The sequence below is a fragment of the Tinamus guttatus genome, unplaced genomic scaffold (genome assembly GCF_059628265.1).
Source record: "Tinamus guttatus ecotype Peru unplaced genomic scaffold, ASM5962826v1 Tinamus_guttatus_pri_ptg000546l, whole genome shotgun sequence".
In the NCBI taxonomy this organism is placed as follows: Eukaryota; Metazoa; Chordata; class Aves; order Tinamiformes; family Tinamidae; genus Tinamus; species Tinamus guttatus.
The window spans coordinates 1,328,989-1,449,284 of NW_028289080.1; the positions used below are offsets into that span (position 1 = coordinate 1,328,989).

The 120,296-nt window shown below is 50.3% G+C and overlaps 7 protein-coding genes and 1 long non-coding RNA gene across 9 annotated transcripts; 1 reads left to right on the forward strand and 7 right to left on the reverse strand.

The window, feature by feature from the left end:
* Positions 1–1,785: 1,785 nt before the first annotated feature.
* CHST14 (carbohydrate sulfotransferase 14) lies at positions 1,786–2,800 on the reverse strand. Its single transcript, XM_010227523.2, has one exon. The coding sequence runs from the start codon at positions 2,793–2,795 to the stop codon at positions 1,815–1,817; it is 981 nt and encodes a 326-aa protein (XP_010225825.2). The 5' UTR covers positions 2,796–2,800; the 3' UTR covers positions 1,786–1,814.
* A 4,712-nt stretch (positions 2,801–7,512) lies between these two features.
* BAHD1 (bromo adjacent homology domain containing 1) lies at positions 7,513–27,951 on the reverse strand. Its single transcript, XM_088534159.1, has 7 exons — positions 27,899–27,951; positions 16,341–17,990; positions 14,064–14,425; positions 12,586–12,745; positions 11,678–11,754; positions 10,051–10,142; positions 7,513–7,962 (listed from the first exon to the last, which is right to left on the reverse strand). Exons 2-7 carry the CDS (start codon positions 17,971–17,973, stop codon positions 7,773–7,775), a joined length of 2,514 nt encoding a protein of 837 aa, XP_088390285.1. The 5' UTR covers positions 17,974–17,990; positions 27,899–27,951; the 3' UTR covers positions 7,513–7,772.
* Positions 27,952–34,165: 6,214 nt separating this feature from the next.
* On the reverse strand, positions 34,166–45,306 carry IVD (isovaleryl-CoA dehydrogenase). Its single transcript, XM_088534182.1, has 12 exons — positions 45,169–45,306; positions 44,108–44,197; positions 43,234–43,285; positions 42,193–42,362; positions 40,381–40,474; positions 39,751–39,887; positions 38,936–39,032; positions 36,451–36,544; positions 35,316–35,397; positions 34,772–34,876; positions 34,446–34,518; positions 34,166–34,316 (listed from the first exon to the last, which is right to left on the reverse strand). Exons 1-12 carry the CDS (start codon positions 45,304–45,306, stop codon positions 34,183–34,185), a joined length of 1,266 nt encoding a protein of 421 aa, XP_088390308.1. The 3' UTR covers positions 34,166–34,182.
* Positions 45,307–45,639: 333 nt separating this feature from the next.
* KNSTRN (kinetochore localized astrin (SPAG5) binding protein) lies at positions 45,640–49,399 on the reverse strand. The gene is made up of 7 exons (XM_010227522.2): positions 49,269–49,399; positions 48,618–48,674; positions 48,324–48,423; positions 46,745–46,859; positions 46,581–46,642; positions 46,357–46,431; positions 45,640–45,771 (listed from the first exon to the last, which is right to left on the reverse strand). Exons 1-7 carry the CDS (start codon positions 49,397–49,399, stop codon positions 45,640–45,642), a joined length of 672 nt encoding a protein of 223 aa, XP_010225824.2.
* A 1,915-nt stretch (positions 49,400–51,314) lies between these two features.
* On the reverse strand, positions 51,315–67,566 carry DISP2 (dispatched RND transporter family member 2). The gene is made up of 8 exons (XM_088534162.1): positions 67,463–67,566; positions 62,512–62,964; positions 60,963–60,992; positions 57,845–57,968; positions 57,275–57,390; positions 56,973–57,091; positions 56,268–56,365; positions 51,315–55,005 (listed from the first exon to the last, which is right to left on the reverse strand). The coding sequence occupies exons 1-8, from the start codon at positions 67,549–67,551 to the stop codon at positions 51,592–51,594; spliced, it is 4,443 nt and encodes a 1,480-aa protein (XP_088390288.1). The 5' UTR covers positions 67,552–67,566; the 3' UTR covers positions 51,315–51,591.
* Positions 67,567–74,753: 7,187 nt separating this feature from the next.
* CCDC9B (coiled-coil domain containing 9B) lies at positions 74,754–108,432 on the forward strand. 2 transcript variants are annotated; one of them, XM_088534143.1, is made up of 15 exons: positions 74,754–74,832; positions 79,541–79,578; positions 81,115–81,228; positions 82,328–82,432; positions 83,051–83,113; positions 83,499–83,657; positions 88,107–88,256; positions 94,128–94,202; positions 95,435–95,619; positions 96,839–96,900; positions 97,412–97,465; positions 97,896–98,001; positions 99,827–99,884; positions 100,181–100,904; positions 108,325–108,432. In XM_088534143.1, the coding sequence occupies exons 1-14, from the start codon at positions 74,754–74,756 to the stop codon at positions 100,871–100,873; spliced, it is 1,941 nt and encodes a 646-aa protein (XP_088390269.1). In that variant the 3' UTR covers positions 100,874–100,904; positions 108,325–108,432. The 2 variants fall into 2 exon arrangements, with proteins under 2 accessions (XP_088390269.1, XP_088390268.1); XM_088534142.1 differs by lacking the exons at positions 74,754–74,832; positions 83,051–83,113 and having other exon boundaries at positions 79,410–79,578.
* Positions 108,433–114,175: 5,743 nt separating this feature from the next.
* Positions 114,176–114,591, reverse strand: LOC148592626 (uncharacterized). Its single transcript, XR_015913914.1, has 2 exons — positions 114,560–114,591; positions 114,176–114,440 (listed from the first exon to the last, which is right to left on the reverse strand). It is a non-coding gene; the product is annotated as an uncharacterized LOC148592626 (long non-coding RNA).
* A 94-nt stretch (positions 114,592–114,685) lies between these two features.
* Positions 114,686–115,416, reverse strand: INAFM2 (InaF motif containing 2). Its single transcript, XM_088534175.1, has one exon. The coding sequence runs from the start codon at positions 115,097–115,099 to the stop codon at positions 114,686–114,688; it is 414 nt and encodes a 137-aa protein (XP_088390301.1). The 5' UTR covers positions 115,100–115,416.
* Positions 115,417–120,296: the final 4,880 nt, after the last annotated feature.

Here is a 120,296-nt window from a genome sequence, read left to right on the forward strand (position 1 = left end):
GGCCATTACCTCTAGTTCTGTCTTACCACTGAAAAGAGGCCAGCACCATTCTCTTCACTGCCTCCCTTGAGGTACTTACAGACTTATTAGATCCCCTCTATAAGTCTAATAGTCCCCTCTAATAAGTCTATACAGACTTATTAGATCCCCTCTCAGCCTTCTCTTCTCCAGGCTGAACAGGCCCAGCTCCCTCAGCCTCTCCTCATAGGGCAGATGTTCCAGGCCCCTGATCATCCTTGTAGCCCTGCGCTGGACTCTCTCCAGCAGCTCCACATCCCTCTTGTACTGTGGAGCCCAGAACTGGACACAACATTCCAGATGTGGCCTCACCAGGGCTGAGTAGAGGGGCAGGATCACCTCCCTCAACCTGCTGGAGACGCTCTTCTTAATGCACCCCAGGATCCCATTGGCCTTCTTGGCCAATGTGATACATGTGATACAGATGTGATATCTTAATGTGATCTCTTAATGTGATATAGATGGTTAACTGCTTAATATTAATGCCTTAGGCACCTCTTCTTCATCATGCCACCAGCATCATATGGTTGCTTTGCTGTTCTCCTTGCTTGTGTTTCTTTCTCCACTTGTTACCTCTCCTTGGACACTTATTCAAGCCAGTTAACTGCCTATATGGAGCGAAGCTGGTGCATGCAATGACCTAGCACAACCTGGCACAACGCAGCATAGCGTCTTCCAACCTTTTACACTGTTAACAGTCCTAATTAAATACATGCAAATGGTCATAATTAAATACAAGTAGCCACGGTAATCTATGACAGAAGATCCAATTTCAGTTCTCTCAAGCGTGGCCAGAGGTGTTTTGCCAGGACATGGGTACACAGATGTTCCCAGAGGCTGCAAGCGAGCACGTATGTGTAAGTTAGTTTGTTTGCTGCTCTCTGTCATACAGGCTAGAATATGTTTTTACCTTATCAAGAGTCTGCACTGCTTTACATCAAAGGGAAACAGAACAAATCATTAGGACTCAGCGCAAAATGCACTTCCCTGGGTAAATAATTTGTACTTTCCAATCTCAAATTGCAGAAAATAAGACAGAGTCTTTTTTTTGCCTTATCACTGCTTTTATTTTAATCCTGAATAAAATAAAATAAAATAAAATAATAAGGTATTACTACTGTAACAGAACAAAACCAGCCTCATTTAACCACCATGTACAGATGAGTAAAATAAAGGATAGTAGGGCCTAGTTTACCAAAGCCTTTTTTTTAATTCCCTCCCCAAAACCCACCTGCAGTCTGATCTACGAACTGTTTTAGCTGTCTTGGAGAAGCTTTAGAGTAATATCAAATACTATATTAGGTTCTATCTGCCATTCAGCCACCAGCATGAAAGATAGAAATGGAAGGAAAAAAAAAAAAAAACTTCGCACTTAAAATATGGCTGTTTCTTGATTTTCTTATGGATGTTTCCTTTGGTGTGCCATAAAAAGAATTTTAAACAAGATAGATATACAAAAGCTATTGTGCTTAATTCAGCGGCGTATGTACACATTAAAATTGGAACAGTATAAAGATTAAAAAGATATTCTAGTACAAAAGGCAATATATAATGTTTAATATAAAAAGAGTTTCAGACGTATAAAATTAGGAACTAATGCATAGAACAGAGTGTTTCAATGACCCCGAAGCAATGCATTATTTGCAGAAACGGTTGCACCAGGTCTTGGAACAAAGCCGTTTATGTTGGACTCACTGCTAGTGTCTAAACATAGTTTCTGAACCTGAAACCACAAATATCCACGCTGCTGAATGTCTCGTCATACCAGCAAAATGGCATCTGGGGCAGGCTGGAGCTCACTGCCTGCAGAACTCGCTGGTTATGTTTGGAAGAGGGTAGGCAAACAAGGAGAAATCCAGGATGTATTTGGGCAGCAGGTCTTTTATGAGCCGGCGCTGTGTATTGCACAGGTAATAGTGTAGTGTCTCCGTCGTCACGGGCTTGTACCATGACTGTCTTTCGGGGAAGCGGATGAAGGAGGGCGACCGCACTTGCTCCAGCACATAGTTGGCGTCCGCATTTAGCCTCTCGTAGGAGCCGATGAAATCGTAGCGCACGGCACAGGGCTGGCACAGATTGTAGATGGGCATCCAGTGCTCGTTCATGCGCTCGACCTCCTCATCCAGCAGGTAGCGCAGGAACTCGGAGAAGGTCACATCGTCACCTGTGGACTGCGCCCCATTCTTCCGGTACCGCTTCACTATCTCCACGCCGTACTTGAGCTGATACTCCTTGATTTCTCCGAATTTATTCCGGTAGGCCGACAGGAGCCGCTCCATGGGGTTTCGTACAAAGAGGAACTTATAGTAGTTCTTCAGCCGGTAGCGTATCTCATCGGGCTTCATGTCACCTAGGAATACCAGGTCACTCTTGTGGTCCATCTTGAGCTTGACGTCGACGCTCTCCAGGGCGCCGCCGAGCACCTTGAGGATGCGCTTCCAGTTGGAGCAGGCCACCTTGGGCACGTAGCAGTAAAGGAAGCGGTACTTGTCGCTGACCAGCAGGTGCTTGAGGACGGTCCTGCGCTGGCCAGGCGTCAGGTCCCACACGCTGCGGGGCATGGCCCGCTGCCCGCACACGGCGCGGATGGTGCGGTTGCGGGTGTCCTGCAGCACCTGGTGCTCCAGGTCCCCAGCGCCATGGCCGGCCACGGCGCGCCGCCGTGGCGACTCGCCGCCCGCTGCCGCCGGGTGCAGCGGCCTCACCTCAGCCAAGATGCCCCTCTCGATCATGAGCAGCAGCCCGCTGGAGGCCAGGATCACGGCGAACATCAGCATGGAGGGCAGCAGCACCGCGCCCCCGCCGCCGCCGCCGCCGCCCCGCCGCCGCGACCGGGCGCACACGGCGACGCGCCGTCCCCCCGCCGCCGCCCCGGCCTCGCCGCCGCGGCCCGCCGCGGGGCCCAGCGGCCGGGGCACCATGGCCGCCCCGCCGCCGCGGCAGGGGAAGGCGCGGGGCGGCGCCGGCAGTGACGGCGGCGGCGGCGCGGCCCGCCCGGGGGCGGCCATTTCGCGGCGGCTCCGCCCCGCCGCCGCCGGTGCCGGCTTCACCTTCCCTCCCTGAGGCGCCGCCACTGCCTTTCGGTGCTTGGCGAGGGGAATGTCTCACTAACGGCTCAAAAAATCCTCCGGCCCCAACAAATCTGTTGTAACCTAGTTAAAATAGACTCCCACTGACGCTGCGGTGACACCGAGGCCCGCGGATGTGCTCTTGCCTTTAGGCAAGAGGCTCTGCCCATGGCACTCGTGCAACCAGGCTCTGCTGCGCCGCCCGTTTCCAAAGCAGAGCAGTTATTAAATATTTGAGTTTGAGAAACTGGGAAAAGAATTTTTGCCTGCAGGTCTTCAAAAGCTCAGCAGGAGGAAGAGGGTTTCTTTAAAGCACAGCAGCTGGAGCTGATGCCAGCTTCCAGAACAAGCGGAGTTGCACTGTCCTCGGCGAGGCCATGAGGACTGGGACCAAGAGCCCTCATGGGCCAGTGGGGCTTCTTCGACCAAGCCAAGCGGCTCCACATCAAAAAGCAAATTGTGAAGCTTTAGGAAGAAGAGTGTCCAGATTTTGTAGTAATTTAGTATAACAAAGTCTCTTAATTGGATGGATTAGCATAGCAGGCTGATGGTGAAGTAGCTTCAATCTAAAGCAAAATTTCTTATCTATGGGCAAAAAAAGGGCACTTTGCCACCCATTTTCAATATATATGCACTTCGAATCCAACTAGCCTGTGTTGCAAGATCTCCAGGTCTCTAAACCCATTCATGGTGCATCTCATGCTCTTTGGGATAGGCAATCATCCGTAGCTTGCAGATGGCTCTGACGGGGTGTAACAAAGCTTCAAGTCCAGTCTGATGATCCGCCCTTTCCAATGATCACCCACAGCATCGCTACTCCTTTTCCATCCAGCCTTGCACGCTCAAATAGCCCAGCGTTCAAGGTGGTTACATACTATGTTGCCCCATGACATACTAAACTTTGGGCTTGTTTTTTTTGCAAAACACTCTGCAGAGCTTTATAGAGACATTAAATACAAATGCTTCCATTGAGCCTGTCCTGGGAAACCTGTTTAAATCCTTCCCTTTATTAAACATCCTTGACTTTTAAAAACGGATGAACCACTCTTACCAGGGCATCCGACAGAAAAGCCACTCATATCCACAGCAACAAGTTGCACGAGGGCTTAGGGCTCCCCATTACTTTGCCCCATTTTAACATCACAGAGAAAATGAAGTCATTTTAGGCTGCCTTGGGGAGTGTGGTTTAAGGTTTCCTGAGAGTGGAGCAGCTGGTGAGCCCTGGCTGGGACTCCCTGATGCAACCTCCTAGCATAGCAGGAAGCCAGCACACCAGTGCTCTGAAAACCCCTTTCAGGCAGCTGTGAATCCTTTGCAGACAGGCTAAATTCTCCTTCTGTATGGAGGGGGTGGGAAGAGCACAGGGGAAAAAAAAGGAAAGGCTCCCATGTCTGAACTCCATCCAGGGCACCCTGGGCCCTGACCAGCCGAGGGCAGGTAGAGGTGGGAGTCAACTGAAGGGATTTCATTCCCAAGCTAAGGGCAGTCCTTTTAAACAAATAGCAACACACCACAAATACCATCCCACCCAAAGCCCCCGCATCCCACATGCCAACTTTCCCCAACAATTTCCACATGGCTCAGAACAGAGAGGAGGGCCAGCGGGCCCCCCAAGATGTCCCCACAAAGGCCTGGGTTGGGATTTCACACCCCTGTTTCTGTAAGAGGAAGAGAAAAAAACAGCAGAAGGCTAGCCCGTTTTCTAAATCAATACGGTTTTTCAAATTTATTTTTTTTTCCTTTTTGTTTTTTAAAGAATTACTTCTAATATATCTTTCTCACAGAAGGGGAGGGGGGTATAGGGAATGTTCTCATTCCGTCTGTAAACACTGAAATACAGATCTGGGAAACCAGGGAAGAGACACAAAAAAAGTGCATTTTACAAAATTATCAACTAAAATATATTTTACATGTATTACGTTTCCATTTAAATTCTACCGACTGCATTTTCAGTTTCAAAAAATATTTCCATATCTAATAGATTAAAAAAGCATGAAATATTTTCATTATGGATAAGACATTTTGATTCATTTACATGCTGGCTGCCCAACAGTGTAAGCAACCACGTGAATCTTGAACAATGGTCACAGCCTGAAGCAGATTCTCACGCCAAAGAAGTCCGGACTTGGCCTCTCCAGACATGAGCCAAAGCCTCTTCCAGATCCAGGGCAAGTAATTTCTCTTCTACCTGGAGAGGAATCGGGACTGCGGTGGGGTTGGACTGGTAGGTGGTCTTGAAATAGGATGTGGCTGGTGGCCCCTCTGCTAGAGGGAGGGAGCTGCAGGCAGCTCCTCTGCTTCAGGACGGAGGCCAAAGGAGGCCCTGACAAGTCAAGCGTGTGCACTGAGGGGTTCCCCGGACCTTCCGCGCCATCGTGGAGAACCACATCCCCCTGGGCTGCAAGGGCAGGTGCAACTGCCCTTTCTCCAGCATCCTCCCAGCCTGCTAAGGGGAAAGGACAGCAAGGATCTCCTTGCCCATCCTTAGTGATCACCTTTGGCACCTCCTCCTCCTACCACCCTCTGGCACTTCCATCCAGCTGACAGAGCAGCCTGAGAACAACCCTGATTCTGTCCCCTTCTCGCACCGTCGTAGCTGCAGCCCCACTGCACCCTTCCAAGAGACCACCAGTGTCCGAGGTAATTGTTACGGGGCAATCTGAGCAATTACTTCGACACTAACAGTATCTTGAGGTATAGCTTAGATTAGATGATTCAGCCACAGGTTCTTGTCCACATACCTAGGATCACACCTCCTACAGCTGGGCCTTTTCCCCTGGGCCATCTGGGCAAGAACAAGTGTTGCAGAAGACTCTGGAAAAGCCTGAGCTACAACGTTCCACCAGAGAAGGAGACACAGGCCCTACAGAAGTGGCATCAGATCTTTCCATCTCGAGTTTTCTTCTTCTAGACTCTTTCCCCTCTTTGGTATGTAGAGCAAAATGCTGGAGAGCTCCTCTGTTAACCCACATAGGTTACACTGTTTCCACCTGAGGGTTTGATGTCAGCCAGGTTTTCTTTAGGCCAGGCAGCCAACGAGCCCTCCCTTCCCAATGCGGCAGTTGCAGTAGTGAATGCCACTTCCACCGACAGGATGACGTTAAAGCAGTATGAACACGTCTATCATTTAATGCTAGCTCAGAAGCAAACCCCCCACCCCTGCTCCCAAAACATCCCCAAACAAACTGAAAATGCAGATCCCTAGTTTGAACGAGCAACTCCAGCCAGCAGATACGAGGACCGAGACAGTGCCCATTCGCGTTCTTTGAATTAGTGCAATCTAACAACTGGCTCCCCAGCTGTGTGCGACTGATCCAGTGGACTCCGTGAGGCTGTCCCCTTTGGTTTCCTTTAGCATCAACTCGAGCAGTTAGTGTCGAGATGAACTTCAGTCTGTCTAGGAGCTATATAGACATAAGGCAAGAGGCACAAAACTGTAGGAATCAGGTAGCATTTGTCGACGCAACCCCTCCCTCCCCGGTCGGCTCCTTTTGGGAGCCACTTTGGTGAGCTTGCTCAGATGCCAGGATGAGCTTGGAGGGGGGCAGGCTGCAAGGCTGACTGCTTCAGCAGTGCCCCCAGGGCCCGGACAGTCACCTTGGGGCGGTTTCAAATAAAACAAAGTCTCAAGAGGAACAGTGTTTGCCACGTCTCCCCCTGCCTCTAGCTTCCTCAAGCACTGAAGACACCTGGGGTCAATAGGGGCTGTAAACAAACAGACAACAAAGAAAAAGGGAACTAGGAAGAGAGAACCGAGCCCACTTCCATCACTGTGCCCTCTAACAACCACTGGAGGAAGAGCAACACGTGGAAGGGAAGACAACACATGGATTTCCTGCGGGGAGCCCACATCGGAGGGCTTTACAAGACACCCCTTGTCCTCCAGGGCAAGGTTAAGGGCAGCTGCAAAGCTCTGCGTAACAACCTGCCTGCCTTTGAGATGGAGGAGATTTCCCGGGCTGGCCACGAAGCCCCAGTAGGGCTGTGGAGCACAGGACTGTTCTGAAGAGGGTGAGGGAGGAAGAGAAACACGGAGAAAAAGGAACCACCTCTTCCCCCATGGCCCCGATGGAGCAAAACCTACTCAAGCATGACAGGAGGCCACTCCACACCCAGGTAGCTTCAAAGGGACCTGCTGTATTCTGAAGGAGCTCTCACTCACCAGGAATCCTGTCTCTTCTGCTGAGCACAGAGGACTAGCCTGCACTCAGCACCAAGGAACTGGTCTCAGTGCTCACACTTCACATCAGAACCATCACAGCTTGACTCTTACCATGCACCAGAGCATCGCCCTCCTGCACCTTTTGGCCTTTCCCACCGTTGGCGGCTCTGGCTTCAGGTTACTGGCTTTTATCCCCTGCAAAACCCTCCCAATATATGCATCTCTAGATACATATATAGATATAGATTTACATATGCAAGTACCTATATCTATATACATATATTTATTTTATACGTTTATATTTTTCATTTATGCTTTTAATGAAGTGCTGTGCTTTGAACTGCTGCCTTCCTCCACAGGGATCTGCTCCTGCGCGCGCTCTTCAGTCCGAGGAAAGGGTGCCGGGGCCCAGCCACTGGTGAGCGGCACAAGTTGTCGAGAGTGCACAGATGTCCCAGGCCACCACCTTGCCATCGGCTCTCCGGTGCCGCACGTCCTCTCTGTGGTGCCACCCAAGGCTTGTGCTACTGTGGGTTCTTCAAGATGCGCCCGTGTCTGAAGTCGTAGACGTGACGGCAGAGGAAAACCAGCTCGGGGTCAGTGTCCTCGGGCACCTTGCGGTGCAGAGGTGTGGAGTACTCCTCCGAGGGAGGAACCATAATGGTTTTCCTGCCTGGGATCCCTTCGACGCGACGCTTTGCCAAGGCACAAAATCTGCAATACAATTAGATGCAAGAAGTTGGCATGGTCTCAGTCTCTTACCATCTCGCTGCAAGACATGGCAATGGCTGGCCAAGGGTGTGAGGGGTAAGAGAAGGGAAAAGGGGAAGAGCATGGAAGAAAATAAACCTTTGCTCAGGAGGAAAACCGTGCAGTAGTTATCTTTTATCCCACTCTGACCCTTGGAGATTACTGCAATTAAGCCACCTTGTTTTTACTACCTCAGCCTTGTCTCGGTTAATTTGCCCCAAAAAAGGCATCCATGTCAAGCCATCATTCAGATGGACGCACCGGTGACTGGATACATACGGTCACATCACACACACTCGCGGGTATCACGGCAGTTAGATGCACCCTTGCAAGGGCGAGATGCCCTGCTCTGGCATTTTCCATTTGGGAGTCAGGTAGCTGTTAGAGGAGAATATGCACAAGCTTCTCTGACAAAGGCTGTGGAGCCTCCTTCCTTGGAGACCTTCCAAACCCGCCTGGATGTCACCCTGTGCCCCGTGCTCTGGGTGTCCCTGCTGGAGCAGGGGGTTGGACTAGACTATCTCCAGAGGTCCCTTCCAGCCTTAACCATTCTGGGATTCTGTGGATGGGATTTCTGAGCAAACCACACTTCCTTGCAGGGAACAGTGCCCAAACACTCCATCAGCAACTGGAGGAGCACAAACCCGAGCTCAGGTGCAGAACAAGCCCTAAGAGGAGAAACCAAGGTGCTCTGAACACCAAGCCAGGAGACGCTCTACAGTGATGGCAAGAACAGCCTACTAAAGTCTCCGGAGTTGCTCTGTCAGCTTTCAGACAAGCCCCTGAAACAACCTCTAACAAAAGCTGCTGTTATTTTTGTGACCGCTCAGATCAGTCCAGCTCCACAGCAACCAGTGGAAACCTGCAGATCTCCTACGGATAACTCTTCCCACTCCAACTGTCCTGCCCGAACCTGAGGCTAGAAAAGCTGGTCGCACTGTGGCAAGTTGAGCTGCTTGGCCCTCAGTTAGGAAGAAACCTGCTGAGCCCTTAGGCAATTCACATGCACCAGGCAAGCACAGAAAGAGGAATCAACAGCTTCATGCTGTCAACTGCACTAGCACTTAGAGGATTAACAGCCAGAGCAAGGGAAAACAAACAAACAAACAAACAAACAAAAAAACCTCCACTGTTCTAGTTGGCTGTTTCCAGCCAGGCACAACAAGCCATGTTAACAGCCCTTTGGCAGACATCTGTGGGTACAGCTGAGGTTTTGTGGCCATCTAATTCTGCAACCTGCATTGGTAAATCCTTCTGAAGCGCTGACCAGGGACAAAAGCTGTCTTGAAATGTTGTCAGCAGAGCTAGCTGGACTGGCCTGCAGCTCCTAAACCACTTGGGGCTGCCGCCAGGTTTCTAAACACCTAAGAACACAAAGTCAACAAGCATCCAGCAAAACCCAAGAGATTTAAGGGTGCATTTTTCATTTTAAGAATTGTCCCTTCAGCCCCTATTTTCATTCTGCCACAGACACCCATCCATCCAAGGATGCCAGGTGTGTGAATACAGACCGCCTGATATTTTGCCTCGACAAGTTTTAATTCAACCACACAAGTTTAATTGCAGATACTTGAGCTACCACTCTGAGTAATGTTGCTGCCCAAACATCCAAACCCGCGCGTGCAACTACCCATGTCCAGTAGCAGTGCTGACAGCAGCACCTCAGCAGGCATGTTAGCTAGCTACAGCTTCCCATAAGGGACAGATGTACAGAATGACTTCCAGCCTTGCTCAATTTTTCTGTTCCTGCTGAGGTAGCTCCAGCATTACGGGTCCTCCAGTGGTGTCAACATGCTGAGGTACCAAGGACACGCACGTACATTTATTAAACCCCTTAAAGCACCTGTAAAACACATAATAAAGCCTGAGTGCAAGAAGCACTCCTGGATTACAGTAACAAATGCTGAGCAAGCGTAACCCCACCAACTCCGAGTAGGACACAGAGCCTGAAGGTCAGGTATGGTTCTGCTGGGTGATGAGCAGCAATGAGGAGAGTGACAGAAGCTGGAGATGGACAGGTCTGGGCAGCAGCAAGTTAGGAGCACCACCTACCTGCAGTACTCTGCAAAGGTCAGCACATAGCACTTCTCTTCTATGCAGGCAACACTGTTCTCATCCTGATGCCGGGACGCAAAGATCTCATTCTGCAAAAGAAGCCAGAGAGGTCACCCAGGTGGCCAGGAGCTTCTCAGCAGGCAAGAGGCAGCTCTACCCCTCTCCCGTCATCTCAGAGGGGAGGCTACCAAAGCCCACGTGTCACACGCTCTTTAAAGCTGGTTTCACACAACCCAGACACCTTCCAGGTACAGCTCATGACTTATTTGCAGCATGATTTTGCCCAGCAAAGCTCAGCAGTTCTGCAGAGGCCCAGGAAAGCAAGCAAGAAAGAAGCCCCGGCAAGAGGTGCTTCTGCTCTAGCATATCTGAAAAATCTGACTCTGCAAAAAGGCTCCACGTGCAACAAGCTTTCTGGTGCCTCTGGAAAGGCCAGTGATCAATGCTCCTGCAGGCAGGAGCTGGGAGCTCCCTCTGCGCACACATTCCTCCAAGGAATTCCTGCTAGGGATATTCTTCATTCCTTTTCCCTCCCCTGTGCTGCTAAACCCCTCCAGTTCATTTCTCCAGCATGAAAGCAGCAATAACCTTTTGTCCCAAGGTAATTTAGGCAGGAGTGGTTAGATATGGCACAATCCAGATGGAGCCTATTTAAGGAATTTCAAGCCTGGCTCCAGCAGCAGTGAGCATCTCTGTGTGTAAAGATGTGCTGCAAAGGCCTGAAAGCATCACCCGCAGACTTTGCTCCTGTTTACAGCCCCAAGGAAGTGGGCGAGAAGACTCAGAAACTCAGGGTCACAGCTTGGGGACAGGCTTAACCACAGAAACCGAGAACACCACACCTTGATTCTGTGCATTAGAGGTTTTGGTCGACTCCTTAAATCAAGATTATCTGAGTCATCTTTGGCAAGCCCGTCCCAGCAACTCAGTCTTTCGTTTGAAATCTTGTGCAATTAAGCAGGTGTGCAAAAACCCAGCTTAGCTTCTCCTAGCCAGACCTCTGGCTCACTCTACACTAAAACACAACTGGATATGGACCCAGAAAACTTCACATGGTGCCACATTTGGTTTTGGAAACTAATATGTGCCCTGCAAGCCAATCAGCTGCAACTCAGGAGCTGCCCCCAGTCTTACTCTTCCACCTCCCCCCCACACACACATCTTTTTTTTTTTTTTTTAATTAAAAAAAAGCACCAAGGACTTTTGGTGGATTAAAAACGGCTGTAAATTCTCTGCTCCTTGTTTAGAAACAGCTTGCTCTGTCACCCAACACCAGCCCAAGCAAAGCAAGGCGTGAAGGCAAAATGATTCACACTTTTATTTCCCCCGGCTTTCGAAAGGGAACTCCATTATACTGGCACAGCATCCTCAGTCAGCTTTTAATTCTCATCACACATCTATATGCAGGGAGAAGGAGGCATTCACAGTTCTGCACCAAAGACACGTATTTCTGCATTTTAAGTAGCAGATTTGGGGGATTTTTACAATAAAAAAGGCAGTACGAGACAGATCTGTTCCAACATCCTACACAATACAGGCTGCAGAATTTCAGCCGGGAATTCTTCCATCAAGCTCCACCTTTCTTGATGAATCAGGATACCTTTATTTTTTGGAGGGTGCTCACCTGGTGCATACTGGGGTTGCGGCCTCCCTGAGTGTGCTCCGGTCTGTAATACCACAGGAGGCTCATCATCAGCTCCCCTGCAAGAAGATTTGTTGAAATACATCAAGACTTGGGCTTTCCCACTAGTGTTCAACTTCCTCCTCCCGTTTCAGACCTGTCTCTTCCACAGTTCTCACGTAGAGGCGGCTGGGCCACAGTTTTTGATGCTCTATGAAGTTCTGTCGTGTTACTGTTACACCCCTACCACGTAAGCTATGTCCTCCAAAGACCTCGAGTCTGAACAACAACGAATATGCAACATGCATGACCCCCAAAATCGTCATGGGGAAAAGCACCAATTCCAGCTTGCATTTGGAAACGGCATTCACTCCCAGTTTTACTTGCAGATCAGACTTGCTGCCACTGGGTGACGTGACAAAGCCTGGCCTCACCACAAGCCACTTGTTTGGGTGCGAGATGCGAGTCTCACGCGGGACTCGCGTGCCAACCCACACGGCTCCAGCCGTCACCTCCAGCCAAGCCCCATGAAGGCGTTTTGGGGAAAAGCCAGCGTGCCACACGCACCACCTCCCAGCCCAGCTGCGGGGCACCCGAGCAAGCAGCGCTCCCCACACATCTGCTGCTGTGCAATAAGCAGAGATCACTGCCAAGACGTGCGGTTGGCAGATACTATGCGCTTTCACCACCAGGAAGGCTTTGATTAGCATTTCCAGACTAGTGATTAAAGAGCATCTCGGTTCTTGGAACAACCTGAGCAAGCGCAAAGCCAGGAGCTGATCTTTTCCCCTTCATCACCCAATCTGGCAGCGGGGAAGCACCCTAACAAGCTTGCAGCGCTGCCGAGATCCATCACTGCCCTGTTTCCAGCTGTCGAGCAGAGGCAAAACGTCCTCCCGAGGCACCAGTACCTGTTTTGGGGTCTTCCCACAACGCCGATATCTTTGCAACATATGGCATAGATTTCTTCCGGGGTCCTGATTTCAGGAGGACTGTATCTCGTACTCGGATAATCTCCCCATCTCTTTCCACAGCCTGATAGCTCTTGCGAATGGCTGGCTCGGGCTCATTCTATAGCATTGGCACAACAACAACAACAACAAAAAATTAAGAATAATCAGCACAAGCAAAGAGACGAAAGTTTAGATTGTGTACTAGCCCAGCCCCAGACTCCTTTTCTCCTGCTGTGGATTAAAAGCTTGATTAAGCTACCAGAACTAAGTGCTTCCACCCCAAGAGAGCTCTGAGAGAAGCCAGGCAGCCTAAGACCACTCACAACAACTCCACACCCAGTGGGTCAGTTTGTAAAAGCAAAGGTCAGGCCAAACTGTGCACCTGTGAATGACAGATATGACAAAGCAGGGCAGGACAGGCACTGCCATGGAATAAAGCCTCCTTGGTAACAAGGCCACTAACATGAAAAAAACAATCGCTTTTTGGACCACAATTTTGGCAACTTGCTTGATTATTGGTCTGAGAAGTGATTTCAGAGCACCCGAGCACGATGGGCTTAGCTAGACTCTCTGCAACTCTAAGGGCAGAAACTCCAAACCTTTTCCTGGCTGATGATCCCTGCTGCTTGAGGTGACACCAGCATTGCCAAGTGTCCCTGAAGGTTGGGGCTGGAGCTCTCTAGCGAGATACGGGTAGCACAGATGAGTCTCCTCAGGCCAAAGTTTCCCTTGCTGCTGACATCTACTGAACACACCTCAATACTTGGTTCTCTCCCACCTTTCTGGACAGCAGAGATGGGTACTAGGGAACATCCGGTTGGGAGCCACTGGCTTGGTCATCTGCGCTGTCCTTGGGAGATCACTGGTGATGCTGACACCATCAGCAAGAAGAACAAGCTTAAAGAGCTACCTTTAGAAAACTGCTGTTCAAGCAAGCCTAAAACTCTGCTTGTTTTCTCCAAGGGCCTTGCCCTAACCCAGAGGGAAGCGGCATCTGGAGTGTGACCTCTCCCTGGAACAGACTTACACACGCAGCAGCAGGTGCCACCCTCATGAACGCCAAAGCCAGAAGCACCCATCGTTGGGGCCTGTCATCTGATCTTGGGACAGGAGGAGCAGGTTCTCCTTCCTTTCTAACTGCTCGTCATGCTGTGCAAGGTAATAACAGGGCATGAGAGAATAAACGAGGCCAGCAGCTCAGTCCCCAAGCCCAGCCAAGAGGCACTACTTACTGCTCCCATTAGCAACACGCCCAGGAGGTCCTAGGTGGCACTTAGTGACCACTTCCACCTTGAAGGGACACTAAACGATGCAGGCCTTGCTACTATTGAGTACAGAGAAGTCTTCCGAACCTGAAGCTCTCCCAAACCTCAGTCCCCCTGAGGCCGCTTGTACAGGTAAGGCCTGCAGAAGAACAGGGTTTGCCCAACACTCACCACAACGTAGACGGCCTTCTCACAGGCCGTGCCCACGGGCATCCAGCCATTGGTGGCTCTCCGCCGGCTAATGCGCTGCTGCTTCGGGTGGGAATGGCCTCCGGCCGCTTTGCTGTCCGAGGCGTGGAGGCAGCCCGGGGTATTCCGGAGGCCGGATTTGGAGCCGCTGGGGGGCTTGGAGCTCTGCGGACATTCTCGGGCCATAGTCTGGGGGTCAGAGTTGGGCGTCTGCAGGTGAGGAACCGGTTCCGCAGCCGGCGGCACGCTGGGCACGGGGCATCCTGAGAGCGGGTGGGCAGGCGACGCGGGGTGCCCTGCCACGGGGATCGTGAGGTTCAGCTGGTCCAGAGACTTGCAGCCTTCTGGCAGAGGGGAAGAAGAGAGGCACAAATCACACACGAAATCCCACGCTCTCAGCACTGACCGCCCTCCGTCTTCCCTGGAATTCTCTTTACTGCCTTACAGCGGCAAACAACCTCCACGTCCACGTTTGCTGCTGATTGTGGGTTCTAAAAGCAGAGATATTTCTAAGCCCACCATGCTCCAATATGTCGCTGCTGATGACACCGCGCTACAACAAGCCCATCCAAAATTCCTCAAAGTAATGGCAGCTGGGAATACACACAAGGCTGGCCAGCGTCCAAAGCGCTTCCAGCCCGGCAACACATCCGAAAGCAGGGAAAAGCATGTGAAAACGATGGGAAGGGATCAAACACAGGGCAAAATTTGTTAAGATGTTGCATATCGCTGCCATCAGCAAAACTCTGTCTTCAGAGCAGACTTGCTGACCACAAGTTAGCGAGTCACCCGCCTGCCCCAGGCCCCCTGGAAGACCTCACGTCCCTCCAGCAGCCGCAGAGCGACCGCTCAAACCCGGATGACGCATCCGTCAGAATAACGTGGCACCAGCGGGGAAGCAGGTCCGCACACGAGCGCCCCGAACGCACCCGCACGGGCTCAGCGCAAGGTGCCGGTACGTCAGGCGGGGAGCCCTCACCGCCGCGGCTCCCCCTGCTCAGTCAAGGCAGGGCTGGCTGCTTCCATAGTCTTTTCCTTTGGCCAATAAACACTCTGGGGAAGGATCAGGGTCCAGGTTCGCATATACCAGTATACGGTCCACACCACACCAGCTCCCGAGCATAAATCCCAATTAATATTCTAGGAGACCTGTGCATACACTGCAATTTGCAGAAGGAAAAAAAAAGTGTATATGTAAGTCTGAACTACTCCAATGTTGCAGGATTTTGAATAAGAACTGCTCCGGGCACTACACTGAAGACTGCCAGACACGAACACGGCACCCGCTGCCTCACAGGCGCTCTTCAGTTTTGAAGAGTGGGAAACCACGAGGAAACACTGCCTACAGTCCCACCGCTCGAAGCTGTGCCGTGACGGCGCAGACAGGCAGGAAAAAACATGGGAATTATACGGCAACGCTCCCAAGATTTGGCGGCTTCCTTGGGCAGGAGATGGCAAAGCCTTGCTCAAACCGAGCACTAGAGCAAAGCCTCATCCACCTACCTGGAAGCAGGTTTTAAATGCCAGGTTATGGTTCCTCTTCCCTCACTCCCACATGGTTAACTGAAATACTCACATTTACAACCCCTCATTTCAAGGTCTCTTTTTCCAGCCATTGCTGAGGGTAAAGATGGGGCCACCTCTCACCCAGCACACAAGAACCACCAAGACGTTCAAGGATCTGCCCAAAGAGAGGCCTCACAAGCCACAGACAATCCCACCAGGCTAGACCTAGAAACACTTCCAAGACCATGGCGCCCGTACAGCTTACACCTGCAAGGGCCACTGCTGGATGAGGACGCTCCAGTCCCGAGAGAAAGTTTCGGGTAACGGAGGAGCCGCTTGGCCTGCTGTCACTTAGATCCTCCTCTGCTCTGCGGGAGGACAGCGGGACAGCGAAAATGCTCTGCAGAGCATCTCTGAACTAAAACCCACACGTTTTCACGCAGCTCAAAGCTCAGTGGTTAGCTGCAGCGTGACAAGTCACAAGTCACCTTCCCGCTGCCCAAAGCCTTCCGCTGACTCCAGGCGTTCCCCACCAACCAGACCCTGCAGTGGGGAAAAAACCCTCAGGGTTAAACACGGCGGGAGAAACGTGGACTCTTTCCGAGCCATGGTTCAGATTTGAAGCTCAGCTGAACCTCATACAGGGGGATTTTGTCTCCTGGCAAATGCGATGTCTTTGTTAGTGACTGCTCTAACCTGACCCTTTTTGCCTGGCAGCACCAAGCGAGAGTCCCTGGCGTTTTTGCATCTTACCTGCTGCAAAAGGCATTTTGTAGGGGTAGCTGTTCCGGCCCGCGTGCACGCTGCTAATCCTGCCCTCCGGCACGTGCACCACTCCACAGACACTGTAACTGCTAAGAGCCGGTCCTTCTGCACAACAGTACGGAGAGCTACACCAGTGAAGCGGCTGGAAATGAGCCCCTGATGGCAAGGAACCAGGAGACACCAAGAGCCCCTCACAGGCAGCCGGCTGCGAAAGCTCGTCCTTGGGGTAAACCGAGCAGTGAGAGTAGCCACTGTATCCACTTTGGCCATAATAAACGTAAAACCCGTTCAACGGGGTCAGATCCGAGGATTCATAGAGACATCCACAATCCGCGTGATTCCCCGGCACGGGCAAGGGAGGGAACTGCTGCACTGGGAAGGAAGGTTGATGAAACTCCTGTTTGGGAGTCGGGGACTTCTCTCCAGGTCTTCCGTACTCCGGCTTCATGGAAGCTTGGCCACCCATAAGCAAAGGCAGTCTGTGGTAGAAACCTTCCGTGCTCGCGAAGGAGCTGGACAGCGATTCGTACTGGACAGGTTCCGTTGTCCCGTAGAGCCTAGAGGAGTCCCGCCCGTCGGCTTTCCCAAAAGTACCTAGCGCAAGGCCCCGCCAGCCATGCTGGCCTTCCATTTTCAGGCTAGACATTTCCTTTTTGGGTTTGACACAATTCTTCCTGTTGGCTTTGGCCCACTTGAGCGTCGATTTCGAGCAGTGGTTCTCGGACTTGCCCTCGCCATCCGATTTGTTCCTCTGCTTCAGAGGCTGCTCTTTCTCATGGGTGAGCTTCAGGAAGGCCACAGCGTTCAGGCTGGCCAGTCTCTTTGGGGTGGGATGGTAGGAGATGGCACCGTCCTCTTTCTTCGTCCCATCGAAGACCTCATCCAGCGCGTGGTCACAGCTACCGCATTTCTGCCGGGGCTCATTCCGGTTCTTTCCTTTTCCTGCCTTCGCAGCGCTCCTCTCTGCCACGGGCCAGTTGTCAGCAGCTTTGCAATGCAAGCTCTTAACCGTACAGTCTCCGCTGGCTTTGACGGCGTCCCTCCGGAAGCGCCTGCCGGATAACAAGCCATCGTCCCGCTCGAAGAGCAGATTGTTCACGGCCTCGGCATTGAGCGAGGCCAGCCTTCGCTTCCGGGGCTCTGCAGGGGCAGCATCCAGCTCTTGCTCTGCGCCCGCATATGCCGCCGCGCGCTTTTCCCCAGCGGAATCGCTCTTGCCCGCTGCCGTGGACTGAACTTGTTCAGAGAAGAAGGCAGGTCCAAAACCCTCCATCCAGCTGGGAAGATCCTTTTTCCTACAGCTCTGGCCCTCCTTGGACAGCGACCCAGCGACATCCTCCAGCCTGGTGAGGAGCACTTTGCAGGTTTTTTTGTTCACCGCCGGGAGCAGCCGCCTCCGCAGCGGGTACGTCTTTCGCACCTCCTGCAAATTCTTGCCTTTGCTCATGCCCACGAGCGCCCTCGGACAGCTCGGAGCCTCGGCACTCTCCCCATCTCTCTGCTCGCCGCCCTCGGCTTCTGTCCTATCCATCCTCGTGCGGCCCGTTGGCGACGGAGCTTGGCCAGCAGACCTAGCTGGACGTTTCAGAAGGAAAAGCTGCTTCTTCCGGGCATGCGTCATAGGATCAATGTCCAATCCTGAGAGCAAACAAAAAATAAATAAATAAATAAAATCTATTAATATCACTGAAAGAGACCCATTTCCTCACCGTGCACCAGCTGCCAATTAGGAAATATTTGGGGAAGCTCAATTCTATACACAGTGCAGGCCATTTGGGTGACAGCCAGTTAGGCCAATTAAGAGACAGGATTCAATGAGAAGCGGTTTAATATTAAGTGACAGAACACGACAATAATTAAAGGTAAGGCAGTGACGAAACAGCAAGGAGCTGGGATAACCAGGGCATGACCAGAGAGCCCAAGGACATTCCTACGCACCTACAAACACCTAACGAGGCCTTATGGCCCCTTCAAGGGTATGAACTCTCTAGTGAGGAGCTCCCACGCAAGCACTGCTGGAGGGACGGCACCGTCTGCACAGCCCCTTCAGCCACGTGCTGGCTTCCCAAGTCATCCACCATCCGAAACCTGCCTCCCCACCTTGTTGTTTTTCTCCCCTGTTCCATTTTTAGCTGAAGGGTGACGGCGCTTTTGCACTTTTGTGCTTCAGATTCAGCAAGTGACCTGTAGAAGGGTCAGCTGCTGGAGAAATCAAAACCGTTCTGCAGGCTGAAAGGACACGTTCACAGGAGAAGTCGTGTGCCTAATGCCGAGAAAGGACACACGTAGGTGACACCAGCCTACAAACCATTAAAAGAAAAAGAGAAATCGGCAACCTGAGTTATATCAAAACAGTTTCCAATTAAGCCTACGCTTCAGCACAGGAAAGGGCAATTGCCTGCATCACTTAGCAGCATTTATGCAATAGTCGGATTCCTTTTTCTCAGCAGAAAACCCTCCCTCTTCACATCAGCTTGAGTTCACGAGCGAGTCCGTCTCTCCCCCACGACCAACACGCTCCCCGACAAATTTGTAGACAGACACAAGCAACCACATGGGTTTTGGTGCTGCAGCCAAGCATGACCTTTAAGGGACAGCAAAGCAAACATACTGCAGGATTGGGTTTTCTACCCAGTCCACTCAAGTCCTCAGCTTGGAAACCACAAGATCATCTTCCTAGATCCTTGTCCTCTAAAAACTACGGAAGCCAGAAGTTAAATGGATTCTGTTCTCCTCAAAGCGCACTCTTGTCTCCATTGCTCTGTGCCGGTACAGGAATATCAGTAGAAATAAACTGATTTTGAAGTCTGTAAGTGCATTAGTTACACCACAATGTGTGGCTGGGAAGGTTCTGTTTCTCCATAAAAAAAGCCTGCCACAACCTGTGCACCAGCTTGCAGAAGCTGGGGCTTTATTCGTCCTACCAAGCCTCTCTTCTTGTCTTTCCCCTGCCCTAATATTCTCTACGGGTTTGATTCCTCATCCCCTTTCCACCAAGGATGAAATAGCTGAATTGGCTTCTCGATAACCTATGATTTCCTTCTCTTCCTCCAGGAAAGATGTGGCTACGGCTCTGCTGCACAGGTCCAGTTTTGGGCTAGAACAGAACTACTCCCCACACGGCAAAGGCAGAGGAGAACTGCTGCCTCCTTAGCTGCAGAGACAGCACGTGTGCCGACAGCTGCACCTCCTGCACAGCTGCAGCCGCTGCCTCCCTCCCGAGAGCGAGGGCCTTGGGAAGAACCGAGGGCCTTGGGAAGGAAACACGGCTCCGCCGCGGAGAGGCCCTTTGCTCCAAGGAAGGCGATGCCAAAAGCCAGAGGCTCTGAAGCGCTCGAGGCCGCTCGGGCGTTTGGCACGGCAGCAACGCCCGGGAGCAGCAGCGACACGGCCCTTGTGCCCCCGGCTGCTTGAAGAAGTTGTATTTGTTTAAACCAGGGAGGCTTCCGCCACCACGAGAGCCGTGACGCTGCCGAGGTCTCGGGAACCGGCTCCATTCCCCTCACCCTGCGCCGCTTTTGGAGCCGAAGGAACCCGCGCGTTACGGAGAGCACACGGGGTGTGGAAAGGGAAGCACAGGGGAATCGGGGCGCCCCCAGCTGAATTACCTAAACGCCAGGAGAGTCCCGTGAGCAGCGGCGTCATTTCCACCCGCAGTACTTGGAGAAATGACAACCGCTGGGGGCTGCAACTCGTCTTCCTGCAGTCCAGCCCCCGTTCTTCTCCAAAGGGCCATCAAAAGCTCAATCATCCATATCCTCCAGAGAAAACTGTTAATCCAGAGCTCGTTACGCTGCCAAAAAGGCTCGGTCTTTCATCTCAGCAATAGAGACCGAAACATTTGCCAGGGCCTCTTCAAAACCACATGGACACCGTCCTGCAGGACCCAGTACACGCTTGCTTAGCTCCAGAAAGGCATGGAAAAGAGAGGCGTCCAGGGCTATTCCAGCTCTTACACAGGCAAGAGAGCGGCCTGGCACTTGCACCGAGTGTTGCTCACTCCACCCCCTGGTCCTGCCCCGCTAATTACAACTTTGCTCTGCGAGACCGTCGAACTCGCTTAGGAGCATCGGAAAACACGCGCGGGCCGGAACAAGCTGCAATCCTCAGAGCACTGCAATTATAATGGGATGCTTGGAAAAGCCCGTCCTACCTCTCCCAAAGCAAGGACAGGCTGCAAAGGAAATGCACCGGGGTGCAGCCCGCGCTTGCATGCGCTAGGCTGGCATGCGCCAGGCTGGCATGCGCCCAGCTCGTTGGTCCCAGCCTTAACTCTCCGCTTCGAGATCTTGCCTTGGCGGCAACGCTCCGAAACGCAAAATTAGGTTAGATTTCAAGCAGGACTTGAGTATGAAAAGAACGTCACCAGCAGGAATGAAAAGAAAATAGTAAATAATAACAACATCACTGCTGGCACCCTTTTCGGAAAGGCACCCTCTTGCCTTTCCTCCTTAGGGATGGGGGGAAGCTGCTTTACTGCATTTTGCTGTCAGGGCAAGGCTACTGCTGCAGCAAGGAACAGAAGTGGGAAGCGAAACCGCGGAGCGGGTCACAGAGGCCAGATGACCAAACCTTGCCTGGTCACGTCCTTTCCCTGACGTCAGACGGATGCTCATGAACACTCAGCCTTTGCCGAGCACCTCTTCCTACCAGCCTGACCAAGACTCCCAGAGCCGCTTCCTACGGCCTGCGACAACTAAAGATTTCTAGTCCAAATAGTTGCCACGAGCGTTTTGAGAGCTTAGAGTTTTCCCATTATCAAAGGAAGGGGGTAGGACGAGGGCAGCAGCGTAGCAGGCATGAGCAGCACCCACTGGACCACCTGAGGAAGGAGGAAGCTGAACTCTTTTCAAAGCAAACATTGGTTGCAAATCCCCCTTCTGAGGACAATTTGGATTTTGGACCGATTTTGGCCTGCGCAAACAGCTATCAGATACTCCCCTCCCTCCCCAAGCCCTGATTTTTCAGGTATTCAAAACGCAAATCCACCTCTTTCACAGCAGAAGGTGGAGTCTCCTAAAACATCAGTCAGCCACCAGTTTGCTCAGGAAAACTCCGGCATGATTCCCAGTTATGGGGTCAAAACAGAATAACAATTTATTCCGCCCTGAATTTATTGTGAAAAACATGGTGCAAAAATATTTCCTAAGGTAAAGTAGCTCTCCTATGTTATAATTGCAGCTGTTTTTCAGAGCATCCTTCAAAGCTGCCTGACAAGGAAAAGCCCCGGCTCGGCACCAAAAACCTTCACATTGCAGCTCCAAGAACCGACACCAGCAGTTAGAAAAGGGCAGAAGTCACAGTTAACATATATACACATGCACACACACACACACATATATATATATTTAGCAGATTATGAAGGGAAGTTGCGTTAACGGAGCAGGGAGACGGAGGGCGGCTTCAGCCCCGGGGCTCAATGGGCAAATGGAGCATGTGGAGAAGAGCAAAGTGCCGCCGCGCTTGCCCCGGCAATAAACGAGATCCCAGCTCTGAAACCGGGATTATTAACGTCTTCATCACACCAGACCAAAGCCCCACCAGCCGCCAAGCGCCTTAAGTTAATTGCTTGGCGATTACGGGGTGTTTTTGCTGCCGAGCAATTAGCGCTTTGTGGGTTTTAAGTGACGAGTTTTTTGCAGAATTATTAGGGGTCGGCGTGCGGCTCTTGCTACGGCAAATGTCACAGCTGCCCAGTTGCTCCGGGCCAGGAAACAGCGATCCCCACTCCGGATAACTTACATCCGCACTGCCCAGTGTCCCAAGCAGAGGAGCGGAGCCAGAGGAGCATTCCTGCCACCTGGAAGAGCCTGCAGCTGGCACAGCGTTGGCATCGGGGACAGAACTCCCATGGAAAACCGTTGGATGTTGCGCCTCTCCGTGCAAGAGCCGCTAAGAGGTATTAAATTGCCGGGGTGACGCGCGCAGCAGCCGGTCTTGACAGCCAAGAGGCCCCATTGCTGCTTCTGTACAAGTCAGTTTAGTTCCCATCGGAGCCTGGCCCCGCTCTTCCAGCCTTTACCCGCATCATTCCAAAGCCAACACGCAAAAAGATTTAAACACGCACATTTGCTGGCATCCCGGGTTCCATCAGTCACAAATATCACCTTTAAATAGACTGGCCAGCACGGGCAGACCCGCGCCGGGGGCGATCTCTTTTATATCCACTCATTAAGTTACATTTATCTACCTACACATGCCTGACACTATTTGGCCGTTTAGAAAGGGAGTGATTAAACACGCACAGAGTCCAAAGCAACAGTCACGATAAGACATTTTCGATAAGTTTTGCCATTGGGACTGAGACTAAAGCATCTCGCAGGCTGCGTTGGCTCTGGCATAGCTGGAAGGAAAGAGTTTAAAAATCAACACGGCGGGCAATTAAGAATAATAATAAATCGCACGCTCAGTCTCAGAGCTTTGGACCGAATGATTCTGGGTTTTGGTCAGTGAAGATGCACCACAGGGGCCTGGTTTTTGCTCTTTCCAACCTGACAGAGCACATGAGCTAGCAGCAACTGTCCACAGAGAGAAATATTTGGGAACCGCCTACCTAGGCCTGTTGTGTGACTCGGGCCATCCCAGCTGTCCCAGGCTCTGCACAACACACTGGGTTTTGCTCCTCGCTTCTTCCGAGTGTCGGCCGCCAAGCGGGGACGGACAACTCCGAGAAAACCACCCTAAAAAGGTTTACAAAACGCAGCCCTGCCCCAAACCTCCTGATTCAGCAGCAAAACAGACTATGCTAAAGCAACTCCCAGGTGGCAGGGCCTGACACTGCTCAATATTTCATGAGCGAGTCGCGTAACAGACTCACCCGCGTGTAATACTAGGAGGGCACGCGCGCGTGTCGGACAGGCCAGGGGTTCAAACGGGCTCTCGGCTGCCCAGCGAAGCATCCAGCAGAGAAAGCCCAGGCCGGGTGACAGGGACGAGCACGAGGCACAGGCGGGAAGCCTCAGCTGCCCAAACGCACAGCGGGGAGCAGCAGCTGGCGGGCACTGAGGTGCCGAAGGAGATTTAGATGCCTCCTCCTGTCTTTCCCTCCTGAAGGCGCCGGATCACCTGGAGAACTTGTCGGCATTTTGAAAGAAAGGACATTTGGGCACTCTGCAGCTGGCCCCAGGGGCAGAAGCTGTTTAGCTGATCCACGCAACAGGCAGTCGGGGGTGCTGAGAAGCTCCCGAGCGCCACAATTCGCTCGCAGCCCGAGACGGTTTCACTAAAGGACTTTCGCCAGCAATGCAAATTGCACCTACAGTGACTCGGATCTTATTCCTCCCCAAAAGCTTGGCATGCAAACTTGCAGCTACAGAACCGGCCCGTTTAGCCGCCAGCCCCTTCGGCAGAGGCACCATCTCATGTCGAGGGCAGCCAGGGAACGTCCAGCGCTCCGAGAGTTGATTTTTCGCATCGGCGCGGGTCACCGCAAAGCGCTTTTGAACGCCGGACGACGAAGAGGGACCGGATCTCCGGCACCGGAACGCGCGTGAGACTCCTCTACGGAGCCACAGAGCTCGAGCGGGATTTATGGAAACGCCTTGGGTGCTTCCAAGTGGATTTTCAGGAAGGTCCCTTAAAGGCAGGCTGCCGCTTTGGAATATCCAAGCACATCCAGCACCACGGAGAGAAAAAGAAATAAATAAAATCCTACAGGAACTACTCTTTTTTTTTTTTTTTTTTTTTTGGTTAATGACAGTTCTGATACTTCAAAGACATCCTGTGCTTCCTCCAACTCTGGCTTCGAGCAGAACCTACACGAGAAAGCGGGAAGAAATTTAAGAGTCTCCAAGCACTCCTAAAGCCGAGGAGCCAGTAAAATCATCAGGATTGCCCCTCGGTCCTCGGCTGCGGGATTCGGGAGCGCCGACAGAGCTCTGAAAACACAAAACACCCCGAGACGCTCCACGGCCGAGACGCTGGGGCCCGAGGAGGGCTCCGGAGCACCCGCACTGGGACGTCGGCCTCCCCGTGGCCGCTTCGGGCCCCCGCAGGCCAGAACGCCGGAGGTTGAAGCCAAAGAGGATGTGATGCTGGACAACAGCTGCAGGCGTTTCTGCCTCGCGCCGCGGTTACGACACGCCAGGATACGATAGAGCCGGGCAGGATATCCCCAGGCGCGAGGGGCTCGGCTCCCGCTTCGGCTATTTGTCACGGTAAAGCATTTTAAACCCAGGCAGGCTAGCAGGAGTCTCGAAACTGAAGCGACAGATAAATATCCTGCTCTGGAGCCGCGAAGCGAGAACCTTCCTACTCATTTCAGTAACCAAGGCACACATTCAATGGCTGTATTAACAGGAAAACACACACAAAAAAGCCAGAAACCCGACACACTTCTTTGCAAAGCAAGTTACACCGACGATTTCAGCCTGCACACGATTTAAACTCATGATTAAGACAGAATTCCTTCCCAAGAGGGAGGAAATTCTGTTTCCAAACAGAAGCCAAGCACGATTTTGGTCTTTGAGCCCACAGGCTGCTCTGTTCCTCTCTGCTCTGCTTCGTGCAAACCCTCCGCAACAGGCAGCCCTGCAGCACCTTCTTCCTCTTCCAGGACACGCGGTGACCCCAGAGTACAGATATCTCCAATCTGCCTCGGATTTTTCCTAAATATACCGGTGTGGAACAGGGAGGCCACACTCTGCCACCGGCTGCGTTCACTCCAGAGGCCACCCGGGCTACGGAGGGAGGAGGAGGAGCAGCACACAACACAAACCCCATAACCCACACGGGAAAACCGTAAAGCCCCAAGAGGCGAAAGTGGACCCCGTGCCAGCATCCGAAGCCGCTTTCCCATTGCCTTTTTTTCCCTCCCAAGGGCTGTTTTTCCCCTCCAGACAACACACGGTCCTCCGAGACGGACGGCCTGCGCACACCGCCCCGCGTTAACCGCGTTTTAGTAACACGCGAGGACGGCGCCGCAAGAAGCTGCTGTCACGTTGCCTTTCCCTGCGGCCCCGGGGTCTGATCCTTCCTATGGCCGCGGCTGGTTTCCCTGGAAATGCGGGCAAGCTCCAACGGGATCGGCTCGGTGGCCAGGTGGAGTTTTCAAGAGCCCCACGCTGGAAACTCGGGGCAGGCACTTGGGATAAGCGGCATCATCAGTATACTCCAAAAAATACATATATATAAGGAGATATATATACACACACACACATATCTCCATCCAAGTACTGCAGGCAGGCACGAGCTGCCCCGTTATTGCACAGCGGGTTCGAGGCAGCAGCATCTCGCCCAAGGTCGGCGTGGAGGCGCCGCGCTCCACGCGCACAACCCGCTTTTGTTTGCGGAGAAGGATTTCGTTTTTGTCAAGCGCAGCAAAAACAGCAGTTCTAAGCTCATTAGGGGCTGCAGGAGGGGGGTTCTGAGGCGCTGCGAGAGCCAGGTCGTTCACAGGTAGTGATGCATTTTCAGTCTCTAACACCGAAAACATCAGTGCCGGGTGCTGCTCCTGGGCAACAGATGCCACCTGACAGCCCCTAAGCCAAGTTATACCCCGTTTTTCTCCTCCTCCTGCAGCAAAAGGTGCAAGTTTGATATCAAAACTTCGCAGACGTAAAGGCTGCAGGGCTTAAACCGCAGGACGAACAAGGGTAATTTCTCCCAGAAAGGCGCTAGAGATTCTCCTCGTTCCCTCTTCCCAAACGGTCACGCAGTCACTGTAACCCTTCCAGTGGGAGCGCCTCGCATTGCCCTCATCCTTACACTCCAAGCAAGTTTTTCCTGGGATTCAGCACATATAAACGATTAGCTCAATAACTGCCTTGCCATCCAAGCTACCCCTGCAAGTTATCCCTACCCTGGTTTAGCCAGCCCCATACAGAGCAGAATGGCTAACCCTCTAGCTGATGGCCCATTCCTAGAATTGAAATATGTTTTCCAATTTAAACAATTAAAAGGAAGACTTTTTTGGTGGGAAAAAAAATAGCAAGCTGCGTTTTGCTTCATTTTGTTGGCTTTCTCCAAGTGCTCTTCTATTCTCTCCCATGCAATGGGGTGAAAATCCACAAAAGCAAGAGACAAGAGGTAATATTCTCCAGGTAACTATATATTTTACATTATACACGATGTAGACACAACTAAATAAATTCTGATACTACAAAGAGTAACCAGGGTCCAAGAACAAGGGCAAAACAAACCCACTCTTACACCAGACTTAAATCCCTGCTTCCTAATTACAACCTTTGGCTTCACTCTTTACGGCAATGTCAGTCTCCGCTGGTTTTACAGCGAGGTAAATACTTCAACCATCCTGTTACTCCAAGGGAATAAATTCCAATGAAAAACAAGGGAAAAAATCCTTGTATGAAGGGAGACTGCTGTGCTGGACAGCTAGGAGCATTTGCAAAGAAGCACCCTCAATCTCAAGGGTGTGCAGGCTTCAATGCAATGCAAGCGGCATGATTTCTTTGTGAGTAATGCCTACAGTATCTCCCTTTTTTTAAAAAAAAATATATATATATATATATTTAATTGCAGTTATGCAGTTCTCATCTGGAAGTTTGGACTGTAACCTTCACAGTTAGGGGAAAAAATACGAGAAGATTTTGCAGCAGCAAACGTTTTACTCGCTGCTTACTCATCTCCGAAGGCAGCGACGCTCCAATGCAACACGAGCTGAAACGCGGGACTAAACCTCACCGGGAGAAATCCCTCGGGAGCTGGAGGTGAAGCCCCTGGACACCCTCCTAATTCCCTAATAGCTCCATAGGGAAAACCCTCAGCCTGCGACAGCCCAGGGCGTAAAGTCGCCCCGACGCGCCGGGCGAGGGAAACCCGCTCCGGCTAAACCACCCCCGATGCCACCCGGGCCACGACGGACAGAATCAGCACACGTGTTTTGCTCCAAAAGAAAGAATAAGAAGAAAAGCCACCCCAAAGACGCAACGAGGACAAAAAGGCAACGCAGAGGGGGGCGTTCCAAGCAAGAAGGACCTGGCGCTTGGCCGCACGCGGCTCCGCTGAACCTGAAAAAGGCACCTCGTTGGCTCCGGGCAGGGTGACAGGCTCGGTGGCACAAGCGGCTCCGGCATCGAGGGGAGACGAGGGGTCCATGAGGAGCAACACAAAAGGAGACGGGGAAACGCGCCCGGGCGCCGCGCGGGATGTCCCGGGGCGCAGCAGGGACGCGAGGAGGGGAAAGGGATGAAAGAAATTTCAATTTGGGGGTGTTTCTCGGGGGGCGGGGGGGAAGAGGGGGTCGCGCTTTGCCCCGTGAGGGGCTTCGGCGCCACCTGCGCTGACGCAGCTCGCGGCCGCGGCGGGAGCGGCCGTTGGCCGGGGCGCCGCTGCCCGCGACGAGGCCGAAACGCCCCCTTTCCCCCCGCACGACCGGGGCCGCCTCCCGCCTCCCGCCGCCGCTGTCAGGCCGGGGCCGCCGCCGCCCCTTTGTCCTGCGGCGCGGCCCCCCGGCGGAGCCGCCGCCGCCGCCCCCAGCCCCGCCGCGGCGCAGGCCGCGACGCGGCGGCCGCCGAGTTCCCCGCCCCGGCCCGCGGCACCTGCTCGCGGCGCCGCCGCGCGGGAGGCCCCGCCGCGCGGGCACTCACCGGGGCGCCGCTCCCGCGCCGCTCCTCGCGGCCCGCAGGCCCCGGCCCGCGGCGGGATGGGGCGCCCGAGCCGCCGTCTCCGCGCTGCTGCGTCAGCGCCGCCGCCCTGCCCGGAGCCTCCGCGGCGGCGGGATGGGGGCGAGGCGCCGCCGCCGCCCGCCCTCCCTCGCCGCAGGGCGCCGCGATGCGGCGCGGAGCGGAACGGAACGGAGCGGGGCGGGGCTCGGCCCGGCGGGGCGGGCGGCGCGCACAGGCCGGGAGCGGGAGCGGGCGGGGGGCCGGGCCGGGACCGGGAGCGGGGCCGGGCCGAGGGGGGCGGAGGAGGCGGCGCCGCCGCCGCCTCTCGCCGCGAACTCCGCGAAAGCGGCGAGCGCCTCCGTCCTCCTTCCTGCTTCCTCGTGCGCAGCCAATGGGCGCCCGCCGCTCCGCCGCTCGCTCCGCCGCGCCAGCCAATGGCGGCCGGCCCTGACCGCCGCCGCTGACCAATCACGGGGCCCGAACACCCGTCCGGACCGGCCTGGCCCGGCCCGGCCCGGCCCGCCAGAGAGGTGACCCCCCGCCGCGGGGCGGGGTATTTATGTATTTATTATATATATATATATATGTACATATATATATATAAAACATCATATAATAGGAGCAGTGACTGTTCACCGAGGCCCCAAGGCCGCCTTTATCCTCTGGGGGACTCGCTCAGACTTGTGTTACCCCAAAAAGTAAATGGGTTTTTGGTACCTTTTTTCAGTATCTCCATGTATGTGTGTATATCTGTACGCACACGCACCCATGTATGCATATATGGATCTATAAAGGCACTTTAGTGAGGCACCGTTAGCCCAATTTATGGATGGGAGGGAAAAAAATGGAGAAATAATGAAGAAATGTGCAATATATCATATATAATGTGTAGGGATGCAATTTATCATGTATAACACCAGGGCATGCAAAATACTGCAGGTAACACAGAGGACTGCAATATATTGTATGTAACACGTGCTCTAGATGTCCCTGCTTGAGCAGGGAGGTTGGACTCGATCTCTACAGGTCCCTTCCAGCCTCAACCCTTCCGTGATTCCATGAGAATGCATAGAAGGAATGGGATACATTATATTCCACATCATCTGCTGCTGCTAACGGCCAAGATCAGGCAAACATGGATGTGCCCGGAGAAATCCATGAGCAGGAGCAGAGAGAGCCTCGTGGGGGCTGCTTTGCGGGCTCCGTGTCAGATACCTGGAAGTGTCGCAGCGAAGTGAAGGCACCAGGAGGGCTTCACTTTTACCGAGGGGCTCAAAGTTGAGCTGCGCAAATCCTATTAGCATCAACATGGAGCCACACGGCTTAAATCCATGTGTTTTGCACAAGGATCGAGTCCCCGAGGGGCCAGCTTAACCCGACATGCCACAGGGAGCAAGAGAAACATCGCGGCGCAGGGGGAGAATCCTTGTTAGATGCTCAAAGCACTCCTGCATTCTCCGCGATTCTCCATAGAGCTTCCGCAGCATTGCAGAGGGGTGGAGGTGGGGAGGGACCTCCAGAGATCATCCGGTCCAAGCTCAATACTGGTCACCGGGAGCAGGTTGCTCATGACCATGTCTGGACGGTGTTTGAACATCTCAACGGCCTCCCCAAGCAACCTGGTCTGGCACCCCCTAATGAGAAGTTTTGCAATGAGTTTTTCCGTATGTCCGGAGGGATCTTCCGGCACTTTGGCATGTGCCCGTTGCTTCTCATCCTGTCCCTGGGCACCTTCTTCACACCTTCCCCTTGGGTACTCATACACCTCGATAAGATCCATATCAGCCTCCTCTTCCCGGGGCTGGAGAGTCCTGGCTCTCTGAGCCTTTCCTCACATAAGAGATGCTCCAGATGTTCAGCATCTCAGGAGCCCTTTGCTGGACTCGTTCCAGCAGCTCCACATCCCTCTTGTGCTGTGGAGCCCAGCACAGGGCACAGAACCCCCGAGGTGGCCTCACCAGGGCTGATCAGAGGGGAAGGACACCCAGGACACCATTCGTCTCCTTTGCCACCAGGGCACGTGGCTGGCGCATGGTCAATTTGTCGCCCACTTGTTTTGAATGAAAATTGTCGTTATGTCAGAGCACACAAGATGAGCAAAACGCTTTGCCTTGGGTGAGCTAAACGCAGACATTAAAACACAGGAAATTCCATCTCCAAATGAGGAAGAACTTCTTTACTGTGAGGGTGACAGAGCCCTGGAAAAGGCTGCCCAGAGAGGCTGTGGAGGCTCCTTCTCTGGAGATCTTCAAACCCACCTGGATGCCACCCTGTGCCACGTGCTCTGGGTGTCCCTGCTTGAGCAGGGAGTTGGACTGGATGATCCCTAGAGGTCCCTTCCAGCCTCAACAATTCTGTGATTAGGGCAATTTTCTTAACTGTTTGGGGGAAAATTGTGCCAAATACCATTTGAGATGGACACGCTGCCTACGAGCTTGACAAAACAAAATCTACCTGTTCGTATCACGGAAAGCACATGGGGATGTGCCGCGTTCGAACAAGGCGGGTTGTTAGCCCTGTTTGGACAGCACTTACATATCAAAAGCCGTCCCTTCTGCTCTTGCTACGCGTGATTCCCTTCGGGGTTACCCTGGATGTTTGAGCTGGGATCTGCCTAATCCCGTCAAGCTCGGACTGCTTCTCGCGCCAGCCCGGGGAACAAAGTCATAATTCTCTCTCTTGCAAGCTCGCCGGCCGTTGCTATGGGAATGCTCGTGCTGTCAGGGATTCAGCGGCACAGATTTTCCTGGAAGCGCAGGTAGGGAAAGGTGGTCGTGAAAGGCTCGAGCTTGCCCTCGCCCGAAGGCGGCACACGCCTGATGGGGCAGGGAAGATGCCCGGCGCCCCATCGGAGCAGCCTTGGCGGGAGCTTCCGGGCGGCTGCGGGATTTTGGCAGCTACCAGGAGCAGCAGCAGGGGAAGCGGCTCCTCAGGAGCTATTTGATGCTCTGCAGGAATACCTGGAAACACCATGAAACAGAGGCCCCAGACGCTTGGGAACGGCGGGACTTCGCACAGTCCTTGGCCCCAACCAGCTGTGGGGGCCATATCCCCGGCTTGGAGAGGTCACCTTGCTGCTGCTTTGGGGCTTCTCCACGTCAAAAATTGCCACGTTTTTGCTGAATTAGCTGGGCAGAGCACGCAACGGAGCATTTCCACTAGCTTATGATTAGTGCTGACCTGGGCAGATCAGACCAGACAAGGTGCAAAGGGAGCAGTGACAAGAAGTGGGCACATCCCTCTGGGACCTCCTCCCAGCCCTCCGATAGTGGCTTCTTGGGAAACTCTTGCCAGGAGGAAATTGTCAAGGATGGGGATAGTATGGTGCCCACGTTCCCTTATTCCCTTCGAAAAACATCACATGAGAGCGGGCCTGGAGCATTTCTAAAGTCAGATGAAACCATGGTAGCTGCTGCTTCATCATCCGTGTGGCCAGTTGTCGCAACGGGGAGCAATTTGGGAGGTCTGGGGTGATCTCTTCTTGGCAAATCCACACTGGCCTGTTATCTTCCAGGTACCAGCTACATCCTCACCTTCCATGGGGAGGCGGCAAGAGGAAGACGACATCTCTGCCTGCTGCTCCCCAAAGGGCAACAGAGCTCTGGGCTTTCCTGTCCCGCCAAGCAGAGCCCTGGTTTCTCCAGCTGGGATGGAGTATTTCATTAAAAAGCGCAAGGGTCCATTCTGGGACAGGGCTGAGGACAAGCAAGCAGAAGGGTCTTTCCTCACTTGCTTAAGCCCTCACCAAAGCAGAGAGACCACCACAGCCTGCAACTCAGCTCTGTTCAGATACAGGGCAATGGGGAAAAAATTGCAAACCTGGAAGGCCTTAGATCTCCCAGAGCACTGCTCCTCTTCAGCCAAACAGAGCCTCAGAAGGGTTTGGCCATGAGGGTCTTGCTTTGTTGCCAGCGTGGTCCCTAGCCCCACATTCTGCCCCCTGCGTGATGTTTCATAAAATTTTAAAGCTAATGCTCTGCCAAACGCCGATGGCCCCGGAACAGATGTGTAAGTGCAGCATCGGATGAATAAATCATGGGGCTCTGGGTGGGAGCTGCAACGGGGGAAGGAGAGGCTGGACGCTTTTGAGCGCAGAGGCCGTTCATTTAAATGACACTGGTCATTGCTGGCTCGCGGGACGGCCGTGACTCGCGCGCGTTCTGCTCTCGCTGGGGCCATTCCGCAGGTCTCATCCCTCCCCGTCCGGCCTCGAGCGGAGGGCAGGGGAGGAAGGACAGCTCTGAAGCCTCCCTGTGCCCCCTGTTCCTACTGATGGCTGTCACAAGAGCAGGAAGAGCAGTTTCTGCGACCGCCAGAGGCAGCGCGAAGGAGCCGCAGGGATGGGAGCCGGGCGAGCTCCTGCCCCCCACACTTCTCCCGTTTCGTGCAGTGGGAGACGGCTCCCATCTGCATTTGCTACACGGGCTCCTAGGGCAGGTCCAAGATGCAAGTTCCGAGATGAAATCTCGCTCGCTGGTAATAAATAAGCTCACATAGGTGGATACATTCATCTATTTTTTTTTTCCTCCCTTTTCAGCTTGGGGGCCGTTTGGGGCAGGGGGGCCGCAGCTCCCCGCCGATTTGGGCAGCCCGTGGGGCCTCGGCCTCAGCTGCTGGTTGCTCCGCATGCCCCTTTCAGCCAGGGGCAGGTGCAGAGCGGGCAGTAATCCCTGCTCCCCCCGTCATTCCTCCCTCTTGAAAAGCAACCTCCAGCCCTGCCGTCCGTATTTATCCCAGCCTCAGAGCAGAGCTGGGGCAGAAGAAACACGCAGCAAGACATAACTCAGCATCCAGCACTTAAAATGGTCCAAGAAGGTGCTCTTTGCGCTCCCAGCTCCCCTACCAAGTGGATCTTAGCAGAGTGAGCCAGAGCATAAGGTACCTCTTTTTAAACGATCTGAGGCTCCTGCAAGATCCTGCAGGTTCATGATGTTTCAGAAGAAAGGACCGTCCCCAGGATTTTAGAAGGGGCTCCTAGTCCTGGAGGCACTGAAGTTTTAGTGGCCCTTTGAATAAATGTTTAGTGACCCAGGTGGCAATGCAAGGAAGCCAAATCTTCCTTCAGCCTGTGGCATTTTAAAATTCAGCGTTAAGTTTCTGGCACCTGGGGCAGATAGATGTCAGCTACAACCAAAAACAACACACAAAGCTTTAAGCTTTTCTGTGTTAAAATTAGCAGGAGGTTGCCTAGATGGTAGCTGTTTAATTCAGTCCTCCGTCATGTTTACAACAGCCTGTCTTCTTTCATGATTCACTCTGAGGTGGCAGCACACGCTGCAATTTTCCCCTAATAATACCACATACACCTTAATTTGATGTATTCAGTATTCCCCAAAAACATCCACAATTCCTGTTGTGACTCCCTCTAGTCAAGTGAATGTGGAGTGTAAATACACTTAACCAAAAGAACAACCTGAAAAAACAACCCAAAACAAACAAAAAGAAATACCAACCCAAAAGTCAACCTCCTTCTGCCTGACTCACTCCTGGGCATCACAGTACAACTGTGCCCAGGATGATGGATGCGACACTTCAGAAAGGAGAAGACAGTAGGAGGCAGCCAGTCAGAAGAGGAAAAGCTTCAGGCTGCACCGGGCTACCTGGGATAGGAAAGGAAGTGTGCGGAGAAAGGAAAGCGGCACTTTAATAAGGTTTTACTAATCATGGCCTAAAACACTTGTGTGGCTACGACGCTTCAGTGTTCTTGATAGCTACCCCCCTGCCACAATTCAGCTGGCATTGGGTTTCCCAAAATGGAAGCAATTAATCCCATTGGAATGTCGCAATGGGAAATTCCTCTGCCAAGCAGGAGCATGCTAAATGTGAGCTATTTAATGGCCCTTGGAGTTTTTAAAGAGGGCAAAATGACTCCCTAACCTATTTTTTTTGTTGTTGTTGTTGGTTTTGGATTGACTTTCCATACTCAGCAATGGTTTCCTCCTCTTCCAGGCGTAGTGTTCAAGAGGCTGCTCTGATGGCCCTGGGGTAACCTCAGCTCTGCAGCACCGAGACTCTGGATGGCTTATGAACAGGATGAATCAGGCTGCTCATGAGACAAGGCGGAGGAAAGCCCCACATTTTTCCTTCTGTCCTAGAGTCTGATTCATTCTGTCTTTAAAGCCCAAACCAGCAGCATCTGTTCACAGGGCAGACAGGAAAAAAGTGCACAGTCCCAGGATCATAAGCAGGAAGTAGTAGTTGTGCGTCCCAGCTCCACAGTCAAAGGCCTCATGGTGGTCAGGGTGCTGTCGCTCTACTGGTTCGTGTTACTTAAAAGCAGCATTAAATGCCCGTCCGATGATGAGCCTGCGCACTTCACTGGTGCCTGCCCCAATCTCGTAGAGCTTGGCATCACGCAGGAATCGCCCCATGGGGTAGTCATTGATGTAGCCGTTCCCACCTACCAACGAAAAGACGCCACAAGTCACATCTCTGACTTTGGGCACCCTCGCGCTGTGTTTGGCTCTCTGCGGCTGTCACTTGGACTCTTCCTCAAAGGAGGAAGATGCTGCCGGTGAGTGCAGCTTACCAAGACACTGAATCCCATCCAGAGCCACCTGGGTAGCACATTCTGCTGAGTAGAGAATCACCCCGGCACAGTCCTGATGGAGGCACAAAAGTCACTGAGAGAGTCAGGAAAAAGCATCAACTGCCCTTTCTCCAAGCTCCACATTGCGCTGCCCTTCCCGTCCCTCTGCAGACACCTGCCAACACTCTTTGGCTGCTTCACCACAGAGGCACAGACTCACGTCCCAGCATGGGAGGAGAAAATACCACAGCACCTCCACCCCGCTCAGCCCAGGGCTGCGCTTGAAGGTACTCCTGGACACAGGGTCCGCGTGGAAGCGAGCTCACCTTGGCGTTGAAGTGGCCTCGGTCGCAGGCCTTGGCCACGTTGTAGACGTACTGCCGACACGCCATGAGCCGGGTGTACATGTCTGCCATCTTGCCCTGCATGAGCTGCGCGCCGCAGCAGAGGACAAGAGACATTTTGTGGGTATTAAAACTCTGCTGGGTCAGAAAGGGAGGAAGACTGCGTTCTGCATGAGCGCTGGGGATCGCAGTGCTGAGTAGGAAGTGGACAACTGAAAGGAGATGGACAGCGGGAGGAAGCCAAAGGACCTGCAGATTCAGGAACTCCTCCCAGATATCAAGGCCAGCAGAAACATCCCATTCCCTGGTCTTCACCCACTAACGGGTGGCGTCGGATAAACAGGCTCACAGGGATGCTGTCACCTTCTCAGCATATCACTACATCACACAGCCCCGGCAGAAGCTTCAGCTAGCTTTCCCCAGTTCTCCCATAACAGAGCAACTTGGCCTCTCAGAGTATTTTTTTTTTCTTTTTTTTGCCTTAAGAGAAAACCAGACATTATTTATAATCACTTTTCTGTCTCACCTGGAAGTGGCCAATTTTCTGTCCAAATGCTTCTCTCACATGGAGGTATGGAAATGCATGATCAAGAACAGCTTGCATGAGCCTAGGAAAAACATAGATATGCAGGAAGGGAAAAAGAGGATGAAGAAAACAGGGCAATTAACAGAAAAGCAATAATTAAATATTGGAAGCACAATTTAACACACAAAGGTTCTCTGGCACCTAGAGAGGGAATGCTACTGCCTTCCTACAGTTATGCTCAAATAGCGCTAAAAATAAAAGGTAAAGGTCCCAGTTTTCTGCCTTATGCTCTACATCCTGCTTATTCGGGACACTTCTTGTGGTAAGGTCTTACCTTCTTACTTCAGGGGACTGAGCTGGAGGTTTGAAGAGCTCTCTGACAACTGTAGCTAGGACACTTTGTGCTGCCTTGCATCTCCAGAGAAGACCAACTCAAGGAGTACTAGCTAATACTACAAAAAAAAGTGCAGATGAAAACAGTAGTGAAAAATCCTTCTCCTGCTTTATGGAAGATAAGTCTTTCCACGTAATGGTTAGCACAGAGAGACTGCCTGGGGGAACAACAGGACAGTAAGGTAAAAAGTGCTGCTAAGGCGCTTAGAGACTGCGTAAGAAGAACGATCCTTTTGCTCAACCCAGCGGTCCGTTTACATGAAAGCTTGGATAATGTTTTAGACTATGCTACACTGCAGGGCAGGATTTTTCAAGTTTTCCGTCTGGCACCATGTCCTCTACCCCTGGTCACTCGGATTATGTTCCATATAGATGCTCTCAAACTGAGAAAAAACAGCAAGAGTGACAGGGAGGTGAGGAGGGCTAAAGGAAAAGGAGGATACTGGGGGTGCCAATGGAATTATGACCACAACCGTGAGCAGCTACAACACAGCTGAGCAACTCAGGAGCTGTGGGACCTTCCTGCTCCTGCCTCCTCTGCTGATCATCTCCTTTGGCCCTACTGTGACCCAGACACCTCCTCGCAGCTCTACTTGGCTCTCCACATTGGCCCAGCAACTCAGTCCTCCATCCAAGAGATCCCTTCAAAAGGTACAACCCAAGTTTGAGACCCACTGCCCTTTGGTGACCATGAGGATTTCCTCTGGCCTTCAAAATCTAGGAAAGATGGAAGAACCCTTACCCTAGTGGCCCACCAGACAGCACAAGCCTCTCCAGGTCCAAGCCACTCATCAGAACGTAGACTCCTTTGCTCAGCTGCCCCAAGACGTTTTTAGCTGCAATCAAAGGAAAGTAATTTATCTGTGTGCAAAACTCAATCCTCTACCCAGAGGACACAGGCCCTCAGACAGCTGCTCTTCTTCTCAAACTGTCAGTTACTTTTGCCTTCCTTTCTGGCTTGAGACATGAGCATTCAGGATGAGCGAGACAGGTTTTGGGTTTTGACACACATTCCTCCTCCTCCTGAAATACCTTCCACTCCAGACAGTCAAAGGACTCTCTGCAGAGAAGGACCTGGGCGTCGTGGTGGACGACAAGTTGACCATGAGGCAGCAGTGTGCCCTTGTGGCCAAGAAGGCCAATGGGATCCTGGGGTGCATTAAGAAGAGCATCTCCAGCAGGTCGAGGGAGGTGATCCTGCCCCTCTACTCAGCCCTGGTGAGGCCACATCTGGAGTATTGTGTCCAGTTCTGGGCTCCACAGTACAAGAGGGATGTGGAGCTGCTGGAGAGAGTCCAGCGCAGGGCCACAAGGATGATCAGGGGCCTGGAACATCTGCCCTACAAGGAGAGGCTGAGGGAGCTGGGCCTGTTCAGCCTGGAGAAGAGAAGGCTGAGAGGGGATCTAATCAGTGTATATAAGTACCTCAAGGAAGGGAATGAAGAGGATGGGGCCGGCCTCTTTTCAGTGGTGGCCACTGACAGAACTAGAAGAAATGGCCAGAAACTGAAGCATCAAAAGTTCCACAGGAACTTAATGAAAAATCTCAACAGTGAGGGTGACAGAGCACTGGAACAGACTTCTCAGAGAGGTTGTGGAGCCTCCTTCTCTGGAGATCTTCCAAACCCGCTTGGACGCAGTCCTGTGCCACGTGCTCTAGGTGACCCTGCGTGTGCAGTGGGGTTGGACTAGATGATCTCTAGAGGTCCCTTCCAACCTTAAGCATTCTGTGATTCTATGAAAGGACAGTAAAGGGTTAAAACTTGCATTCAGAGCCACTGCTATTCTATTGCCTGTCTTCTGAAGATGCCCTCCAGAGATCCTCCAGGCTTAACATTTGCATCAAGAAGAATAGGGAACTTAGTAGCCTAGGAGGAGAGTGGGAGGCCTCTTCCCATTAGCTTCTACCTACCTCAAACTGAGAGTGACTAGAAGTTGTTGACGTATGACATTTACTAGCTGTGTGTTTGAAATGAATGAATCCTGGTCGGATACACTCAGGTCACCTTTCTGGCCATTCCTATTACAGAGGCCAAAAGTTACAGGCAACCAGTCACAACTCGCCACTTATCACAGGTAGGGGTGATAAACCTTCCGACATGGAAAACACACCAGCAGGCAACCCCCTTGTTGTGAAGGGGGCTGAGCAGCATGCAGCAGTTGTTACAAACACATACAAATATAAATACTTGTTTAAAAGACAAGTACTATTCCTGTGGAAAAAGGGAAAATAGCCCTGCTTCAGGCTTTGATCACAAGCAATCTGTAGCTCAAGGGCTGCTGTATTTCCTGCTTATTGATGAGTATGTTGATAGGTTCTGTGGAGAAATGCAGGCTCTGCAGGACTGTCGGCGTGATGTGGGAGCTAGGAAGAGGAAGGAGGATGAAACCCTGCTCTCTGACAAAAAAGCTTGTAGTGCTAGAGGATATTTTGATCAAGAAGACAAAGAGCCTGCCGATGTATGAAAAGGTGCTAGACTGGTTCAGCCTCAGCTAGAAGATCTGATGCTGTATTCATGGCTAGAGCGCAAAGCACGCTAACTTTCAACACTGCCCTGATGCCCTTCTCCAAGTTTTCACAGGTGCCCCATTAGCACGAGAACAGGCTGTTCTGTATGAGTGGTCACCCAGGAGATGATCTGAAGACTCAGGCACCGGCCCTTCTGCTTTCAGGGTGGAGGAATCCAGTAAAATTTAAAGTGTTAGATTTCAGCTGAAACTCTTCTGCATGCTGCAAAGTGACTTTTGTTAGAATAGGGGAAGCAGAAGAGTTGGCTTGCAGATTTCTCAATTATGATTTTCAGAAATTCAGATATGGGATCACCTCCTTTTGCTATATGGGGGCTTTGAGATTTCCATCTACAAAACCAGCCATTAGCATGCCCCCTTGTAAGGCGCATCCACCGTCCTGCTGTTCTAACTAAGGGGAAACGTGATGTCCTTTCTCAGGCCTTAATCTCAGGAGAATTCAAAAATACTATAGCCAAACCAGAAGTCTCCAGTGATTTTAGAATCAGGGCTAATAGACTCTTCTGTATACCAGATGGGGAGCTCTGAAGGCAACAAAATATGCAAGAACAGTTCTCCTGTGCAGCTACTAAAGAGCAGGTCGTTGTCTGGAAGGGCCTCTAGGCCAGTTTGAACATGCATGTAAGTGGTGATCCAGTCTGCCTGACGAGGAAGAGACCCACCACATGCACATGGCTATTAACTTGAGCACAACTCACCCGGGATCTTGCAGTCTTCAAAGATCAGTTCACAAGTGTTAGACCCTCTCATGCCCAACTTATCAAGCTTCTGGGATGTGCTGAAACCTGGCATTCCCTGCAAGAAGAAGAAGAAAAAAAACAGGAAAAAAAGACTTCAAACTTCTCCATTCTGAAAGGCTATATAAAATCATTACAGTCTTATAAAAATTTCCCTGACCACATAAACACAAATGGTGTACCAGAAAGGGAGCCAAAGGGAACTACCTGCCATTGGAACAAAGTGCAAGTGGAAAGACAGCAAATGAGCAGGGAAACATGTACAGCTCGGGGCACCATGCTAACCAGGCAAGTGAGTCCATTTTCTAAGGCACATAAAGAGAGAATAAATAATGATCTGGCCCGTTGCCAATATTGGCACGGCTCTGGGGTATGGATTACGAGCCTTGGCCAGCAGCTGAACTGCCCTAGCTCCTAGGCTGGGTAAGGCCATCACAAGGTTTTCACTGCAATCAGTTTTTCACATTTGCAGTATCATTTCTTCTATCACAGCTCCCTGCTATTTACAAAACACAAGAATAGACAACTGAATAGTGCAGCAGATCCACAAGGCCTCCAGTGCCCCTGACAACTTTGGGAAATACCATTTTCTTTACATTTCTAGACCAAAAGACGAGTTATGTGCATAGATGCCAATGCAATATGCTGCAGCACTGGGGCAGGGGACTAATCTCAAGGGTTGTGAAATTCAGGCAGGAGGTAGTTTGCCTTTGAGCAAGGGTAAAGCAACTCCAAAAGAGAGTGAAATAGAGAGGTCTATTATACGCTGAACCTACCTTCTCCACAATGAATGCAGTTATACCTCGGGAGGCTGGGACAGCATTAAGGTCAGTTTTAGCATAAACAATGAGCACGTCTGCATCCGGTCCATTGGTGATCCAAAATTTGTTCCCATTCAAAACAAAGTAGTCCCCTAGAAGCAGAGAGGGAGGCAAATCGTGAGCTCATGACACACCACCATCTATGCTTTCACCCAAGCTACTTCAGAGCAGGCTTCCAAGGACGCTCTTCAGGACTTCACAAACAGCACACACAAAGTCCTTCCCAAGCTCAAGAAAACTCTTTTCCTTTCCTTCTGGAGCCCCCAAGATTGGGTTTACTGAATGCCTGAAAAACTAAGGCACCTGGCCCCAGTTCTACCATACAGCTACCTTCCACCTCCATAAGCGAGAGACCAAAAGTGCGTCCACTTCAGTACATCCAACCACCCAGCCCACAGCTTCACCGTCTTGCTGGGACTTTCCTGGGATACAGCACATATTTCTGGGAACACAGCTCAAACATAACCAAGATCGAACAGTGTTCAGAGTATTGGGAGGGTTAATATAAATTTAGAGGAGATGTTATTTATGCTGGCCAGCAGAAACACTGGTGTGACCTATCAGGTAGCATAGGAGACCGTTCACCTTTTTTATCTGCCTTCAGCCTCATGGAGACAACATCCGATCCAGAATTGGGCTCACTCATGGCTAATGCTCCAATGTGCTCCCCACTGATCAGCTGGAAAGAAAGAAAAATGTAAGAAAGGGCAAGAAAAGAGCACTGTTGCATTTCCATTTCCTCTTCAGGCTGTCTTTTTCTGCACTGATTCTCACTATTAGCTGTTCAACTTAACCTGCAAGCGATGACTATCCCTTGTTCCCAGAATGCTCCCACGTGCTGCTGTGCTGAGGGAACAGAACCAAATCGCAGTGGGATGAGCTGGATGACTCAACTTGTGCCTCAGGGTTTTAAAGGCAGAGCTGTACTCATCTATCCCCATGAAAGTGCCAAAAGAACCATGCAAGCAGCCATACGCCTCCCCCAAACTCCTTGCCCTGCACTTTACGACTGCCCTTTTAAACAAACTGCAGAGGTTTGGCCCAGAAGGCCAATGAGGGAGATGAAAAGCGATTGCAAAGTGCTTAGCAATGTGCTGACAGCCTGAGCTACCAGCAGCCTAACCCCCCAGCCTTGTGCTAGAAGAGCAGATGGGCACCCTCCTTCTGTGCCTGCTCATGCCAGAGTCTGACTGTTGCTTCTTCTTCTCTGCTCCTTTCATCCTTGCCTTTTCTTTTTTCCCCTCTCTTGTGTACTTTCTCCCATCTTTTCCTCCTTCTGATCTCTTAAGTATTTAAACTGGTTTCTCCAAGTAAGATGCACGTACATCCGACTCCATCCACCAGGGGATTTCAATAAAAGCCTTGATGTCATGCTGAAAACTAGGTAGTGTCACTCTACAGAACAGCAAGTCTTTGGCTTACCACCAAGGACTCTCTTAAGAGCCACGATGAGTAAAAACTAAAACAGCTGCCTGTCTCATATTGAGAGCCAGGGAATGGGGACATTAAAATACACCTGAGGAACAGCTACGACATCCCAGGTTACATAGTGCCAGACTGCACAAGAACGCTTTGGGGAAGCCGCGAATCCCTCTGAATGCAGTTTAATTTTAATCCAATAACGTGGTTACTACTCTATCCAGTGGATCACATTGCCTACAAGCACTGACCCTGAAAAAAGCTGATATAGGACAAACAAGTTCTGCGTTCTGCATTCTGCACATACCTATGTAACTACAGATTAACAGGACAAAAGCAATCACATTAATCTGGGGAAGGGCAAATTGGTCAGTGTAATATTTCCTCCAGGTTGTAGCATTGAGACTAGCAGTTTCTTAAAATGCTACATGCTGTGAAAGACAAACTCATCCTTGCATGTAGCTGCACAGGAAAGAGACACAAATCTGCTGCCTTGCTGGGCTAGAAAGCTTCTCCAGTGTCTTGTTCTGTTGCTACCTACTTGAAACCAAGCAAAACTCTCTCCTCTCTTTTTCTGAGAATCTTTTCATGCCACGGGAGAAATGTGTGATAGATACAGTGATAACACTGACTCCTCTCACCTGAGCTGCACATAAGAACCTCACCTCCACAAGAGCTTCCCTGCTAACATTAAAAGGAAGAGGGTAGCACTGAACCTGCAGCAGAAGTTTCATCCCAGCCCAGTTCTGCACATGCAGACGGCAGGCACACAAACCTGCTCTGAGACAGAAAGATGTAGTGCCAGACGAGATCAGCAATGGCAAACTGGGAAATCCCGGGAACTTTCTCATACTTTTAGTCTCCTAAACCCCACAGTGTCGCAATGCGGTTATATTCTTCCTCACCGGCCACGTGTTTCTTCATGCAGTGTCAAAAAAAAAGATCTTTCTAATTTCACCTTCCCTTACAGTCAGGTACCTTGGGTAAGTACTGCTCTTTCTGTGCTTCATTGCCATTTCGCACCAGCTGGTTAATGCAAAGGTTGGAGTGGGCACCGTAACTGAGTCCAACAGCTGCTGACGCACGAGAAACCTCCTCCATCACCAGCACGTGGTCCAGATACCCCATAGCAGAGCCACCGTATTTTGCTATGAAAAACGAACAAAAAACTTCATGTTAATCATGGCGGAATAGTCAATTTGTAGTCATTTAGCAGTCAATAGCAATAGTCAATTAGCAGTCGTTTGCAGTGGTCAAGTAGTGTACTGGCAACCTGGAGTAGGTGAGGGGACAAAGGAGGAGCAGCAAGATCCATGAAGTCCAAGCAATTTGTCATAATAAGCATCCCAAAACAATTCAGAAACCCTCCAGCTCAAAATGTGGGACATTAGGGATTTCTCTACATCCACAAATGGTTGTCACTCAAAATGCTGCTCTCTCTTGCACAATTTGGAACGGATAAGATCCCCCAAATACACTGCTCTCATCCAACATCGGCAGGAATGTGGAATTCGATATAGGATGGAGTGAGATAGAGGAGCATAAGCATCATAACTGGGAATCCAGTGAGACACCCTGAGCTAAGTCCAAAACTGGCAGTTGCTAAGATTAAAACAGGATAGAGTATGAAGAGAGGAGGTAGGAAAAGAGAAGGCTGGGAAACGCTAATGGCCTGGATTGGACTAAGAACCCCCCTGAAATAAATACACACTATTACCTAGCTGTCTATACATAAACACACACAGATAAACACAGAAGTCAAAGCTTGGTTACACCATTAAAACCACTTGCTGCTTGCCTGTAAGAAAGGAACTAAAACAGAAGGATGTGGACACCACAAGCTAATCAGAGAGGTCATTTGGGAGCACTTAGTGGTCATCAGTATGAATGCTTTACAGGTACAGCCTTTCAGTACTCATTTAGCCTCCCATCTGCATCTGCAAGGCACTTTGACATCTCCTCTCTCTCTACTCCAAACTAGAGAGTTTTTAGTAGAACAGAAAGTGGTAACTGACTTACCAGGAGCTGTGATCCCCAAAACTCCCAGTTCCCCAAGTTTCTTCCAAAATGCCTAGGGGCAGAGAACAAGCCATCAGTCCAGAGCTGCAGTCAGGGCAGCAGAACATCATGTCCATACACGGGGAGCCTCCCCAGGTAACTCCCTGGACACAGGGAGAGCTCGGAGATAAACACATGGATTCCTCCCACAGCAGCATCTCCATCCTCTGGACTTGCATCCCACAGCACTTAAGGACACTCATGACACTGCAGGGCAGTAGCCTGTTCACTTCAGTGAGATGATTCACAGGGCTAAATCTCATTTTGCAGAGACAGGTCCTTGACTGGGCAATGAATTAAGGCCATTAACATAAAAAAAGAAACATATCTCTTGCTAAAGAGCAATTAGGATCCCCTGGTTCCAGACATTTATGCAGGCCTTTACGTGCCCCATCCTTGTCACATCACCTGTACCTAGGGCTTCCGCAGCGCTGTGTAGGCCTATTAGCCTGTGATTGCCAGGCAGAGCAGATAACCTGAGTGATCCATGACCAAATTCCTGGAAATACTGGGAAGAGTCATGAGCCCTAGGTGATTTATGACTCCTCCAGTAAAAGAGGAGCAAGATAAACTAAAGCTGAGGCAACATCTTTGGAGAGATACAGAAAGGAATGTTTGCTTGGGGGAAGGAAATGCAGCTCCTGAGGCATGCAGTGCTACTGCCTTGATGACTTTTGGATTCCTTGTTTTAATTCCATTAATGTTTTCTTTATGCCTCTCCAGTCTGAAAAGCTGAGGATCACGTTCCCATGGCGTGGGCTAGGATTCCTTCTCTGGACGGAGGGACAGCCCAAAGCACAGACAGGCATTTCGAATGCACACAGGAAACACTTACCCGCATGTCTTTGAATTCATTCTCCTGATCAATTTGTTGGGCCTTTGGAGCCAAATGCTCCTGACAGAACTTTGTCATGGTCTGCCTAAGCTGGGGGGGGAGGAAAAAAAAAAAAAAAAAAAAAAAAAAAAAAGAGGAAAGACTGACATTAAATCCTATCAACACGCCATCCTTCTTTTCCCTGGAATACTTCTAAAATTCCCTTGCCAGATTTCCTGGATCCCAAACCCAGAACACAAGAGGATAATTAAATCAAGCTGCCACAAAACGGAGGATACCCAGGACGCCTCTCTCAATTCACATCAGAAAGACAATCTTATTTAAAAGTAAAAAAAATATTTTAGTTTCCATGGCCACACATGTCTTGAATCCCAGAATTGCCAAGCAAGTTTCTTCTCTGAGACAGGTTTTTATTATTATTATTATTAGTAGTAATGCTTCCACAAAGACAAGCTGACATCAGCAAAGTTGTTGAGCACAAAACTACAAAAAGCACATCTTATAATAATAATAATAAAAGCTTATAATCATTACAGATTAGGGGAAGGACTCAAACAGGGACCACAAACACTTCAAGCAGAGCTAACACACTTGGATTAATTAATATTAAATAAATTGTGGGTTTCAACTGTGTGTGTAAGCTTTTTCACAGGAAGAGATGGACGCCATAGAAGTATTTTCTCCTTTTATTTCTACAGAATATAGAGTTACAGGGAAAGGCCATGTTTATTCAGGGCTAAGTCACACACAACACGAACGTAAGAAGGCTAAAGAACAATACAGCATTAAGCACTAAGAATGAGTGCGTCTCACACCTCCGTACCCCCCCGCTGCACCTAAAAGCACGGGTGGGAGCAGCCTAAAGAAACATTCAGCCGGCCAAGTCCACGGGGGAGCTGCCCTTCCCGCGCGCGCGCCACGCCCCCACGCCGCGCCGCGCGATTGGCTGCGGCGGCCCAGGCTCGGCCTATCAGCGCCCGCCGCCCGCCACGCCCCCGGCGCGGGGGCAGGCGCAGCGCGGCCGCCCTCCGGCCGTCCCCGGTGGCCCGGGCGCGCGGTACCTGCCGCTGCTCGTCGCTCAGCCCGTTGACGGTGTCGTCCACGGCGAGCCCCGCGCAGCGCCGCCGCGGCAGCAGCCCCAGCGCCTGGCGCCGCCGCGCAGCGCGCAGCCCCGCGCGCGCCAGCGCCGCCGTCGCCATGCTCGCCAGCCCCGCGCACGCGCGGCCCAGCCCCGCGCGCGCGTGCGCTCCGCCCCGCCGGCGCCGCCTTCCCCGGCCGCGGCGCGGGCTTTTCAGGCGCTCAACGCGGGAACGGAGAGAAACGCGCGCAGCGCTCGCGGGGCGGGCACGTGCCAGGAGGCAGCGCAGACTCCGCCCGTTCCCTGGGAGCAAGAGGAGCTGGAAGTCTCTCCCAAGGCCTGCCCCAGCACCCAGCCCCAAGCTGGGCTGGTCGATGGAGAGGGAGGTTTAGTGTGAAAACTCATTGAACTAAGTAGGAAAATGTATTTTAAAGAGGCAGTCAGGCCTTGTGCCTCACATGGCCAGCAGCTGCTCCACCTCCTTGAGCATCACCGAACACTGCTCCATTTCGGCTTGGAAAGAGGAGTGCTTCTCCAGGGACTCGCGTCTCTCTTCTTCAGCAGATTTCCACCGAGCCATTGCTGTCTGTGTGGAAAGGTCAGCACACGCAGAAGTTCATTCACACCACAGCACTAACTTGCAAAGCTAAGCTCAAAAATAACTTCATTTAACTCCAAAATTACTCCATAAAAATAACAGTGCTCTTCCAGTGGCTTTTACAACTACCAGCAGTACAGGCTCAGGAAGGCCTCTCTGAGAAGCACTCATTTTAGCAGAGGGAGCTCCATTTCCCCTATTAGTATCCAGCTTAATCTTCCAAGAGATTCAATTTTATCTGGAAATTACTAGTCATTACTATTTCTAAAGCACTTCCTATTTTCTATGTTGTTTAAACTCAAATTATACACAACAACTTGAAATGACCTTGATGAGAATGACCATTGCCCCACCACCAACCTTGATATAGATACCTTCATTTAGAAGGGGAGAAACACCTGTTTTCCTCATTATGCACTTATTTATAAGAAAATATGAATAATGCTGCATACATTCACTGTCTTTTTTTTTTTTTTTGAATAGTGGGCCATCATAGGGAGGTACAAAACAAGCTTCAAAAATTTCACTCAGATGCTCATGACCTGGTTGACTGAATCAAAGTCATGGCCTTACCTGAAGCAATTCCTTTTCTGTCACAGCTGTTTGGTTAAACAGCCTCAATTCTGCTATGAGTTTCTCAGTTAACAGCTGGAAAGCCAAAGGAAGATAGTTTAGTGCGACACAGATAACTGTGAATCGCGGCAACTATTTCTACAACAGCAGTAGTAAAAAGCAGTAGCGCACAGGCTTGTTACTAACAAAGCCCATTTTACTCATATCACCATTTCTATACTTACCGTCGTCTGCTTCCGACATTCCTCTGTCTTTTCCTCCTCCTCCAAAATATTGCTGCCTGTAACTGATTTTGAGATTAATGAACACAGCTGCAATCGGAAATTCAAGGATGTTCTGCAAAAGTACCATCAGTATCTTATTTAGTATCAAAATGCAAAGTCCTCACCAGGATCAATCTTTCTGCTTGCTAAAAGCACCATGCAGGTCTCCTGAAACTTCTTGAGCTTCTCAACTTCTTGTACCAGGCCTTCATTCTCGTCCCTTAGCTTCTTTATGATGCCCTGTCATTAGCATAGGTCAAAAGTGAAGCAAGTTTCCAAGGAGAGCTTCCCCTGAGAGTCAATAATACCAACTGTGATGCTAATGGTTTAGCAGATGCTCCCCAAGCACCAAGAATCAGGTCTTGCTCTTCTAACTTTATCACCACTGCAGAGTAATCTGTTTCAGATGCTTACTTAAGCTCCTTGACTGCATTAATACATTTATCACATGCAAGAGTCAAAGCAGTGCTTGAAGATATTAAAAAAAAAATCAATCTTAAAGATCCCTTTTAGGCAAGTCTATCATGTCTATTCCTGAGCTACACACACATTTCTTGAGTTTCATGCACAGAAGAGCACAGAACATAGAATGTCTGGAGTCTTTGAGCTACATCATTATTCTCTTCACAATTCAGATAGTACCAGGCAATCTGATAAGCTGATCAGCCTCTTAAGTCTGCTACAACTCTCTGAGAGAATCAGCAAGCATGTGGATTAGAGTGATCCAGCTGATAGTATCAGAAGATATCTGTGCATTCCATAGGAGGTCTCAAATGCTCTTAAAGAAATTAAGCTATGAGATAAAAGGAAAGATTTTCTCACAGATTAGTAACTGGTTGTAAACTAGCAAATAAAGTGAGCTTTTACAACTGAAGGTTACCAGCAGGGCCTCCCACATGGAACAGAATTTGTGCTGTCCTAGTGACCTGGAGGGGGCGGTGAATAATGAAATACCTTTCAGGATGGTAGGATCTTAGTGTGATAAAACCTGCTACAGACTAGCACTACACTAAAAGACAATATGTCACAGTAGCATATGGAAGAACTATAACCCTACACACACTGTACTCTATGTGGGTTAGTAATACTCAGAAAATAATGCCAGCATCCCTCAGATTTCTAGTGCACAGCTGTGACCAAAATTCTTTTTTTTTTTTTTTTTTTTTTTTTTTTTTTTTTTTTACTAAAACACAGGCATATATATTGCTGAAGAACCCTCATCTCTAATAGAGTTCCACACCAGAATTTTTGTGATGAGGTAACATAACTAGGAGAGATGCACCTAAGGGAACAAGGATCTTCTAGGAAATTGAACAGCTTATCTGTTGTACGAGGAGGGAGAAGTGTGTTACGAGGCAAGGATGAAAGAAAAGAATTAATAGACCTTGAGTCTTCAGTGGTGATTACTGAGATTATTTACAATTCCTCACAATGCAACGAGGGAGCATCTACCAGCATTGAGGTTCAGGGTTTCAGCTTCACAATTATATACCTGCATAGTGTTCCTGCAATGAGTTTAAGATCAGATTGCAGCACCAGTGACTATTTAGTAATGCATTATCTAGCTAAATACATCTGTGTTTCTGCCTACTCTTACACTTTACTGTTTCTGATAGAGACAGGATAAGGAACAACAAAATCCTTTGATCTGACCCTACAGAGGGCAGAATATAAGAACTGTTTGGGTAATGCTTTTCTCCTTACCTGTGCACCTGCTAGTCGGGAGTGGAGTTGCTGCTTGGCTGTTTCTAACAGCTGATTCTTGGTCTTCAGCTCTGCCTCCAACTTGTATCTGTTTGGAGGTCTGTAGAGTCAAACATCAGAGACTCAAAGGCAGAAATACCAGTGTTACACATCTATTCTTTTGCTTTCCTCAAATGCCCTCCTCTGAAGCAGCAACATACTTGACAGAAGTAGATGTATGTGAGTGAGAGCTCATCAGAACTGAGATACAACATTATTGCATGAGATCCACTTATAGCTGTTTGAGCTACATACCTTATTGCAGCTGTCTTTTTTGAAACAGGTTCTGTTTTCTTGGCAGATTTAGGAAACCTTAAAAGACAAGTAGAATATGTAGGGATTAAATAGTTAATGTAGAGTGTACTAATAAGCTAGTCAATACTTAGTCTCATAGTGCAAGGACTCTTGATAAATGGCAAGTCAGGATGTTCTGCATGAAGGGGTTGCCTATCCACAAGGACTCCTGATATATGGCAAGTCAGGATGTTCTGCATGGAGGGGTTGCCTATCCAGGTGTCCCAGTCAGCAATAAAATATAGATAACATTGACATGAAAGAAGAAGAGGAAAACGGGAGGGGGAATATTTTTGGGGTAAAAACGGTATAAAAGAGGGACAACCGAAGCGGTCGGGGTCCATGGTGTGACCCCTGTGTGGGAAAGCCCAGACTCCAGCTAGCCGGTAATACTTATTATCTTTCTCCTATCATTAAAAAGCACAATATATCGATGGTGTTTGCCTCTTTCTCCTTCGATTCGAAAAACGGACCTAACAAATACAGTTACCAGAGCCACTGCATATTTCCACCTTACCAAGTCAGCTTGACAAAAAAAAACCTGCAAAATGCTAAGCCACTTTCAGGACGCTTATCAAGTAATAAATCCACCACTCATTTCCTTTCACTTACCCTTGATTTGTAGCTTTGAAGACACCATCTCCTGGAATATTTGAGACAAAGTTAAAAATGGGATCCTTACTGAACTCCAGCTCAGCTGTTTTGCTGACACATAGTTTCTTTGAAGGAAATGCCATTTGCATTCCTGCAAGAGAAAGGCATCAATAAAAACACCTGCAGGAAATCACCATAATATGCAGAACCTCTGGATATATTAAGTTTTCAACTTGATAAAAATCATGATATTGGGTTAGAACTGAGAAAGCAACAAGTAAGAGCAGTCTTCAAATTCTACCCATGGTTCAGAATAAGCCACAGGTGTTAAAACACAGTTTTTAGGCTATACTGCAGGTGTGATAGTAAAGAAAGCCTCAGCACCAGGCAAACAGCAAGCCACAGCATCCCAAGCAAAGTTATCCATCATCAGAAGCAAAACATATACAGCCCACTTGAAGCCTTCAGTGCAAGACAGCTTTGTATTTCAGTTTACTGTAGAGAAATATACTTCGAAAGTAACTGGTGAAGCTGTGGTAGAGCAAGCTTTGTATGTAGAGGTAATTCAGCCACAAAGCAGAGCTATTTGAGTACATAAAGCTTATGTAGTGGCTTTTGGAAAGCTTTTTTGTTTTGTTTTGTGAGCTAAAGCTTTCTCAAATAATACATTTATTTGAGCTGCACACAAGCCTTTAACGAGGCCTTATAAAAGACACTACAGATCACGGCGGCCTCGGAGCTCCCCAAAAGGCACCCGCTTAACGCTGGCTCTCACCATCCCGCCTCCGCACGGGCACTAAGAGAGGGCCCGGGCCCTCGGGGCACAGCAAGGCCGGGCACGCACCTGTGGGGCTGCCGCGGTGGAGCGCGCCGTACACGGGGATGCGGGAGGACTCTCGCTCCATGCTGCGCCGCGCCTCAGCGGCCGCCGGCCCAAAAGCGCCGCTCCAACGGCCTCCCGCCTGCACTGAGGCTCCGCGCGGCGGCTAGAGCCGACTCGCCCGCACCGCAGCCCCGCTCCTGCCGCCGCAGGAGGGAAACAGGGAAGGGGGAAGAGAGCGCGGAACGAAGCACCTACCGCAGCCGTTACGATTCAAACCGCCGCCTAACGGCTCGCCGGCCCCGCGCATGCGCAGTCGCAGCGCGCGCTCCGGCCCCGCCCGCCGCGGCGGCGGCGCGCGCAGGCGCAGTGCGGCAGCGGGACTGTTACCTCTCGCCTCAGGGGAGGCGGGGCGGGCGCCTGGAGGGCGTCGCGTCCCGGAGCTCTCCTCATACGGTCGTATCGCAAAAGGCACGGGTTATATCTCAAAAAGCACTAGGAGCACGTAGGAGAGGAAGGAAACGAGCCACAAATGAACCATCACGTAGGTTTAGGAAAGTTTATTGTATGTGTTTATTTTACGTTACCTCGTAAAGAGAGATTTTTTTTTCATATTTCAACAAATAAAGGCAAGGAAGGGTTGTTTTTTCTTTCTTTCTGATTGTTTCTGGTAGAGGAAGAAAAGTAAAATTCAAGAGTTGTCAGAAATGCAAATTTTTAAAAGTTGCACGTTTGTCTGGACTACCTTGACTGGAAACAAGCCACGAAAACAACAACACAGAGTGCCCCAGTCAATGAAGGGACAAGGACCCTCGTTCCTCCAAGGGAAAATCTTGCATTGAAAACCTCTGGCAGTGCCAACGCGCATTTCTCCTGGTGAAACAAATGGAAATTGTTACTGAAAATAACATTTGAGTGTCCCCTCTGGCCTCTGTGAGCAGTAGGAGACCATATCAACTCAAAAAAAAGGTCTTGATGAGATTGCTTTAAAATAGCTGAAGTGTTTTGTAGAGATCTGTGGAGCGGGATTTCATGTAAAACAGTAGGGGGAAAAAATGAACGTCTTTCTTTTTGTGAACACCTCTTGATACTTCTTGATATTCCCTTGATACCTAGATTTTTAATATTTGTGTGTGTGTGTTTTAACATGACCTCTCTGTCTTTAAATATCTAGCGAGACCCGTCCCTCATTATTTCTCTCCTACATGGGTTTGACAAGAAAACAAAATCTCAACATCTCATAGGAAATGACAACAGGTACTCAATAAATTCCACCGTACGACTGAGCATATGGAAGAGAACACTGGAAGGTCATCAGGCAGCTTGTACTGCATTAAGGTTGATCTTATGTCCTCCACTTGCTAGTACTGGGTTTGCTGGTTCTGTGAAAACACAGCCATTCATTTGCACGGATGAAAAATTAGGAAGTGGTCTCAGCTCTGGGAAAGATGGGAGGAACGATTTTGTATTTACAGTTCGGGGGAAATTTTGAATTTCCCTGTTACTGTTTCCTGCAGAATTTCAGCTGCTGTAGCCGGAATTTTGTGCGCTAGATCGTTTGATCCAAACATCAGGCATATCTGGTTGGCTGTTTGGTAACACGACGGGATCTTCACTCCCTAATCCAAGCCGATTTTTCCACGAAGAGCTATTTTGCTGTGACGCTACTGGAGAGACATCAAACACAGTCTCCCTCAGCTCCAGCCGCAGGGTATCTCTCTTACCATTCAAGTAACCTCTTTCTGCTTGGCTGTATGAATCTGACAGCTCTAAGGCGTCTGGACAAGAACTGGCCGATTCAGCGAGTTTTAGGCCTTGCTCAAAATCACTAATTGACGTCTCACTGGAGATGTTGAGCATGTCAAAAGAGCTGCCAAGAGAACAAAGGCATCGGTGAATTTTGTAGATGTCAGCAGCAGGGAGATGGCTGTGGTCTGAGGTATAATCCGACTGCTGCTGGGCAGTGTCACTAGAGCATTGTGATTTATTGAGCTGCCTGTCATCTTTCACGCCAGCCGGTGGGATATGGTCCAGCATGGACCCATCCCAAGCTTTTGGACCATACTTTCGGCACTCACAATCCCTGCACAGCGTCTCCCTGTGAATTTCTGCTCCCGAGCTGCCGTGCTTGTATGGAGAAGATGTTTGCAAGGCAGGACACTGACACAGGCCAACCTGCTGGTCCCCAAGAGTCTCCTGCATGTTTTGTCTTTCAAGAGAAGGGTGCATTCCTATTCTGGGGCATCTGTTGTCTTCAAGTTGGGTGTCTTCAGACAGCACCGATGGCCGGTTGGACAGCTTGCTTGTGGAAGTGCTGTTGTCAAAACTGTCGCTGAGCTTTCTGGACAAGGGTTGGAGCTCGTATTGCTCGTTCGCAGTGTTGGATTCCTGGACCTTACGCAGCCTGTTTTGCTTCTCACTTCCCCCACAGGCAAAACTCCCGTTTGGCCCAGAGTTCTCAGAATAGTCTTTCACGGTGTGGGTACAGGGCCAAAGGATCTGCCCGCAGTTCTTCTCTGGGCCAAAGAAGCAGCACAGTGACTGGAAGAAGAAGCTGGCAAACCCGCAGCTAATACACTTGATCATCATTATGAATATCCCCAGCTTCCTGTATGCCAGGACAGTGGCTGGCAACATGATGACCCCTGCGGAGAACAGAGCAGAAGCTGCCATGGCTGTGGCACAGCTCATCTGCTTCAGCGAAAAGGCCACTCGGCTCAGGCGGTCAGAATGGGGGCACAAGTGGTAGGAGATGCAGTAGTTCACGGTAAAGTCGACGGAGAGACCTACTGCGGCTGAAATAAAGAGAGATTCTGCTGCATTGAGCTGCCATTCCAAGAGGACCAAGAGGCCCACAGTCACCAGGACGGTGCCTGCGATAGCAGTGACAGAGAAAACGCTAAGGAGAACGTTCCAGGTGGTGAGCAGCAGCACTACAAAGGAAATGGCTATGGAGAGCCCCATGACCACTGTGATTTCTGTGCTAAGACTATGCTGAAGATTATATAGCTCTAGCTTACTGGTAAACCACCCGTTCTGAAGCCCCATGGGGGCAGTTTTCATCTCCTCTGTCACCCAGAGGCTGATTTCCTCATAGAAGAGTTTGGCTTGGCTGTAATTGAAGGTATAGTGGTAAATAGTTTGAAACTGCAGCACTAAGGCAGCAAGATTCCCCTCTCCATCAAACCTGAGGCCCAGATCATATGTTTCAGCTCCTTCCCTGCCTTGTTCCAGGAGCATCATTTTGATGCAGTGCAGGAAGACTTCGCTTCCATAAGGGAAAGAGAACTGGTTGCAACAAAGGTTGAAGTTGTGGTCTCGCTGGGAGCACTGGCGACTGTCCATCCACCTGAGAAACTCCTCCATGAAGCATACAGTAGATTTCTGCTCTGCGCTGGGGTAATAGAAAGTTTTATTCTTCACTTTCTGGCAGAATTCGAGGAGCCACTTCTGGGCATCGGGATTTTGGATGCTAAAGGCGATATCTGTCACGAGGGTGCCGTTGCTTTTTGGATTGAAATGATCTCCGTTGTCCACAGGCAGAATGCCCCATACTATTGTGACAGGCATCCGCTGTCCTTCTCCACGCTCTAGCCTCTCAAACATGAACTGGTGACAGTACTCGGAATCGTACCTCTCGAAAGGATGGCTCAGTCTGAACACCTGAACAGACGATGTCTCGAGCATAGGGAGTTTGAGCTTAGGGTTGGAGCAGGAAATGTAGGCACCTCCTATTGCTAAGGCTGCAAACCAGCAGATCCAGATGTAGCGAAACTTGATGACCCCGCAAGGCAGGAGCTTCTCAAATAACAGCTTGGAGGTTTCACACAACGTGTTCTGGAGACCCCTGAGAATGTAACGGAGGGAGAGAAGAGCTCTCTTATGACCAGCCTTGTTCCAGTAGTCTTCGGGCTTGTAAATGCAGTTTGTCGCGATGTAGCGCTCATACAGGACAGCGGAAGAAGGAAGCCAAGTCATCATGAACACCAGGTTCACCAGTACAGAGGTGCCCATGTAGATGGCGAAGCAGCGGATGGCTGTGATGTTGCTGATGTAGCTGGAATAGAAAGCAGCGCTGGTTGTGAAGCTGGATGCCAGCATTAGATATGCAAAATGGTGCATGGTTTGACTCACCCACTGAGGAAGGCCAGCAGAAGGGCTCTGACTCTTGCTGAGGTTCCAGAGGTCAAAAAAGACAAAAGTGTGATTGGCACAGATGCTGCTGAGGATCACAACTGCTGTCAGGTTTACGAAGGGGAAGTAGGTGAATCTGAAGGCCACCTTGTACAAGAAATAGGAGATCATCAAAGAACTGACAACAGCGAGCAGGACCATAAGGGTGATAAAGACTGAGCGCAAGTAAAAAGAAATGCTTAGAAAAATGGCGAATACGGCCAAGACTGGGTATTTTGTATCCAGTAAAAGATAGTGCTGGAATAGTTTCTGTTTAAGGCCCAGGTCCATTCCGGTGATAGATGTATAATTGTCGAACAGATCCCAGGATTCAAGATTGTCTAGGTAGATCCCCATCATAGATGCACCTTTTCTCGTAGGCAAAAACAGCAGGCTGTACTTGAGAGATGGCACTTGGTACTCTATTGTCTGGGGACTAAGAAAGTCTCTGTCGACCAGGAAGTGAAGAAGCTGGTAAATAGCATTGAATCGGGTACATTTTTCTGGGACTTTAGCGCACTGCGAGTGTTTCTGTCTCACAGGCTCGGGACCTAGGCAGGACGGAGTAAGGATGCCTTTGTGGTAGTCTGGAGCGCAGGAACGAAGGAGGGCCAGGGTATGGGCAATGTCTCCTTGGGTTATTTCCAAACAAGAAGACCTGTTGTACAGGACAGCAATATAGTTCCCCAGGGACCAGCTTGGGCAGCATTCATTGGCCTCGGTGCGTTGACACAGGTCTCTAAAATGAACGTGTGAGCGTATCTGAAAAATAGCCAAGGAAGTATCACATTAGATCCTCTCTGTGCACCCCCCCTTGCAGCCCCTCTAGTGATTCCCAGGTCTTACAGTGATATTCTGCCCTCTGGGTTTACAAGCCATGGTTCCTCATCCTCCCCAATACTACAGCTGTGGTTACACACCCGCCTTTTGCAAACGTTAAGCCTTATCCATGTATATTTTATCATCTCAGGTCTGAAAATTTGGATCCTTCTGCACTCTGTTGTTCTTCTCTTAGTAATGGCAGTAGCCTTTATTTCACAGTTGTTCTCAGGCCGCAAACAGGGAGCTGAGATGCTTTTCCTTCCTTTTCTCCCCCTCCTGACCTCCTGCATCCTTTCTTCCTCAACACCTTTTTTCCCCCCCAACCCCAGCGTTGTTCTTGGAGGACATCAGCTCCATGTGCAGTGACATGACCACCCTCCTACTGCCAACCATTAAATCCGTAACACCACTTCTCCAGTGGCTGTAGAGCCGCCGTGCTCTTTTCTCCCTGTCCCAGAAGCTGCTTTGTTGGGCACGTGAGAGATCAGAGATAGGGTCCAACCTTGCAGCTCTGGGAGGCCTTCCAGTGGCTCCAGTTCCTGTTCTTCAAACACGCTGCCCGTGGCCTACTTGGCAGCCCTTACCAGTCTTGATAAATGCATGGCAAGTCCCTGCACTTTGCAGCTGGTGCCCCATCCGCCTGCTCCACCCGAGGCTGTTCTAGCAACGCTGCTTGCCAGGATCTCAGGGCTGTTCTCATCACTCTTGCCGGTGCTGGGTGCGCTGTAAACTTAACCACCTCCCCTCAGCAGCATGACAGACTCCTGCGGGACAGCCTTCTAGGGAGTCTCATCACTAATAGCATTAAACATCTTGTGGCAAACATAGTTAATCCAATTAAGCTTTCCCCTCGCAAGACTTCCTTTGACAGTCTCTGAGATGATAGCTCCATTTTGGTAATTGCATCCTGCTGCTCAAGATCCTCAGCCACGTCTCAGGGGCATCTCTGCCTTCTGGACCAGCCTTTTGCTCAGTGTCAGTTTATTCTTATTTAACAACAGCTGCTACTTTTCAGCTGGATTTCAGTGACAGGTGAAGTCATTCTTGTATTGCTAAGTATGTGCAAATGCTTAGGAGTCTAGGCTGAAACCTATTTCGTAGCTTACATTATTTGGGGCTTGTTTCTCTTCAGCTAGAGATTAAAGATAACGACAGCCAGAAAACAGACAGCGTGTGTGTATGTTCTTCCTGACATTACTAACCTTGTCTTGTTCAATTTGACACATGGACTGAATAGCTTGCAAGTTCCATAAGCTCCCAGCAGTTGTGGACATAAATACCAGCTGGGAATAGCTCTTTTCTGGAGAAAAAAAAAAAGGCAAAGAAATGTATTAGGTAATGCAGCTAAATCAGCCAAGCTGTTTGGAGTAGTCCCTGAGCTGAAGAGAAGCAGGTCACAAAGCCAGTAGCTCACAGTGAGTGGTAGCATCTGCCTTGTGCGATCTGACCCCTGCTCCTCACCAATCTGTCAGCACGGGGAGAGCAGGAATGTTGGCATGTTCCAAACATGCTCTCCCTGCTCTGAACATCCTTTTAGTGATAGTGGTGGCATCCGGTTCTGCACCCCTAGTTACAAAGCGAGGAACTGAATTTAATAAGCACTGTGCTTTTTTTTTTGCATTTTTTTTAATTAAATGCAACTTTTTAGAGAAAAAAATAGTACTATAAAAAAACACAGAAATCAGTATTATTAAAAATATATCGTGGTGGTTCCCATTTTGTTTTGAAGGGCTGAGAACTGATTACATGAAAGGTGGTTTAGTGGTCATGAAATGATATTATATGCATTATTTTTTGGAGCAATTTCAGACCATTTCCCTAGGTTTTTTTTAAAAAAATCAGCAATTCTGCATGCTGTTGGGCTACTGGATGTGTTATATTTAATAGCCCACCAAGATTTCACTCACCCGGGGGCCCGCAAAAGAAGCCATCTGCTCCGTAGATTGGTTCCACCATTCTCCGTGTCCTTGCTTCCTGTTCACCTGGAATAGCCTTCTGTCCCCTGCTAAAGGCCAGGTCGTCATAGCTAGCAAGAAATCGGAATATTTAGTGAACTAGACGCATCATCCATCCTCACGGCAAGCAAACACACTTGCAATTCCCCAGAGCCGTTGCCGCTTTTGAGCACAGGCTGTGTGTTCTGGTTCACATAAACATCTCTGGTCATTGAATCGGCTGACTTTTCCCATGAACTTTCCACCCCAAGTACCTGTTCTTCTCAGTGTAGGGAGAAAGGGAAAAGGTCTTCTTGTAGCCCGTGTGGCTCTCTACGTTCTTCCACACTGTCAGTTTTCTGCCGATGTCAGTGTCTCGTGGCTCAAAACCCTGCAGCCAAGGAAAAAGGGTTTCTCATCAGCTTGTGTTTTATTTTGGCTTTGATTTCCTTAATCTTCCTCCTAGACACAGAAACTGCGTGGGATTATTACTGTGTCTTGCAGAGAGGCACAAATTTCCAGGACTTTCTCCTGGAAAGAATTGTACTGCAACCGAGAGCTGACAGAAAAGTATTTCTGCTCTCTTTGGTGGAGGATGCCTTCATTTCTCTCTCCTTGCTCTTGTAAGACGCCTCTTCTTTAAAATAATCACTTACGGAAGTGAGAGAGAAATTTGATGGAAAATTGCCGTCTTCTCTAGTGGCTTTTGTGGCCTCTTTGCTTTACTGTTCTCCTTGCTGCCTCTCCCAGCATATGCTAGTTTTATATGGGAGAAAGCCAACGTCCTTGGCTGGCCCACGGCTTTTCCGTGTGGCCGTTCCAACACGCTCTCCGTAGGGACTCACCATGAGGGGTTCTGAGAAATCTGGCAGCTCCCCAACGAGCAGGCCAGCTAAGGTGCACAGCAGAGCCGTGACCGAGCAGAGCGCCAGGACGGCGACGGGCCACTCGGCGATCATCTGGGAGTAACTGCGGGCGACAGGAGAAGGGAGAAAGAAAATGCCACCAGGAGGGCACTTCTGCTGTTAGCACAAAACCTGCTGTTGGACCAACAGAGCGTTAGAGAAAGGAAGTAAAAGAATTAGGGCTTTCTAGTTTGGGCATTTCTTTATTGCAAAGCTGAGAGGCTCTAGCGCAGCTATTAGTGAACATACCCTACCTCCGACTGAATGTTTGCAGGCAATTCTAATTAACTTGGGTAATTATGTTTCGCCTGTCTATATTTTCCTGCTTTTTCAATCAGAAATAATGAAAACCAGACTGCTGCATCCTAAAGGCAAAAGAGGAAGCTTCAAATATTTAACTTATATTTTCTGTTTAAAAAGAGCTTCTTTTTTTTGTTTGTTTTTCTTTTTTTATTCTTATTTCTCACTGTACAGTCAAACCTAGTAGCTACCTGACAGATTGGCCTGCAGATTTTTGTTTTGTGGACCCTTGGGAGTCTATGATCCCGTCCAAAGGATCCCCTAAAGATAACTGAGTAACGAAAATCTCTCGTCATTGCTCGTTGTATAGGAGTCTGCCTTACTGCTGGGAAACATGTGGGCTTTGGCAAAGCAAAGAAAGGGTGGAAATCACGGATTTAGCTTGTAACTGGCTGTCAGCAGCGTTCACACACAGGATAAGCAGCTCCTGCAACTGCTGGGCGACGGGGTCTCGCTCTGATCTCAGCCTCAAAAGCAAATGCCAAACCTACAAAAAGAGCATCTGCAAATGGCTCGCCTAGCAGGCAACGGTTTCAGCTCCTCAAAAACGTCCTTTAGGGACAAGCTACTGGAATAGGTTCCTGCTCGGTGTGAGTTTCTAAATATTTCTGGTGTTCTGCAGGGTAAGAAATGCCGCATCCAAAAACAGTTGAGAAATATTTGAGCTTTGGGAAGTGTAATATTTATGAGCCTTAGACAGAGCAGCTGTGCCAGGGCTTATCAGTCTTGGGATTCAATGTTCCCGCTTGCCTAATCTTTCGCTTCTTACTCCAGGCTTCACTGAGTCAAATAATACAGCGTTTCTTTGTAATTAAAAATAATCATAAGCCCATCAAATGCCTTTCTACATTACTTTAAATCAGGCTTAATTTAGGACTTGTTTATCAAATTTCTTTCCCTAGATTCAACTCTCACTATAAAAATATACAAAAAAAAGTCAACAACAACAACAAGAAGCCCTTTACATATTAGATTACTTAATAGCTGGAGACAGTTTCTGGTAGTTCTATGTCTAATTTATCAAGAAAGAGGAAAAAGAGAGCAAACTGCCATATCTAGTGCTGAAAAATGCTTAGCCCAACCTCCTAGAGAAAAATAGCTTGCAACCATCAGTTTTTAAATGAAAGTTGAAAGCAGTGAATGTATTTTAATCTTGAGAAATGGATTGAAAGCGATCTTTTGGACAGGCAAACTTTCTATTACTATCTATATTTTTGAAGGAGGTAAAAACAATTACATCATTTTTCAATTTAGGCATTTCAACTGAACCCATTATTCCGAAATTCTGCTACACACCCAAATGCAAAATCCGTGTTCTTTAGGAAGTAGCAATTTCCCTGTTGTCTGTTTCTATTTTCCAAGAGTTTTCCAAACATTGTGAAGAAGCTCAATAAAGATGAACATTTCTATAAAATAACTGCACTGAAATCTGTTGCATCCACATTTATTTCTGAGAACCAGGTGATCTTTATATTTTAATAACCTAATTAACTGTGTTTATACAATTGGGAGGGTATTAAATGTGATCTTCATTATGGTAGTATGCCCTTGCATGTTCGCCTTCATTTGACTGAAATTTAAAAACAGAAGACTGGCGATAAAGGAAACAGTTATCCTATTTGTCTTTTTTTGTTAAAAAAGCCATGTTTTTTTCTCAGAAATGACTAGACTAACCATAGTCTTTTCCAGCATCAGTCAGGATTGTATTTTTTGCCTCTTGCAGAAAGCTGGAATTGCATTTCCTCAGCCTACCCTCTCCTGCATACTTCACATCTCTTAATCACTGTCAGGGATGGCAGCAGGTCTGTGAAATCCCTGGCTCCCTTAGCAGAGAATGTTAACCTTGAAAAGATTAGAGTGTATCTATGAGATAGGGAGTTCACACGGAGACAGCAGAAAGTTATTAACAAGTTTAAGGAGGTTTGGCCACGGAGCAGAAACTGGCCAAGCTAAGAATCATCCAATCATAAATCTGTTACTAGCTACTGTCCTTTGTAGTCCTCACCAATAAGCAGCAGCCACGACGAGGAGGGCTCGGTATAAATAATGTACCTAAAAAAACAATAAAGAGTAGTTTGCGTTGCATCTACCCCAGTTGTTTGTGTTTTTGGCCGCCACGACTGCGACAATCACAGCTTTCACCAGAAAAGATTTTTATAGATCTATGAGAAACACGAAGCATCACCTTGAAACTAAGGTTTCTTCTGCCTTGTTCAGTGAGGAAATGGAGGCTCCACTGTTATTGCTACCCTGAACCAAGCAACTGAAGCTCCAGCTGAGTCTAGTAATGTAATCACATGTAATTCGTCCTGCTTTCATTTCCTGGCTCACTACCCCCAATTGCTCTAAAATCTTGCATAAAACCTGCTGGTTGTTTTCCAAAGGAGGAAGAACTGAGGCACAGAAGAGTGAAGTTGCCTAAGGCAGCATGTGGAGGTAGCCCTGGAAGGACCAGGCATCCTCGTTTCCCCTCTGGTGGGCTGAGTAGGATGATAAAAACCATCCTGGTATGGACTCGAGCCAGGCGCCTGCTGGGATCAGCTATCCAGGCACCGTTGCTATTCATTAAAGCCAGTTAATTGATCTTGCAAGCCCATTTTTTTCAAGCAAACGGAAAGCCCTGAGTGGGGAGCTCTGACCTTGATGCTGGGCCTGCCAGCGAGGCCACCGTCCATAATACACTACATTTCCTCATGGCAGCGGAGCGGAGCAACGGTCATGGGGTGGAAGGCCAGGAAGCTTGGGATGTTAAACATACCTTTTTGGCATCCTGAAAGCTTTGTCATGTCTGCAGGCAGAAAAAAAAAGGGGAAAAAAAAAAGAAAGATGTGCTCATTTATTATGTTGCTATGAACAAAGTGCTGGGGTGTTAATGAGCAAATTAACCCTTTCAGGAGCTGCAAAACAGCGAACTGAGCAGTTGCTGCGAGTGGAGGTGCCACCACCTGGCACTGTGCGGACCAGGCCTCTTCCTCCCCACTGGCCTTTTAACTGAATGTGGTGCCACGGGATGTAGCCACTCCTGGCTTTTGCCCCTCTAGGAAACCCTGGGGATTGAAACGGGCATGATACAATTCCACAGAAATCGCACTGTAGCTCTTATTCATAAAACCCTATCCATTTTAAGTGCTTTCCGAGTGATTTTCTACGTGTTTCATGACAAGAACGTAATTCTTACTGTATTTCTCAAGCTGAACTAACGACGCCTATAGGTAATTCTTACTTCCTAAGCTCAGCAAGAGCTTTCCAAAACTCTGGAGCTCTTTTGTTTCCTGGGCTCTTCCAAAGGCAACACTCGTCAGCCGAGAGGAGCAGAAGGCCAATGGAGCTGTTCAAATGGCTGGGAGAGGTGCTCTTGGTGGCATGTGCCATCGGGCACTAAGTCATACTGCGTTTTCCCCCTCATACTAGCGTTCCCTGGACTTGGAAGAGAGGAGAGCAAAGGAAAACCCTCCTCGGATTATTAAGGGAGGTTTCACTGTGGTGGCGCACTGGCCACCTCGGTGCTCGTTCTTCCCTGCTCAAGCAGATTTGCTCAGATTCAAAATTTGCTCCGATTCATTTGCTTGTGATTATGATCCTACTTCTCTGAGATTATGATCCTGCTTTGCTGTCTGCCAGGGCTGCACGTCCTGCCAGGAATTTGCAATCCAGCTGTTTGCTGCCTAAACAAGCTGTTGCGGAGCAGGCAGTTGACCATGCTGTCAACAGTGACGATGAGCTATAAAGGATACAGACTCCAGTCCTCTGGCTGCAGTTGCTCTCCACTGCAAACTGAGGTCAATTAAATCCTCTGCTAATGATTAGAAAATGAGACCATAGCCTAACCCAGCACTGCTGTGCAAAGGCAGGGAATTCGACGCTGCCTCTTATTGGACTTTACTTGGGGCCTTCTATTGTGCTAGCAAAGAAATCATGGTTTTTATTGCCAACAGTGGACTCCAGAGGGCACAAGACGCGAGCATGGATGAGGCTGGAAGGGGCAGAGCAGGCATTTCACCTGCTGTGGATCTTAGAGAGCTACCTGAGGCACGGGATGGCCATGGTTGCACCTCGCATGGTTTCATGGTCTCAGTGCTGCCTGAGGAGACTGGCACGGTTGCAGCCGGATGATGTGGGAGCAGCTGAGAGAGCTGGGCTTTCCCTTTTCTCTTCCCAAAGAGCCCAAAGCTCTTTGCGTTGGCTGCTTGCCAAGCTACAGAGGCAAACCCGTTTCATGCATACCCCCTCGGACCCTTCTCGCCCCACGGTGAAGCCCGGGAGAGGCTCTCCACAAGCCTCTGAGGTGCTCTCTGAGCGCCCCTTACCTCACCGTTACGATGTGATGCTGCACCGGCCGGGAGGCTCGCTGGCCAGGGGACCACTGTTTCCAGGGGGTTTCCGAGATGTTGTGGTGGGAAGCCGTTGCGGGATCGCCACTGGAGTGGTGGGAACAGAGCACGGGCCTCTCGCCGTGCCCTGGGAGCGGGGGCAGCCCGCAGCTGCCCTCAGGCTCCTGCTGGCTGCAGGGGAAATACACGTGCGGCTGCTGTGGGTCTTGGGAGCTGGACGGCACCTGCCCGTTGGACTGGCTGGAAACGGGTCCCAGCGTGTGGCTGGAGGAAGGCAGGGGGTCGCCCCCCAGCCTGGGGGAGGCGGGAACGGGGCAGTGATGGACTGGGCAGATCCTTTCCCAGGAAGTTCCGCTGTAGCTGAGCTCGGCGTTCCCGATCTCCGGCATGGCAAGACAGGTCTGGCAAGGTCCTGCATTTCGCTTTTCTCTGCGGGAGAAAACAAAGGGGACACTGAAACCCTTCTCTGATAAAACAGTGGGACACGGGAAAGGCTGTGCAGAGGGATTGCACCTCGCAGACAAATCCGACGAGCGCCCAGTGTCACACAAGCCGTGAAACCTCTCCCAGTGTCTCCTGCATCAACCGCCAGTCTCAGGGCTGAGCTGGCCTGTGCCTTTACAAAGACATCCCAGACCACAACAGAGACTCCAGGCGATGGAGAATCTATCACATCTTCATGCTTGTTGCTCCAAAATATTGTGAAAAGCAGGGTAACATCCCCTTGAAGAGCGAGCACGTCATGAAAACCCCCAAACCCTCGCTGTTCAGAGCACGTGCCGTGGGGCCTGTAGCTGCTGATGTGCCTGCCCGGGTGTCTGCCATCTAGGAATAAATATGAGGAATGATTCAGGTTGCCTAGAATCATGAAGTAGCTGAAGTCTTCAAAGAATTATAATTGCTGGAGTGCGACAAAGCTGAGATGAACTGTAGCCTGAGGTAATTGATGGTTTGCAAAAAAAGGAATGTTTGAAACGGGGATGTTTTCTAAAATTTGCAGGATTCATCTCTTGTCTTTCTGAGACAGCAAAAGGCAGAATTTTAGCAATCGCAATTCTAGCAATAATGATTTTAGCAATTACTATTTTGGCAATTACAATTCACAAACCATCAGACAAAGCTAAGGTCACCTAGAAGGTGCCTTTGGCATGGCCAGACCCCAGCAAATGCTTTTGCTCTGCATGGTGACTCCTACCCCCACCATGGGGTAATGCAGATTAGCCAGAAGTGGCAGTGGTTGTCCCCAGAGCACAGAAACCTTTTTAAGAGAAGAATTTACAGCCTCTGGCAGGATCTAACCCACGATCCTGCGAATGAATCTGGCCATGACTTCGCCTGTCAAACAGGAGCAGTAATTTCATATATGATGGAGATCCTCCCCAGAGGCCCATTGCATTAATACCTCTTCAAAGAGACCTTAACTTTGTCCAGACTGATAATAAAGCTCTCATTTTAGCCTTGAGTGTTAAAAAGGTTCACCAATATCTCTTTGGAAACACAGTTTAGGTATCATCCTATTGTAATGTTAATTTTTAAAGCGGGAGGCAACTGCAGCGCAGTTAAAGACATAGGCCATGAGGCTGGCCCAGATGCACAAAGTGGCTTGAACTGGTGCAGGCACCCGAAAACCAGCAGGAAGAGGCATGTGCATCTCACTGCAATACTCTTGGCAGGTTGCTCCCCACAGTGCCAGCGCGCCAAAATAGGAATTTGGGAATAGGAATTCCCAAAATAAACGTCAACTATTGGACGCAGGGAGAGGGAGTGCTGTTTTCCAAGGCAGGAGCAAATTGTGGCAACCACATCCCATTCAACTGCAGAATTTGTCAAACGAAATAATACAAAACACATCACATGAGCTCCTTGTTGTCCAGATTGCCCAGGGGTTCAAGCAAGGGATTTATGATACATAGCTCTGTAGTAGGATTTACCATTGGCATGTATAAATGCAATACATGAGGCTATAAATCAAACGGCAGCCAAACTGTTTATGAGACAGAATTTAAGGTCTTGCCAGGCTTTGTTAGAGCCTCATTCGAGTGATCCATGCATGGGGAAATGCAGGTTTCCCTAGCACTGCAGAAGGCAGGTGCAGGGCAGACGGATGCAGGAAAGATGTTCTTTGGCAGCCTACATATAAAATGGCATATTTAAGTATTAATTACTCATCTACACTAATTACAGAATCAACCCAACTGAGACATATCAACTCCCAAGGTGAGCTGCAGCAGCAGAGTTCGCTTGGGAGAGCCCTGTCGGCAGAGTACCAGTTTCCTGTATTTAAAGCTTATTTTATCTCACTAAATTCCTTCCAGGTTTGCAGTGACTGAAATCTAGGTCTTTTTTTCTCTGGTGGGAGGGGGCAGGATTTGTAGCTTTGTAGCAAGGGAATAAGCACCAGAGAGCAAGAACTGCAGTTGCATTATATTTTACCTAGCTCCAGATCTTTTCTCACTCCCTTTTTGAAGCTTCTAAGTTACTCTTTTCCCTGCACCTTGATCCTGGCATTTTCCCTAATTTAGGCACACTTTAACATATAACAATTCCTTTTTCTTTTTTTTTTTTCCTTCAACACATAATAATAATTCACAGAGACACTGCTGTACTTCTGGTAATCCCACGCCAGGAAAATCTTTGCTGGGGGAGTTCAAAGTAAAAGAAAAAATGTAGCTCTTTTGCCTTTAAATCGTTGGATCTGCATAGGAGACTGAGACCAAAGGCTGTTGTTTGGGTTTCCATCCCTGAGTTTGCCTAGTAACTAGGCTGCTGTGTCTGTGTTCCTTGTCTAATGGTGAATATGCAGTGCTGGACAAGGAAAGATCACTTGCACCTCCAAGTGCCCCTTGAAGGTGGTAAGGGAGCAGGCAATAAAAAATTCCTCCTCCAAATAGCCCTCATCTGCAAAGCCTTCTGATGGGGAAAACACATCTTGGATATAGCAGACTGCTCCCAATTTTTGTGCACGTACATTAATTTACTGGAGGCCAGTAGTTTGCATGAAATCATCCACCATATTTTCTATCAAGTAGCGCCAAGTTCCAGTCTTCACTTGCTCCTGACTCTTCTTCGTTATCTCTTCCCAGACTAAACAGCTCCATCTCTGCCGATCACCCTCCAGATACAAGTTGGCTCGTGCTCTGCTGTCTCCAATCCCATGACGATGTGACCTCGGTTATCTGAAATCGCCAGGGAAATGTAGAGCTCACAAATAATGCTCAGTTTGGGTAATGGCTGGTGTCAGCTCTGCAGATTGCAAGTCTCCAGTTGCTGCGATCCCCTTTCTCCACAGGGCCGGTAGGCCGAGTGTTTTATATGCTGAGGTTTGAGCTAGAGACGTAGGTTGGTCCCAGTTCACTGACACTAGCAAAAACTAACATCATGGGAAGAGAAACTTGTATTCTTCTGCTCATTCTCAGTTCCAGCAGTGTCAAATACTTGGCATCTTGGGAGTTGTGTGGGCAGAAATGATCTCGTAGCCACAGAAAAGCCTACAGGAGCAGCCTGACAGGGTTTTTTCTTTTCTCTTTCTCTCTCTCTCCAAACTCAGCTGGATGCAACCAAAGCGAAATGGAGGAGAGAGAAAAGGGCAATCGATGGATTGGAGTTAACTGCTCCTGTTACCTTCTTCTAGCATATCAGCTGTAAAACTCTTCCCCAGTGAAAAGCAAGAATCTTTCTGAACTAAAACCACTCAGCTTCCATCTACAGTGAGAGTTTTTTTCCTTTGGCAGTTACAGATGGATTTTTAAGAAGAGGCTTTGCAGGTTTTTAACTGAAAATAACCCACAACTTTCTCACGTACTTTTGGACACAGCCCTGGCAGTGCAGTGGTGGAGCTCGAAGGGTTACTGCTATTTCATTATAGCAGCAGGACCTACAGTCTTTTTTTAGCGAGACTCCTGAGTTAGTTAAATCATCACGGAAAATTAATGAGACTGCAAAACTCTGCTTCCTACGTACTCTGTCGAGACAAGTTTAGCATTACAAATTCGATCCATTGACTGGCCCGAACAGAGTCTTTCCTTTACTCAAACACCGGTAGCTTTCTGATGGGAAATTCAGTAGCACGTTCACTGGGACCAGAAGATGGAGGCAGTAGAGCTGACCTCAGAGCTAACCGTGCAGTGTATGTTTGAAGAGCCTTACGTCAATAAGACTGAAAACAGTGATAGGTTGTGTAATAGTTACTCAGCAAGCCCTGAAGCCCCAACACGCTCCAGCTGCTGGCTGAGATCTTCAAAGCTGCCTAAAGAGGCACAACTGTCCTGTTGCTTCTCCTCGTTACAAGTAGGGACATCCCAACATAAATAGACTCTATTAGCAGCAGAGAAACTCTTTGGCTTTCAGAACTGCTTGTGCATCGTTGACCTCAAGCTGTGCACAGATTGGAAAGAAAATCTGAAGCACCTGGAAGATCTGTTGCCTCCAAAGAGCAGTAGGGTGACTGGGGAATGGCTCCTGGCCCACGGATATGGGCTTGTTGAGGTTTCCCAAAGATTGCAATGACTACGGCTACCTGCCTGGCTCGGTACAGCCTGCAAGGGAGCATATGGCTCCGGGGGAGAAGAGCAAGACTGCAGGATTTTAGAGGGAAAAATATATATATATATCCTGGGAGCTAAGACCGTGCTCGTCCATGGCCTGGAGCACTGGACACTGCCCATTCACTGCGGATGGGAGAGCTCGGCAGCGGCAGGGCAGCTCCGTGCGCGGGAGGCCGCGCTCGGCTGTGCCCAGGACGCCGCGTGCTGCGCGCAGGAGCGCCCGAGGGCCGCGGGCCGCTCTGCCCCCTGCCCTCCCCTCTCTGGCACGCGGGACACACGCGTGGGCGGCCGAGCCCCGCGTCCCCCGTCCCCGGGGGAGCCCCCCGGGCGCTGCGGGGCCGCAGCCGCCGCCCTGCGCGTCCCCGCGGCGCGGGGGCTCCTACCTGGGCGACGCGGGCGCCAGGCCCCGGCGCGTCCCCTCGGGCCGCTGCTCCCGCCGCGCCGCCGCCGCCGCCGCCGCCGCGGCCTCCATGGCGGCGGCCGGGCGCTGTCCGCGGCCCGCGGTGCTGAAGCGCTGGCGGCGGCGCCTGCGCGCCCGCGGAGGCGGGGCCCGCGCCGGGCCGCCCACGGGAGGCCGCCCGTGGGCCGCGCTGCTCGCCCGTGGGCCGCGCTGCTCGCCCGTGGGCCGCGCTTCTCCGCGCGCCCGGCCCCCGCGCGAGAGGGGCTCGGGGGAGCCGCGGGGGTCGGCGCCCAATGGTGCTCCCCGGGGGTGTGTCCAAAGGGTCCCCCTTCGATGCCTTTGCCGGCATTGAGTAAGTGAAAGAATGGTCAGAAACAGATGGTGGGTTTGAAATAACCCATCTGGAGTCATAGGAGGAACAGGTCGTGGTGCGTGTACAGAGGTCAGGCCTCTTCCCTTCCTTGAGGACCCCGCTAACGTTCACTGAAGCTGCCACGTTTTGCTGGGCTGTGGGGTAACCACACACATTCCCGTGGTCTAACTTTGCACGTCCCCATGGTCTAGCCACACATGCCCCCATGGTCTAACCATGCATATCCCCATGGTCTAACCACACACATCCCCGTGGTCTAACCACACACATCCCCATGGTCTAACCATGCACGTCCCCGTGGTCTAACCACACACATCCCCATGGTCTAACCGCACACATCCTCATGGTCGCAGGGAGGAGGCCATCCCAGGGAGCTCCCAGGCAGCTGCTCTTGGCACAGCCTCTCCCCTGCCAATGGCTGTGACTTTACTCAGGGGAAGGGCCTGGGCCTTCCCTGTCACCTTGCCTCTGGCCATGAGGGTGGCAGTGACCTTCTCCCTTCTCATGACCTCGCACAGGAGCATGGTGATGTCTATGAGCTTCTACTTTCTCATGGCCTTGCATATGGTCCTCCCTGGGCCTGCAACTGTCTCCTTCACTGGAGGGTGCAATGCTTTTTGCCTCCCCTGCTACGGAAAAGTCAAAGCAAGAAAAGGAGGGTATCAGACCAGAGAGTATCCTGTAACTCCTGCTAATCCCCTAGCGGCTTAGGATAAGCTTTTCCTGCCTTAGTGACTTAAATGCCTGAGACAATTTGAAGAACAAGAAGCTTTTCCTAATGCTGCTGAGGGGGGGAAGAGTCTCCCACCGCAGGCTGATGCCTTTCCAAGCCCAGCTGGGAGGAGTTCTGGAGAATGAGCTGTGGGCAGCGCCGGTACCCCTTGCCCATGCGACAGTCCCCTCTTGGGTGCTGCCCACAGCCAGCGCACCGGCCTGTCTGGTAGGGTCAGCTACGCTCCAAGCAGCAGCTATGAAGCAGCCTATACTACGTGAGCCAGTGGGAAAGGCTGAAAGGGTGAATCTGTCGCAAAACGCCGTTAGGATTAAGGTGATGACAGTGAGGTGTGATTTCCTTTTCTTTCTTCCTCATGCTAAATAATAACACTTGCAGCAGTAATAGTAATAATAATAGTAAAGTAGTGGGAGCTGAGAGAATGATGGGCACAGGCTCCGCTTGCTTGCTTCTGGCAGACAGGCACATCCTGCCACTCTGGGGCTGACTCAGCCTGCTGTGTGCACGTCACGTCTGCAAAGCAGGGGCGATAGCACTTCCTCCCTCCCCTGGCTTCACAGTTTTCTGTGTGACCTGCGGGGTATTTGACACGCAATTTCATTTTCTTTCCTTCCTTTTTTTTTTGGAGCTCACACATGGCTCATAGCTGCGGCTCACGGTCACACAAGGCTCTTAGCGGGTCCCCACAGGTCCCTCTTGGAGCTGTTTTTACACAGCCAGGGTTGGAGCGGTTGGTTGAGTCGCATGTTGGCTTTCTGCTCTTCTCTGGCAGAAGGAGAGAGTTGGCTCTTTGCCCTGGCAACCAATCGAGGCCAAGTCCAAAGCCCGCTAGTGCAGCAGACCAATGGCATCCAACTGGTACCCGTTGTTCCTCCAGCACCAAGGAGGGGGGTGAGGGAGACGAGCGATGAGAGAGGTGACTAGAAGAGAAGGGAAGACTAGAAGAGAAGGGAAAAAGAATGAGAAAAGAGGCAGGGAGCGGACATCTCCAGGGCAGAAAGTGAGTCCTTTTGACACTTCTCTGCGTCTGTGGTGAATGAAGATAATCACCTCCACTGCAGAACCTGCAAAAGATGAAAAAAAACATTTCGCATTTTTTTCACTGCTTTTTTTTTGAAGCTCATCTCTTCTTTGTTTTGCGTAGCTTATTGCTTTCTCTAAGCCCCTTCACTCACCATTCACTCACAGCGCTTTCACAAATAAAAAGCAAAGCATTTTCCTCCCTGCTCCCTTCTGTCTCAAGAGGTGCCCAAGTTAGAAGTTCACATCCTTCTCGTTTGCTAGGTGTGCAAATTTCCCCACACTTTGGAGCCTCCTCCCCAAGTCAGTACCAAGGCTCCCTTTGACTTCACGTGCACAAGACAAAGCTTCAGACACTTGCGGACCCTTAGATCTCTGAGCATTTCCCAATACATTTGGTTTTCTTTGCTGCCTCACAGTCACCGTTCAGCATGACTTAGCATTTGGGCTTGGGTGACTTCAGTTCATCGCCACTGAAGCTGTCACAAGGCATCCCCTCCTATGTTCTGCCCATCCTGATTTTGCGCCCACTCCTCTCTGGGCAGTCAAGAGAGGAGAAGAGGCAGGGAACATCTGAACAGACCATCTGTGCTATCAGGAGATATGACCAAGCGTGTCCTAGTAGCTCACCTTTGCCGCTTACACAGTGGCAGCATTGCCTGTGGGGACAATTCTAGCTCCGAATCTGGCATTACTGTTCCCTGGGCCATGCTGAGCCTCCAGCATCCCCGTTGCTACCTTGCGAGTATATTATTTTAATATGGGGGGCGTTGAACATCGCTTTTTATGGAGGTGAGCCTACTACCTGCCTTTCTGAGCCTTGGATGTTGGCCTTTGCTCCCCTAGAGCTTTGCTTCAGGGCTTGGCCACCTTTGGAAGCACAGCCCAGGCTATTTGGTGTCCTGAACTATTTAACAGTGCACAGGACTAACATCGCCCTATTTCAAAATAGGTGCTGCAGGCAAGAGGCTCACACACAAAAATATCACCAAGCTGTGAAGGAGAACGCTTGCTTAGACTTTAAAACTGGAGAGCACTGTGAGGATCATTTTGTCCCAGTGTCTCACAGGCTACTGTATTTCCATCGGTCACGGAGAGGGAACCTGCAGTGAAGAGGCACTCATGGGCCGTACCAAATCCACCTAGAACCCTGTAGTTCCAAAAGGGTCTTTTGGTGGGATTTAGTGGATTCCCCCAGGCACCTGGGCCGGGAAGCTGGGATGCCAGTGTTACCTGCATACTGCTGCAGCTTCTCGCTGGGGCAGATCCATAGAGTTTGACTTCCCTCATTTTACTGACCCACAACACACAGCACCAGTGTATACACGGCACCCGGAGCGACGTTCCACCACCAGCCAGCGTAGCCACATTGCACAGCAAGGGTCCCAAGCCAGCCCCTGCCATTCTGGCCAGACTCTCCCATTCTGCTGCTTCCCTGTTCTGCCGTGCGAGTCTGGCTTTGTGGGCAACAAGTGCCAGTGCAGAGGACGAAACATCAGGTCCTTCAGGCCTTCTGGCAATGCATACACACAGGCTGCTCCAGATACAACTACGTTTGCGCCATGGCCTCCCCATCTAAAGAGGAGACTGGTAGGGAACAGGAGCTCCTTCCAAACACCTTTGCCCAAACCTGCTGCTTGGGTGTTCACATGCACCTGGAGATAGTTAGCAATAACAATCCTGGAAGCCTGGGGCCTCTTTTCTTTTGACCAATTTGAGAAGGGTAGAACCAATTTCAGTGGCCTTGTAGGAGAAGCACGTGCCCCAAAATATTGTATCTCCTTAAGGAATAAAATCCGAGAAGGAACAAGGTGGATGAGTAAGCAGAGCTCCCAAATTGGTTTGGGGCTATAGGTGACACCCATGAGCCCATTTCTTCAAGCTGAGACCACCACTTTGCCCACCAAATGTCCCACCAGAGAAAGAAGTGGTTTCCTCCTCAGTGCAATGCCTGGCTAACTGCTGCAGGTGGCCCAGCAGGACAGAGGCAGGGTGCTCCAGATCAGGCGCTCTGCATGGGGCCCTGATGCCCAGGGCCTCAGGAAAACTGATGCCAAAGCTTCAGTTTGCAGCAGCGTGCTGGTTTCCAAACGATGCACAATGTCTTTCAGGTTTGCAGCCAGCTGTATTTGAACTCTGGGCCTGTTACTGCTCACTGTAGCAATAAAATTACCTGGTTTTTCTACTCTCAAAACCAGTGGCAGTGTTCTGCTACATGTCTTCCATGTGGAGAGGTTTCCACACTCAGAGCTGCAGCAGTTTGGGCTCTTCTTCCTTGTAAACCTCGTTTTCTGTTCAGCCCATGAAATTTGCTTCTGTAGCCAGAGCACAAGCCCATGGAGGGGCTGTCACCGTGTTAGCAGATGAACCCCCATTCACCTTCACTGTGCAGAGCTGATTTTACCACAGCAGCATAGGTGAATGTACCAACCTGCCTTCTGCCACACCACGAGGGTTTAATTTAGATGTAGAAACGCGCCTCAGTCGCAGTTTGAATGCCAAGACCTGAGTCAGACCCATTTAACCAAAGAGCCACTTACATCTACTCAGAAGCTTGTGCCAAAACTGTCAAAGCTTTGTGCCTCGAGAAACGAGCCTAGATATGTATTTGCTTTCCTGCATGGCACAGGTCCGATTTGCGGAGTGCTGGCAGCACAGCGTGAGCAATGCATTGGGCCCAGAAGGATGTGCTTATCTGCAGATCTTCGCTGGACATCGTCTTGCACCGACTGACAACTCCATTTACATGGAGCCAGATCAACTTTCCTATCCATGGGTCAGGATCCTACCCGGGGGGCTGCGACTGATGATTCTGGGGTGAGGAGAAGGAGGGGGAAAGCCAGACCAAGGGCAGAGTCAGCCCTGATCTACTAGCTGTGGCCATCTGGCCATGCAGCTTCTGCGTGATGTGAGCGTGGGAGCTTGTGCCCTGGGGAGAGCTGAAAGGAGTGATGGGCAGAGAGGCCAGCTAGTGCTACACGATATTGCTTTGCAGCTCCTTTTGCCTAACAGCATCCTTGGCCTTGGAGGGATTTACCCCATCAGCCCTGCAGCTCATCCCTGCTCTCTGACCCAATGCCAGGAGAAGGAGGAAGAGGTGAGGAACAGTCCCACAGCACGACGCGTCCTTGCACCCAGCAGCTGCCTCGTTCCTGCCCTGGGCCCCAGCAAGGTTGTAGCTGTCTCTCTTGCAGGCCAGGAGACAGAAGCCACCCCAAAAGTGCTGCTGCTGGGTGAGTCTGCCTGGCAGCAATGACAGCTCCTGGGCACAGTGCAATCCAAAGCAAGTAAGCGGTGCAGTTAGTTTGCAGCGAGTTTAAAAAGCCAAGAGGCTCCTAAAGACAGAACTCGGGGAAAAAGTAAATCTTGCTGTAGAAATACTGTACCCTTTTCTGCAGTGCCTCGTGCTGGGCCTGCAGCCACATTTGTCCATATGTTCACAGCATTTCCTGCCATGATTGACAGTGAGCCAGTTCCCTCAGAGCATCCTGAGACATCCAAGAGTTTTTCATCCTGCTGGGAGGGACAGGAAATATGCTCCTTGTCAGTGTTTCGGGGACAAATTCTCAGCCTGGGTAAGGTCAGAGAAAAAGCTGGGATATATCAATGTATTTTGATTAACGGTGTCTATCCCAGAACCTTCTTTTTAGCATTGGAAAGACTTGAAATTCGTGTCCACCTTTTAGTAGCCCAGGGAATCTTGAAGTCAGCCTCAGAGCATGGTCCTGCCATACTCGGCCATGTTCTTCATGCCAACCAATGCTTCTTCTGTTCTTCTTCAACCAGTGCTTCAAATCCAGTCATCTCCTTCTCAGGCTCCTGCTGTTCGTGTCAGACCCACATTCACAGCCTGTTCCTCCCATGCCTTATAAAAGCCAAGCGCTGGAATGACAGATTCTCTGAGGTATCAGCGGTGGCTTCCTGTTTTCTCCATGCTCGTGGAGGCAGATCTGGCCTTCATCTGTCCATCACCATGCTCTAAATGGGTGAAACTCCCTCTTTTTAAACCCTGAGAATAAATAAAGGTGTAAGAATAAATAAAGCTGCTTTGATCTTGTGTTGGCTCTTTTTGAACATACCTGAAGGTTCATGTAAGTATTTTAAAAGCACAATTTGAAAGAGAGTGTTATCAAACAACCAAAAGGACATTTTTTTAAAAAGAAAACATAGAGCATGGATGGCTACAAGATTTCAGAATATTTATTTTTTGAAGCAGAAGGTTTGCTGGCACAGAGTTTCTCACACACAAAAAAAGTCCATTTTCATGAACTGACATTTTCCCAATTAAAACAAAACAAAAACTTAACAGTCCCCTGAAGTATTGTTAGATAAAGGTAGACACCATGCTGGAGACTTCAGTCCCATGTTTGCATGCAGCCTTTCTCGTCAGCAGGCAGAAGCATTTAAAATATTTCCCTATAGCTGCCTTCGAAGCGAGCAGCACCGCGCTCCCGGGGCACTCAGCCTCCGCGTCTCCCTCCCAGCCTTGAGGGAGAAAGCAGCAGCACCCAGGTTTCTTTTTCTTTTTCTTTTTCTTTTTTTTTTTTCAATTATAAAGCATGTTTCAGAAATGCTGACAATATTTCAGCTGATACTTCCAGAAAGAGGGTCTCCAAGACTCTTTCAACGACAGCAGGTCAAAGGAAGGGTGTTAGTTAAAGTCTCCAGACCTAACACTGACTAGAGGACACAGAAGGTCCTCATCTCAGAAGGAACCTGGTCCAAGTGAGGTCTTCAGAAGACCCCAGAAGGCTCTTTCTCGAATATTTGTCTTCTTGAGAATTGAGCATGGACATTAGCATTTGTAGACAGAGTGGCCTGGGTGAGTAGGAATGGACGAGCTTATCCACATTTTCAAGAGTTTTCTGCCACTCAGCCAGCCAGGAGTAGTGCAGCAAGCGCCTGCCAGTGCTTCATGTACCTCCACCCTTTTTCTCCACCCAAGGATTAATTATTGTCGAACTGGTCCTTTAATATTTAATTGCCACCTTGGCTCCTCTTTTCATCTCCTCCCTTCTCAGGTGTCTCTGTGTCTTTTCCAGGCTGGTCCTTGTGCTTTCCCTGGGCTCCTTGTCTGAGTCAGCTCCTGCACTTCACTTCTGCACAGGAAAAGCCCATCTCCCCGTGATCTGACCCCCAAGGGAATCCATGCAGCATCAGTGTGATGTGACGCCACTGGAGTCCGTGAAGAGCCTTCACTACAGTTTAAACCCAGGAGCTGAGGTTGGTTTCTGGTGTTTGCCTCTGAGAGCTGCTGGCAGAGGGAAGTGAAATGGTTTCCTGGGGTTTTCTTCAGTTGGGAGCTGGGATTGCTGCTTCTTTCTTGCTGCATCAGGCTGAAAGTGGGTCATGGTGCCATGATGTAGGCCCACAACAGCCTTGTGTCAAATTATTTGGGCTCTTCATAGTTCCTTCCTAATTCACGAGGAGCAAATGAGCATGTCAAGAAACAGCAACATGCATTTCTGGTGTTCGTTCTTGATCCACTTGTTAGCTTCTTCAGAACTACAAGACACAGGCCATCAGGCTGGATCTGTCTCCTACTCCTTGATCAGGGCAGAAGCCGTGTGCTGAAATGGGGAACCTCCCTTGGCCCCTGCTGATGACAGTTTTCACCCAGGGCAAATCAGTCTGTGGTCTTTGTGCTTTTCCCAAGAATTGCATTTCCATAAAAGATGAAAAGAACCTGCCCGACTGGCTGTCCCGGCCACTTTCCAGAGCCTGGCACCCTTCCCACATTGTAAATTGTGTGCTATATCTGAAGGCTGGGGTAGAAAATTGGTTTGGTGAACCAGTATTAGACCCGGCTGTGCATGTTTGGAAGTGGGAACAGCTAATTGGAACCTTCTTATCATTCACCCAGTTTATATGCACTTTGGAGGCCCTGCACCAGAACTACAAGTTTCTCCAGGAGTGGAAAATGTCAGGTGAAGTCATGGGATTTTGCATGGCAATAAACATGGGCAAGCACAGATCTTCCCCATGGGACTGGAGCCAAGAAACTGGGGGCTGGAGTGATGCACAAGGACGTGGAAAGAGGGGACAGACTAGTCCTCCCAAGGGAATAGTGGTGCTGCACAGCCTTGAGGGATCTCTGCATGGGTGGCAGGATTTATACCGCTATGGGAAGTGGCTCCATAGCAGGGACAGACCGAGCAATGGTTTGCAGTGATTTGATGCAGGATTGAATTGCTATGATAATTTTTAACTAGCTTTGGCAGTTTTCATTTTAATTGTCTATTGATGTGTTTTGAAATCAATATCTCAGTAGTCCTTTGATCCCTAAAAGTTTCTCCAACTAAGGCCAATTTAAGACTTCTGGCTGGTCCCTCCTCCTGGTTTAAGGAATATGCTGACCTTTCCTCTGGCTGGCTTGCGGCAATGCCTCAAATATCTATTCATCCTAGCAGTTCCAGCCAGCCAAAGGACTGGAGCCGGGGGTAGGTAGAAGAGATAAAGGAAGAATTTTCTTATTACAGGGAACTTTGCGCTGAGGTTGCTACAAAAGGTGCTTCTAGGCCTCTTTGATATTCTGCATGTTTCCCTTCCTCCCTTCATCCGATGGGCTCACTCATGGGAGAGAGACCTCGCTCGCCCAGCTCAGAAGCCTTGGGCAACATGATCATTCATTGATGCACAAGGCAGGCATATTTCTTAAACTGGGCCATGCAATTTATTAGCAGTTCTAGGAGATGATATGAAAGCAGCCTCCCAGTTGGGCCCGAATTTACGCTCCTAAAAGTGGGCTTTTTTGGCAGCTGGCTCCCAGCTTCTCCCAGCAGTTACCGAGTGCCATCTGTTGACTAAATAGCAGTCATGCAAAAAGTGGAAGGGAGCCGGGGCTGAAGCTGGGTGAAGTGCACTCTGGAAAAGTGGCAGCATGGGACTGAGAGGCTCTGGAGGGGTTTTCATAGAGTGCAAAAGGAGAAGGAAGGAGGGCTTCAATCTAAGGCAGTTTCCACTTGAGGAGGGGCTGATAGAGACATGCCAGGAATGCCTTTTGGGGCAGTCATATTCAAGGTTTGTTGAGTGGTCACTTTCTTCCCCTGGGTCTTTCTGTAAAATAGAGAGACAGAGGGAAGTCGGATAGACTCGCTGTCAAGTGTGGGGCAATCCTGATATTCCTCGCATGCGGCCAAATGCTATGACCTGGAGCAAGACGCTTGGAGGTGCCTGTCAGAGATGGCCGCTTTTGCTGTCTGGGAAACAGGGAGAGGCTTTGCAGCACCCAGCTAGAGAATAAGAAGCACAGAATCAGGCCATCCTACTTATTAAAGGTCTTCTGGAGATTTTAGAATAAAGTTGTTAGCGTGGGGGTGGTGGACAAATTCCTGTGTGAGTAATTAAGCTGGTTTCCAAACGTTCTTGGGATGTAATAGGGATGTAATATATACTTGCTGCATGACAGGAAATTGCTTCCACCGATTGCCTTGGAGAGCTGTTGGAGAGCCACCGAGGTGGGGGTGCCCATGTAAACAGGTTTCAGACTGCCCTGAGGTCCTGCAGGATAAAATGTACCTGGGAAATGCCAGGTGTTCAGCCTGCCTTTCTCCCTGGAGCAGGAGACTGGAGACCACATCTAGTTCGTCTCCTCATCAGGTGACAGGTCTCTGGGTCTCCCTGATCCCCAGAGCTGGGACTGGGGACCTGGAGGATCAGCTTCATCTTGAGGCAGGTGCTGAACTGCTTGGAACACAGCACTCAGCACACTTAGGAGCAAAGAGTCTCTGGCAATTCAGGACAAGTCTTCGGTTGAGGACAGCCTTAGTGGTATTGCAGTCTTTTCTAGCCAGGACACTATGCGTATACATATGAATGTATGTGTGTATGACCCCATATACCCCATTATATTTATAAGGTTCTGCTTTCTCTATCCTGTGAGAATCCCAAGAGCACAAACAGGTCTCCAGACCAGCCGGTTCTGCCCCATTGCTGAAGCTGCAGATGCTGCTCCTTTGACTGGGCCCTTTTGCCATTAGGTTTCTGTGTCTACACTATTAACTAGGCGTTCAGTTCCTCATCCATCTCAGATGATCCTGCAGAAATAGATGCTTGTCATTTATGCCTCTCAGACATGGTAAAGGCCAGCTGAGAGATCTCCAGCAGCAGAGTAGCTGCCTTGGAGAAAACTGCCACTCTCCAGAAAAATTATCAGAGGATCTTCTGGGGATCTCCATGCCTGCTCATGGCACTGCTCCTCACCAGAAGATCTTGTCCGCACCAGCAGTAGTAGCTGGAACATGGGACACCATGGCCTGTAGAAACCTCTTGTGAGCACGCAGCTCCAGCTCTGACACATTGAGCATAACGTGCCCCCCGAGCTCCTGGGGAACATGGGTCACGCTGTGGACATGCCGTGCGTTGCTTTTACTCTGCCTTGTGCAGAGTCAGGCCCTGATATCTGGCTATGTGGGTCTCTGTGTTAACCTGGACACAGATGCTGACCATGCGTGCAGACTCCTTGAGCTCAGGACATGGCCACTGTATGAACCGGCAAATGCCCCAGTGCTGGAAGAAGTGTCTGATCTCCTTCACTCAGCCCAGCAGCAGATCTTAGGGCTATCACTGTCCCTCTGGCCACCATCACGTTGAGATGGGTCACCACTCCACTCACACAGGGTCTGTGTCCTTTTGGAAGTCCACAGTAGCCCCATCCTCCCTGCATTTCAGGTGGGTTTCCAGGGCAAAGAAAGGCTCCACACCTCCTGCATGTGCTTGTCTATCACAAGCTTCTTGAGGAGCATGTGGGCAAAATTCTTGTGTCATTCCTCCAGATTTCCATCCACAGCAGAGTCTTCATTTTCATCCTGAATGCAGTGGCACTGCCTGGGGAATGGTTTCCGTTTCCTTTTATCATACCTATGAGTAGCTACCCATTAGAATGGGTCAGTCTTTCCCTCTGAGCGCTTTTACCAGGCTGTGCTTCCAGCTTTTCCCATGTCTTGGCTTTGATCCCCAATAGTTACAATGACGCATGGAGAAGGCATTGGATTCAACATCCCTCCAAGTCTTTGGGAGGTTTCCTTTGAGCCATGGTGGATTTGGAATGAAACTCCTGGTGAGGGCAAGTCAATGACTCCTATTCCCTCTTTGGCTTCTGGGAGCCGTTTGAGCTGCTCCAGGGTGTCAGAGGGGATAGGTGGTAGCAGCAGGACTTCTCCTTAAAATCTTATCGGAGTAATGAGGGGCTCTGCTATGTGAAGGCTGGGGCTGTGTGGAGGTCCTCACGCAACCAAATCCTCCCCGCAAGTGCTCCCGGTTTCTGTTTATTTGCCTTTGGTCACCCAGAGGGTGAGGGATGCTTTGAACTCCCAGGTGGCCTGGTGGGGTCCTGGGCATGGAGCCTCAGCTACAACTGGGGACAGGACCATGAGGAAAGGGTCCTGTCAGTTCCCAGGCCCATCATGGGTTGTTCTGCTCTTGCCCTTGCTCATAAATTCAACCAATAAGTTTGTGTCAAGCATCTTCCCACCCAACACCGCCCACTGACAGCAGTGACAGTCATGAAAAGCGAAGTGGCATGAGGCAGGGGGCCCGTTTCTACCACCAGTCCCGGGCGAGACCTTTGGGACCCCCACGGGGCTGGTGTAACTGCAGGTGGGCAGCCGCACAGCCCTGCCGAGCTGCCGGCGGCTCCCGTTCTGCATCGTCGGCCGCGGCTTTTCCCACCTCCCGCGGGGAACCGATGGCATCCAGACAGAGTGGGGCGGGAGGAGAGTGGCGAGGGGGGAGGAAAAGGGGAGTGTTTCTTTTAAAAAGGGGGTGAGAGCGGAGAGGAGGACGCGGGCGCTGGAAAGCCCTGTCCCCGCTCGGGATATTAGGCAGCCGGCGCTCTTGGCCGGGAGCCCAGGGCCGGCCTTTTGTCATCCAAACACCATCCCCGGGGCTGCGCAGCCGGCGCTGCTGAGGCCCGTCTCATGGCTCGCCGCGGCTAGGGCCCCGCCGGCGGCCGCTCGCCGACATGCACCGAGCCGTGAGTGCTGCCCGCGCCGGGCCCGGGGGGTCGGGGTGGGCACCGGGGGTCCTGACCCCCCAAAAAGGCCCTCGCTCTGTCATGGCCTTTGGGTAGGGGCCCTGGGGGTCCGTCACGACCGTGGCAGGGGGTGCAGCTTGGAGTGACTTGCTGGTCGAGAGCGGGGGAGGCTGAGGCGGGGAGAGGATGATGAGCGAGGAAGGCTGCGAATTACCTCTGCTGCCAGGGCTTTGCACTGCCGCTGCGGTGCCAGGGGCTCTTTAGGGGGTGTTTCTGCTGCGTTTCTCGTGCCGCCGAGGCCCCCCCACCGCCTCCACCGCCCTCCTCTTCGCCGCGTTCCCAGCGCTTGCACCAGAGGTACGGACTGTGGCAGGAGGATGGGAAAAACCCTCTCCTTGTGGAAAGGATCCCAAGGGATCCCCCGACTGGGGCAGGGGGGAAGGACAGGCTGAACCCCTGCCATCTGTGTGCACCCTGACAGCGGCTCATTCCCCCATTCCGGCTCATCCTGGGGAGAGGCGTCTGGCGCCGGGGTCCCCAGGGGCCACTTTCCCAGTGGCCTGGCAGTGGCGGAGGGGGGGCCGATTCGCAGCCGGCTGCCAGAGCCATTTATAACCGCCTGCCCCTGTCACCGGGACATACGGGCGCCTTGGCCTCCCCGGAAGAGCTTTACACCGGGGAGGGCGTCGCGGGGCCGCTTGGCATCGTCAGGCATCGGCCTCGGCTCCGGCACAGGCGGCCAAGGAGGGGCGAAGCGGCAGAGGCAATCACACATTAACGGCTTCGCTACCGAAGGGGAGGAGCTGCAAAACTTCCCTTGCAGTGGGTTGTTCCAGACGGCCATGGTAAGACCTCTGGTTCAGGGGCAGGACATCTCTTTTTTTTTTTTTTTTAAGTTATTAAGACATTTTTTTTAAGCTTCAAAGGGACATGAGGATGAAAGGGCCGTGGTGCAGGACACACCGCACCTGGGTGCCGCCCTCCAGCCGCCCGCACCCTCAGTGTTTGGCAGATACCCAGGCTGCCCATTTAGTCCTCGACAGGCAGATCCTGCCCAGGTGAAGGTCGGCCTCTTGCACTAAGTGCCCCGCAAATATAGGACGAAACCGCAGCCCGTCTCCTGCCGAAGAGACTATTTATTTTAAATACTGCTCTTAGAAATGGGTTGGATTATTCTGTGCGCTTCCTGTCCCGGGGAAATAATAACAGCTCCACTGCATGAGGCACAAGACATCAAGGGGCCGTGTCCCCACACATGAGTTCTGTCAGCACGATGGCCAACAAGGTTGACCACTGTTTTTTTCCACTCTAACTACCTCACTGCTGAACAAAAATTGTCAAAACAGCTCAGTTTTGTCAGGAAGAATTCAATTTGCAAGAGTCAGTGTCTGTGTTATAGAGGTCCAGGGAGGAGAAATCATAGGGAAAGACTCCTTCACTTACCCTCTACATTGCTGGTGCGAGCAGAAGGAGCAGGCTTGTGTCTTGTTGGCAGTAGACCATGATTGAGAAGGCCTTTCCTCCTCCCACTCCCAGGATGCTGCTGTGGATGATGCTGTGCTAAGGAAGAAGGAGCAGAAAGATGTTGAGCTCGATAAGAAAATCCTTGCTTTGCGGAAAAAGAATGAAGCGCTCATACGAAGGTACCAGGTAAGCCTGCCTGGCTCTCACCTGCCTTAGTCCTGTCCGAGAGGCATCGGTGTGAAGAAACTGGTCAGCAGTGTAGGAGCATGTTCTCTAAGTGACATTACTGGGCAGGAAAATACTTGGAGTGTTGGTGTTTCCGTGGAGCACAGAGGGATCCTAAAGGGAATTCCAGGTCCAAAGGATGCCAAAGGCAAGCCAAGGCTTTAGCTGCCCTGCTTACTTCAGCCTTGTCCTCTGATTTAGGAAGAAGCACTCCAACTATATCTCACCTTTTTTTTTTGGCCATGAATTAATCTACTTTGGCCAAGTGAGTCTACCTAAAGGCCCATAGGAGAAGCTGGCCTGGCTTGAACAGGCTATTTTGGGAAACATGATGGTAACTTGGAACTCTCTGGGAGCTCATCTGCCCTTCTTCATGAAGGTCCACATAGGGCAGCACAGAGAGCTTGGTAGGATCCCTGGAAGCGGATCGTAGCAGAAGGTCCCTTGACCTGTCTGAAATACGCCCACCCGAGGCCTGTCCGACGTTTGCCCACTGGGCAGGCAGTCTGAAGTCCCTTTCTGCAGGCCCGATGTCTTTCCCAGCCTCTCCACATGCACCATCCCAGTCTTTCCCAAACCTTGAATCTATCGTCCCCCTTGTCCCTCAGGAAAGGAGCTCCATACTCTTTGCTTACTTCCCACTGCGTATGCTGAGATAGCAGTACCTGGAGTGAAGAGGAGAGGTGCTAAGACACCTGTGATGCAGGGATGAGCAAGGCAGGTCACAGCAGCCTGGGAACACAACCTCTTGCAGGGCATGGTGCCTGAGCACAAGTTATTGTGCTGCTTTTCAGGCAAGGAGGTGGCTCCATGAATCATCCGGGACAAATGTGAAACAGGAGTGTGGACAATGTCTGTAGGTAGCCAAGGACTCACTGAGCACCCAAGTCCACCGGTCTGTGTTTCGGTGGCTTCTGCTGTTGGCACTGGGGCATGTGTTTGTCCATGCCTACATGCCTACAAAGTCCAGGGGCTGCCTCTTCCCAAGGTGACTGAATTTACACCCAGCCCCTTCAGCTGTTGCTCCTATGACCTGATGATATGGACATATCTGTTTCAGGAAATAGAGGAGGATAAAAAACGAGCCGAGCAGGAGGGAATGGCTGTTACCTCCAGGAGACCCAAGCAAGATGGGCTCACTATTACCATCACCAAGGCTCACAATGTAAGTGCTGCCTCCCCTTCACTGCCGGACACCTCTCACTTGAACCCTACGCCAGCAAGTTCAAAATGGCATCTCTGGTGGAGCTAGCCCCCACAGCAAAGCTTTTTTTGGCCTTGGACATATCTCCCAAGCCCTCCCAGTGGGATGTAAGAGCAATGCGTGGCCCAACTGATGTTAGCTGATCCACACAAGCAGATTTCCACCCGTGCCCCAGGCACATAGTGTGAACAGGCAGGTAAATAGATGTGTGCCCAGGCTTCTGTGGCTCTGGATGAGCGCCAGGTGCAAACATCAACTGTATCTTAGCCATTGGAGGCATCAAGAGTGATTTTGGGGTGCCTGGAGGCCAGGCAAAGTCCGGGTCTCCCTATGTTCTGTGAATGAGCGGAGCAAGCAGCCCGTAAAGCACTGGATACACTTGCAAGTCCTGCTAAATCCCCAGACCAGTCCTGTTCTAACCCCTGGGTGAAGTCACTGCAGGGCCAGCAGGGCCAGCTCCCCCTTCTTCCACCCTGCAGACTCTTCAACCCCAGCTAGTGCAGTGCCCATTCCCCGGGCACGGAGCGCCCTTGCTTTTCTCCAGAGGTGCGGCGTGGCACACATTTTTCTCTCATGCAGGACCTGAAAGATGCAATTACCCAGACTGAACACTATGGACAAGATAGCCCAGCCCTCTTGATGGTGAGCACGACCCTCAGGAGCCACCTCCTCGGCTTCCCAGGCCATCTCCACCAGGACTTAGGCTCTCCCGTGCTAGCTCAGAGTGCCGCGGCAAAGAGTCAGCGCCGACATGTGTTTCCCCAAACCCCAGCATTTTAGCCTGAAATGTCAGATTTGTTAAGCGCAGAGGATTTTCCGGACCCACTGTCACAGCGGCTTTCGCTGCTGGGCAGACAAAGGGCCCCTTGTTCTGCAGGAACGTCAGGGCGCCGCGTGCAGAGAGTTTCCTCCAGGCCAGGCCTGCCCTTTCCCTAGCTGCCCTCCCCTGCTCATGCTCAGGGGTTTCTGGGGAAGGGAAAGGAGCCCAGGGGCCAGGATTTGCTAACGTGCAGCCTTCGTTTCCCAGGACAAAAGGGTGGTGAGTGAGAAATGGGGGAGCCCCTGTTCTACGAGCCCTGGCTTGGACGTTGGCAGCGAGGAAGAGGAGGAGGAAGCAGACCATATGTTCACGTTCAGAATGGGCAAGAGGATGCAGCTGGCTGTTACCATGGACAACAAAGCCAAGGTGGGTCTGTCCTCAGGAGCTGTCTCCACTTCGTTTCTCTCTGGTTTCATGATGCTTTCCTGTATCCCCGGGCTCCATTTCAGGCTGCGTTTTCCTGTCTGTATCTCGTTCATAGGAACTGGCCTCCAGGCCTTCCTGTGCCTGCCAGCAGCTCCACCCCACCACGCAGAGCCAGTTCCCTTTCTGTAAGATCAGTTACCTCGTTGTCCCCTCGGACCATCAGTGGCTTTATAAAACTACATCTATGAGCCCAGGAAGGGGAAGGAAATAAGTAGGAGCTCAGACAGATTTAGCTGCATTACTCCCCAGCTATTCCCAGAGAGGCAGTTATGGTTGGCTTGTAAAAACAGTGTCATTTCTCCCCGGTGAGGCACCAGAATTGCTCCATTCAGTCCAAAGCACAATACAGAGACGGGAATGCCATGGATATATACTACAGAAGACAACAGGTTGAGCAACAGATGCCAGAATATACTCATTATATTCAGGCGTAATTAAAAAAAAATAAAACGCAAGAAAGGGCAGAAGTAACTGAAAAAAAAAGCTATTTCTTCATTTCTAAAATCCCAGAGCATCCCTCATGGAGTCTGTGCATCTAATCCCTCACAGAGTCTGTGCATCTAGCTGTAAGGAGCAAAGAGTTCTAACGTCAATGTCTGCATGACAGGAGTTATTTTGCCATTTAATCCAAATGCAAGAGGCAATAATTGCAGTAATTGATTAATACTAGGAAGACACTGGCTAGACAACCAGAGCCACAGCACGCAGAGGAGCACAGTCCCCTTGTGCAGATGGTGCCCATGTGAAGGGACAGAAAGCTGGAACCTGTGACAGCAAATCGGGTTCCCTTGGGACCCCTCTGCTCTTCTCCTCACCACATAGCTCTGTAAGGTGGAGTTGCACTTGAAGCGATTGCGTTTGCAACACAAATGGTTCTCACAGACAGGCAGGGCCCTGTGGAGACCTTTCCACAGGGTGTTTGTCCCCCACATATTTCCCACCACACACAGTGTGACACTGTTTCTCAGGTGGGTATTTTCACACTACATTTGCAGCCTCGGAAATAAGCCAGGCAAGCCTCAACTTGAGCTGCTGCAAAGGAAGGACGACGGGCGAGCTAAGAAATTGATATCCTTAAAATATTTTAGGAGCAAAAAAAAGACCTCTGTGGGCAGATTAAGCAGAACGTGCCTTCAGGGGACTTGTCTTAGCCAGAAGCAATATGGGGAGTGAGCAGGAGAGGGCATTCCCTGGGAAATCTGGTGGGTGCCCAGTCTTGTATCTGCCTGATTACCATGACTCTACCAAACAGATATTTCCTGGGTCAACCTTTCAGTCTTCTTTGCCCAATAAACTGCAGGGTTTGTTTGCCTTGCCAATAAACTCAGGCTTCCTACTAGGGTTTTCACTGGCTAATGTCCCTAGACATAAATCCAGTACCACACTTTGGGGCTTTAGTCTTGTTTGAAGCAGCTGGAGTCCTGCATCGGAGGACATGGAAGTCCTGCACGTTGGTTTTCAGGCATCCTTGGCTTTCTGCAGGGAGCAGCTTTGCTGCTGCTGGCTCTCAGAGCCCACTTTTTTCCTCAGGAAGGACTTTCTCAGACAGTGAGCAATGAAGCCATCTTCCAAATATACCCTCCCAGCACTGGGCCTCCCTGGCAAGAGTCATTTGTGGTGACGTTATTTGTCTAAAAGTCACTGCCTAAACACAGTGAGGAGCTCCAGGGAGCAGCTATTGTCTTAAACTAGACTTAATATCTGGTGTAGAATTTATGGGTTAATAGCCTGCTATTATCCTGCTAAGCCATCACTGGATTTACTTTCTTAATAATAAGAAAAATAATAAGAAAAAGAGTTAGCAAAGATGACAACCACCTTGTATTAGTTATTTGTGTAGGGCAGGGCAACCCAACTGTGCGATTCATTAATTAGCATCACCAGCACAGCACAAATCCTGCATGCCAGGATTTAAAGAAGCCAGACTGTGTTACCTTGAATATCCCAGGAAGTTCAGGATTATCCTGAAGCAAAGACGTATCCTGGGAATAATAAGCATTCAGGAACAAAGGTGAGGCACAGCTTCAGCGCCAAGTAGCTACCAGGGTCTAGTGATTCAGTGGTTCGCAAGTAAAGTCAGCATATATTTTCAGCCTCTGAATCATTCCAGAAATAGAGAGGAGCCTCAAAGCAATGTCAGCCAGCATCCTCAGCAACCCTAGGTGCAGCCCGGCTGGTCCTTGGTCTGCTTTTGCTGCTGCTGTTGTACCTATACAAGTCCTTGCTGGCCTTTACATTTCTCACCTCCAGTTTCACCTCCAGTTGAGCTCTGGCTTTCCTATCTCCACCTCCACACACCACCCAGGTGATGCTTCCACATTCTTCCTTGGTGGCCTGTCCATTTCCAGCATCCTTTTTGCAGCTGAGTTCAGCCAGGAGCTGCTTGCTCAGCCAAGCTGGCCTTCTTCTGCCCCTGCTCTTTTCTTGTATATCAGTAAGAACCGTTCTTGTGCTTGGAGGAGGCTGTCCATGAGGATAACAAAGTCCTGGGCTCCTTTGCCTTTCAGGATGGCTTCCTGTGGGATTTTCTCTTTTAGCTCCCCGAACAAGCCAAAACATGTTCTTCTGAGTTTATTAGTATGGGGACTTCTCCAGAACACATATCCCGTAAAAGTGCAGCTAAATATCTGGCTGTTGTGAAGCCAGATTTACTTCATATTAAGGTGTCTGCTTTTTCTCTTGACTATCAACTTTTACGCTCTCAGGGAAAGAATCTTGATGTCTCTGGGGATGGCTCACAGGAGCTGTCTGATCGTTCCATGGCAGCACTCAAAGTAGGAGGCTGCATTGATACAAACAGAAAGAAATACACAGAAAGTGCTAGAATGGCATTCAATGGCTTGGCAGCAAAACCTTACTTTGCATGTGACACGTGGCTTCACTTATGTCAAGAACAACAGAAAGGGCAAAGGTCCTACTAAGGGCAGAGAAACTTATTAGAAGCTACAGCCGGAAAGTGAAATCAGAGCTGTACCTACCCGAGGGAATTTATTAAAAAATAAAATGAAATCCCACCGTGTCCATGTAGATCTGGCTGCCAGAACCAACAGCAGTGCAGGGACCCACTGCTCCACTCTCATGCATTGCAGTAACCCCAGAACAACCTCTGCTGATACAGCAAAATAAGACAGATGTGAAACCAGAATAAACAAGAGACTGTAGGTCTGATGCTGGAAATAGTCCACTACCTCCTAAAACATTTATCATGTGTTAGGAAGCTCGATGACTGGACGAGCGATAAAAAAAGTCTTGCTGACGGAGGCTGTCTACACCGAGGCTCCCTCTGTGCTAACATCTGCACTTCTGGCAGAGCCCTGTGGAGATGAGGCTAAAGGAAGGCATCTTGATGTCATATGTCACGCAAATTTACTGATGCTTGCAGGATTTCTACACAAATCTGAATTCATCGAAGCGGGTGTTTGTTTTTGCAGCCAAGCTCATGGCTATGAAGAGTTCCCTATTTTCCCCAAAGGTTACTTTGAGATTTTTGAGCTCCTTTGCCAATCTGATATGTGTGGAAGACCAGGGAGAAAAACAGAAGAAAATGTACCATCCTCTTTGCTCATCCCTGATAAAGATGAGCTGAGGAGTCACATGCAGATGAAGAAACAGGATCAGAGAAAAGATCAAGATCTTTTATTAAGTCTCTCATCTCCCTGCAAGGCAAGAACGAAAAGGCTTGTGATGGAACTAGATGCTAACTTTAAATGAGAAAAAAGCAAGTATCTTTGTGCAAAAGTTCTACTCCTTTGTGGAACTGATGACTGAGGGCAGGAGCTCAGACAGCTACAAAGATATTTAGCAAAATAGGAACCAGATGGAAATGGGTGCAGTAAAGACACAGGCTGATACAGATGGCTAGAAATCATATCTGACAGTGGTAAATGGCCGTTCTTCAAGGAGTTTATGTATCAGCTTTCTAAACTATTCTACTGCCGAATGAATCGTTCCAGAAATATGACGCACGATGCTTATGAAGACCGTAAATTATCAAGGATTAATACACTTCAGGGTGGAAAACAGTGCGTGTGCGAGGCCCTTCCCTTCTCTTTCACCCACTGGGCTCCAATGTAGCCTTATCTTTTATTGGTACACACAGCCTGGGGAGAGCACACCACCATACTGGTGCCAAAAGGCACGAATTCTAGGTGGCTTGCTCGCTTAGCCAAAACAAAAATCAAATGTGTCTACGTAGTTTTTGTATCGACCTTAAATTATTGAGGGTGGCAGTCCAGAAGCCTGACTATCTGGCCAGTATTTTTCTTCTACCAGTCCAAAATCCTCTGCAATTTGCTGGCCGCTGTCCTAGGGAGGGTACTGCATAGGCTATATCCTATATATTGCAGAGGGCTAGTGGAGATGCCATTAAGCTCATCCTGTCCTTTGCAGGGCAAGCGGATAGTGAGTGAGAAACGCGCCGAGTGCTTCACCGGCCCGGGCAGGGTGCCAGAGCTGAGCGAAGAAGAGACGAATCACTTGGTGGCTTTCCGGCGGGGCAGACGGATGCAGATCGCCATCACCATGGATAACAAGGAGAAAGTAAGTGCCTGGCACATGGTGGAGTTGCAGAATGCCTTTGATGGCACGGGAAGGACCATGGGGATAGGGTAGGAACTGGTATCGCAACAGCGCACTGGAGGAGAATATTTATTAATAGTGTGGGGCTTGTCATCCTGAAACTTTTTGGCTTCCTTCGCTCTGCAAGACCCAGCTCCCGCAGGGCCTGGCCATAACCTACTGAATGAGTTGGCTGAACCTTGTTGATCTCTGAGACATATTTCAAATACTTCGGTGCAAATACCTTCCTCTTTACACACACGGAGGCATGTGATATTTTCCTATTTGGGAGCTTGCACAGATAAGTAGGAATGCCTGCAGCAAACAGGGTCAGCAATGACTGCAAAGCAAATCAACACTTCACCAGAGCTGCCAAACACACCCAGGAACGCCGGGAGACCTGTGCGGCACCTTCTCCGGGACGGCAGCCAAGCATCTGGTAGCTGCCCACGTTCAGCTTCAGCTTTCCCTCCTCCTCAGAGTCTAAGGATGTCCTGAAAGCCTGTGAGCTCCTTTCTCACCACTCCCAAGCACTTCCTTGACTGCCATAAACCTCCTCTCCGCCAGCCAGCCAAGGCACTAGTGAAGACCTGTTCCCTAGAGGTCCTCATGGCAGTTGTCACCTGGCTCAGCTGAGGCAACGTGTGCACATCTAGATGAGAAGGAGGGCGACCTGGCCTCCGGCTGCATTAGCTAGAAGCCACGTCTGCTCATGCCTTTTGACATGAACCACTGAGGATCTGAGGCTTGGAGCTATAGAGTGGTGAGGGGAGGTGATGTCCCTAAAGCTCGGCAGGTTGGATTTTGATGATTCCTATAAAGCTGTGTTTTTGAAACTCTAGTTTCCAGTGGTAATAAACCAATTAGATATATCTCAGATCGCAGCTGAGCTCAGGAGGTCTCCCTTTGCCTGGTGATTTCTCTGTGCTGATCAGGCCCTGTTCCAGCCCCAGATAAAGAACATACCTTCTTCATACTTACACAGTCACAGTTATGTGTAGCTTCAGACAACAGTCAGCTACAACAGACAGGGCAGCACCAAGGCAATGATAAAAAGTAATGGCCAGCCCAGAGAACAGCAGCTTCCATGGGATTCAAGGGACATGGCAGGGAAAGGGTTAAATGGAAGGGGTTACACGGCCCCCCTCCAAGCCAGAAGGACAAGACCAGCTTATTCCATCAGCACTTGGTCAACCTTTTCCCAGGATCAGTGACAGAAGCAGATGGGGCCTAAAGTGACAGGTCACGTTGTTAGACATCTTGCCAGCTTGTGTTGGTGGAGTGCAGGGAGACTTGGGCTGGCCCAGCCTGTCACTCTAGCTGTTTCTAAGCTGAGGAAAGACTTATCATTTTAAACAAGTGCTTCTATTTTCTGGCAGTCGTCGGGCTTGCAAAACAGAAATCCAGCCAGTCTAGATTCTGCCTCAGCACGATGTGTCTCCAAGAGGCACCGAGAGACCCTGCAATGCAGAGAGTGGATCAGAATTAGAAATACAAAAACATATAAAGACTTTATTAAACAACTTTGGCCTGCGGAGTGTGTTATGGGGATGCTGAATACACTAATCCATTTTAGAAAGAGAGGCTGACAGCAGGCAAGGGGTTCTGTGTGCTCTGGGAGGACCCCATTCCTGCCTGTGCTGTTGGAATCACGGCACCCACAAACGCTGGCAGCCCTGAGCCGTCACGCTTGAGAGTCCAGTTCCTCCCCATTAGCCGGGGCTGCAGTGTGCTCCTGCCTTCCTAACTGTGGCCCAACAAGCATGTGACAACAACTCCGAGTCCTCCAGCACTGCGGCGATTTTGCTATTTATTTTAGGCTCGTTTCCCCCCATGTGAATTATTTTGCATTATTGCTATTGAATTTCATCCATAATTTTACGACGCAGGCATTCAATGTCAGGAGATCTTTTGCAGTTCTTCCCTGGCAAATTATGCTGTTTGCCCTGAATGATTTAGTACCAGCAGCAAACTGTCATCCCTCTCGTCCTCTCCTCTTCAATCCCATTTGCAAACACCCTGAGCACCACATATTCCAGACCTTTCCTTTCCACCTTTTATTTTCTCTCCCATAATTAGTTCTTAACCCAGAAGACAAACTCCAGTTTTAAACCCAGATGGACCAGCTGCTGGGGGACATTGCTGGGACATCGACGTTGCTGTCTGAGTAGCCATTTGCAAGGACCCGAGCTGAGACCCTGATTCGGTCCAACAAGGATTAGCTTTTGAGCAACCCCATCATCTGGATGCAGAAATATCCTTTGGATGTTTCCAATCCACCAAGCCCCAGCAGGTTCCTGGCTCATTTGGGATTATTTGTGCTGTCCCTCGCCTGTGGCATCTAGGAGAGGATCACATCCATCACCCAGGCTGCTGTCAAAGCTACTTCCTCCTCCCCGCGCTTGCGAAATGTACTCTGTGAAAGCATATGAAGAGCATCCTCGCTATTCCACATTTTTTTTTCTCTATTTTTATTCAAGAAGAAAACAAATCAACACAAGAAGAAGAAGAAGAAAAGTCTCCCATTCTTGCTACCCGTGGTGCTTCTGGCTAGCACCATGCCGTCGGCCCCAGACCACATCACAGCCTGCAGCGGCCGGGGAGGCTGCCAAGGAGGAAGCGCAAGACAAAAAGCTGTTTTCACATTTTCCTTTTGCTAAACAGCCCCAGTACCTTATATTACCCAGGCGTCTTGAACTCTTTTTTTTTTTTTTTTTCTGTACTTTGTTGCTTGACAGTCTCCTGAAGCAAAGACTAAGCTGCCCCTTCTTGTTTTAGGGATGTTTTAGGAATTTAGGTGCCAGGCGGGCAGAGCTGTAGGACCCAGAGATGCCAATCTGGATCCTTTTGTCCCATCTCTACCTGCTTCACCCTAAATACATCTGCGTCAGGGTTTTCACTGCAAGCAGAGTATCCGTTCTCCCAAAAAGCCACTCCATGATCTGGCAGCATTTCAGGATCGTTAATACACAAGCGCTGTGAGCTGGCAGCCCAGGGCCAGTGGAGCCCGGTGGTTAATTAGCCGGTTGCAAATCATCTTTTAGATGGGCAGCTGATATTGCTTTGGGGCTTTCGAGTTGTCGTTTTATTAACAGAGTTTCTGAGGATGACATATCAAAAATGACTGGGCAGAGGCACAAAAGCTGCCAAAAGCTGCCCTGGATGGACACGGATGGGAGGGAAAGCCAACTCCCTGTGGCAGGAGAAACACTTGGCCGATGGGAGTGGGAGAGAGGCAGAGAGGGTGCCCAAAAAGCCCTCAGCTCACTTCAGGTGCACCAGCCAGGCAGATGTTTTAAAAGACTTGGGGGAAAAAAAATCATCTTCTGCACCGAGTGAGATTTTTAAAAATCCTGCCCCATGGGAGGGCTGAGCATGGGGCAAAGCAGCTCCAGGCTCCTTGGAAAAGCTCCCGTGCAAAAGGAGAGTGGATGCTGGTACCCACACGCGCTCAGGGAGGTGGGTACCGGATGGTTGATTAAATGCATCTGTTGGCCCTTATTTTTAGAGCAAGAAGACAGCGATAAAGCCCAGAGACCTTGAAGCCTGTCAACATGTTTGGCTTGGAGGAATGTGGGTCCATGGCTTGCTAACACATCTGGACACGGCGTCAGCGCCGTCACCCCTATACGTTAACGGGAGCCGGGTGCATGCAGAGCTTGGCCCCACTTAGTGTCAGCAGGCAGCTGAGATCCCAGAGCTACATCCAAGTCTGTCATACGGCCGAGGAGAAGAGAAAACCTCACGTAAACCTCAGGATAAGCAAATGCGCCTGTCCCAATCTCCTTTGGGCTTTTGCTCCCTCCTCCGATTCCTTCCCTTGATGAGCAGGAAGAGCTGAAGGGCTGGATGACAAATGCCACTTGTCATCTTTCATAATTTTGGGGGTGGAGAGGAAGAAGGAGGAGAAAAACATGTTTTGCCTCCCTGTGGTCTGGGTGTGTCGTAACTGATGAACAGCAAATCCGGGGCAACGCGGCGCAAACGAGAAAAATCTGCTCTTGCGCCAGCACAACAGCACAGCTAACTGTGTTTTCCTAAGTGCGCAGCTCCAACCTGCTTCCCTGCTGAAGAGAACCAGATTTCTTTCTCTTTTGTTTTTTTCGGATCTCTCTGTTTGCAACATGTCCCCAGAATAGAAACAGGCTGAGGGAGAAGGGCAGCCTGGCTTTGCCCGCAGGCCTATAGAAGGATGGAGAGTTGCTTGGTGTCCTGGGGACACGCGGTGTGCGTCAAAGCACGGGCTCGTGGCTCCCAGCCTCAGTTTCCACAGTAGTTTGAAGCTGTCTCTGGCATTTCCTAGGCCGCCCGTGCTCCTCCTCTCCTGGCAAGCAAGCCCTTCCCCATGGGGACCCATTGGCTCCAGCTCTTCCGCTGGCTTCTTCCGAAAACCATTTGCTCTTAGAGCTGGTCCCAAAGCTGAACATCCATCTGCACCTTGGTCCCCAAATAAGCTCAAATAACTTTCCACCCAAATAAGCCAAGTTTCTGCCATTTTAATCTTCCTATAAACACAAGGCTTCACTTCAGGGCTGCAGAGCCCAGTTGCATCCCCAGCTCTTCAGACTGAGCTTTACGAAGGAGTTGACTCTGAGCCTGGAATATTTTTGAGTTTAGAAGTATTCCCAGACACTCCGTTGAATGGATACCCGGGTCACGTCCCAGCGTCCGCTTACACGAGCGTCCACCTGTGCCCACCGCCGAGCGCGGCTGCCCTGAGCCGCACGCTCATCCCTCCCACGAGCCTCAGGTTTAGCAGAAGCGCACGGCCCCAAACCCTTGCATGCTGCTATACAGAGAGATGCTCGAAACCACAGCTGGCCCGTGCGTGCAGGGCAGCTCCAGCACCCTGGGAGCCAGGGGCTGCCTCTAGGTCGGGCTCCTGAGTCTCCAGCACCCTAAATCAAGGGCTGGCAAAGAGCAGAAAGGAAAAAGCCCTCTCGTCAGCTCGGCTCAGACCACGCAGTGCTCACGCTTTCTCGAATGGCTGAGCTGGCGGCTTTTGCGCTGTTTCCACTTTGTGCTTCAGTTCTGCCTGGCTGTGCAAAACCGGGGCCTCGATAAGCCCGGCGCCGTGCGCGTGCCCCTGCACCCGCAGCACACGCGCCGTCAGCAGCGGCTCGTACGCTGGCAATGCAGCAGGGAGCCCACCCTCTCCATGAGGTTCCTTGACGGAGGCAGAAAGTCGCTCTCGGAAAACCTTGGTGGGCTGTGGAGTGCGATTTGCTGAGACCCGCTAGCACCTTAGCCCAGGGCTGCGTCCCTGGCAGCATCTGCAGTCCCACGCAGGGGTCGAGATCTTCCTGGGCTGTTGTGTGCCTCTTATTTAGCATCTGTAGCTCGGTAAGAGGGAGAGAGAGGCTAATTTTCACCTTCTGCCAGGCAGGGGGATATCAGCGCTCGAGCAGGTGCTGCCCATGCGGTTGCAGCGCAGCTAAAGCTGGCGAAAGGGAGGATGGAGCCTGCTGGAACCGCATGCTGTTTATAGTATGATACAGGGACAAAAATCCCTCCTGCCTTTAGGGGTGGCTAAGCTGCTGTATAGCTGAATTGCAGGCTGTGCCTTTGGCCCACATCTACCAAGTGCTTAAACCTCCAGCTGCCTTTGAAGCCAAGGAGACAGCTACACACCAGCTCTCCCTCTGGTTGTGGACGTGGAGGGACTTTGGGGAATGCACCTCTTTCTTTTCCATCTAATTTTGACTCAGACCCCTGGGAACCAATGTCTCCTCTCCCTCTCTTGCTGACTGCTCCTGGGCAGCTCTTGCAGCTCCTGATGGGACATGGGGTGGGCAGCAGCTCCCCAGCACTCGCTTAGTCCTTGAAATAATTCCTGTGGCTACTCCCTTGCAGGCGGAGGAGCGGAGAACAGCAGAGAAGAGGAGATCGGAGAGCGACAGGGCTCCAGAAAGCGACCATGGCCGGAAGGTGAGCAGGGCCGACGTCCTAGCGGGGGACAGCACAGGGGACAGGGCCACCTCACCCTGCGGGCAGCATGGGTGTCAGAGGGGTAACTACCCCAAAATTCAAGGGGGACATTGGCTGCTTAGTTGCTGGGGGGATCTTGTCTAATTGAAAGAGGCTAATTACCACTGTGTGATTGGTGCGTGGGTCTTCTCCGAGGCTTTGCTGAGCAACTGAAGGAAAGCAGGGCAGGAAAGAGCCTTGGCAGCGTGTGCCTGCCCTTCATGCCTTGTTGTGGCTCCTTAAACCCCCGGCCCAGCAGTGGGGATGTCAAGAAATACACTCGCTCACATGGCAAATGGCACAGCCTTAGCTGCATTCCCACCCTGGAACATGTGCTTGTGGGTTGAAAGGGTCAGGTTGTATGAGCAGAAGCTGGGTAGGATGGAGGTAAATTTAAGCCTGAGCCTTCATGCTGACTATTTAATGCAAACCCTGGAGAACCTGCTGGCTCCCCTGAGCCCGGAGACACTTTTAATTAACGGAGCACAAATTGAATAGTCCCATCCCAGGGCGGTTCATTAGGAGGATGCAAATGGGCTCCTAAACATGGATGCTTGGCCGAGCCCCCCCAGAGTAGAGCAGGGGAACACAAGCCAGGTATTTCCTGTTGCAGGAACCAAGGAAACATTGCAGCTCAGGCCACAGAAATAGAAGCAAGACCTCAGCTCACTGAGGCAACAGCAATCTATCCAGATGGCAAAATCAAGGATTTTAAGTGGGAGGAATTTTAAGCATGAGAAAGGAAATGCATGAAATGAGTAGTGAAATCCTAGACTGTCTGTGTTAGTCTAGGAGAAGTGGGACAACTATACCAAAACACATTGCCACTGGTAGCTGTTATCATTTTTGTATATCTCTGGAAGGGAATGGTTGCTACTTCTGACTTGGTCATGGACTTACGATACAGCTCCAAGCTAATCATATAGCTTCTTCCTTCCTCAAGTTTCTGTCCCTGTGAAATCCAAAAAAAAAAAAAAAAATGTCATCAGCACTGGGACAGCATGTTTTGGCTGTGGGTAAAGTAGAGCCCTTCCGCGTGCGCGTCGTTTCACAGAGCGAGAACCCAGCCTTGCTCCAAGGTGACTTTGACTATTACTGAGCATTTCTGGTGGTGACAGCACAAAGTACAGCAAGCGCAGGCATTTTCCGTGCAGTGCCACTGCATCAACAAACTGCTCTTTTGTCCCTGTTAGGAGGGTGGGAAGTCAGCCCAGAAAGGCCCTGGAGACCTGAGTTTCCCCATGACCGGACGGGAGCGCTCGGAGTATATGCGCTGGAAGAGGGAGCGAGACCAGATCGACCTGGAGCGACTGGCACGTCACAAGAACGCCAAGGGCGAGTGGCGACGGGCTTGGGATGTGGAGAAGTCAGAGCACATGTAGGTCCTGCGCCACCCTGGGGTGGTTTGCCTGCAGTAGGACAACTGAACGAGCAGATGTGCGACGCTGACCGAACCCCACGCTGTCATCTGCCTCTCCCAACCAAACCTGTATCACCGTCTCCCTCTGCTCCTGACCATATTTCTCAGTGGGACCAGATACCAGAGCTATCCTCGACAGTTCTTTCTAACAGGAGTTCTCCCATCCCGACAGGAGTTCTTTTGGGCTGGCTAGGACTGCCTGCTTTTGGTTCTAGGGGCACTCGGAGGGAACAAGGGAGGGGACCACGAACCGGCGCCGTGTCTGTGCTTGGAGGGCCCTCAAGTCCACATGGACAAGCGCCAGGCGGGGCCAGCTTAGCTGGATCTTCCTGATCTCACAAAGTGAGCCCTTTGGGGCCCTGCAGTGCTAGAGGGTCACTTCAGAGATCAGCCTTTACAACACATGGGAAATACTGGGGACAGTGACACGGGTGAGCTTGCCATGGGGTCTGACACCACCCTACGTTAAACGCTGTCCTTTTAGCCATACGTCTCCATTTGGGTGACACTGGCCAGGGAGCTTTGGAGGGTGGCTCAGTGCCTACGTCAGGATAGGGTTTTTATAGGATGTGGAGGACATTACCTACATTTGCTGATAAGACCCTCTGGCTAAAAGACTTTGTACAGGGCAGATGGGTGGGAGAATCTTTTGGCAGAGGGATGAAAATAAATCCAGAGATTTTTAGTCACTGAGACCCCAATAATTGGAGGCAAATTGACATCAGTGGGTGCTGAGTGCCGCTAGGGAGACAAGTCCAAACCCAACTGCCCCCTTCTCAAAGAGAAGAGCAATAATATGAGCAAACAGGATTAGATCTGATCTGAGATGAGAAGCCCTGAAGCTACTTCAGGTTGCGTTTAGAGCTTGTTGCACTACAGGCGTCTGTGGGCTTCATAGATATTCATAGAATAAAATAATAACAATAATATTAAGGTGGGTATTGATGCAAAGGTTTTAGATGTTCTCCTTTGGGGTAGAATTGCCTCGCAGCCTCATTTCCCCTGGTCAGTGCATGTGGTTTCAGCTCCTGCTGATAAACCCGCACGCGCGCTTGCCTGTGAGCAGGCGCAGGAGAGCCGATGGCTGGAGCCTGCAGCGTCTCGAGCCCTCCAGCCCACACTTTTGCACGCTGGAGGAGAACGATCAGGTCTGACAATGCCTGTTTTTAACCTGCAGGTTTGAAGAGGACTTTGTTAAGGATGGGGAGCCAGCCTTGGATAATCCCAGCAATAAGAAAGGTTGGCAAGGGACGCCTAGATTCTGTCCTGACGCTAGCAATGGCTGGTGGGGCGAACCCCAGTGCCGCAGCAGCTGCCGTGGCCGTCAGCTGCACAACTCTGCTGTTCCCGGGCCAGCGCCTCCAAGCGCAGCGCCTCAGCCCTCCCTGCTTTGCAGAGTGCTCAGGGGATGGGATTTGAGCCTAACGGGTGCTAGTGCTTCTGACCTTTGCAGGGAGAGCAGCGGCACGGGCTGGGTAACCTCGTAGAGCGTAGCACAGAGGCTCAGCCCTGCCTCCTTTCCCAAACGCTGGTTTGAGAGGCAATCCTATTCCAGAGCACATCATCTCTGATCCCTGTGGCATGTGCTGGCTTCTTTACTCAAAGTCCGTTACGACTCCTGTTTCTCAGGAGATGGACTGGCACAACAAAGCTTTCCCTTGTGGCGCCCCGTTTGAATGCCAGGCTCTCTGCTGCACACCCACTGCTGAAGGCCACTCACTTCCATGTGTGCTCTGCTTTGTCCTTCCAGGGGGAAGAAATGCGAGGAAATTCCAGCACAGGGCCTTTCCTCACGAAGGAAGAGGTGAGTAAACCACAGGACTGCCGCATCCCCCCGCTACTTGTCAGCGACCCCCATGTTTGCTCACATGGACAACTTTCTCCTGTCTACTCAAATTGGAAGTGCCTTTTAGGGACACACGCTATAAGATGTCAAATCAACTGGCCTCAAGCCGACCAGCTCAACCGAACTCTGAATTCACTTGTGCCACTCTGGCCCAATCCTCTCGTGAGCATCACAGGGGAGGCAGCAGCCAAGGAGTGGGAGCAATGACTATAACTTGAATTCAGAATCAAAAATGCAGATTAAGCACCCTTAAATTTTCCCTTTATATTTACCGCTGTAGAAAATACACAGTATTCCTACAGCTTCTGATAGTTCCCCCTCCAAGGGTACTTTCCAGCGGGATGCTGGCCCCTGCAGCAGACCATGGCCTTTCCGACCTGACTTGTAGGTGGAGGACAGCACAGCGTGAACGTGAGCGATCCTGCTCCCAGAGCGGTGGCCGCTGTGAGCAGCCGGGCCAGAGGGAAGGACAGGCTGACCGGCAGAGCCAGAAGGTAAGAAGGCTGGGGGCCGACGCACCCGCCAGCAGTTGCGCCGTGTGTTTTGGGGCTCCTTCCTTGCCTGGTGATGGAGAGGGGTAGAGGGAAAGAGAGGGCTTCGCTTGGTGCAGTTTGTGGCACCCGCAGGGTATCCTTTGCGTCCGATCCTTCCTTGAGGGGGACGTGGCCTCCTCCTGCGGGCAGCACACGGCAACGCAGCGATTCTCGCAGGAGCAGTTTCGCAGTGTCGGCCAGAAGAGCCGCGTCTCGCCGGTTCGCCCACATCCTCCCAGGGGTGCCCCTTCCCTCGCCGCTCTCCGTAATTAAATTCCAGCACGGTCTCCAGGCTCCCAGAGCCGCACAGTCCAAGGGGATGAACAACAGCGATCACCTTGGCCCCGCTGCCGTGTCCCTCAGCAGGCAGCAAAAGGACACCCTGTCAAATAGGTGCCCCAAGCCCCTTCATGTACCAAGAGCACAGAATTGTCCCAGCAGCTCTCAAAGTCACCAGCCAGCCTGCTACCAGCCTGGGCAGTTAAGACCGTGCAGTTAAATAGATACATAAACTGATAAGACTTTTTTTTTTTTATGTTGCTTTGAGTTTTACTGGTTGTGCTTTGAGGAAATAAATACAGCTGAGCGGCTATAACTCTCATCTAGTTATAGAGTAGGTTGGGAACCTACTTATAACACAAGATGTGACCAGATGTGACCAGAATAGATAGAACCAGGTTAAGCCTGACATGGCACCACCTGAAGCTCCTGTGGGAAGCCCTTCTGTGCCTTCCTACCTACCCAGGCCCCAAAGAGCAGCCAGCCACTGCCAGCCCTGGGGAGCCTTGTGTTCGTGACAAATGCAACTACTTCAAAAGCCAAGGTGGGAGCACCACCAAAACCACACAGGCAAGTGTCCCAATGCCCTGACTCCCAACCCCTTTGGTGGCATTTCTGGTCTAAGTGCTGTGCACTCACTCTTCCTTCTGTGCCTCCAGCCAGTGCACTGCAAGATGCCAATGTAGTTATCCGGTGTAGGATGTACTCTATAAATGCCGAGTTACACTTTTTATACACCTTATTTATCAGGTTTATGTGTTTTACTTTGGTGATATTCCAACTGGCACACAAATGAGCAGGGAGGAGTTACCAAGACCCTGCTTGGTAGCACTATATGGGCAAATGCAGATTTATTCTTAGCCTGGTAAATTCAAAACACTCTGCAGAAAGTGCTGCTCTGTGCAGCGCTTAGCTAAGCTGCCGTCCTCCTTGGCACAGGACGTTGTAGCTGCTGCAAATTTATATGGGGTCAAAATGTACTTCCAAAAGCCCTTGGAAGAGACTGTCCTCTAAGCATGACTCAAGAGAGAGATGCTGTCTCCGGCTCAGGAAATCCTGGAGATGAACATTTGCCCTGTTCTCAGCCTCTACCCATATGGCCAGTCTGTTGGCACACGTCCAGGTCTCTAACCTCCCACGCAACCTCCAAGCAACTTTATCCTTCTCTTTCTGTCCCCGTGCCTGCCGTTGTGCAGATCTGGGGCTCTTGGGCACCGTTGGGAAAGCAAGGCCAGACTGGAGCTCACCTCAGCATAAGTAACATCTCAATCCTCTCATGACTAACATCTTTTCTGGCAAGTGGATTTTATGTTTGTTCTCCAATGAGTGTCTCTGGTTGTACTGAGGGCTCTGCAGGGGCCCAAAGAACAGGCTGGGCTGCATCTCTCTGCCAACTTCATCCCCTATTGCCCTGTTGTAGAAACTGCTGCCAAGGCATTGGGCAGGGAGAGCGGGTTTGCCACCTGGGAACTTGAGGGGCCTTAAACTCTGCATTTTGTCTTGACAGATGGGATGCAAAAGAAGGCGATGACGTGTGTTTTCTGAAGGATGACCCTGACAGCCAGGTGAGTTTACCTGTTTGAGGCTGTCAGCTTTCTGGAAAGAGGCAATATCAAGAAAACTTGAGACCTTCAGCAAGGGCAGAGCCTTGTGTACAGCACACTAGAGAACGCATGGTGGGAGAGCAGCCTCCTTTCTTCCATTGACCCTCACGCAGCTTGTCTTGGTCCCTGAACACTGCTCTTCTTTGCTCACATCCTTTAATGTCCTCTGAAGATTCCTCCTCAAGTGCTGGGAACCACCACTGTGCCATATACTGATGTTTGAATAAGCTCTAATAAAGATCTCCTTCTTTTCCCAGAGGATCCTCGGTACAGACAAGCTGAAAGGCAGAGGTGAGGAGGGGGTGGAAGACAACTGCCCGGCAGAGCTGGAGGAGAAGCAGCCAAGTCTCTCAGATCCCAGGGCCTCCTCATCACGGGAGCTGCCAAGCAGGAAGGTCCCGTCTGCCCACAACAGCTGCAAGGAGGAACAGAGAGCGGTGAAGGGATGCGAGGAGGTACCCGTGGCCATCGCCGGTGACCCTGAGCCAGGGAGCAAGCTGAGGAAGGAGAGCGTTGGGGACGATGCCAGTGGCACTGCTGGCATCCCCCAGGAGCAGGACGGCCCAGAGGGCACCGAGGAGACCTCGTCATTGCCCCTTGGAGGTGGCTTAGAGGAAAGCGCCGCTTCAGAAGGGGAATCTTCTTCCAACAGCCACGGGGGAAAGCTGGGCACGGCAGCAGGAGGCAGACGGGAGGCAGGGCAAGGACAGCCCGTGCAAAAGAGAGGGGAGGAAGCGGCCCCAAACCCTGCCCTTGAGGGGCAAACACTTGCACTGAAAGGAGGTGAAGACGCTGAGAGCACCGAGCACAGAGGAGAGCCCTTGCCCTCAAGGGCCGACAGCTCGGACAAGACTGTTGTGTCTGAGCAGGACACGACAAAATCACAGCCCAGCGACGGGGACCAGACTGAGGAGTGCAAGGACAAGGACAGAGGGGGCTCTCTGAACTAGCAAAGACTGCCCTGCTTGCCAGAGACGGAAGGTGAGTTCCTGATCCCAACCTCCATGGTGTGTTCCTTATCCCATAACACTCGCTGGGCATAGTCAGCGTACAGGTCCACAGCTCTGTTTGCTGTGGACCATGCGGGCATCATATAAAATACCTCTCCAAAAGTGTGTATTTAACAGTGATATGGAACCTTAAGACAATCTTAAATCTGTGCGTCACCAAGACGTGCCCTGCAGCAGATGGGGAAAGCAAAGGAAAAGGGGGAAATGTGGGCAGAAAATCAGTCAGCTGAGTCTGGTTGGTGACGCACATTAGTCAGGGACACAAACTGAATCTCTTCCTGGGAAGGGATAATCTCTGAAAGGTCAGGATAGCAGCACGAGTTTATTCGGTCTCCGCAGCGATGACAACTAGAATAACTAGAGGTCAAGCACAGAAGTCAGGTAGAAGGAGGGGCAAGGAGAGAGCACAGAGACACTGTGGCACTTATCATTACTCAGGCTGTTCATTCCAGGGTGTAACGGCAACGTGGATCTCAAACCCACAGGCACTAGATCAGAGTGGTAAATGAGGATGTGATCCCACCACCAGTTCAGGCAGTAAGGACCTAACTCAGGACCTAACTTCACCTCAGTCGTCTGACCTTCACTTTCACCTCCCATCAGTGCAGAGAGATGGGTACTTGCAGGACATGATTCAGCCTAAGGCCTGACCTGCTCTGAGGACCCTCCTGTCTGTATTCCTTAAAAAGAGAGAGGGCAACTGCATTCCTAAGGAAGCACTTGAGGCAACTAGTTGCCCAGATTGCTGCCACCTTGTCCTGATTCCGGCAGGCTTTGTCTTGGCCCCCTGACCAGCAGCTGGTCATCGGTTCTGTTCAGTATTCATCTCAGAGGCACAAAGGAGCTTAAGAATGAAGTGGTTATGCTGCTGACAAAAAGACTTTTCCTATAATCCGATTCTAGACAAAAGGCAGGGAGAAGCACAAGTGTTAGAGCTACTGGAAGAAACATAGAAAAAAGGCAAAGCACCAGGAACCAGCGGGAGCTGCTTCTGTCCTGGAACTAAAATGCCTTAAAGGAAATTATTTTCAACAGTTTTTAGGAAAACATGAAGGGACGCCTGGATGCACAGAGCAAGGGAGGAGACCATAGCACAGAAGCCAGGCCAGGTGTCTCCAAAACCTACCAAAAATATCTAGAGTAGAGGATAAGGGAATTTAAGTTATCCTGGGTGACAAAAGCAGTAATTGCTTAGACACCAGTTAAGAGGAAATAAATTAGAAACGCCCATTTTCATTGAGGCAAATGGCAGTAGGACTTTGAGTCCACCTCAAGCCCAGCTTTTTACTCCATTGCTATTCTGTGAAGTCATTAAGGCAGGTTTATGTATAAGCACATCCTTAAATGCGGGGAAAGGCAAGGTACAGAAGAGGAAAATGAGGGGTGAACTGGTATCCCCAGACTGCTGGCACTGCAGCCCCTCTGTCCCCAGTCTCATCCCCAGTTATTTCCCCTTTCCATCCTCTCCTCCACCCTCACCTGCGTGCCTCTCTGCACTGCCCTTTCTCTCTTTCCTCATCATTCCCATGCCTCACTTCCGTGCCTTCCCCAAATAGTTCAAGCTGCATTTCCAGGTGTGCTGAGATTACGCACTCGGCATCAGATACATCCCTTTGATGCTTTCCTTGCCTTGACACCTGTCGTACATCCAAGAGATGCTTCCAATTCGGGGGAGCCCTGTGCAGGACAGGGATGGCAGGACACAAGGGAAAGTCAACTAGAAGATGTTGCCCTGTCTCCAGATAGCACTGCTGACAGGAATAGGCCCAGCTACCAAATTTTACATTAAGAAGATGTGTTTTCATTCTTTTCTGTCCTTACCCCGACGCACTCCACCTTCGCTCCAGGGACAGTCCTTTATCTGGTTGGATTTCCCAAATACTCGTAGTTGGCATGAATTCTGCTGCAATTTATTCATGATGGGAAAAGCCATGAGGAAGAGAGAGGGTCCTGTCCTTAAGTGTCTCTTCTCCGTGTCCAGTCCATCAGGAACATCCCTCCCTAGGGAACAAGTGCAAGACCTGGATTTTTCAACCAGAGCAGTTCAGCCGTGTCACTTGACAGCAGAACTCCTAGGAGCAACAAAACTGCAACAACAAGGAGAAAAGCAAAAGCTCATTAGGCTCAAGTTGGTTAAGTCGACAGAACATTTGGAGTGAAAAGGCCTTGAGTCTATTCCTGCTGTTGCTCTGAAGTTCCCAAATCAACATGACAGGCTGCATAATGACCCAGATGGCAGGCAGAAATAACCACAGGCTGGTTGCAGTCACTTCCCTTCTCCCTCGGCTTCTGCTTCCTAGCGCTCTCCAGCATTACTTTCAGACCACAGTGTTGATAAAACGCTGCAAAGCCCTGCTTTATTTCCACATAATTCTCCCTAAAATGTTATTTCACAGGAACATCACACTTTGGGGGTTTACTTTGCCAGCAGATGTCCCAAACAAGTAATTTTGCAAAGAGAAAAGGATATTTTGTTTGTGGTAGGAAAAGCTCTTAAGGCACAATTGAGCATTGTGTGTTACATGCAGAGAGAGAGAGAGAGAGAGAGAGAGAGAGAAGCTGTCTTAAATTCGTAACAATTTACCTTTTATCAATCAGCATTCATGTGCAGCTACGAAATGCTGTGGATCTGTAAGACCATTGCATCTCCAGGCATTTAATATTATGGGCAGGTAGGTCACTGCCCGTTGAAATGAGGGACAGAAGTGCCACAAGATTGTGTTAAATTTTATAGCGAAGCACGGGCTGGGATTTTCAAGGCTGGTGTCCAGGTGTCAGACACCTTTTTAAAAGCGTGATGTTTGTAAAGGCTTAAGCAGCAAAGCAGGCTGCAGTTCCAAATCTAAATAGAGAGGCTGGAGTAAGACCTTGCTGGTCGCAGTTAATAGGGGGACCTCTCTAATTTGCAGAAACCAGAAAAAGAGCCTTGTTCAGGAACCTAAAAGATCAAATGTTAAGAAAACAACAGAAAAAAGACCTGCACGTCTTCCCTTTTGGTCAGAATGCAAAATTGAAAATGTGATTACCTCCTTGGCGTCCAGTACCACAGCTCCAGAGGCCCAAATCCCCTTAATTATTTGCCTCCACTCACTGCGTGAGCACAATCTTTAAGGAACAGGTAGTCCTCAGTGAATGGCCCATAACGCAGCTGAGAGGCCGTGGGCAGGTAGCTCACATATAGTTTTTAACAGCTTATGTTTACAGTGAACTGCTGACGTCCCTGCCTAATGGTACCGAGGTGACGTCAGGCCACCACGGTGACAAAATTAGCCCTTTGCAGCAGGGGAGAGAGGGGGCGTCTGCCACCCTGTTGCGCGTGAACGACGGCAATGCACGTTCTCTGGGGACGAAGGACTAGGTGGGTGTCGAGGCAGGTGTGTTGGTGGTACAACAGGTCTCTTGGTAAATCCTGCTGTGCCCCAGCAGGAAACCTTCCCTGTGTCCTGCATCCACGTAACTGGAGGTGTTTAATATCAGGCAATTCAGTGAGATTAAACTGAGAGCGTATATCACGCATCGGCTGCCATGCTGTGCTGCAGAGGCCTGGAATTTAGGCAAAAAAACCACCGTGACCTAAAGTGCCAGGCAGAAAGCACAGAAGTTTGCGCAGGAGAGCCCAAATGATACAAACAGAGTCTGGATACCCGCTGCCCCAGACAGCAAAAAGCACAGTACCAAAAGAGGATGATGATGAATATAACCGGGACCCCCACAAGAGGTGGACATAGCTCACGGCCTTTAAGAAGGGATTACCTTGGCACATGTTATTGAGACCGGTTAATAAGTCCCTGTCAGGATGCGATTAGTAACTTTCCAAAGGGATTTTTTTTTCTGTCAAACCAGAGATTTGACAAAAGCAAAACATGCACCAGAAATGTGTCTGCTTTGACATTTCATATTTTATGAAATGCAAACTGAAGCCTGCGTTAAACCTTTTTGAAGCACAAAATGTTCATGTTCTGTTTTGAAATACTGCTGATTCCATTTTGATAGAGTGCAACTTTGGGAAAGCCAGCCAGGCTGTATAATTTCCCAACACACAACCTATTTAAGCCCCAACAGGATTTTAAAAATATAATTTCACTACAGCAATTTCTATTGTGGAATAGAATTACATGTGATATCAGGGACAGGACCTCCAGAGCAGGATTTCACATGCAGCAGCAATCACCAGCAACCAGTGGTAATATTCCCTCCACCTGCCCTGCTGCTGAGCTTGGTAGGACACATATTCCAGTCATTCATGTTCAGATTTCTGCTGTCCATTCATTTCCACAAGATGCTCCTTGCATCCTCCTTACAGTGAGCAGCCACTGTGTGGGTTTCACAGCTTCAGTTGCTAATGTCTATTTATAGCCCTAAAAAAACCCCCTGCACCTTCAAACCACTGTGCAGAGAACTTGGTGGGGCTTTCATCCTTTGCTTCAAATAACAAGGAATAAATATTTACCCAAAGTGAAGGCCTGGAATCCCTGGAGAATGTCCAACAAGGCCCAGACAAGTAAACGATACACAAAAAAACACAGCAGCTTTTCCCTGAAGTCTCCTGAGAAAATCAATCTTTAGAGAAAATGCAGCTGGGGGTGAATTTCCAAAGCAACTCCAGGGATCTGACCTTGCAGCTCTGGCTGACGTAAGCAGGAGCAGGGCAGGCAGGGCCTGTGTGCTGCAGGATTGAGAAGGTCGAAGAGGTCAGTTTTGTGATGCAAATCAGTGCTAAAGGTTGTGCTGCAGCAAGCAGCACAAGCAGAAAGCACCGTGTTTCAGCACAGTTACAGAGCTACTGAGGAACATACCAGTTTCCTCTAGGCTCAGAAGATGAGAGGATTTCATCTGGCTCTGGATTGACAGGCTGAGGTCTCAAGGGATTCACTCAAACACCATCTGCCTCGTTGGTCCTCTCTGCATGGCCTGGGTGCCTCCCTGCTTACCTGGATGCGGGCAGCCCTGCACTCAGCTTCCATAGCCCCAGCCAGCTCCGGAGGTCACAATTACACTAGGGACATTTTGGATCCCCACAGCACCACGTACCACCGACCAGGAGAGTTTAGTCCTCATGCAGAATTCAAGTGCTTTGACCTAAGGCAGGACTTACTGCAGTAGCTCTCATTGGGGAGTTATGGAAGCCACAGGGGAAAATACTATCAATGTTGGAAAACAGAGGGATTGTTTGAGATTCCAGAGCAATGACTCGGACAGGAGAAACACAGGGAAAGACTTGAGGGATGTTGAGGGAATGGTTGTTCTGTCTAGCAAAACGAATGCCAGCATGACGGAATTGCGATTGCTATAAATACAGTGGTATAGGAAAGATCATGGAGGGAAGAGATCATTCAAGCCAGAAAACCATGATGGTGCAAGAATCAATGCCTTGAAGAGGCACACAAATAAATACGGGCAAATTGGAAAAAGGTTTCTACCCGTTGAAGGAAGGAGGACCTGAAACAGTTGTGTCTTGTCACCCTTCGGGTTGGTCTGATCAACATGTCTCCAGCGGGGATTAGGTGACATGATGTGATAGCAACAGGTTGAGTGTGATGACAAAGATGCCTATGCTCCCGTGTCAGTGTAGGTGATGGCCATAAAAGCAGATGTTTTCACTGACCCCGAAAAGCATCGGGACAGACATCCCAGCGGGAAATGGGGACTCTGTGCTCCTCAGTTGCTCAGGCACTTTGGAAGAGCTTCTGCCTCTTGTTGGGTTTGCCATGGTGCCTGGTGGAAACAAGAAACTATGACCAGCTGTTAACACATTCAGTCTCAGGATTTTAATAGTCTCTTTCTGGCCTTATAGTATGTAGGGACAGTTACTAAATATCTGTTTTTAAAAGCTAAGGATGTCTAGCAAATGGTCCTTACACATTATGTCAGACTTTGCCTTGTGATATTTCACAAGGCTAACTGGCTGATTCAGCCTGTAACAGAATCAAATTGTCTTCAGGGACTCGAGTTTTGCCCTTCTTCAGCTACTTTCAGCCGCAGTCCCCAGGGACTTCATGTGCGTCCATCTTGCTGACATCAGATTTAAGCAGCAAGTCCTGCATCGATCTGTTGTTGGCTTGAATGTCTAAGTCACTTCGGTGACTCCCCAAATCCAGCCAAACTCTGTCAGGCTGGGAAATGTGAGGCACATTGGGTCCCTTGAGACAGACCATCAGCAATCTGCATTTAATCCTCTCACAGGACAGGGTCAAATTTGGCACCGCATCCCCTTGGTGCTAATAGGAGAGCCAAAAGCAGCACCCAGCCATGCTGCCCTTCATGAGGGCTCAAGCGCTGGCCATGGGAACATCACGCTGCAGCACGTAGTGCTTGATAAATCCCTGGCCACCCCTCGAGTCATGCAAGCAAAAGAAGATACAGTGTCAAATGAGAGAAATGCAACTCACGCTGTCTAATTACTAAAGGAAGTCATGACTTCAAAGAAAACCAGGGTCTGGCACAGTAAGAAAGTGGCTGCATTACAAGGGTAACACTGCAGAACAGGGAGGCACTGAAAAGCAGGAGGTTGCCTACAAGAGTGTCAGCAGTATTGATAATAAAATAGATTAAGACTAAATCGAGCTAGCCCTGGAGTCAGTTCAGACTCATAAAACAAATATTTTACAGTATTTAGACTTCCAAACACAACTCAAAACCTGCTTCCTGACCCTCTCAAACAGGGCTGAAGCCCAGGAGTGTGCTGCTATAGCACAAAGCACTCCCTTGGGAGCAAGATACAGCCAATCCCAACCATCGTACATATAGGGGACAACAACAAACGTCTCCAGCAAGTCTTGGACTCTCCTCTTATCTGCACATAGCACTGATTATTTCAGTACCCTTTCAGGGCAACTCCTTATCAAAGATCCATGGTTGTCTCCTTAAACGTTTCCCTTAGGTCTCACTTTTTGATGCAACCTAAGCCTCCTATTGCCTCTCCTGCTTTCATGCCATTTAATTCATTTTCCTTTTGTAATGCCCCTCTGGCCTTTTTTTTTTTTTCTCCAAACTCTGCATGTTGAAATCTCCTTTGGCATAAGGGGGACCTGGATTTAAAGGCAGATGCAGGAAAACACCAGCTCAGCAATCCTGAGCAGCACCCAAGCAACTGGCAGTGGAGAAAATAATAAATTAAGAGCCCAGTCCAGAGGCAGTTATACGACAAGAGGCTGCACTTACAGGCCAGAGGAGGATCGGGAGCGCATTTCATCCGGATTTGGGTTGTCCCGTGGGCTGTGCAGCATCCCGCGAGGCTCCTCATTGATCAGAGCAGGTATCTGGGTCATGCTCTGCTGGTTCCTCACCATGCAGCAAGGTCACGCTGAAGCTCAGCAGATATTTTTCATTTACCACTCAGTGATCCCCAGAGACCGCTAACCCTGCTGCTGTCTTTGCTTCTGTCTCGCCAGGATAACATGCTGGAGGTGGTGGATGAGAAGAAGAGCCCGGCCTCGTCCTCCCTCTTGCACCTCCCATGAAAGTGGCTTTCAGCGCCTGCCCTGGGCCTTTCAGCACCACAAAGGGGGTCCCCATTCTGACTCCTTTTCCTGTACCCAGTTTCAGTGCCACCCCTAGCTAATCCTATGCCAAAGGACAGGGCAAGCTCTACACACACAGACCCCTACCCTTCAGGGGAAACACTGTCACTTTTCTCTTGCATTTGTTTTTCTTCTATTGCAAATGTGTGGCAAGCCAAGGGATTGTCTACTGGATGCACTTTATTAATAACTAATTCTGCTTAGAGTTAAGATTCAGCTTTCTGGGTTCCCCAGCCCTTTCCTTCCCTTGGAGGCTGCCAGGACCCAGCCCCAAGCCAGGAGCCCAGGGGTGATGGGAACTGTCCCTTGCTCTTGGTAGGGAGTAGGTGACAAAGGACTGGGAACAGCCACTGCCCAGGAGACAGGGTGGGGAGCTGTTACACTGTAGTTCTATAGGTGGGTGAAAAACTAGCATTCAAAGCAGCTCTTGTACTAGGGTTTTAAGCTATTGAAGTGTTGGCAGAGATGCTCGGTAGTCGCAGAGGTTGCAGGGCACAACGGGGACAGAGCACTCACGAGTTACACTGCAGGATGCAGATGCTTCGGACAAACACGCATCAACCAGGCTGTTCAGAGCTTGCTTTTCTCCTCCCCATAGATTTAGCAGGGCACAAGTAGCAGAGGCTGAATCGACACCGTGAGAAAGGTCATTCTTCCCAAGCAAAGAGAAAGGAGCAGGTACACAGGGCTTGGCCAGGCACCAAGCCCGCTTTATAAGAACGGGAAGTGAGCAGAGGCGGGAAGGCTCCGAGTTAAGTAGACATTAGAGCTGGACGTGCTGAGCAGGTCAGGGAGGGCAGCACACACCCAATAACCTTCCTTCTCAACAGCCCTATACCAAGGAAGGGGCCAGCACTGAGAGCCTGGGCAAACTGGAGTCGAAGGTGAGGCTCCTTAGCAAATGCTTTCACCTCTCCAGTTGTGCCTTTCCTAGCCTTGTGCTGGAATAAATGGAAGTAGCTCCCCTGGAAGCTGCCACTCACCAATTTTGACTCAGCCTTAAGCTATCTCTCAAATCAAGCACTGGGGTGAGCATTTACAAGGACAAGCAAGCAAGGATCACAGCTGTGTGGATTTCAGAGCAGCTAGAGACACACAGCAAGTGAGGACCTAGCTGAAACAGAGCAACCACTTAAGAAGGGCACAAGGAATAAGGCACAAGGAATAAGACAACATAACTTCTAATGTCTGAATGAAAGAGCAACATGGATATCCTCATTTTGAAATGCTGCCCTGACACTGGAAGCAGTTTCAAGAATAAATGTATGTGTAGACATGTGCGCGTGTGGGGATTTATTGGATTTCATAGCAAGAGCATTTGCTAACCAAGCGGCAGATTGGTGATAAGGCTGGTAAGTGTGGACTGAAATACTGTACTGTTTTAATAAACTAATATTGCACAGATGTATGTTTTGGTTTTCCAAGTTAACTCTGATGCACAGCACCTATCTAGTATATCCTCAATGTGGGCAAGCCTCTGCGTGCCAAATTCAGGATAATTTATTGGCTTCAGTCCAGGCTCTAGGCAAGAAGCACCTTTCATGCTTTATTGGTAGGGTGAAGATGTTTCTTTCTAGAGCCCAGACAGGATTTATTTGGACCTATTGAACCCCTTCCTCCTCCTGAGAATCTGTATAATTTGGGATGAGTGGTACACAGGAAGAACAGAGTCTGTATCAACCTCCTTGAATGAGATGGTATCTGTGCTTAGTATAATTTCTCCCTGTTTACCAACACTCTACTTGAATGCACTCTGCTTGACGCTCTGGTGGCAGTTTTCATAATACAAGGCTCACTTCTCCATAGAAGTGGCGAAGTCCTCTCACTGCCATGTCACTCCTGTAGCAGAAAAATGCAATGGTAGCTTGGAGGGGGTGAAGTAATTAGTCTAGAGGTGCCTGTCTCCTCCCAGCAGTGGCTGGTAGCTCAGGAAATTTGTGAAAATCACCCTTGGTGCTTCTGGGCAAAGAGAAAGCAGCTTCATGCAAAGTACAGCCTTTTTTCTTTAACTCAAAGAAAAAGCTTACCACTAAAAAAACTCTTCCAGTTGGCAAATTTTACTATCAGTTTCAACACTGTAACTGTGTAGCTAAAATTGATACCAAAATTGATTTCACAGACACCAGTGAATTAACTCTTGATTGGCAAAGAAACTGAATAAGAATAGAGGGGAAAAAAAGCTTAGCCCAAGCCCAACAATATGCCTGGATAAAGATGGAAATACTTCAGTGTTCAAACCTCTACAAGGCCAATTACTGCATGAGGCAACAACAGAAAATATTGACAGCAATTCTGGCTCTCCACTTCTGTCTCAATAGGGCTAATATCTATCACAGAAGGATACGGCCGAGATTACTAAGAACAAGGAAAGTCCCATAAAGACGGAGGCAAAAATGTAACTGAAACGTTCATCGATTTTCCACACCAATTCCCAAGCAGATAAACTGGTTGCAAATGGCACAGAAGACCAAAGCTAAAACTGGCACTTGGTGAGAATCGTTTTTGTATTTAAGCTACACAGAACACTAGTTAGCATATTTTAAGCTACACAAAAAGCTTTTTAAAGTCAATTAGAGGCGCAGAGCAGGAGGGGATACAGCCCCGCTGTGAAGTTCAAAACCCTGCCTGCTGCTTTCCCTTGAAAAGGCTGTGCAATGGTAGCTCCAGCCCTTCAAAGGCTCCCAGACCCTGCAGGCAAAGGCATCAGGCAGAAAAGTCCGGGACCATTTCCTAGCCACCCCGAAGGAGCACAGGGATACGACACCTGGCCAGAAGTCAAAGTTCAGCTCCTATACGTTATGCTCCAGCACAGGTGTGATGCTTTCTCATATCATTGCCCTCTCCCTGAACTTATATAACATCTCCCAGGACTCATTTAACCATCAGTAATACACACCTGTGTGTAACACTTTACAGAGGGGCCCACTGAGATTAAATTAGTCTTCTCTGAAGGGGACACAGGTTGCACAGAAGCAGTCAGTGAATTTGTTATCAACACAACACCACACGACAGCTTTTCAGCTACACTGATGAACTAAGCCAAAATCTAGAGCGAAAACCAGCTTCCTTCCCAGAATTATGGCCCACTTCTATGACTGTGGGCTTAATACTCACTAGATCAGTCAGGACCAAGAAATGCACAGGGAGTAAAAACAGCTGAAAGGCAGCTTTTAATTTAAGCTAGCTGCAGGAGCATGTTACATTCTCTAGTAACTTGCTTTTCCAGCTAATTCCCTTTCTCCTGGCCCCTCTGCATGTGAGTTATATCCATGCATTCTCCTCGAAGGAATGATGCTCAATGAGACGTTTCCAGCATGAGCAGAGGCCAATACACCAATTGGTAAGTGAAGTCCAAAGGCATCCGCATGCAAAGAAGGGTTATTACGTGAAGGGTTTTCTATTTTTCCCTGTAAGAAGAGAAAAATAGAAAGAAAATGACCTGGTCTTAAAATACTCTGAATTTAAAAAGTTAACTTACACACAAAAATAAACCAGACAATCCATTTTAACTATTAAAAATACTTGTAAAGTGTAACTAGTCACTGATTTCTTAGTCTGCCATGAAAAGCAATAGGCATAGGAATAGGAACAGGCTCATACAGGCTGGCTACACTATCTCAAGGGGAATGCATTTCCTTCTGAAAAATACAATTTCTCCAACCTGTGGCAAGAATACGGAAAAGATTTTCACTGAGGAATCTAGTCTGAAAGGGCTGTTTAAATCCCTAAGCCTTCCTGGCCATTAACTCATGAACTCTGCATCCTTACAAGCCAAACTTTCCCCTTGCAGACATGGTACAGCAATAACAATATTAACAAGATGTTCCAAAGCCAGTTGTAACAGGTACAAAATAAGTGTATTTCACCCAAATCTCATTTTGTCAACAGGGAGGAAAGGATGCAGAGGCACAATCTAGGAGCATACCAAGCCTGAACTGCCATACAGGAATGACGATAGCTACAACCAAATTAATATTGCCTATAAACTATTTTTAGCACTAGGAAGGATGGCAGTCATTAGCAACGGGTCTATTCCCTTTGGTAAAGGGAACCTGAACAGGGGTACTTGCCTACAGAACCTCCTTCTTCAACATCACAAAATGAGTGAGGATCTTTAAGTTGCTGTGACTGAATAAAAGGCATTTCCACAGTTACATGACAGGCTGGAAAGGGGCCATGCAGTCCATTTAATTCAATTTACTCCCTCTTCCATCTGCTCTACAGAGCCATGCTCTATTAGTCTTCTGAGAGCAATTGTTTCTAAACTGAAAAATGCCAGGAGTCCATGCACGTTCAAAGTATACTGTTCAAAACCACGACAGCCTCTCCAGTTTTGACCAGAAAAAAAGCTCATCTCTGCATAATTCCACCTAACTTTCACTTATCTCTAAAGGAGGTTTTAAAAGTTAAGCACAAGCTGCCTCCCAGAGATGCTTCCCAACTGCTTCTGATTTCAGTAGCAGATAAAATGAACGGATCAAACTCCAGCAGCACCAAAGAATGGCTCTGTTTCCTTTCTCCTTTACTTCTTCACCCTCTCAGAGCAGTAAACGCTCATTTTTACAACCACAGAAGAACTACAAGCAGCATCATTATCACCAGAAACCAGAGCATCTACATGCACCAGGCAGCCCTGCACACAGGTATCAACATGCTACAGGCAGGACAGCCAAGGGAGTGAAATCATGCACCGCTATGAGCAAAGGTGGCAAAAACACGCAGGCTTTTTTGAAGAAGGACTAAAATAATGATCCAGTTTGCTTCCTACTAGCTATCTGCCTTTTCTAACATACTAAGAACATAACGACTGTACTGTTTGCTCTCTGGAAAACTGGAAGGGAAAGGTGAAGATCATGTATAACCCACTTTCGTTTGCCCAGTTTCTTTATGTAGAATATCTGTTCTGGGTTTCTGTCTTCAGCAGACACTGCAAAGGAAGTGCCACATTAGAGCAGGCTTAACAAAGCCAAGATACCAGGCTAAGGCATACAGATTTAGGCATGAGGCTTCTATTTCCCTCAACTTAATATCAAGTATCAGTGAAGTGCCATATATTTCATGGCAGCGATTTGCACAATTTAAATATGTATGCCACATCCAAGCACATTTTTATCCCCAGCATTAGGGAAGAAAGTCTAAGCTCCAGCAATGACTTCTCCCAGCAGTGTGCTGCACAGCTTGGCAACCCAACAGTTAACTCCTCCGAACAACAAAGGTTACCAAGTGACCTCACATCAGGAAAGCCACAAAAGATGCTTCTTCTTACACAGCCTACTGACCGACAGACCTCATCTACAGTCATTGCAAGGTCCCCTTTTGGCACTGTGTATCAACACAGCCACGCAGGACCTTCCTGAAGACTCCATGGCACACGAGCACCACGTTCTGAGGGAACGCGATGGCGGGCACAGAGCTAGTGGCACAGGTCCTAGGGGAGCCCAGGGGACCACAACCCGCAGCCTCCCTGCGCATGGAGCAGCCCATTGCAGTGCCCGCCGCTTCTCCCACAAAAGCTCAGGCCTCCTCTCCTCGCATGGGCACAACAGGGGCTGCTGGAGGTCTCTCCCCACCTCACCTACGAAGACCAACATCAAACGAAGCAACGCGAACGCTACCGTTCGTCCCTTACCACCAGCAAATGCTTTTCGCAATGCGAAGGGCCCTAACACTCCTCCCAGCTGCTCTTCCCCACCCTGAAGAGAATATACTCTGTTACAGAGACTTTCATATTGGGAAAATATTTTAATATAGTAAACAAGTCGATTTACCTTCCACAGATTATTTTTAAATAAAGTTAACGTTCGTTATTAAACAAAACAAACAAAAAAAAGGTTCCACTTAACGGTTTACAGCCTCTAAATCCATCTCGCCCCCAGCTGATCTTGCAGACAGCAACGAGTGCGGACACCGAAATCCTTTCGGAGGTAACAGGCCGGCATAAATAACAGAGCAGTTCGCGGCAGGTTCGCATGGAGAAGCGAGCCCCGCTGGGGAGGGGGGGAGAAGGGGCGAGAGGAAGAAGAAAATGAAGCCGCAAAATTCCCTTTTGAGGAGGAAAAAAAACGGGGCAGGGGAAGAAAGGTGGTGGTGTGTAGGGGGAAAATACCGGAGTCTGTCCTGGTGGAAACGTCTCCTTCCTTTGTGCGCCCCTCGGCCGCCTCCAGGCCGCGGTGCCGCCGCGCGAGGGGCGACCGTTAACGGCCGCCGCGGAGCGCGGGGGGCGGGGGGCCCCTCAGGCGCTGTCGCGCAGCCGGCGCAGCGCGGGCGGCGGCGGCGACGCCCCCGCGCGGTCCGTGGCGGCGCCGCGGGGCTCGGGGCCCGTCCGCGGCGCCGGCAGAGCCTCCCGCGTGGGGCCGGGCGGCGGCGAGGTCGCGGCGGGCCGAGCTCCGGCGCTGCCCGCAGGACCCGGCAGCGACTGCCCCGCTGCGTGGGGCTGCGAGGCGGCGCCGCCGCCGCGCACCGGCTGCCAGATGAGGCTGTAGTAGACGGCGAGCACGATGGCGGCGAGGGAGACGGAGAGCACGTAGGCCAGCACGGTGGCCAGGCGCACCCACTTCTTGTTGGTCTTGGCCGCCATGCGCGCCTTCTTGTCCCCGGTGTAGGTGGCGGGCTTGCCCCGCTCCGCGCCCGCCTCCTTCTCCTTCATGGGGGCCCGGCCCTTGGCCCGCTGCTCCACCGTCCCCTCCGTGGTGGGCGCTCCTCGCCGCCGCCTCGGCCCGCACCGCCCGGCTCAGGACATGCTGCTGCTGCTGCTGCTGCTGCCGCCGCCGCTTCCTCCTCCTCCTCGCTGCTGCCGCCGCGGCCCGCGCTGCTCCCGCTGCCCGGCGGCTCCGCCAGGCTCGGGCGGACGCGCGGGGGCGGGAAGAGGGGCAGCGCTCGCGCGGGGCCGCCCTTAAAGCGGCAACAGCTCCCGCCGCCAGGCCCCTGAGGAGGGGCCCGCTCGTTGCCTTGTGCTTAAAGGGGCGATGCGCGCGCCCCGCTCTCTCCTGTGGCGCGTGCGCGGCTGTGGCGCCCCCCTGCGAGGCCGTTAGGGCCGTTGGGGGCGGCGGGCGGCTCTGCGAGGCGCAGGGGGCGGCGGTGCTTTTCCCTCCGGAACCAACGGGAACCCGCGGTCTGAATCCCCTATCTCTGCCCCGGGAGAGGCTTTGGCTCCTTTTTGGAAGGATTCACTGACTCCTCTTAGACCCTCCCTGCCCTTCTCCTCACGCTGGAACTCATTTGCCTGTGAGAGACGGTGGCTCTAGGAAGGCCTCAGAGGAGATGAGAGATGGAATATCAAGTGTGGTGTTTTGCTTTTCCTTTTAACAAGAACAAGTGCAAGGCAGGAGGCCAGGGCTGCCATAGTGATATTTTCTTCCAGTCTTAAGAGTTCTAGCAGAAAAAATCCTGACTGTGAGGGTGACAGAGCTCTGGAACAGGCTGCCCAGGGAGGTTGTGGAGTCTCGTTCTCTGCAGATCTTCAAAACCCGTCTAGATACAAACATGAATCATTCTGTGGTGCTGTGAAATCATAGAATCATTAAAACTGGAAGAAACCTTTAGAGATGATCTTGTCCAACCCCCTGCACACGTGGGGTCACCTAGAACACAGGACTGCATCCAAGCAGGTTTCGAAGATTTCCAAAGAAGGGAGATTCCACAACCTGTCTGGGCAGCCTGTTCCAGGGATCTGTCATCCCCACAGTAAAGAATATTTTCCTTAAGTTCTGTGGAACTCTTGGTGCTTCAGTTTGTGGCCATTACCTCTAGTTCTGTCGGTGGCCACCACTGAAAAGAGGCTGGCCCCATCCTCCTCACTGCCTCCCTTGAGGTATTTCTAGACAGTGATCAGGTCCCCTCTCAGCCTTCTCTTCTCCAGGCTGAACAGGCCCAGCTCCCTCAGCCTCTCCTCATAGGGCAGATGTTCCAGGCCCCTGATCATCCTCGTAGCCCTGCGCTGGACTCTCTCCAGCAGCTCCACATCCCCCTTGTACTGTGGAGCCCAGAACTGGACACAATACTCCAGATGCGGCCTCACCAGGGCTGAGTAGAGGGGCAGAATCACCTCCCTCGACCTGCTGGAGACGCTCTTCTTAATGCACCCCAGGATCCCATTGGCCTTTTTGGCCACGAGGGCACACTGCTGCCTCATGGTCAACTTGTCGTCCACCATGACACCCAGGTCTTTCTCCGCAGAGCTGCTCTCCAGAAGGTCAGTCCCCAGCCTGTACTGGTGCCTGGGGTTATTCCTCCCCAGGTGCAGAACCTTGCACTTGGCCTTGTTGAACCTCATGAGGTTTCTCACTGCTCAGTTGCCCAGTCTGTCCAGGTCCCTCTGGATGGCAGTGCTGCCCTCCAAGGTATCAGCTACTTCTCCCAGGTTGGGATCAATGCCAGTCTGTGCATTGATTAGACCCCTGTGGTGCAGAAAGCCCCTCTGGGGTGCAGTGTGCGGAGAGGTCTTGTGAAGTCAAGCAGTATATTGGATGTTAGGCAAAGCTAATTAGTCCCCTGTGAGCATTTGCATTAAAAAAAAATTCCAAAACTCAAAAACAAAAATCTCTCTGCTTGATACAAAGGGAATTAAGGCTGCATGGGACTGGACCCTGCACAAAAAGGATGGCTGAGCAGGCTGCTAATATCTAGCCTTTCTCCCACCATGCTTCAAGTACTCTGCCCTTTGGGGTCCTCTTGCGTATTAGCTCATCTCTTCTTTGACTTCCATGGCTTGAGGGTCTCCCAGGAAACTCATTCACCTTTGAAGCTTTTGCTTATTTTGCTAAGTCTGAATTTAGTTGAAAATTTTGGAGGCTGCAATGGATTGTGAACTCTGCCATTACCTATTGCGGTGGGATGTCTCAGCTTGCTCTACCAGGGTCACTTAAGGATGTAGCTAAATAAACTTGTGTTATTGATCTGCTCCGTTCAGGTTCGTTGTACAGCATCTAATGCATCTAATGCTTCAGTTCAGAGGAGACTTGATTAAAGGAAGATTATTGGCTTAATGTGCTACATACAACCATGTACAGACCTCGCTCCTGAGAATAGTGAAGCGCAGGAATAGGTGACCTACGAGGTTGTTAAATACTTGCTTTTAATTGATGCCCTCTAAAGCTCCTCAAACAACAGTTCAAAATGATTTGGTCACAGCTGATTCAGCCTTGGGACAAGGAAGAGGCAGATTATACACTCTGTAAAAAATCAATCTTTTTATTGGCTTGGTATGTTGATTCTTAAGCTTCACACTGTCTCTTTGGTTGTATTTGGTGCTTGGAAGAAGCGAGACTGAGGTGCCCTTCCTACCTGTCTCCTAATGTTTAAGGTACAGAATAGACATGCTTAAATTCACCTCTTTTTGTTGGCTGAAGTCCTTAAGCAAACATGTGAGTCTTCTGTCACTTGGTATCTCTGCCCTTGCTAGGGGACAATATCTCAAGCTCTGCTCTTTTCAGTGAAACCTGCTTTGTTTTACACTACTGTTGCTTGCAGCCAGCAGGATATGGGACAGGATATGCTGTTTTATTATTCTGTGAACCATCTGCACAGCGTAAAGGAGTATGTCCTACTTACAGGAGGGCCTTGGACGGTGAGCATGTGGTAGGAAAGCACTCCGAGGGCCGAGAGAGGGGAAAGCATTCTTGGAAAGGGTTTATTGCTTTTTATTTTTCGTGTTTAGAAACACATGTAAATGAAGGCTGGCTCGAGCTGCAGTGAGGAGAGCAATTTGGCTAAGTTTATAAAGGAGGCATTTGCAGCATTGGGGAAGCTTCGATTTTCTTTGGTGTAATTTGAGGTTTGGCACAGTGTTGAATGGAGACATAGCTCAGACGGCTTCCTCAAGGAGAGGAATTCTGCAAGATAATGTGAATTGTCTTTAGCCTGTTGTTTTCATGACCCCTCTCTAAAACTGAGGAAGGGTGCTCAGGGTGGCTTGACATTGCCCTGGGCTTTTACTGGACCAGAGAAACTTTGCATTTGCTTCAGTGTCAAGCTCTATAGCCCCAGGACTTCCTAGCACTCTCATATATTTCATATTTCACTTTGTGGAGAGGAAATTTGCACCTATTTCCCTACGTGCACAAGAGGTTGAATGCAAAAGAGTTTCTCCTTGGGGGTGAACCTGTGCTGTCAATGTTGCCTGTGATTGTAACCACAATCAGTGCACAGGAGTCTGGGGTCAAAAATTGGTGCTTTAGCAACCATTTTGCAAGAAGGAAATGTACATGTGGACCCCCACATGCAATGTTTTGGGCTGTGTTTTGAAACTAACCTCCACTTTTCAGGCAATTGGACAGTGATGACTGGGTTGTGGGTTTTTTTGCTAAAAACAGTGGCATTCAGGAATTGCAGGCTTTGACCATTGCATATGTTCTGCAGTAATGTATAGGATATGTACGTAGTGTCGCAGCAGACTGATGCCCTGCCAGCTATATGATTTGGAAATAGGCAGGAATCAATCACAGCAGCTTGGAAGGCATCACGGAATGCTAAATATTTCTACCTTGTGAATATGTTCTTTTTGTTTTGGAGGACCGTCTTTTGCTTTTTACACAAAACCTCACTGCTCTCACAGTGTCGTGGCATCTGTCTCATGAATCCTTTTGGGATTCCCAGGGCTCACAGTGCAAAAGAGAAAAAAAGGAGCAGCGAGGTGGATTCCCCCTCTCCGAGGGCAATGTTGAAGGTGACGTGGGCACCACGACAGCTCCTTCACTAGAGGTCAGTATTACATACTGCAAAGTGGAATTTTAATAGCACAGTACCAGAACAGATCCCTTTCAGACTTCAGAAGTGTTCATGCTAGTAAAAATGTTCAGGTTAGGGTTGGAGTGTAATTTGCTCAAGCTCGGGAGACATCTAGTCAAGGCAGTTTAATAGACAGCATGGCTTGAAGTGGCTGCCTACAAACTCCAGCCTGTAGAATCTCTCAAGGGAGATGCTGCCTACTTTCCTTCTGTGTACATTTTGACTGGGGCGGTAGGAAAGAGGGATAAGGAGTCTGGATAAAAATAGGAACTTTGTACATATCCCAGCTCTCCTGGTAGGTTTTGGGGTGTAGGTGAGGATAAGAGCAGAAAGCCAAGGAAGCAGAGGCCTTGGAATGAAGTGAATGCAGCTTGGGAACAAAGCAGCTGGTGCCTTGCTGGAGAGAGGTGATAGAGTAGTTAGAATAATTCCTGCTCAAAAGCTGACTTCAAAATCGGAGCTTTCAACCGAGGACAGGACAGTTGCTTTATTCTGCTTCTGATCCGTCATTTGTGTCTTCACAAGAGAGACAGAAGCTTCCACCTAGAGCAAGGAGTATGAAATGAAAGATAAGGAGGCTGAGTTATGCAAAAGGAAGCGAGTTTCAGCCGTGCTGACTGTCTTTATGCAAGTAGGGATCCTCGTAGCCACCGTGGTTCAGTGCTATGTAGCCACCTAGAACAGCTGCCAGCTTGGTCACTTATCTCCTGGGAGGTGATTGTTATTTTTATTATTTTATTGCTCAGGAAAAGCTGACCATGAGAGGCAAGCAAATAAAGCTGTGGCAGGGTGCTCGCTGTATTTGGGTTCACTCATGCGACAGAGAAAACCGACGAATATCTACATCTGCGAGAATGCAGGACAGAAGTAGCCTTTCTGTGAGGCCCAGGTCCCTCAGGAAGAGGCATCGAGGTGTCTCGGGAGCTACTGTCACCTGCCACTTTCTTGCTTTGGAGGATCAGAACGCTGCACGTGAGGGGGGCTGGGTTACACTGTCCCAGAGCACCTGGAGCAGTGCACTGCTTTCTCAGCCGGCTGCCTGATTAGCAAGTGTAACTCTGACACGTCCAAAAGAAGCTTAATACGGCAAGCGTGGCCTGGGTGTCAGGCTGGAGGGG

Excerpts from the sequence above, each read along its gene's own strand:
- BAHD1 (XM_088534159.1), bottom strand. The coding sequence starts at position 17,973 with ATGACGCATGCCCGGAAGAAGCAGCTTTTCCTTCTGAAACGTCCAGCT. Across the intron at positions 11,755-12,585 it reads GTGGGAAGACCCCAAAACAG|GGGAGCTGATGATGAGCCTC; the intron begins GTACTGGTGCCT and ends ATCTTCTTGCAG. Across the intron at positions 7,963-10,050 it reads ACCTTTGCAGAGTACTGCAG|ATTTTGTGCCTTGGCAAAGC; the intron begins GTAGGTGGTGCT and ends ATTGTATTGCAG.
- KNSTRN (XM_010227522.2), bottom strand. The coding sequence starts at position 49,399 with ATGCAAATGGCATTTCCTTCAAAGAAACTATGTGTCAGCAAAACAGCT. Across the intron at positions 46,860-48,323 it reads CCCGACTAGCAGGTGCACAG|GGCATCATAAAGAAGCTAAG; the intron begins GTAAGGAGAAAA and ends TGCTAATGACAG. Across the intron at positions 45,772-46,356 it reads CAGAAAAGGAATTGCTTCAG|ACAGCAATGGCTCGGTGGAA; the intron begins GTAAGGCCATGA and ends CTTTCCACACAG.
- CHST14 (XM_010227523.2), bottom strand. The coding sequence starts at position 2,795 with ATGCTGATGTTCGCCGTGATCCTGGCCTCCAGCGGGCTGCTGCTCATG.
- DISP2 (XM_088534162.1), bottom strand. The coding sequence starts at position 67,551 with ATGGAGGCCGCGGCGGCGGCGGCGGCGGCGGCGCGGCGGGAGCAGCGG. Across the intron at positions 62,965-67,462 it reads CTGGCGCCCGCGTCGCCCAG|AGAAAAGCGAAATGCAGGAC; the intron begins GTAGGAGCCCCC and ends TTTCTCCCGCAG. Across the intron at positions 60,993-62,511 it reads CATCACATCGTAACGGTGAG|ACATGACAAAGCTTTCAGGA; the intron begins GTAAGGGGCGCT and ends TTCTGCCTGCAG.
- CCDC9B (XM_088534143.1), top strand. The coding sequence starts at position 74,754 with ATGCAGCATCAGTGTGATGTGACGCCACTGGAGTCCGTGAAGAGCCTT. Across the intron at positions 82,433-83,050 it reads CCATCACCAAGGCTCACAAT|GACCTGAAAGATGCAATTAC; the intron begins GTAAGTGCTGCC and ends TCTCTCATGCAG. Across the intron at positions 95,620-96,838 it reads GTGGAGAAGTCAGAGCACAT|GTTTGAAGAGGACTTTGTTA; the intron begins GTAGGTCCTGCG and ends TTTAACCTGCAG.
- INAFM2 (XM_088534175.1), bottom strand. The coding sequence starts at position 115,099 with ATGAAGGAGAAGGAGGCGGGCGCGGAGCGGGGCAAGCCCGCCACCTAC.
- IVD (XM_088534182.1), bottom strand. The coding sequence starts at position 45,306 with ATGGCGACGGCGGCGCTGGCGCGCGCGGGGCTGCGCGCTGCGCGGCGG. Across the intron at positions 39,888-40,380 it reads GCTGAAGGCAGATAAAAAAG|GGGACTACTTTGTTTTGAAT; the intron begins GTGAACGGTCTC and ends CTCTGCTTCTAG. Across the intron at positions 34,877-35,315 it reads AGAAAATTGGCCACTTCCAG|CTCATGCAGGGCAAGATGGC; the intron begins GTGAGACAGAAA and ends TGCGGCGCGCAG.